We start from the raw sequence: 105,372 nt of genomic DNA, 5'->3' as shown, positions 1-105,372 counted from the left end.
ATTGTGCATGATCTTCGTGTGGTGCAAACAGAACGCATTGCAAAAATTAACAGATGTGGTTCTGTTTTACATTGGTGCTCCTGGAATCCATAATACGAATACAGCTTTTATCAGGGTAATGCATAGCCTCAATATTATAGTACCGACATTGCTATGCATGTGCATGTACTGAACCTTTATATAGTTGAGAAGCTATGTACATACATATGCAAATTAACATCTATACACAAAGCTGGCTACATACAGATAGACTGACTGACTGACACACATACCAGGCCAGATCTACCCTTACATTAAGGTAATTATATATAAAAATATATATAATTTTTCCAGGTTTGCTCTGTGTCTTGATTTGCACATTTTATGAGTAAACATCAAACATTGTACACTAAAGCACGTGTCTGTTTAATAACGCTCAGTGTTTTTAAAATAACTTTTGCTCTTTTCAAAGTACATTTCAACAATACAGTTCAAAACAAACCACTGTTCTTAACACTACATCACGGTATTAAACTGCAGAAATGTTTCTGACAAGATACCGGTGTTTTTTTTTTTAAATATATAACTCAATGCATCTCAAGCAATTCAAAGATTAAACTTTCTCTTCATTCTTTTTGCACAACGGTTAAATATAACTTTTTTACTTTCACTTTTTTTCAAATTATTGAATCAACAAATTGTTGACAGTGTTACGAATTTCAGTTGAATCCAACCGTTCTAATTAGAAAGTAGTCATGAATGATTTTCAATTTGCTAAATAAGTATCTTAAATCTTTGTAACGCACTTTAACCTTTTTTTAAACATTTCTGCTATCCCATTGTAAACCATAATTTTAATAATGTCTAAAAAAAACATAACAGTAACTGCGGCATGTTCTTACACACTACTCTACTGTATTGTGATGTTTTAGTAATCAGAAAAGAGTTTTATGAAATGATTGTAAGGTACACACACCTGCAACCTTGTCACTGTTTGTGCAGATCAGTGTGTAGCACAGAAGGACCCAACAGCGTTCCTAATAATCACAAGAGAGGGAGCAGGGTTCCCCAATTTGCCGGAATTTATTGTTATCTCCAAAACACTTTACATTTATCTCTGAACATAATCAAATAACTGCAGCATTAAAATACATGCTTCAATAAAGAATGACTAAGGGGTTCCACTTGACCTCCTTATACATACATACATGCATACATACTGTATTGTATACATACATACATACATTACATTATGAGTTTAATGGCAGCATTAAATGATTTTTTAAGCTTTTGCATCAGTGTCGTTCTAATTGCATTTTTTTTCCAGGTTTTTAATATCTGTGCCTTCAGCAGCAAATGGTATAAAATTACAAGAGCTACATATTGCCTTCCAGCTAATCTTATCAAGAGCCCAATGGCAGAGCTGTTTACTATAATTATTACAGCAAACACTTGCAGTGGAATATGAGCTGGATGTAAGGATAGGGGAGCTGCGTGGGATCAACACCTGGGCTTCATTAATATGCATGACAACCTGCTCCCACTATAACAATAGGAATCTTGTAAACCATTTAATATAAAAGCTGTCACACAGAGACATTAACTATCTCATTCACACTGAGTTTTTTCATTGAAATTCAGACAGGGAACTAGCTTCACATTTAAACCCAACAACAAGTAAGGAGGGGGCCTCCTCTTCTTGTGGATTGGGGCTTGAACTGGAACCGCACTGCTCATCCAGGGGGGGTGGAACCACACTGCTCATCCTGAGGGGGAGGGGTGGAATCACACTGCTCATCCTGGGGGGGGTGGTTCGGGGTGGAATCACACTGCTCATCCTGGGGGGGGTGGTTCGGGGTGGAATCACACTGCTCATCCTGGGGGGGGTGGTTCGGGGTGGAATCACACTGCTCATCCTGGGGGGGGTGGTTCGGGGTGGAATCACACTGCTCATCCTGGGGGGGGTGGTTCGGGGTGGAATCACACTGCTCATCCTGGGGGGGGTGGTTCGGGGTGGAATCACACTGCTCATCCTGGGGGGGGTGGTTCGGGGTGGAATCACACTGCTCATCCTGGGGGTGGAGGGGTGGAATCACACTGCTCATCCTGGGGGGGGTGGTTCGGGGTGGAATCACACTGCTCATCCTGGGGGGGGTGGTTCGGGGTGGAATCACACTGCTCATCCTGGGGGTGGAGGGGTGGAATCACACTGCTCATCCTGGGGGGGGTGGTTCGGGGTGGAATCACACTGCTCATCCTGGGGGGGGTGGTTCGGGGTGGAATCACACTGCTCATCCTGGGGGGGGTGGTTCGGGGTGGAATCACACTGCTCATCCTGGGGGGGGTGGTTCGGGGTGGAATCACACTGCTCATCCTGGGGGGGGTGGTTCGGGGTGGAATCACACTGCTCATCCTGAGGGTGGAGGGGTGGAATCACACTGCTCATCCTGGGGGGGGTGGTTCGGGGTGGAATCACACTGCTCATCCTGGGGGGGGTGGTTCGGGGTGGAATCACACTGCTCATCCTGGGGGGGGGGGTTCGGGGTGGAATCACACTGCTCATCCTGGGGGGGGTGGTTCGGGGTGGAATCACACTGCTCATCCTGGGGGGGGTGGTTCGGGGTGGAATCACACTGCTCATCCTGGGGGGGGTGGTTCGGGGTGGAATCACACTGCTCATCCTGGGGGGGGTGGTTCGGGGTGGAATCACACTGCTCATCCTGGGGGGGGTGGTTCGGGGTGGAATCACACTGCTCATCCTGGGGGGGGTCGCCTGCTCCTGCCTGGGGGGGGGGGTGTGGAAGGGGACCCCCCCCCTCCCCCCCCCCTTGGTGTGAATGAATCTCATCCTGGGGGGGTGGGGGGGGGGGTGGGGGGCTCATCCTGGGGGGGGGGGGGGGGGGGGGGGGGGGGGAATCACACTGCTCATCCTGAGGGGGAGGGGTGGAATCACACTGGTTTACAGTATAATACCTAATGGGTTTGCATGGGCCAAGTATTATTTGATTGTTCTTACACAGGAGTCTATTTGTACTGGGCATTGAATGGGCTATAAATTAGTTTTTCCAAAGACAGAAACTGTATGAGAAGACTCTGCATTGCAAAGCACGCCCTTCATCTCACAAGCAATGTGTCAGCAGCCTTGTATGAAAGTGACTTCTAGCAGAGCAACAATAACACTCGATGACAGAAACGAGAAAGCAACGCAACCGAACCTGGGAATGGGAGCAGGCGAAAAAAATACCTGGACAACAAACAGGTCTTCCAATATGAAACCTGCATTGCAATACACGCTTCCCACTTCAAACAATCCTACTGGAAAACAGATAAGAGCGACTTACAGTCTCTGCCTCTACTGCCACCCAGTGGTTATACATATTGTGTGATTACAGTATTACAGTAATGAATATATGCAGACTGACACATGCAGCACACTATGTATATATCTGTTGTATGTATCCAATCGTTTCTCCTGCCTCCATGATATTTTAATCCCAGCTCCCTGTTTTATCTCCTTGGTATTTTTCCAGAGTGCAGCAGTGAGAGTTGGAGCAATCCTAATGTGACTGGCACAGTCCAGTTGTGAAGGGTTTGAGCTCGACCTGCTGCTAATGCAACGAGTTGGGCTCATATGGGAACGGTTTCAGGCCAGTCTTAATGGCAGATGGAGGGACTGTTTGCAATAGCATAAGAAATGAGAAACACAAAACAAAATAAAGTGCATGTTAAACAAATCTACTTAGGTTACAAGAATAATTACTGAATACCAAGCTGATGTGTGAGCGCAGAGCTGCTGGAGAGTTGTAGAGATAGTGACACCTAGTGCTTGCATGACAAATTGCATCCTAAAGCTGCAACACTCTTATCTCTTCTTAGTTTCCTCAATTCCTAAAAGGTTTTTCTAACATTCAAATTGGTGTGGACCAGTTATATCACCCACCCCCTAATGCCCTATTTATTATGCTAATCAACTGCTTTTGAGCTAATACCTAGATGAATGTTCAGTGCAGCTAATGCACCCTCTTCAGCTCCCCAGACGGGCCCTCAATAATTAATGATATCATTTGAGAATGGACTTGTTTCAGTTTTGCTGCGAGCCTGCTTTCCGACACGCTCTGGATTTATTTGATGTGATTAACCCGCAGCGAGTTCAACCCTAACCAGCCAGGATTTGTATGAATAGCTGCTTTAATAGCTCGCTGAATAATAGATGGGGGAGAGAGGCGGGCCTAATTGTCCAACAACTTTTGTTAACCTCCTGGGATGATAACACAAGCCCTGTCTTGCTCAGCCACGAGCGCAGTGCAAGAACCTCATGGCATCGGTCTGGGCAGTGCTGTGTGCGCGGTGAGGTTCCCTGCTCTGTAACTACACTGCCAACGAGACTGGCTCTTTCACACAGTGGTTTAGACGCTATCCTGCAGTGTCCGTAGTCGCCTTTGCTCTATTTCTACAGCAAAGCTTAACCTAGAAAAGTAAAAGTCTAATAAGCACAGGTGACATGAGATCACTGCACAGGCATGTGTATCATGGCTACCAAAGTGCTTTGCAGGGATTCAAACCAGATTTGTTTAAACCTGACTGGACAGTCTCATACAGTGGTGTACGAGTACACATTTGATCAATTTTTGAAATTTGTGTCGTCTGCTGTTTCGCTGTTCTCTCTTTGATAACAGTGCGTCTCAGAAATGTTTGCTGTAAGCGTATTCTTCTTTTCCACAGAGGGTTGTGAGCAGCTCCTCCAGTCCCACAGCACAGCACTGCTGCTCATACTTCTACCCTTCATTCCTGACTCCCCAGGGACGGGGCAACATTCAACCATTCCAAACAGCACGCATCTCATTGATGGGACTGTAAATTGCAACTTGTAAAAGTTTAACAAGAAGAGAGGGAGCCACCTATAGTGAAATATTGCTTTATTGTCCACTGTTGACTGCAGTTTCTAAAAAAAACTAAAAGTAGGCTATCCATCTGAACTTGTGTGTGAGAGTGAGTCTGTGTGTGTGTGTGAGAGAGAGAGCGAGTGTGCGTGTGTGCGTGCATGTGCGTGCGTGTGCGTGTGCGTGTGTGTGAGAGAGCGAGTGTGCGTGTGTGCGTGCATGTGGGTGTACGTGCGTGCGTGTTTGTTCCCACAATCTGTCTGAACTGGCATGAACAAAATATAAATTGTGTAAAAGGCGGTGCTAGTGAGTAATGGCTGGTAGATATTCAATAAGAGAGGGAACAGTGCTGTACCGTTTTCTCTAACTGTAGCGGCACACAGCGAATGGCTTTAACCACATATTCATCTATTCTCATTGATTTATGTTTCCGAGTCGAAGCCAAAACTGAGCACTAAATAAATTGCATGACATTTCTATGACAGAGCATAGCATAAATCTGTAATCAATATTTAACTTGGTAAAACATGCACATGAATACTGAATTTGTTTTTATTAGCAATTTCTTGTTTTCTCTCTCTCCCTCACGTCTCTCATTTTATGCAGCCCGCTGTACCCACACTCCCACACATTCATCAAACTGAGCCGCAGAAAACACAGAGCCGGCCTGAGCCAGTGCAGTCACAAAACCAATACCATCAATTAAAAGAAAACCATTTCCACTGGCAAGTACAGACAGCCTAAGTGCTTAATCTGACAACATATTAATGGCACTAGTCAGGAAAAAGTATAATGGATGCTGATAACCTTTGGACACATGGCAAGCACTGTTAGATATTACTTCTACTTCAGTCCACAGCTCAGCACAGACCCTCGCTCTCCAATCAAGTCCTATCACTGTGATAAAGTGAAGACCCGGCCAGTCGGTCTATTAGCTATAATATTGAAAGATGCTGCTGGATCTTTTTAAATCACTGTACCATTGCAAACTATTTTAAACAAAAGCTCACCTTGCGCTGGTAGCCAGGAGGCTTAAAACAAGCTGCTATTGATTTCAAACAAGGTGTTGATCTGATTATCAGGAATGGGAAATGATAGACTGCATTCACCAGGCACGGCTTCATTGTATTAATACACCTTCAGGGACAGGTCACATCAATCACCTGGAAGACCACGACCTGGAGTAACGTGTGGAAGAACGGAAGCCTCGACCCTTAAAGCAACAGTCGTATGGAAGGAGCTGATCAGCTCCTGCAATAATCACAAGCCTCTTTCATAGGAACTTTCTGGCTGGCAGAGAAGACGACGGTTTATGCAGATGTGTTGTAGAAGAGTTCGACTCTGTCAGCCCTGTCTACTCCACATGCATATAGACAGGGAGAGCAGGGACGCTTCTAGAGCGTCTAGAGCTGAAACATCCCACTCTGATTTGAATGAGATGCCAATGAGCTGCAGAGTCCCAGCAGTTAGGATTCCCCAGGCAAGCTCAATGTAAGCTCAAAACACAACGTTTTTGGTTTAATGTATTCAAGCCCAGGGATAACTTGTTCCCTATTCACTCTGAGTAATTAATGCACGACCCTGACGTGTTGAACATGAGATTGCGAGTGACGGGAATGTCAGTCTTGTGGATTCAGCCCACATTCTTGCTGTGGACGTGAACTGAAATCCATACAGATACATTTCCATATAGCTCATCCGAATGATTTAGAGTCTTTTACATTGTCAACAAATAATGTACAATTTCCAAAAATCAATACTTCACTTTTGAACACACTAGAACGACACTGAAATTCTTCATGCAGTAATACTGGCATGCATTGACATGTACGCCTGTCTGGCTCAGCTGGTGGGCCCCAATGATATTTTTCATTATTCGCATACTTACGCTGTATTTACACTGCCAACATTACATTTCAAACGGCAGTGTGTAAGAATGTCCACAAGAGGGCGACAAAGATCAAGCTGAGCGTTCTAATTTCTCGAATTTATTTACATTTTGGAGAGACTGAGGGCTGTGAAAAATGTGCTAAATACCTAGAAGTGGCACCAAAACTCATATCAAATTTGTTGTCTGCTGAAATCTACCAGTTCACTCTCCACGAGACTCTAGGAAGTCCTCGCATGTCTGTAAATTATCCTGAAAGCTTCATTACTTTTACCACAGCGTGCCAGATGTAGTCCACTCGATGTCCACAAGAGGGCAGGGTTTCTGTCATTTGCGAACACACCTGTAATACAGAAGTTATAGTTCAGATGTTCTGTATAAAGGTCGTGTCTTAAATCATTATTATAATAAAATAGCTTCAAACTGATTTTTTTTTTTTTTTTTTTTGTCTTCTAACCCTGGCTAAAACATGAATGGTTGCTTACTTACATAAGCATATATAAGCATTTTACTATGCTAGAGAGAATACACGTAAAATTATTATCAAAACATAATGTGGGCTTACAACATCTACTGTAAATATAATGCAATACCTGGTGCCTTCGAATAAATACAAAATGTCCAAATGCAAACTGCCCTAAGGAATCTGTGTACAAACAGAAGGCTGGACTCTACGGGTTCCCGCTGGCGCTGCGCAGAACAAGCAGAATCGCATTTAGAGCCTTAATTGTGGCTCCAAATATGAATCATCTAATCAGCAGAAAAAAGAGGAGGAGGACGGTGCATGAAAACACACTGAATGCACATCCAAAACGCTGCCAATACGACACAATATAATAGGCTAATATATACAGCAGATATATTTATTACTGAACCATATAAAACACTAACGCCGTCTTGTTGCGCGGTCTATACGCTGTACTGTGCATGATTACACATTGCCTCCACTCCCCCCACCCCCCCAGCCCGTGTCATCAAATGCTAATCACACAGAAGTACTTTGCATGAGGACCAATGGGAGCTCCAGTCGTGTGTATTTGATGATATTGCTGTGTACACAATTGACTGTCATTAAAAAGTGCCATTGGGGTTGGAACTGAAGAGGGACCAGCAGCGTGCCACTGGAAAGAAGCGGGGCTATGCAGACAGCACGGAGTAGCGACAGATCTACAAGCAGCAACCCTGGCTTGAACAGCGCTGGTGACAGCAAGTCCGGCACATCCAAGAAAGGACCGTCGAGCTGCCCTCTGCTGTCCTCCTACTTCATCGACAGCATCTTGGGAAGCGGAATCGGTAGTGGCAAGGGCGCGGAGAGTCCTGCAGGCGAAGGAGGGACGAGGGTCAGCGAAACGGGTCGGGGTAAGCTGGAACTTAGTGTTAGATGCTGGGTTTTTTTTTAAACGTTTGTCTTAAAAACAAAGTTTTAAAAAAAGTAACTCAAAACGGTTACTGCAGTAGTAGGCTAGCTGTTAAACACTGCAAATAGGATTTTGTATTTGGAAGAAGAAGAAAAAAACTTGACTTGCTTAGACGCATTGTTTTTTTAATGACAGTAGGCTGAACTCGTAAAAGATTATTGATTGTTATGCAAATAAAACAAGTGTTGGTATCAGTATAGAATAATATACTTTTGCTTCCGGAAACAGATACCGTGAACGAAATCACTTCTGTTGAGACAAGGGGCCGCCGGTCAGAAGTGAAGCTGCTGTCCGCTCCACTGGACCCGCTGAAAGAACCCGGCTCGCAGGCAGCGAGTATCATACACGCGATGGAGACACTTTACTCCAATTATATCAAATCCCATCACATCTGCGATCCGGGAAACGTCCCAGCCCAGGAGCATCTGCAGCACGCAGGTACCCGGGGCGAGCGAGAGGTAGAAACAGGTGTGAAGACAGATGACAAGCCCGGTGAAAGACTGCCGGAGGACGCGAGGGGGGCGCGCCTGGAGCAGAAGTGCGCTTCTCCGGGTCAAGTTGATGACGGGGACCTGCTTTGAAAGAGAAGCAGCGCCGGTACAGAACCACTTCACAAACTTCCAGTTAGAGGATTTAGAGAGAGCGTTCAGGAAATCTCACTACCCAGATGTGTTCTCAAGGTGGGACGGTGTTTAATAATATTAATAATAATAATATATAATAATAATATAATAATATATAATAATAATATATATAAAGTAGTGCACTGTAACTCCTGAAACAAACTTCCTGGGACCAAATAGAAAAATTACGAAATAAGCGATGAAGCGTTTTTGCGGGATTCATTTGAAGCATTTAAACATGTAAATGATCATTATTTTTATATTACAGCAAAATGAAATCCGGCAATGGTTGTATATCTTAACCCTATTTGTTGTGGCTGCAGGCGAGGTTAGCTCTAGGAGGGTCAATGTATTGCAGATATTCCTTCATGTTTCTTGTCATATCTGACACTGTATCTGACCATTCAAAATATGTCTATATTTTTTTAATTATTATTTGAAGGACTGATCCACTTTAAATATATAATAGCAGTATAACTAGCGATAGCAGTGTTACATACATTCCCAGTCAGGTGTGTTTTATTGCACACTTTATTGCAAAGGACTCCTGGCACAGTTTAGATCAAGGCAGTACACATGTATTCTTCACTGCCGAATTAGACTGAATGAAATACAATTGTAAACTAAATTGTGGGCTGCTTTAAGTGCGTTTTATAACACGTTTTAGTAAATGCATTTAGTTCCTGCTTTGAAACCCTGTTCAGGACTGCAATGGTTTTGTACAAATATTTTTTGTAAAACTTTAGACACTGTAATAGAAAACCCTTGAGATATAAAGCCTGTGTTTGTAGGTCCCTGAATAAACAGGCACTGCTTCTGTATCCACAGGGAGGAAGTAGCATTGCGTCTTGATTTAACAGAAGCCCGTGTGCAGGTAAGTGTCCTTTCTGACAGCCTCTTCACCTTAACCAGAGGAACAGCACAGTTCCGTGTCTTTTGAAGACACTATTCTATATGTACAGCATGAAAGTCATTTGTAAGTCCCCACTTCCAGTTAGTGAAGGGCATTGTGAGGTCTGTACTGCATGCAGAAACACAGCCCCCCTTCCCCCCCGACTTGCAGTCTGTAGCTGCTTGTGTTCACCTATCTCAGCGCTTGATGGAATGATGTTAATGGTGTTTCCACACCAGAAAGTAACTGAAGTGTTTTGCCTGCAGGTTTGGTTTCAGAACCGCAGAGCTAAGTGGCGGAAGTGTGAGAAGGCTGCCGTTCTCAGTAACGCTCCCAGCTTAGCCATGGCGAGCCCCCTCAGTGTGTATCTGGACCTTCCCCTGAACCAGCCCTCGTCTCTGGACCTCGCTTGGAGATCCACCCGTATCCCGGTACTCGAGCTCCCCCCCTCCCCCACGGCTCCAGTCTTTAACCCCACTGCTGTGGGAAACCTGGGCCTCGGAGCGCTGACCTGGGCCTCCTTCCTGAGACATCCTCTCCTCAACCCACATTTCAACAGGTAGTCAAAGTCATAGTCATAGCAGCAGTATAAATCTTTTTTTTATTAAATTGTCTTCTTACAATCTAAAGCAGTGAAATGCATTTGTTTTTTTCCACCACCTCAGATTCTTCACAGCAGTAAGCCCTCTGATTGGCACGCCCTCACTGCTCATGAAATCCCCCGGACAGTCCTTCCAGCCCGCTTCCCTTGTCATGACGGACCCCATGACCAATGAAAGAAAAACCTCCAGCATCGCAGAGCTGAGACTCCGAGCGAAGGAGCACTCTGCACACATGCCACCGCAAGATACCTAGCCGTCAGAGACTACTGTGTTGTGCCTGCAGAACCCTGACAAATGCTACCCTGTCCAAGCAATGGCATGTGTGAAGCAGCAGCCCAGGGGAAGGCAGGTGGGTCCTGTTACTTGCATCGACACCATGTTTGATTTCACTATGACTCCTAACTCATACACAGTGCGGTGTGTATGCTGTGTGCTGCACACAAGGACTTCGCACACAAAGTTTCAAGAATGCACATGCAGTACTTTTCAAGAGATGGTTTGGCAGAGGACTTTCCCTGGTGCTCGGATTTGTTATGCATAGGGCTCCACCTTTGTAGCCCTGTATTGAGGAGTTTTAGTTAAGAGCCCATGTCCTTTGTGTTCCAGCTCTTTAGGAGAATAATAACCAGCTCTTATCCTCTACCTCCTCCCTAGTTTCATCCCAATGCATCTTTTATTAAAGTGGAACCAAAACCTACAGGGCTGGTCCAGGAAAAACAGGGTAAACTGATTTACTGAACTGTGACATTTACTATTAAGTGCATCCCATGTTGCTGTGCAGCCTGCACAACCAGACAGCTATCTAGCAATAATCTCTCTCTCTCTCCTATCTATGTATGTATTTTAGAATGCAGATGTGTTTTTTTTAAAGTTGTGGCAGGGCAGCTGCTTGAACTCCAGAGAGTTCACACAAAGTGTTTTCAAATGTCTACAAATGAAAATGAGAAATGGAGACCGAAGGGGTTGTATTGGTGGCCAGCAGCATACCTGCAGACGCTGGCTGTTCAAACGCAGCTCGTTAAGCACTGAGATATTTCCTGTTGTATTTGTTTGATTTACTGTGAGTGTCCGTTGATAAGTCATTCCATCCATCTCCTCACAGTAAATGAGGGATCAGTGGTGAGGGTTCATTTCATCAAGTCATGTTTTCTCCCTGTTCTATGGTGATATTCAATCAGACCCTGAAACACACTATGAACTAATTGCAGCTCAGACTGTTTGTAAACCAAAGTACAAAACCATGTGCCTAAGTGTAGCATTTTGTAATGTGTGTGTGTGTGTGTGTGTATGTATTCATGTATGTATGCATGTATGATCAGTATTTATAGTGGTGTGAAACTGCAAGTTCTAAACATATTAAAGTATTTTGTTAGGATTGTACATGTAAAACAAATCAGCCCAAAACTGTATCTTTCACTGAATAATAAATGTGCTGCATTGTAATCAAATGATCCAGATTATTTTATTAGAGTAAAGTAGGCTATTTGATATTAAAGTGATACCAATAAAAATCCTATTTATGATAGAAAATAAAAAGGTTGTTTGTGTGTTGAGGGCTGCTGTCCTGGTGTTATTGCAGAGCTGTGTTCTGGGAGGGTGCATTAGTTCAGTCATTTTCAAATCCATTTTCAAACCTGCATCTCCAGTTAAAGTTAGAACATAAAAGCAAAGAAACAAAAGGTTTTCATGACAATGAAAGGGTGGCAAAAACATACAGACACATGTGCCACTGCTTCCAAATTGGCTGTAACTGTCACTGACACTGCAGTTCCTGTAAGGGTTATATCCTGTATATAAAGTTTCTGTAAGGGTTCTGAGTGCTGTAGTAACTCTGTATATAAAGTTTCTGTAAGGGTTCCTGAGTGCTGTAGTAACTCTGTATATAAAGTTCCAGTAAGGGTTCTGAGTGCTGTAGTAACTCTGTATATGAAGTTTCTGTAAAGGTTTCTAAGTGCTATATCAACACTGTATATAAAGTTTCTGAATGCAGCCCCGCTCAGTGCAATACTAACTCTATATTCCTGCTGGTGCTGGGGGTGTGTTGGAGTTATGCAGCTTCCCCTCCCTCGACTCGATTGCAAATGCAAGTTGGCTCATTCAGTAATGCAGTCCACGCAATGGAAGGAGCTCAACGTTCTCTGCAGAGCAAGTGGAGAGAAATCAGGTGTTTCATGCATAATATTTTCAAGAGATCACGGAAATTACTTCTGTTGTGAAATGGGTGGGTTTGAATGCTTCATTTACTGCTATCAGATTGTGACCCGCCTGCCCTGTGGCCCTGCATTTGGAGTAATTGCATTCCCTCTGAATGAGTTATCAGCCCCTCGAAGAAGGCTTCCACTCAATGGAATGACATTGTGCACACACACAAACAGCCTGGACAAGCATTAGAACAAAACAACCGGAATAATAATACAGGATTGCCTCGGAGCAACAGACCAGAATAATACCGTTCTAATGGTGGGGAAGCTGGGGATGGGGTGAGGAACGGATGCCTGCTCTTACATTTGAGAAACAAAGATATTCCTGGTAGAACCTAAAGGAACAGCTGTTCACAGTATTCAATTGCAATGCATTATGCATTTGTGACTGTTTTTTATTTTAATGAATTCATTTTTAGGCTATTACGCTGTTATTTATTTCTTTGATATGAGAATTTGTTATAGACATTATTGGCTGTTCCAAATACCAATTAGCATTAACAAATGTTCTATTATAATCATGTTTCTTTATTATTATTATTATTATTATTATTATTATTATTATTATTATTATTATTATTATTATTAATAATAATAATAATAATAATAATAATAATAATAGCTAGAAAAATATAACCATGCTTTTATCTAGGATAGGCAATGCTTCATAGTAGACTGCAATAGCTACTTTTTGACAATATAATGTAGACGGAGCAACATGCCATAACATTGAATGGTTATAGTAACAAACAGATAAAATACATAATACACAGCGATTTACAGTTCATGGCACAAAGAGGCACACAAGCACGCGAAGGTAAGAGAACGCAATTCATTTTTTAATATTTTGGGGGAGTAGAGTGGGGAGTCAGGATTGAGAAGGGTATGAGGGCTGAAGGTCTTCAGGTAGCACGCTACATAACAATAACTGTTCTAGCCTGAAACAGCAGTGAAACCATTCTTTTGTTTTCTCAAACGTGTCTATGCTTCAGGCTTTATCTCCAGCCCCCCCAGCATGTTTTAGAAATGAGTCTAATCTTTTAGATTAGTGTGGGGGGATAATATCATAAACATCCTTTGAGAAAGGGAACTGGAGCTCCAAACGAAAAGAAAATGAAAAGAGAGCCAGGTGTTGCAAGGTATCCATCTCGGTAGGGGCTCCATGCAGTAAATCTGCAGCGACTCCACAAAGTATTCATGAAGGAAATGCATTTCACAAGTGTGTAGTCGCCAGCTGAGCCCATTCACACAAGATTAGTGATTACAACTTTTCGGTTTTATTCTAACAAACTTTTCAACAGTTCTAGCAATAATTGGACATAACCCCACCATTTCAGTGTCGATAGCTGTAAAAGCAATTTGCCTTTGTGCTTTTCTTTCTTTTTCCTTTTCTTTTCTCGCTTTCCTGGGCCATCGCCCATGCACCTGCTGTAGTACTAATTTGGGGATAAAACGCACAGCAACTGTGCTGGAGGACCCCTGAACAGCCTACTGCTCTGCCAATAAAGGATCTGAAAGCCACATAATCAAGCTGAAGAATGTTTCATTTGATTTCCACAGTAAATCAGAGCAGGTTTCTGAGAGTGCTGTTGTGTTGTTGTAACAAGTGGCTCTTGAACTCTCTTCCTCCCAGGGCTTGGATGATCACCGCTGACAGAATAACAAGAGTTCAGATTAACTAGGGTTCAGATTAACCAGGGTTCAGATTAACCAGGATTGGCTCCTTCTACAGGAATACAAAAGGGCTGTTAAACAAATGTATGTCCGACAGAGACAGACAGACAGACAGACAGACAGACAGACGTATTTAGGTTCCTGGTACAGTAACCCCCATTGTTCTCTTAAACTGTTCTCTCATTCTGCATGATTAGAGGCAGGTGGTGAGTGAATCTCTCTCTCCATATTGTAGTCCATGGTGTTAGGGTTAGGGGTATGGTTATAGACGTACTACATTCCAAAGCAAGTCAATGAAGACTGCTTCCATAGACCTTGATAAACACTAGTCCTGCACCAGCTTTCCTAGCCTATAATAGTTTACCACAGTAAAAGCATAGCAAAGTGTAATCCAGCATTGTGAAAGCATGATAAAGCATAGGTAAGCACTGTGAAACCCAGAGGCATAGTAAAGCACATTAAAAACATGGCAAACCATGAGTAATCATGGGAAATACACAGTATAACCACAGGGGAACTTTTCTAAGGAGAGCATACCCTTGCAGTACCTGTAACCCAGCACAACAAGTGAACAAGTACAGTAGACTGCTATCCAGCCCTTTTTATCATTGAAATCCTATAGTAAGAGGAGAAAGGATGCAAGCTACTCACCCCCCCCCCCCCCCCGAACCCCTCAAACAATGACAAGCTGCTTGAAAACGCTGCAAACACTTAAGAAACGAGATGAGCTCATTTTCTAACACGCCAGTCCTATAATAGAGTCATCTAAATTCAGGGTCTATGCAGTCCCTGTCTGGAGAGTGCATTGAAACTGCAGCTAAAATTGAAAGGAATAGAAAAGGCATCAAGCACAGTTACATCACAAAGGGGATAAGCACAAAATAACCTTCAATCTTTGAACACTTTTGTTGTGGAAAAGCATTGTGGGGAAAAAAAGGTTTGACAAAAAATAGGGTAACACCCTTTCATACCCGACTTAAAGACACAATTAGAATGTAGTTCAAAACCTATTGTGTTGGGGAGAGAGAATTCAGACACACACGCATGCACACGCACGCACATGCACATGCAGACACACACACTTTATTACCATTCCCTATTCAGTTTTGCCTGAAACTCACACAGCTTATTGCAAACACCATTAGCACCACACTGTGTCTTTATAATGTCTCAGAATTCCATACAGTTCCACAGTTCCGCAGGTGCAAGAGATACCAATACCAATAACTGGATTATTTCTAATCTGTTCTGCGCAAAGGACAAGCTAACTGCAGGCATCTAATGCAATTGTCCCAGGAATGGTCTTAATGAGTTAATAAATCACAACATCTTGTAATGAGGCACAGAGAAATATTAAGATAGTTTTAAGATAGCACACAGGTAGTATTCTGCTTATGCAGTCTTCACATTGATATAAAGTCATTATAGCAGGCTTTTCCCTAATAATATATGCTTCTCTGGGTTTAACAGTGCTTGCCTATTCTTTAGGATGCTTTCACTGTGTTTTATTATACTTTGCTTTCACAATGGGACACTGTTTATAAGGGACAGCAGACTAAAAGGATACTTGTTTTATCTGGAAGGACACACACCCCCCCCCCCCCCCCCCCCCCCCCCCCCCCCCTTGAAACTCGCTTAGCTCAATGCTTCTTCCTGCAGCAGTAAAATGGAAATCAAAAAGGGGTCACTTATTTTAGAAATGGTGTTTTATTTTACACCTATAGAGCTCATAACAGTGTGGAACGTTCATAAGCACAGGACTCTCTTCATGGGACTGTGGATCTTCAATAGAGAAGAATCTGTTAGTGTTTCAGTTTCCAGTGGCTGGAGCACTCAGCAGTAATAACACACCTATTAGGAACATTAGAGCTCAACTAGCCATGAGAAGCGACACACCATTAAACAGCTTCTGGATGAAAAGACTGACCCTTGAGACACAGTGCATTATCCAAAGAAGCTCTCATCACTGTCAGCCGGGCACAATGTGTGCAGCGTGCTCTATACCTTCACTTATTTGTATTATTTATTTATTTTTTACCCTTTTGCTAAAACAAATAAATAAATTGCAATGTTATCTCTTGTGATTGCCTGGCTGTAAAGGTCCAGGGATGCTTAGTATTCAGTAAGTGGTGTTAGGAGTAATTTGCTGGGAGATAATTCCTTCTGGGCTTCGAATCACTTATCCCCTGCCGAGGGGACAAACAGAATCATCAAGAAGGAAATGGTGCATGATAATGCTGCTCTTTGAACAGAGCTCTCTAAATGGGAAGAGCATGGACCTGTGCTACAGAATACCGAGCTGCTGTTTGCACACTGCTTTCATGTTCTTTTCCATTTGTTTGTGCCACCTAATCTGCATTACAGGCTCACAATCATTTCAATAAACTCTTGCTCAGTGCTAACACAGAGGTCCTGTTTGATGTTACTTTGCGAACCCAAGATGTAGAATTGAACGAGATCATCTTCTCCTTCTGGGATTAACAGTGTAGAAATGAACGAGAACATCATCTCCCTCTGGGATTAACAGTGTAGAAATGAATGAGAACATCATCTCCCGCTGGGATTAACAGTGTAGAAATGAACGAGAACATCATCTCCCTCTGGGATTAACAGTGTAGAAATGAACAAGAACATCATCTCCCTCGGGGATTAACAGCATAGAAATGAACGAGAACATCATCTCCCTCTGGGATTAACAGTGTAGAAATGAATGAGAACACCATCTCCCTTGGATTAACAGTGTAGAAATGAATGAGAACATCATCTCCCTCTGGGATTAACAGTGTAGAAATGAATGAGAACATCATCTCCCGCTGGGATTAACAGTGTAGAAATGAATGAGAATATCATCTCCCGCTGGGATTAACAGTGTAGAAATGAACGAGAACATCATCTCCCTCTGGGATTAACAGTGTAGAAATAAACGAGAACATCATCTCCCTCTGGGATGTTAAGGACCTTCACACCAGCAGCAACAGAAAACTGTGGCTCTGTTTGTATTTACAATGGGCACCGAAAAGCAATATCTAAACCTGAACCCCACCCCAACCTCTCCCAAAGCAGCCAGAGCAGGAGCAACACAACAATTTAGCACTGCCCCTCTCTATAATTAATACAGCCTTTTTCAGTGCCTCTCTTTCCTGGGGCCATTACACAGCACAACAAACACGGAAATTATAATTAACTAACCATCTGAATTATTTCCACCCAGCAGGGCTTTCAATTTTGACAGGTATCGTCCTGTTCAGTCAATTGACATGGTTTATATTTGGGGCAAATTAAGTGTAAGAAATGAGTTGTACGAAGAGGCCTGTTTCCAATAATATGAACAGTTTCCTGGGCTGTAAACAGCAGTTTGTTCTAAAGGTTTACATCATTGCTCAATTAGGATGCTTCCTTTGTAACCTTTACAGAGTCAATAGTTCACACTTCACATACTCTTGAGTCACAGAGCTCATGGGCAGATCCGGACCCCCAGGACCCCCCCTCCAGTTTGTGAAAAATGTCAAAATATTGCAATCATGCAATAATGCAATCTGAAAGGGGTGCGATTGCAATTCAATAAAATGATTCACTAATTAAAGTTTTACCTGACCCAAGCATATCCTTGGGGTGTACACTTCGCATTTGAATTTTAATTTTATAAAAATTAATCAAAAACCGGGACATAAAAGAAGAAACATGACAGAATGGAAGCAGCGATTTGACACACAACTTGTTTTCCGAGCCACGCACTTCATTTCAGAGAAGCAGGTCCACGATTGACATCTGCTTGGTGCTGTTTATGTGCTCCTCGACATTCATTTCAATTAGCAGCATGTAATGTCAATAGGGCTTAATCGGGGCTTCATTCTAATTGTCTGCACTCAAGGAGCAATGATTTTGGAAAGTTCACTTGAGCAGGATTGTGAAAAGGGTGTTTTTGTTTGTTAATTGGGCAATTTAGGGACGGCAGTGCTCGAGTGGCTTTTCTGTTAAGTGCAAACCGTTCTCTTTTCCAATCAATTGCGAGACTCTCTTTTAGCGGGATAGGCGCAACAAACTAACATTCCGCTTTTTACATTTTGGCTAATGACTATTGAATAATCAGTCTCTCTCTTAATTATAACATGAAAGCTTGTATCCTGTTTGCACCTGCACCTATTTGTCCAGAATTTTGAACAGAAATGCAGTTTTGACAGGCAGGTATAGTACTTGCTGTAGATGGGCATTACTGTGTGCAAGCTATATATATATATATACACACACTCTCTCTCTCTCTCTCTCTCTCTCTCTCTCTCTCTCTAATCTCTCCTCTCTCTCTATATATATATATATATACACACACTCACTCTCTCTCTCGATCTCTCTCTCTCTCTATATATATATATATATATATATATATATATATATCCACATAACATATCTGTTCTCTCCTCTCTCTCTCTCTCTCTATATATATATATACACACATACAGATAAGTGCATCCTTGAAGAGATGATTTGGGCTGAAAAATAAAGTTTGAACCATCTTGTTCAAATACTGCAGGGGCAGATAGACAGACAGGCAGACAGGTATGCACATGACAAGAGTTAGACAGTCATATAGCATATATAGAAAGACCTACAGGTTGGTATAGATAGACAGATGCTATTAGACGGACAGACAGGCAGGCAGGCAGATAGAGAGAGAGATAGATAGATAGATGCTATTAGATAGACAGGCAGGCAGGCAAGCAGGCAGATAGATAGCTAGCTAGCTAGCTAGCTAGATAGATGAGAAACATGAAAACAAAACCTTTGACAAGTTTTTCTGCAGTGGAATGAATCTTTAAATCTGGTTTCTTATTTGACAAATGTTTATATGTGTGTGTGGGGGGGGGTGGTTCCGGAGGAGACAGGGAGAGCAAACCAAGCCGAGACCCTGCTCTCTTCTGTAAAGCTGGTAAAAGCACTGGAGACATCCTCTCCACAGATGGGTGGTTAAGATGTTCACCAGGATGTGTTTGTTGAACACCCAGCTAATTAAAATGAATCAAAGAGCCCCAGTATTGTACATGCTTAACAGACAAAGGGTCTCTGGAGGCTCTGACTCGGGTTTGTTATTGAAGCAGACAATGCGGTGAGAAAAATCACTTTTTATCTGCTCGAAATAACACACGTTGCCATGGCGTTTGGTTAAACTGCAGCAATTACATCACCGCATGAGCCACTGTCAAGTGCCTACAAAACGAAGTGAAGTTTGAATCTGGGTGGCCCTGGCATGGTGTGATATGAGGATGGGGCAGGGGAAGGCATGTCCGTCACTGACACACTGGAAAGGAGGGGTACAGGCTTGCTCTAAGATGCCCAAAGGATTTATTTAAAGCTTTTAGTGATCTGAAATGCACCAGGCTAGTATTGTCAGCAGTGCAGAGTAGAGCAAGGTTGTGTGGATCAGTATGGAGGGCTTCTCCACTCTGGGCAAGAACTCAGTGTGGATTTATTAAATAAACTAACCCACTGCTGTACAGGAAGTGGGGGGAATAGGGATGCTATTTTCCTCATTGCATAGCTAATTCAAGTTTTACAAGTCCTAACCCTGAAAGATGATCTATCTGGCATCGTTTCTCTATTGCCCATTTAAACCCTGTTCCGGCACTGCTTGTGCGCTGATTTTAGTTCAGGTTAATTCAATTGTTCAGATATGTTTATCGTGAATTACACAGCATCTCTACAAATACTTCAATCAGTTAGAAATGTAACACCATACATCTTGATGAAACATGAACGATAACCAATTGACAGTCTTTGGTGCAGGGATAGTGCTTCTTGAAAATTCTACATATACATTATTAAAGAAGACCCAATGACCCCAGTTGTCATAGTGCAATACAAAATGAAACCTCATTCTCACATGTGCAGTCCTGCTGCAGAATACACTGGTATATTTCAACTGCACTTTAAGCCTGCCATATAGCAAAGCCCTTCACATTAGCTCCTCTCTTCTAGCAGCATGTGATTGATTCTGACCAGCATATCATACATTAACTACAGGGACATTTTCCCAATACAGGTGAGATAAACAGAGGTAATGCTGTTAAGCAAACATGACATTTTTGGTGCACTGTGATGACAGATGAATCACCGGGTGAAATGATTAATCACAAATCAATGTAACCAGGTTCATTTCGAGACGCTCACCCCATTGCGGAAGAGTTCTTAGGCTCTGAGTTTATACAGTGCAATGGATTTATTTGAGCTAATGCACCACTTATTTTGCCTAAGCGTGAGACTATAGCAGGAAATCTGTGTGCAATTAAGCTAAAAGGATGATCCAGATACATGCTCATTGGCACTCTTCTTTATCTCTGAATGTTTCGTGCAAATATACAAATGAACGTGTGGTGTAAAGAGAAATTATGATGGCTAATGCAATCTTGAGCTTGAAAAGCTGTTTGTGGTTTAAAAAAAAGGACAACTCACTGCAGGCAAGTGTCGCAAGAGAATCAGCAATAAGAAAATAAAAGAAGATACAAGATTGCGAGAAAGGTGCCAGTGTGTTTGCGTGTCAGTCTGCGTGCGTACGTGCGTGTGTGTGTGTATCAGTCTACGTGCGTGCGTGCGTGTGTGTCAGTGTGTGTAGCACAGTATACTGAAAAGTGTTTTCTTCCCACGCAGCATGGCAACAGGCAATCTGAAATCCTGTAAGCCGCTCTTTAGCCCCGGGACTGTGACAGATCCCTGCTGTTCACTCTTCTGAATGGTAGGTAATCCACTGTGATTGAAACTCAAAGTCAAGACCATTAGGTCTGGTGATATAGAAAAGGCACTGTAGTGGAAACATAATAAGAAACACAGTAAATGAGCAATCAGTACACTTCAAACTGCCACTCAAGTGCTTGTAGCCAAGGGTGCTGTAACTAGGGGTGATGGGGGGGCGGTAGCACCCCCTGGCTTTGCATGGCTTCCACCATATATAGGGGCTACAGTTTTGTTCAATGGCTTTCAGCACCCCCACTTTAAAAAGTGTTCCAGTGCCACTGTCTGTAGCTGCAGTGTAACCACGTGCATTGCAGGGCTGAACAGTGCAGCCAGCACCACTGCAGTTTAACCACACTGTTCTGAACGATCGACTTCCATTTCTAACAACTCTGATTCCTGTTCACTCTTCCAGGTCAAACACACTAGAAAAGCTGTACTGTTAAAGACACACACATTTTATTTATTTATTATATATATATATATATATATATATATATATATATATATATATATATATATATATATATATATATATATAAACTGTACAATTGACAGGGTGTAAAACAGTGAATGCTACGTTCTACTTCAGAGATTAAACAGGACTGACTTGCATTGAACAGACAGTTCTAGATGCATCACAACATAGAAATGCTTGAGACATTTCAGACACCCCTCATTACTTACTCTACCATATTTTTATTTCAAAGCTAGAAATGTTGTTTATCTTCTAGCAAGGGTGTTTTGCTTTTAATTTATTTAGGACATGGAACATGAAGATGATGTATAAAATAGCATCCATGTACTTGGGAAATTAAGTTTCTGAAATATTATATTGTTCAAACCTTATGCCGACCTAGTTTAAGCAACTGGCACCACCTAGTGGTAGTGATACTAAAGAGCTTTCCACTGTCTCACTGCCTGGAGACTCATGGAATACAATGTATTTTAAGCAGCCCAGTAAGGACAATCATATTTTTCTATCTCGCCACAAACATGTTTTCAAGCAATCTTTCAACATGAAAAATATTTCAAGACAATATATAGTTTTGCAAAAAAAGCTGTTGATGCATTGATGAAAGTTTTCTTTGAATTCATAAACAAAAGCTTACCCGGAAGCTGGGTTAAAGGTTTTTTAAATATGTATTTTTGCTATTGTTAATAGAGAATATTTTTGTACAGAATATACAATAGTAAATAAATGGAGTGTTTATATAAAGCGAGTAAAATGTAAACAGTATACTATCTGTGTATCAGTGGGCGGGGCTGTACCGCATGGTTTAGAGGGGAGGGAGGTGCTCACTTTGTCTGCTCGTCAGGAGAGGCGACTTACGCAGTTCATACATCGTAACTGATACAGTCATTTAAAGAGCTTCCATGCTCAGGAAGCCAGCGTGTCAGGAAACAAGGGTGTCAATAGGAGTGCTAGGGGAGAGGAAAGAGGACGTATAGCTTCCACCTGTGTCTGAAGTGTTTGCCTGCAACTGTTTGCATTCTGTAAAGCTGTGCTCAGAACTGTTTGTATCCGGTGCTACAAATAAAGATGCTATTTATTTACTGCTCACACCGAGGAGCGAGTCTCCAGTGGATTCCAGCCTCCAGCTGACGCGATTGTGCTGGAAAGCAGGTTGCTTTCCACTCTTTCACACTGTAGAATTAGACTTGATTCAGCAAACTGCTGCCTGGAAGTGTTGTGTGATAAGAATGGTGATAAAGAACTGCAACAGAGAATCATATTACAACTTTTTAATGTTAACCAATATAAAAAGAAAACCGTCATACTAAAGAACACAATTGACAAACAACTGCAGTGTAACATTTGGTTACTTTTGAAATTGAAACACGGATTTGATATTCGTACAGTAAAAAGAAGCGCATCAAATAAAAAATAAAGTAGATTCCATCCCAAAGAACCGAGTAGCGACAATGTGGAGATTTGATTCCGAAATAATAATAAAATAAACGATAAATGCTTTACATTATCAATCGATGGATCTGTTCTTATTTTACTCACTTATATCACCCACACTTAGATTTGCAGAAATACAATGATAAAGCTGAACTGTGTTGTCAAAAGTGCACATGTAGCTACACAAGTGTGTGATTCTGGGGTCTGACTTAATCATATTTTCTGGTCTCCTTGCCCCCGTGCATCCCTGTGACTGAGGAGGTACAGAAAGTGGATGTGTTTATTGTACTAAGTGAATCTCATTGGAAGAGCTAGCACAGCAGTTGGGCACAAATATCCCTTTCCTGTAACTGCAATACATTTAAGATTAAATTAAAGGCTCTGCATACCGCCATCTACTGGGCATCATGAGATACTACACAATCAGGACGGCTAAAACTTCAAGCGTTTCGGTGAGGTTTAATCAAATGAACAATCGGGAATTTCTTTGCACTATCACAGCTTACAACAAATACAATGTTAAATGAATTTTAACCAGTGCAATCTTTAGAGTTACAACTGCTACAAAGCACAGCTTCAAATGAAGAAAACTAGCACTGAGAAATCATATGCATACATACAAATCTTAAGAGTATTAAATGCACACCCCCAACCAGATGCTTGGATATACACATCTGTTCAGATACAGAGTATGTTCAAGTTTGTAAGATTCACAATCTGAATCCAGCTAAACATAATCTATCATATATCACGTATCTTTATTAAAATTACAAGATTTGTGACTTTGCAAAGTGCTCTGTAAAGTTAGCATTAAATAAAGATTGGATGCCTTCACAAATCTCCTAGGCTGCTATGTGTCCAGCACAAAGGTTTTAACATATCAGTATTTATAACAAGATGTGCTTAAACATAACATTTTGTTTCGTTCTTTTTCGATACGTTAGTATTTTTCTGACAGTACAGTAGATGATTCTGACTTTCAAGTTTTACTGTGATAAATTAGTCATGCCAGGGTTTAAAACATAGATAAAACAGAAAAGGTCAGCAATAACTTCAACTGCAATCCATTAGGCTTCTTTCCATGCATGCAATAAAACAAGTTAGCTCTAAAAAAAAAAAAAAAAAAGTGTATTTGATTCTATTAGGGCTAATGATAAAGTGATTTAGGCTCAATATCCTTCACCCCAAAAAACAACAACTAGATTAGTTAAAGCCAGCATTACAAGGCTCTATCTATCTGAATCTCAAAGCACTGTGACAATACATTTCACACAATGTACAGTATACATCATGACGGGGAATGCCTATGCCTGAATACCAAAGACATCCACAGGTTGTATATCACATACATCACCTGAACAGGGAGTCCATTACAAAGTCATTTCACATGTTTTATAGGCTTACAGAAAATAAAGCCTAGCACTGCTGTCAAAATGCATGACTGCACTGGCATACATTATTTCACAAACAAATTTCATTCCTGGTGTTCACCATAATCTTTTTTTGTTTTTTCTAAAATACATTTTACAATCCTAATGTCTTTCAGAAAAAATGGGGCAAACTGCATAAAGGGTTTAGTAAAAATGCCCCTATGGATTATTATAAAGCATGTATAACATGGGCGATAATGATCTGTGCAAATAGCTCCCAGGTTTAATGCAGTGTTTTAATTTGTAACAAGAACAACATTGTTTTCCACTCCTCTGAAAGCAAACAAAGTAAACGATTGATTTGATGCCTTTCATACTTCAGTAAACAGACAGAGCCATTCCACATACTTGAAAACACAATCAAAAGCAGAACGCTCAGCTGGAAACAAAAGGTATCAGCTCCCCTTTTACTGTGTCCACGTGCTTCTCTGCTCCACACACAGCCCCACTTGGAGCTCAGTGTACCCTCTACGCCTCATTACTTCGGATTTGCAATGTTGGGAAACGTTTGTCCTTTACAGCAGAGGAAGGGGAGAGGTTTCTGGTGTTGCAGGTATGTAATTAGCATTAATGGTTTAGAGACCGAAGCATAGTTTAGTGTTTGTTAAAAGAGTTAGGTGCAAAAAAATAAATAAATAAATCAAAGTATTTTCAAAAGTCTATATTTAGGCATATGATGCTTTGTAAGCCCCCCCCCCGAACAGGCTTCTCTGCTGAAAGAATATGAGATGAGAAAGAATACGATTTTACCAAGTTTGAGTGTTCCCGGCTTAATATTACTCTGTGATAATATTATTAACAGCCAAAGGAGTCTTTTAAAGGGGTAATAAGTGCATTTGAACTTTAACAGTAAGCAGGATGTCATTCAAGGGAAAAATGTTGCACTCCGTGTACAGTATCTGTACGTTAGGCTTGGGTAACAGGTCAAACATACCCTGTAATACTGCCTCGCAAACATATGAATACACTGCTTGCAGTGAAAATGCACCAGTCAGCTATACTATACAGCTATACAGTCAGTGATTTCAATCTCACAATGTAGTGGAAACCCTATATTGGAAGCTAAATGCACGTATCTCTTTGGGTATTGTTTTTAGTTTTTTTTTTTAATGCTCACATACGAAAGCTAGAGGCTCAGAAGGAACACTGAGGGAGTCCCGCTCGTCACATCAAGACTTCAACGTCTCCCTCATGATCCTCCTCCTCCTCCTCTGTCACTTTGAGTGACAGCACCTCTTCGTTCAGGAACAGTCCGCTCAGCCTCTCCTTGCGGGCCTGCCTCTGCTCCTTCACCTGCTTCTTGCGCAGGGCTTTCTGCTGGAGCTTGCGCTGTTTAGAGCGCTTCTGCCAAAGACAAAACAAAAACACACCTTGAAAAAATCAGCTTAGTGCAAAAATAAATATATGTATGCATATCCATAAAATTTTTGTTGCATCCTTAAAAGGGATTGTAGCTAACAAAGTCATTCCATTCCTGTAACATACTTTGAACCAGATCACACTACTGAGGTGAAATGACCCATCTGTAGGTTTCCTGAAAGTAAGGCATAAAAAGTGAGATGTTTTTTTTAATCTAGTGGAGTACCAGATATTTTAAAATGAGAATACATTATTTCCTTTAACATGCTTTCAAAACTGCACATTTGAGACCCATCTAGCGAATGGGAAGTGTAAATCAGGTACGATTTCTGGAGTCACTTGGAGACGCATCCAGGAGGTCGCGTGGCTGCGCTCTCACCTTGGAGTCTCGGATCCTCTCAGCTGCGGTGCTGGTGGACAGGTTGCTGTCGCTGTGTGCCCGGCTCATGTTGGAGCCGCTGGAGCCGTTGCTGCTGCTGCCTGTGCTGACCATGCTGGCATTGCTGCTGGCGCCGCTCACCCCACTGGTGCTGGCACTGCTGTAGCTGCTCCTCTTCCAGCTGTCCCGGGTGCTGCCCGGGCGCAGGCGAGAGCTGTGCTCCTTGATGTAGTTCCTCACCTGGGGCAGACAGCACTGGGATTGTTAACACTGCCAGTACAGCACAGGACATGGAAACTAAGGCTTAGGGAAGCATTTGCTTTGCATAAAGGAGATTAGAATCCGCCAAACTCGTGCTGAGAAACATGCACCACTTAAAACAGGGATAAGTCTATAGGGCTATAGGAAACCTCTCGTTTTACTGGGATCAGTTATTAAAAGATACCGATTTCACAGTGTTCCCCAAAGGACCCAGAGAAGTTCACTCATGTGTTAAGGAGTGTTTAAAAGAAAGGCACTTAAGTTAAAAAATGTAAAGCTTTTTGGCAGACTGTACAAACAGCGTTCCTTGGAAGAGGCAGCAGCCTTACCTGTTTTAACTTGTCGTCTGTAAGACAGTTGAGCTCGATGATGAATTCACTGTCTGTAGGAGATATCTGCGCGCTGGGATCAATGATTTTGATAATATCCAGCTGTTCTCTCAGTCCCATCTCAGTGCTCACCTTTCGACTCAAGTATTCAATATATTCAACCTGATTTTAAAAAATAAATGAAGAGTTGTTAAATCTCAAAGTGTTTACTGTAATGATCCTTTGTTCTTTGGGGCAACAGCTCTGTTACACTAAAATAATCTTTTGATAGATGTGAATCAGAAAGTGCCCCAATCCCACGAAATCAATACAATCCCTGTGAATCTAAAGGACCTCCCAATAAAATCTTAAGGAGCCATTTCTTTTTCCCGGAAGCAGAACCAAAAATTGGGCTCATTGAGAGACACAAATAAAAAAAATAAATCAAATACATCCGTTATAAGAATCAATAAATTATACTTTATAAATTCAAACAGGGCAACTATCACCTTTTCTTCTGCACTGTGTTGAACGCCTGTCCTGCTGTGGGTACAAGCAGGCTTTAGAACACAAGCTGGAACACTCTGCACAGTACCTGCCTCCTCACTGGGACACCCTGCACAGTACCTGCCTCATCACTGGAACTCCCTGCACAGTACCTGCCTCAACACTGGGACACCCTGCACAGTACCTGCCTCATCACTCGGACACCCTGCACAGTACCTGCCACATCACTCGGACACCCTGCACAGTACCTGCCTCATCACTGGAACACCCTGCACAGTACCTGCCTCATCACTGGGACACCCTGCACAGTACCTGCCTCATCACTGGGACACCCTACACAGTACCTGCCTCATCACTGGAACACCCTGCGCAGTACCTGCTCATCGTTGGTCATGGCACTCCAGGGAAGCTCATCCAGATTCCTGTGCTGTTTGCTTTTCCTCTTTGGGACCAGGCAAGGAGAGCTAGGAATGCTGGGTATGATATCAGACAAGACATCACTTCCACTCGCAATGTCACTGCCAGGCAGCTTCGAATCAATAAACACAACAAATTATATTACTAAAGACAGTTTGCATTAAGCACATTATAAAAACAGAAATGGATCAACCGCTATGCAATAGGGGTCTTACTTCCATCCCTGGTTATATGCACTGGATTTTAGTTGCTGGCCACAGATTTGGCTTCACTCAGCGTGCCCTGCACCCACCTGCCATTCAAAGTCGCTATCCGACCAGTCCCAGTAGGTACTGATGGAAGAGGAGACATCGCTGCAGACACTGCCCTCTGGAAAAAGTTCGAAGGAGGTGAACTCCTGGTCATCCAGGAGGGAATAGCAGTCATCCTGGTCCCCGACAGAGACAGAGGAAAACAATTCCTCGCTGCACTCTGAGCTTGCAACACTGGTACCACACGAGGTCAGGTTCCATCTGAACACAGAGCAATCAACACATGAGCAACACATTACTAAAACCACACCATGGCAATTTATTCAGCCTAATATCTTAAAAGAAGGTGACCATGTAAACCCTAATCAACACTTTAAAGGCAGAAACCAGGACCAGTGGGTGAGTGTTCCAAATTTAATGGAGACAGACTTAGAACTGAGAGTAGGAGACATTTCGTTGAGGGGATGGAACGGGTTACCCATGAAACAGTTTTGAGATTAACAAACTTCTATCAGAAGGAGGCGTACTGATGGGCCGAATGACCTCTCCTTCTGTAAACATGCTTACGCTGTAACTATTAACACTGGCATGCAGTTGACGACCAGTACTACACCTAAAAACTGGGCTTCTCTTAAAGAATATGCATTTGTTGTACTGAAGACTACATTAATAATAATTTTCCATCCTGACCTGTTGCTGTGAAAGCGATGAAGGGGGTCAGTTCTGTGACAGGAGGAATGCTGACAGCTGAAGTCACTCACGTCCAGCGTTCCTTCTTCACTGGCGTTACCGCGCTGGGACAGCAAAGGGAACGGATCCCCTGGAGACAGAAACTTCTCGTAGAGATCTTCGGACATTGTCACTGGGATGCTGAGGTGCTAAAGGCATGGAATTCATAATTCAACTACAAACACACACAGCAAATGATCTGAACCCTTTGCTGTCCTGGGGATGTGCCCTTGCATGTTTAATGCCTATTTTATTCATATTAAACACATTAGACACTGGGAAGCAAAGGGTTAAACTTGACCCAACTAACATTTGCAGACCTAATTTAATTGCAGCAACGAAATGCCTTACGCTATATGAAGATACTAAAGTAAGCTGAAGTCCTCGAAATGTGTGTTTTTAACTATCATCGTGTTTTACTGAGTAGACCGAGTTTAATGGCAATCGGAGTCTCTGGAACCACCCTAACCCAATATATATATATATAATATATATATATATATATACAATATAGTTACAACAAAATGTTTGTTACAACTGTTTATTCAAATGTTGTTTTCTGCGAAAACAATTAACATACTTGATAAACAAGTACTCTCTAACAATTTCATTTGGACACGAAGTGCTACAGCAACGGTCTAAACTGCATGCCTGCAGAACGTTAAATCATGATAGAATCCGTGAATAACGACAATTGCGTGACTCAGGTGTGCTTACCTGGCAGGTCAATAAACTATTGCGCGAACAAATAAAGTGTCACAGCTGAAATGCTGCTGGCCTTTCATGGTACCGCAGTGCAACAAACCCTCGGCCTTCGCTCGTTCACTACTCGTCTTCTGTCGCTAAGTGTAAACAGAGACGTGTTCGACAGATTCTACAGGGGCGACAACAAAACAACAGACGCGTTAATAATACAATCCTTTCATTAACACTGTGCAGCAATGCAACAAGGAGCGACCACATTACACGCTACAAACACGACGGTTTCCCTGCAGCTGCCTGGCTGTAGTCAGACCCGCCTACTTCAGGCGGCTTTGCGTAATTTACAGAGCAATCTCAGATTTATATCGGTTAGTACATACACTTTTAACTGATAACCGTGACACGGGGATCTGCTGCTCTCTGATCAAGTGTAAGTGAAACCTCTAGTCAAACTGCCCGGATTAACACAGAACACGACATGGCTCTTCTGACCCGTGAATACGTGCAGACGCCCACACTGCTCCGCCGTAGCCATCGTGAGCAACCTGTCAATACATACCCGGTACCAGGATCAGATCAACCCTGCTAAACCGTTAAACACGCGTATAATGTTGCACTTCAGCGTGCTGCTCGATACAGACATCGTTACAAACGCACATTTCTCATACCGACCTGGATTTGTTTTCCTAACGCCCTACTTCTTCAACCCCACGGATCACGTAACGCCACTTCCTTTCTTCCCCAGACAGGTTCCACCTGCAATGTCATCACTTGGCATTGGAGAGTATGCGAACCTTGAATAACGACAGCGCCCCCTAAAGAGTGGGATGACTATGGGCAATAACAAAATGTGGAAATAATATCTGCCTTTCAATTTCAAGTTATTTCAACAAAGCTACTGTTTGTGTTTGTGTGTGTGTGTGTGTGTGTGTGTGTTTATTTTTCAAAAGTACAGTAGCAATGTAGCCACCAGATGGCGCACCCTTATTGTTTTGTGAAAATTAGTCTTATGATCACATGAGCGGCTTTTATGCGAATCACGCAGGAAACAGCTACGGTTTCCATCAGAGCAGAGATGGTGTTTATTTGTATTTACTTTTTCAACTGTAATATAGTGTTATGTTTATATATAATTACGTATAGGTGTAGGAATCATTGGAGAATGCGCGTTACCGTGCCTGATGAATGAGCACGGGTTTTACTACAGTGACCAGCAGCGCTATGCTATCGATAGTTTGTGACAGGACTGAAGTGAGGTGTACCGTACTAACATCAAAACAAGTTTCAAACTCGAGGCTATCATCATGTCATCTGCCGCAGGTCAGCCGAGCGATAGAACCGGCTTCCTCGGAGCGAGGATCCCCTCAGAGGTGGAGGTCATGGCCGAACACTTGAAGGATTTTGATAAAGAAGTGTTCAGAACAATCCTCAAAGGTAAGTAGGCATCCCAACCCTGCACCGTACTGCAGAAAGGAGTTTCCTCGAAATTTGCTACCTGAGTACTTATTTGAAACAAGCATTACACGTTTTTAATACAGCATTAGTAGTACTGTCAAAGGTAAATTTTTTTACAGTGTTGCGTTTGGTGCAGAAAACCTTTAAGGTTTGGGAAAAGCAATTAGTAATGCAGTGCGATAAATACAAGTACCACTGTACCACTTTTAGTGAACTGAAAATAACCAAGGTGACCAGTGCTATGTAATATCATTTATTCAAGAGATACCAGTTGTTACCATATCTTATTTTACCACACACACACACAGGGAGAATGTCTCGTACACACACACACACACAGGAAGACTGTCACCGTGCATAGCCACACACACAGGGAGAATGTCTCGTACACACACACACACACACACAGGGAGAATGTTTCGTAAACACACACACACACACACACACACACACACACACACACACACACACACACACACACACACAGGAAGACTGTCACCGTACAGTGTCACACAGTGCATCGAATTGTGTGCATACACACACATGATGTGTGTGTTGTGTCACCACACACAGCGAGAACAGGTTGGAAAACTTAGCTTGTCCCTGGTGACAACCACGGAACACACACATGTTTCGTAAACACACAGAAAGGCAGGGAGAATTGTCACCGTGCATAGCACACACACAGGGAGAATGTCACACACACAATATTATGAAATAAACAGGTGGAAAAAATAAACACCAGCCTGAATGTGGACATGACAAAAAATAATATCAGTGCAATAAGGTAGACTTTTTAAATAGTTTCACCTTACAGATAACAGATAACAAAACTTCTCAAAATGTACAGCAGGCTGAATTAGAACAGTATCCATCCATGCCTTTCTTTTAAACTTGAAATCAAGGGTAATTCCACATGCTCAAGATTGGACGCACCATAGCTGATTTCTAAGCACATGTGTGTGTGTTTGTTCGACAAGGTTCTGTATCGATCAGGGACACATGTTTTTCATTGAGGTGTGCCACCTACTCTGCAAATAATTACACTACTTTGGACGTGTATTTTAACATGAAATTCTCCATCTCCGTTAACGTGTTACGATGTAAATAAAACACCATGAAACAGCTTGCAAGCTCACAACACCGGGAAATAAAATAAGGGAATGCATTCATACAAAATCCATAACTTATAAAACAGTTTTGTTTAATATTCTAGCACCTGAACGGCCCAAGGTAATGTCAGTGGCAGTGCTTTTTAATCGTCATGCTGTGCTGTGCTTGTATTTTGTAGCTGTTGTAAGCGCTTTGGAAGGAAAGGACTGCAGAGAATCTGTGGCTGCCATCGCTGAGCATGGGAATCTCTCTGAAGAGCAGTTAAGCTACATTATAGCAGGAATGTACACTCTGCTGAAGGAAGCATTGCGACTCCCAGCCTCCTCCTCTCAAACAGGAGGTGAGTATTTCATACAACACCAAGCACTGTAGAAACAAGCATGACTGGAGACTAGAGAGATACAGTACACTGCAGGAGTGTGTGTGTCGTGTGTCAAATGTCACGTTTAGATTTTTTTTCTATCCCACACACTAAGTCAATCAATTTAATGTGCTGTATCTCTGCATTTACAGCCATGGTAATGGGGGTTGTATTTGGAGTCTGGATCCACTTTAACCAGCTGTGCAGTGACAGGTTTTGCTGTTATACTGCCAATGTAATCTTAGGGTTTCTGGGTTGAACTTTTGTTTTATTCCCCTTTTTTTTCTTCTGCAGGTCTTCAAGGAAGATTTACGGGATATTAGGTAATGGCAGTATTTTTGTTGTGTTGTTCTTGCTGCAGATCCTGTGTATGAACGTGCACAGACACAGTGTCCGTTTAACAAGTGCATCTTTATGAACGTGCACAGACACAGTGTCCGTTTAACAAGTGCATCTTTATGAACGTGCACAGACACAGTGTCCGTTTAACAAGTGCATCTTTATGAACGTGCACAGACACAGTGTCCGTTTAACAAGTGCATCTTTAACTCACAGGGGACAGTAACACAGACAGGATCCTTATCTGTATGAGGTCCTCGGCATTGACACACGACTGTAATGGCAAATGGTTTGATTTCAAAGTCATGCCGCGGCTGGCGATTGTGTTCTTTGTTCTCAGCTCATGTGCTGCTAACACCAGCACTGCACTTGTAATTGATTTTCGATATACTGTGTAGTGCCGGCTGATTTTATTGAAATGATTTAACTGATTTAAAATGAGACACTCCTTGCTGAAAACAGCCCTCATTTACATTCGGCTCTCAAAGGGCCCATTGAGATTGACATCTCATTTCAAAGATGGGCCCTCGACTAAGACTCAGTTGACAGTGGTATTCAGATAACATTTATATTCTCCGCTACTCATTGCAGTGAAATTGCTTGTTATTCAGCTCAAGCCCCCTTGTTCTGATCTGGCTGTGCTGGATTCCCACGACCTGTTGCCGTGGCTTCTTGACGATACCGAAACAGGGTATAAGAGGCGTGTTTAATTCTCAATCCTTTTCAGATGTTATGTAATTTCCAGCCTATTATCTTTTATATAAGCATAAATTAGCCTCAGGATGTCAGGCATACATGTTTTAAAGTGATTATTGCCATTTAAAGTTACAATCATCAGCTTCTAGGCTACTAGAAAGGAAATTGGATTCTAACTTTCAACTCCTTAAGGAGTAGGCAGTGTCTACTTTCCAAGGCAAACTAGGTGACCCACACACCTAGTTAGAAAAGGTGTGAAAACAATGCTTTGACACATATGGAACTCTATTTAACCCTTTTATGAATGGGGGACTTGTATGGGGACAGGTTAAAAAAAAACACTCTTCTAGTCTTTTAATATGGACACATGTGGAAGACGCAAATGCATAATGACCTCTTGAGGAATTGAGGATGCCATTTTTTCCACATGTAAAGCAATATCATTTTTCAGTGTCATGCATGAAAGGGTTAAATGAAAGTGCTTTCAGTAGTGTAGCGCATAATGCACGTGTATATGTGTATCTGTATGCTGGAAGTATTATAGATAGATCCTGAAGAAGCTTTCCTTACTAAAAGCAATTATTTTCTGTCCTGTGTTTCTCCTCCACTGTGTGCGTGTCTCTAACACAGTTTCGTCTTGCTGCAGGGTATCGGAGGAGTTCATTGCAGATTTTGCCAGCTTGATCTTCGGCAGTAGGTTTGTATCTTACGGTTTTTGTGTAAGATGGTATTGACAGAACTAATAATCATATTCATTGACTCATTGCAGAACTGGCTGTGCTCTACACAGGCTGTCTGACTATATAGTGCTTTCTTTCTCTGTCATCCTGCAGCTGCAGTGCTTTATCAGGCACACAGATAAAGAGGAAAGAAACATCTATTTGTTGCCTTGCAGTTATGTAAATTAGCTGTGGGTTTGCACTGAAACTCTGCTTCCATTTGATACATTCTGCATGGAGCTGTGATTCCTGAACATAGACTAATTAAGGAATACATACAGCATCTTTCACCCCCTGCAGATGTATTGCAATGGTTTGTTTAGTGATAGTCACTGATAGTGGCTGCCACTTACACCCTGCACTGTATATCAGTACTGTAGATCAGATCATGGTTCAAGTGGGAAACTAATCACCATAAGTAGCAGTGACCTGATTCATTGTGGTTATCCAACTAACTAAAGCTGTTTCCAATACTACTGGTCCAGCCAAGTCGCAGTTTCTGAAGACAAGCTGCTCATTAATCTCCAAGCTTTCCCCTTCTTCACTTCTTCACAGTGTGCAATCTTCTATAAAAAGAAAAGCACTCCATGAACAGCCTACATTATATAATTACATGAATCACTGTTCATTGTGTATGAAAAGGTTTGAATCATCCTTCAATGTATCTGAACGGGTTTGAGTCGCTGTTCAATGTATCTGAACGGGTTTGAATTGCTGTTCAATGTATCTGTGAATGGGTTTGTTGCAGCAGTTTTGACATAATTAGTTATTTTACTTGTGGGCTAGATGGGGAGGATGCAGAAGCTTTGTAAAGTAGTTGTCAGAAATTGGGCCATTTGAATTGAATCCTGACAAATAATAGTGATTGAAACTTTGCATTTCATCAGCATATCCTGTATTAACCACCACCACAACTTGTGATTGGCATGCTCTTGTCACAGACCCGGATAGTAATAATATGTTTTCATTGTGCGACTCCTTTCAGGCGAGCGGTGCTCAAGAGTGCAGCTGCTCAGGAGGGAATTCGATGGCCAGGCATTGCTGGTTTCAGGTGGAGAGTAGACGTGGCCATCTCAACAAGGTAAACAATGTGCTTCTGCCCCTGTGCCCTTTCAAAGAGGTGCACCTTTCACAGGCTCCCTGCGCCTCCACTCTGCCAATGCTGGATTGCGACAGTGCACGTGGTGCAGCTTTTGTCAATGCACATGGCGTGCAACAAAGCCTCAATTGCAGTTGCATGTAATTGTGTCCCTGTAGCGTGTGTGTGTGTGTGTGTGTGTGTGTGGGCGCGCACAATCGGTTTGAAAAACAAGCACGGTGTAACCGTGGTATCCGATTGCCATTTTAGATTTTCTTTCTCCTTGCAGCTCTTTAGCCCGTACGCTGCAGCCCTTCATACTGATGCAGCTGACTGATGGGAATGCCCACCGCTTTGAGGTAATCTTAATTACCTTCGCTTCTGTTTGAGGGCAGACAGGCTCTACCCAATTTGTGTAGCAGCTGCTGGTCGGCGTGATTCATATTTAATGGTGTATGTGTTGCAAAGCTGTTGATTTGTTCTTTAGCTTTTGGCATGATCTCCTCTTGCATATGCAATCGTTGTGGACTTGTAAGTTTGTTTAGTTATTATGTAAAGCCTTCCAGGGCTAGAGACTCCCACTAGTCTTGCACCCTGGGGTTTCAGATCTACATCATTTCAATGATTTGAGCAGTCAGACCCCTGTTAAATAAATGGTCTCTCACCTTCAGCTGCTTGCACCACTTCAAAACCGCTCTGAATTCAATCTTTTTTCATTTGAAAACGCTGAATAAAATACTTATGGTTAAAACGTTTGTCACAGATTTTATTCGGTTTCATTTATTGTTTCTATATTTCTTAATAAAACATTGTGATTCTGGGAAACGCCCTTTGGGAGTGGCCGTCTCAGTTTGTGGTGGAGAGCAGAGCACTGGGTAGCATTGTGTTAGGCTCATGAGTTTCTAGGCAATGGGAGCGATCCCCTGAATTATGAATCCATTCAGAGAGGAAGCTAAATTGCTCGTTTGTATCTCTGCCTTTCACAGCCCAAGCTGCTGTTATTGGCAGCAGTTATGTAACACATGAGCGTTAGAAAAACATAAGTTGTTTTGGATCTGGCTGAAGCATCGTGCTAAAGGGAGTCCTTCTTATTCAACGCAAATGTTGCTGGACATTTTTTCTTTTCCTAATGACCAGAAAGACGACAAGTAAACAGAACCCAGTTATGTTGGTGGAGGGGAGGGGAGGGGAGGGGGCAGTTTGTGTGTTAGGTCAACAGATCCCTTAAACCCAGCTGTCTCCCTGCACAGAGCCACACGTAACACAAGCACACAGAACACCACTTTGAATGCAATGTCCTCAGGATGTTCCCCCCCCCCTCCCCCCAAGGTGCCCGTTTCCAAGTTCCAAGAGCTTCGCTACAACGTTGCCCTGATCTTGAAGGAAATGAACAACTTGGAGAAAAGAAGTGTGCTGAAAATTCAAGACTGAATCGGTTCAGCTTGTTAAACCCTAAAAGAGGTTCTAATTATTATTATTATTATTATTATTATTATTATTATTATTATTATTATTATTATTATTATTATTTGTATTATGAATAAAGAGTGAGTGATGTTTAAATGAGCAGCTTGTTGTTTTCACTTCCCTGATTAAATGGGGTTTTCTGGTCCAGGTGCCTGGTTTTGAGTTCATCATCACACAGTCATGTGTAAATATTCAGTGCCTGCAGTATCCCTTCAAAATGTAGTCAGCTGCTAATACATGGGCACTGATCAAACTGACAACACGGGCAAGAAACTTGGTTACTAATGTGTGGAGCCACCTGTGCCCCAGATTAACTATGTTCTAAAGTGGATTTCATGCTGTGAGAATGCCCTCTATTCGTACCTTCATCCTAATGCAGCTCTATTTCAGTAGTTGCAGTCATCAAGGGTATTTTAAGGCAGTCTCTTTCCCAGATGGTTATGTAACCGTGTATTATTAAGCTCTCTCTAAACGTACACTCCATTACTTTCATTTGAGGTCTTGAATATTATCAAGAGTTATCAGAAAGGCAAGAGAACTTCTTGTTTTTATTTTGTTGTTTGTCATTTTCTCAACCTGGCTTTCAGAGGAGTGGGAGGACCTATCTATCACACTCTGCATTTCCACCTTCATTTGCACACCTTGTTTGATCAGCGTGCATGTGTGCAGTGACAGGCAGAGCAGTGCAGCCAGCTGCTCACAATCACATATGTAAATGACGCCCCTGATTAAAGTTCACCATCTTCATCTCAGCTGGGAGCTGTTCTTTGACAGCTTTAAAAGCTGTTTAATCCGAGTTGCCTCAATGTAAGGTAGCACTAGCACAGCTACTAAATGTCATTCAGGCAATACATTCACAACTATTTAGAAACTACAGCAACAGTAAAACACACATTACTTCAGACACGCAGACAGGAAGACTCAAAACAATGTTACAAACGGGAGGTGTTTTGTAACACTCTTACAGACCCGACCAATTAGAAGAGCTGGACGGGGCCACATGGTGTACTTTATATAACATTTTGCTCTCTTAAGCTCAATACCTACAGCTGTGCGATGGATCTTGTGTATGTTCGTGAACTAAACAGGAGGACAAGGGAGAGCAAAATGAATGAAATAGTATCTCGTCTTAATAAACTGTTAACACTGGGTTCCACACAGGAATAATACTAGCACCGTCCTAGCTCCGCGATGGGCACAGAGACCGCGGAAAGCAATGTGATGCTGGAGCTCGCTGCTGAAGCTTTCCAGGCAAGAAACTTTGAGCTGGCTGCGGAGATCTACGAATGCCAGCTACGGCATTTCAGCGACCCTGCTACGCAAGTGGAAGTGCTCTTGAGAAGGGCTGACGCGCTAGCTTTGGGGGGCAGATTAAGCGAAGCGTTCGAGATCTACCAGAAAGCATCCAAACTCAAGAGGCTGCGACCGGCGCAGCTGGAGAATCTGACCGAGTGTCTGCTTGGCAGCATCAGGAGCAAAGAGGGACTGGGAGCTCATGAGAACCAGGAGCACGACACCACCAGCAGCAGCGTATACGGTGCATTCACTTGCAGGATATGCCTGGGATTCCTATACGAGCCTGTCAACCTGCCTTGTGGACACACTTACTGCAGGAAGTGTCTGGACAGAGAGAAAGAAAGACCGCTGGTCTGCAAGCAGTGCAAAGACAGTACGAAGCTCTGCGATGTGCACGACTACAGGATGAACGTGGTTCTGTGCAACCTGTTAGCCAAGTGGTTTCCGTCCCAAGTGCAGGCAGTGAGACTGAGACACGAAGGGAATGCTTTATACGCGGAGAAAAACCTGGAAGCGGCACTGGAAAAGTATGATGAAGCAATACAATTAGGTAACGGGGGGGCGGGAGGAAGTCATTATATTAATATATTTAATACGCTATATAACATACCTACTGGTTTTGTTTTGTTTTTTTGTGTTACTGCTTAGTAAAATTACATTTCAAAGCATAACGATGTTTATGATTAGACTAGCAGTAAAGGTACTGGAAACTACACGCGTACCGGTCTGTAACTACATCTTACACGTATGATGTGACTGATGAGGCAGTGTTAGTTACTGCTAGGGTTTTGTATTAAACGTCTTCAAACGCGTTTCTTTAACGCAATTGTCTGTCGCAAAGAGGGTCTGGTATTGTAAATGTCAGTAGTCCCTATAATATATATATATATATATATATATTATGATATATATATATATATATATATATATATATATATATATTATATATTGTGTGTGTTTTCCTATATAAATCCGCCAAAACAAAGTTTTGTAGGGGTTGTTAGAAAAAAAAAAAGGCAGATATATTGTATGACTTAATAGGGTATATAAACTCCAGTAAGTTGTTTCAAAACAGAGTCCTTGAAGTAGACCCGCTCTGGGAAAAGGTAGGTCTTTCCACCTTCATGCTTTCTTTTTTTGTTGTTGTTCTGTTAGCTGAAGAGAGACTCTGAAAGTGTTTTAAAGCTTCAGAGTTTAATGATCCAGCACCATTAACGCACATCCAGATAAAAAACAGGGAAGTTAATAATCTGAACTTCTTGTAACATGAACTGAGTAACTGGAGCTGTGTTGTTCAGATTTGCTGTCACATGTTTGAACAGTAAAACCTTTTTTGCAAGCGTGACGTTCGTGAAGAATCTCCAGGCTCGTTTTTAAGGTCAACTTTGCAAACTGAATTGCAAAGTTGAATAAAACTATGAAGAGGTAACACAGAGAATTTACAGTAGAAAACACACTCGTTGGATTAAAACAGACCAGAGTTCAGCCTTAGTGTCACTACAGTACTTGTTGAGCAAATGAGGACATGTCTAAAACGGGCGTGCGATTGAAATGCACTGTGTTTAAAATTAGAAATGTTTTCTTTGTGTTTCTCAGCCCCCAGGGACCATCTGCTGTTCAGCAACCGATCACAGATAAACTCCAGTTTGAAGAACTGTGAAGCTGCACTAAGCGATGCTGAGATGGCATGTCGACTTCAACCTCTTTGGCTCAAGGTGAGGAAGCATGCTTCCCATCTGTGTAATTAGTTGAGTTCCCCTGTGTGTTTGCGTGTGTGTGCAATTCTAGACATTTATGTGTCGTGTTTATTTTCTATTAAGGGACACTTACGGAAAGCACAAGCCTTGACAATTCTCAGGAAATCAGAGGAGGCTTTAACTGAATACCTCTTCTGTATTGCCTTGGAACCAGAAAGCAAGATGGCAAAATGTGAAGCACAAAAGGTACATGGAAGTATTGGCATTAATGCTGAGTTTGTGTCCTTGAAGCAGATTTACTGCATACCTGTGTGAGTGAGTGTGCAATCCAGGGTGTGTCAGTGATCCATAACCCAGAGCACCCTCACAGAGAGTGAAGCACTTGTGTAACACATACTTCCTGTTTACTGATCTCCACTGTAAGGGAAAGCTTACAAAAGAGTGCATTTCAAGCTGTTTGATATTTAATCCACAGGAGATTACTCTTTGACCCAATGTTTTTCAAACAGCGCATAACATATTTATGACATGGCCCTGAAAAATACCTTGTTGTGTTTCCTCCTTGCCAGCTAAATTCAATTCAGTGGGAAATTAATCTCACACTGTGGGTTCTGCAGAATTGAACCCCTTCCCTTTAATTCAAAATAAATCAATAAATAAACGTTTAAAAAAATAGATACCGAAAGGGAAACTGGATCAAGTCAACAGCGGACAAATCCAGAATTCGTTCTGAAATATTACAAGCATACTGTTAAATGTACTCAGTAATTTTCATGCAGGTTTATGCTATGAATTGAATGTGTTCCTCCCTTAATGCATGTGAACCCCAAGCCTAATGTGTTATACTAATGTGCACAGTTCTATATATATAATATAATATTGACTCTGACACTTACCATCGCAGAACACAAGCCTTTGAGCTTCAACACTGATTGCCTGGATCATATTGCAAGGCACTGAAGGTGACAGCAGAGTTTCTTTTTTTATTATTTTTTTTTATATAAATTTAGTCATCTCCAATTTTTTACCCTGATTTCCTCCCCAATTTAGTGTGCCTAATTATTATCTGTATCCTCGGCTCACCACTCGCAACCCCCCTCCGACTCTGGGAACGGAGGCTGGATCACATACCCTCTGAAACGTGCTCCTGCTAATCCATCATTTTACACGCTGCAGATCCACAGCGAGGCCGCAGACCTATAGTGCCGAAGGACAACGCAGATCTGGCAGCTTCACTGCAGAACCACAGGCACCCTATCAGCCACAGGGGTTGCTGATGCGCGGTGAGCCGTGGATTCCCCTACCGACCTAAGCCCTCCCAACCCCGGCAGCGCTCTGCCAATTGTGCGCTGCCCCCTAGGAACTCCCGGTCACGGTCCGTTCTGACATGACCTGGACTCGAACCTGCAATCCCCAGACTATAGAGCATAAGCCCCCGCTCACCTTGAAATAAGTGCCATACTGCATGGCAACATTAAAAAAGAAAAAGCGGGAGCGCGCTGTGAAATGCTCTTTCTTTTTTTCTCTTCTTTCCAGGACTGTAAGAGAAACGACAGCGTGATGTCACCAGTGGAATCGCAGTCATCTTTCTCTGTTGCTGATGCACCGGGAGCGAAGCCTCCTTGCTGTGAAGACCAGGGCAAAGTCAAGTACTTTTCACAAGAGTATCAGCCGCCTGCGTTTGACACAAGCTGCCTTCTAAAGAGGAAACTCGGCATGGAGGAGGAAGACAAGGGAGGGAGTTTCGAAAGATCCTGCAAGAATATGAAGCAAGGTAAATGATAGACCAGTTATATAACAGAGCTGCATTCACATGCTCCGTGGAGCTCTGCCATAGTGTAGTAATGGAGATAAAAACGAGGTGGCAGGGATTGGTTTTGAATGCGTCTGAGTCAAGTTATTTTAAATGGGGTTTATAAAGAGAGAGGGATAAGCTTTGTATATACTGGGTAGGTGGCACATTTTCTTTGTGAGGTGTAGAGCACAGCTGAATGAATCAAGACAACACTATAGACAGAAATGTGAAGTGTGGAACACAGCCAGGGGAGTGACTGGAGACTCTTTTCATCCACAGACACCACGTCCACGGTGCCGAAGGCAGCGACAGCCACGTGGTGCTCAGTCCCAAGTGACCTGATTGACCCCTGTGACCTGGAGTGCTCCCTGTGTATGAGGTATGCACTCATTCCTAGAGAGGTTTCCATGTGGTCTCCCTGCAGTCCTTCCAGGGTTCTCCAGTAGAATGCCAGCCCCTTTCCAATTCCTTACTAACATTGACCTGTCTGGAAAGGCCCCACAAGCCCCTTGAGTTCCCTTTGCTTTGCTTGTGATCCCCACATTCTCACTTACCTGAGACATTTCCCTTGGATTAATTGCACATGTGTTTTCTTGATATTGATATATGGTTTTGATTATCCACTACATATATGTTGGAGTGAGCACTGCCTGTTTTTGTTAATGCAATTTCACTGGGAAGCCCAACCCCGGTTTTCCTGAAACGGCATTGGCTGCCTGACAAGTAAAAATGCTACAGATTTGTCGTCTAACTTGTCAATATTCCAGTCTCCACCTCACAAAGTCTGTCTGCAGAGCTGTTAGACAGAGCAGTGGGCGGAGCCACGGTGTTGAGCAGCAGTCCAGGCGTCACCTGAGGATGATAGAATTCTGTTCAAGAGACCATTGTCTCTTGTGTTTTGTTTTTTTCATGTAACCATGCTTCCATACTTTTCTGCGATTTACAGTGACTATGTGTGCTGCACCTTGCTTAGACTAATATGACCGCTGGACCGTATTTGCAAATATAAGTAATAAAGCTTGTGGTGAAACTGGGAATCGCTTCGGCTGCTGCCCTTTCCATATTCAAAGTAGCTTTGCTGTTCCTGACCCCCCCCCCCCCCCCCCCCGGTGGAGTGCTGGTGGGTGGACCTGGTGCCTCACCTCGTCCTGCCCTATTTAAAACCTGGACCAGTCACTCATTGGCATGTGTGTTTGTTTCTTTGGGTTTTTATTTTTGTATTTCTGAGCTCTGAACTTATTAAATATATATTTTTAAAACTGTCACGCATAGCTTCACAGCTTATACAGAACTGTATGCTGTCATTTTGACAGCACACACTGTTGAGTACAGGTTGAGTCCACTTTTAGAATTGATAGCATTAAGAGAAGGCCATATCGCAAGGCACTCTAATAGGACTTCATTTTGGGCTCTTTTCAAAATGCTAAATTGTGTGGTTTGTGTTAAAGTGTATTTCGGTAAAGCATGTTTGTATTTGTCTAGTTTGATCTTTATAATTCTCTGAAGTTGAATTCAGGGTTAGGAAATGGTTCTGTGTCCATGAACACTAAGAATTTCACCTATATGGATTAACAGTGACCCACTTTTTAGATTGTAAGCGTCCGTCTGCAATCCTGGATCCACTGCAGACCAGCATAGATTTAGCTGTCTGGGTATAGCTGTTATTTGTACAGTATGAATGTCATCATTGTTTTCTGTTGCATGATTCCCTGTCTCTTTGACATGTTTCAGACTTTTCTATGAACCTGTGACAACTCCCTGCGGCCACACCTTCTGTCTGAAATGCCTGGAGCGATGCCTGGACCACAACTCCCAGTGCCCGCTGTGCAAAGAAAGGCTCTCTGAGGTGAGTGTGCGCAGCATGCCACTGGCACTGCAGCTCTGCCATGTTAGTCACAAAGATCCTAGCAAGTAGTCCAAGCTGTGGTTATCTGACACTCAAGAAGCCCTCCTAGCCTGTCTGCTTGACTCGCTTTTTTTTAATATGTTAAGGTATATTTTCCAGCAAGAACTGCTGATAATTACAATTTTTAGGTTGGTGCTATGATTAGGATAATAGATTAAAAAAATAAATAAATTCCAAGTGATATCGTGGACCCATTAGAATAAAGAGTAACCCTTTAAATCCCAGGTAAAGCAACAGGGCACTGATAGATATGAACAGGCTGCAACCCTGAGCACAGTGTATTGCGTATACCTCTGTGCCCTCTATGAGTGTGCCCCCAGTGCAAGCCCTGACCACCCTGTCTCTGTCCCTGCAGTACCTGGCCCAGAGGAAGTACAGCAAGACCCCGCTGCTGGAGGGCCTCATAGATAACTACCTGCTGGAGGAGCTTGTGGAGAGGAGGAAAGTTCATGAGGAAGAAATCGCTGAGCTGTCCAAGTGAGTCCTGGAGTCTTGGAGGCAGGCAAGGAACATGCTTTATAAGAAGAGGAAGTGCAGGTCTAGCACACTGCCTGTGTTTAATAATGGAACATTAGAGGCTGTCCGGTGCAAGCACTTCTCAAATTCTTGTAGGCATTGAACTGTGAACAAGAACCTCCATTTCCAGCTGCAGCATGTTCAACACTTGAAGCTTGTTCTCCTTTAAAACACATGAGTGTATCGTGCGAGATCCAGATCGCTTGAGTACATTTGTGTTGGTTTTAAGCTCTCACCCTGGCGCTCGCCTCCTTTTTCTTTGCAGTTTGAATAAGAACGTTCCTATCTTCGTGTGCACCATGGCCTTCCCCACTGTGCCCTGCCCCCTGCACATCTTCGAGCCCTGCTACCGGCTCATGATTCGGAGATGCATGGAGACCGGCACCAAGCAGTTTGGAATGTGCATCACCGATTCCATCAAAGGGTAAGAGAAACTGCCAATCAGAACACAAGCTCTACAGGACTGGGTCAGCTCAGCACGGTTTACTTAGGAAAGGAAAGCAAAGCAATGTTGGCCCCCAAGATAAATTGATACATTTTGGATACACTGTATCCAGTGTTGGCAGGAATCGGAATTTCTCCCAACACTGGTCACTGCAGTGACTCGCCTGGTTGTGATGCTGGGATATTGTCTGTCTCCATTCACAGACTTGAGTGTTTTAGAGTTGGTCGAAATGAAACCAATGAAAGTGTCTATCAGTTTATCTGGCTATCTATATAGCCGTTATGAACTGTAAACCACTTTAGATTTTCAGCAATCTTAAAAACAGATGTCTTAACAGTATTGCACAGTACAGTTTAATGCACAAACGGCACCAATTCAAGCTGTGGATCTTAGAGACGCTCACTAACATCTGGAACAGCTGAAAGTGCTATGCAGCAGGAGTCCTAAACTGTACCCATGTATGTGCCTGAGCATCTTGAGCAGCTCTTCACTGTGTGCCCTGCAGTGCTCCTCTCTGGGGAAACCTGTGTTGTTAACCGCCTGGGTTCCTCTGCTCAGGTTTGCAGATTATGGCTGCATTCTTGAGATCAGGAACGTGGAGTTCTTCGCAGACGGCCGTTCTGTGGTCGACACCGTCGGGAAGAGGAGGTTTAGAGTGATTGAGCAGCACCAGTGCGACGGCTACAACACTGCGGATATCGAATACCTGGAGGACAAGAAGGTGAGTTTCAGCAGATTGACTCTGTCTCTGCCACCTCCTGTACATGCTGATACACACACACGGTGCAGTGTCTGCTTCAGAGATCTTGTGCTTGCACTGTAGTTCTTTCCTGGAGTGTTGACTGTGACCTGCCGGTCCTGGTATTTATAGATGTCACAGTTTTGACTGATTCATTGATTTGGGTACCTGGAGTGTGGTTTCGTGCTGGATGTGCGATGCAGAGGACAGAGAAATCATTTACTTCATGCTTCAATTGCAGAGCTTATTTGCTTTTGACTGCTTAGTTAGGGAGAACTATTCCTACCGATCCAACCAACCGTTGCATTCTTAAGAGAAAGGCATTTGCACATTTCCACACTGGTTCAGAGGATCCCCATCAATAGGTACAAACCAGTGATTTCAGATGTTTCTGCTGTGATTGTGTCCATTGATCTAAGCTGCCTGTTGTTCCCTTGGTGCAGGTGGAGGGGGAGGGATATGCAGCTCTGCTGTCGCTCCATGACGCAGTGTACAACCAGTCCTTCACGTGGTTCAACTCCCTCAAACCAGAACAGAAGGAGCGGATCACTGGACACTTCGGACCAATGCCAGACAAGGAACCGGAGCCACAGGTACAGGTGCAGTGCAGGTCACACAGCTGAGCTGCAGGGGGTGCACTTCTGCTTTCCTTGTGGGAAATTAGAAATTTCTTTAATTAGCATGTGGAAGGGTGCAGTGGGAGGTACAGCTCTGACACCAGAAGAGGAGGGAGCTTTGAGCTTTAGTGCTCTGCAAGATTACTGTCACAGCATGTGAAGAGGGCGCGTCCACCAGCACAGCGGAAAACTAGGTCTTCTGCTGACGCAGAACGCTAGAGGAAATTGCCTGGTGCTGCGTCAGTGTAAGAGGACATTTAAAGGCTGAAATAAGCAAACAAAACAGAAAAAAGTTTTTAATTAATTAAAGTGCCTCAAATGACGGCTTACAAGGATCTTCTCCCCAGGTCTTATTCCCCAGGGCAGTGCATGCAGAAATAGGTCAGACTGAATGGGGCGTAGGGAAATATAACCATATCAGACTGAGCAACACAAATGAAGTATCCAGATCCCATGGAATTCTTTAGACACTGCGTGAAGCTCTCCCTCCAACGCTGCAGTCACTCTGTCTGGCTAGACCGGGAATTATTGATGCACAATATTAACTTAAAAAAAGGTTATTTAACAGGACTTGACCACATGATGCAAATTGTGTCTAAAGTAGAGCAAAGTCAATCCTGTTTGTTTTTAGCCTTTTATTATCCCTTTTAAATTTTGGCACTTAATGTCTTTTTTTAATCCACATACCCTCTGCATAGGGCTGTAGGTGATAGATTCTTGCACCAGTTATGATCAAATCAGATTGGTTTTGCTCATTGGTTTGGTGCCCCTGCACTGTGTGAATGCTCCAGCTCTAACCCGCCCTCTCTCTTCTTCTCCAGGTCAGCCCCAGTGGTCCCTCCTGGTGCTGGTGGCTACTGGCGGTCCTGCCCTTGGAGGGTCGCGCTCAGCTGCTGTTCCTGGCCATGACGTCACTCAGGGAGCGTCTGGTCGGCATCCGCAGAGTGCTGTCCTTCATGTCCTGCGGCCGTGCCCGCTGACCGCCCGCTGCCTCGTGTTCCTCTTATTTTTTTTTTTTTTTTTTTTTTTTTTTTTTTTTTTTTGAGACCAAAATTGTATCCCTGTACAGCCTTGTAAAAAAAAAAAAAATTTGGCAGGTTTCCTGCTGGTTTTATCAAATTCTTAAGAAATGCAAAAAAAAAGAAAGAAATAAAAGAAACCTTTTCAGTTCTTATCGCTGGGATCGGATACTGATTATCTCCACCGTGCTTCCAATCAGCGTGCTTTAATATACAATCCCAAGTTTTCCGTGTGGATCTGGGATCTGTTGTATTGAGTAGGTTGTGTGTTCAGGCTCTTACTGTACACTGGAACTCCTAGTCCAGGCTCTTACTGTACACTGGAACTCCTAGTCCAGGCTCTTACTGTATAATGGAGCATAGTCTCACCTTCCTTCTGGAGAGGTTCATTGTCCGGGCTTCCTTCTTTTCCTATTACAAACACATTAACGTTTCACCACCTCTGTTTATTCCTGTGTCATACTAACTGTGCAACCAGCCACTTGTTACAAGCAGATGCAGCACTGGTTTCAGACAGGCTGTCTGTATATGGACCCTTCTTCTACAGAAACAACTGGCAGAGCTCGCAGCTTGTCAAAACGCACCTGTGTGCAAACACACTGAATAATGGAAATAAAACCTAAACAGCATTTAGCCATTTTCAGTTTAAAAGAAGAACACATTAGAATTGTGTTAACATAGGTAATATAAACAGCAGTACATTGTAACAGTTATAAAAAGTGGGGCAGACACCTAACATTGAAACACATGCGTATGAATCACAATTGAACAGCTGTCATTTCCATGTAGTAATGAATATAAAAGGGGTGATAATGGACTGTTTTAACAAATTCAATGCATGTTTTTCATAGTTGCCCTTGTTCCTATTACCTCCTGTTAAAGCTGTGGAGAATCTCCTTGCTCAGTGTTATTTGCTTATAATCAGTACAGTCACACATGCTGCCCTTGTATGTGAGTGGAATTGCACGGCAGCTAGTCTTGTGGAAGCAGTTTTCTTCTGCAGCTGTGTGTCATTATAGTGGAAACATCACTACACTATAGTTTAAGCTGCAATACACACACTTAAAGCACTGCACATAAAGCAAGGAATGTAGTCTTGTCTGTAAAAGTGCATACTTGAAGTAGTAAGTCAATGTATTGTTTATTTTGCAGCTGGATTGGCGCTGAATGGAAGTAGATGTACAAAGAGGGAACGAGGGTTTCTGAATGACAGGCCATTAGTAAAGTATTGCCATCTGTGGACAGCTTTATGAAAGAAAACCTTTTATTTCCACTGGTGATGATTAAGACTGAAATGAATATATATATATATATATATATATATATATATATATATATATATATATATATATATATATATATATCGTTTTAAACACTTTCCATAACCAGATAAGAGTACTGACCATTGTTGACTTGCTAAACCCAGAGAAACCAGCTGCAGAACCTGTCTCTAAAAGAGACAGGCACTGTCCTCTCAGTGCTGTCCACGGTACCTGCTTCGTTTTGCATTCAGGAGCTGTGACCGTTCTTTTAATCCTCACAAGTGCTAAATAAAAAACAAGGGGGTCTGATGTTTGGATGCTCAGAATTGCAAAGTATCCTCCTCACTGACTTCCACCTCGGCTGATCACATGCATTCTGCGTGTTTGTTTGTAGTGCCTTAGTTGTATTTTTTTTTTACCATGTAATGCATATCCAGAACTCTGCATACTCAGTTCAAAGGTGTGTTAAATGCTGTTCTATTGTTAAACTACTCTATAGTTTGTCTTAACTTCAGAGTTGCAGGCAATTGCTATTAGAATGGCTGTGTTGTATTTTTTTAGATGTAAGTGTTTTTATATACTGCATATACAGCATTGTCTGTTGCTGTGGTAGACCCTGTATAATTGTTTTCAGGCAGCAGGCACTGGATGTGCTTCTTGTTCATGCTTGGTGTCTTGTTTGTATTTTTGTATGCAGTGGTTACCTCCTAATCAAGCTGAGTGTATTTCTCGTGCAGTCTTTGCTGTGTCAGGTCAAGTGAAGCAAAAGAAAATGCTCTCACAATTTGATAGTAGCCACTGAACACTAATATACATATTAGAAGGAAAGACATGTAAATAAAAACGCAGAAGAAAACCTGATGTGAACATACCTAATCTGATAATATAGAACCTGTTCAAGGTGACATTCTCAGTGCGAAATCTACACTGTGCTATTGTCACTGATCAACAGTTTACCTGGAAAAGCTTAATCCATCTGTTACTGTTTTACATCTCTAAGGTATCTAACTAATGACTGCCTGGAAAGCCCTTACTAGTAATTTCATTTTTCCAGTCCTCAAAGCATTCGGCAGACCGCACACATTGCTTTATACACCCCAGCTGCTGCAAGCTCAAAGTGAAAAGAATACAAACTGATTTCTTTCTTTTTCCTCAGCAGCTTCAATCTAAACCAGGCTTTAGACTTCATACCACATTTGCATTTGACAGATGGTTACATGTTTATAAACATACATAAATATATACGTATGTTCATAACTATGATGAAAGTACACAACTAATGGCAATCAAATGCAGTCACGAGACACCTTGAGGGGGGCTGTTTTTCTGTCACGAGGAAAAACCAAACATGTCTGCACCAACAGAGCTAGGTCCTCAGCGCAAGAGAAAGACATGGAACCTACTCAGCTATTAGCTAAGCATAAGCTAACAGTTAAAGTACCAGCTGCAATGTAGGTCATTCTGACAGGAGGAAGGAAACTGTGCAGCAGTTGAGAATAACCTCCAGCACTCGCCTCCCTGCCAGTGGCAGCTGTGCTACATGAGGAGCGAGGAGCGGAGCCTGCATTCTCCCCTGGTCCTGCCCTGTCCTGTCAGGAAGGCTGAAAGAACCGAATCTATTTAGACTGGAGCAAAGAAGAATCAGGAGGGGACATTATTGAAGTCTTTAAAATCTTAAAATGGAGTTGACATAGTTAACCTTAACCAATACTTTATACGCAGCTCAGAATCCAGGACCAGAGGACACAGTTAGCAAGTAGGTGAAGATAAGACTTAGGACACTTCTTCAAACAGACAGTGGTGAGTGCACCTAGTCATGTTGTTGCGGTAGAATCAGTTGGATCCTTTAAGACCCAACTTGACAGTTTTGAGATCAATCAGCTCCTAGGAACCGCTTAGATGGGACGAACAGCCTCCTCTTGGTCGTACATTTTCTTATGTTCTCATGTCTTGAGAGAGGCACCAGTGTCATCCTTAATGATGTTTACATAACGCCGGCAAGAGCACAGTCCTCGTGTCAAGGTTTAAATTGGTTCAGAAAGTATCAAGTGTTTACTGAGTCTGTAAATGACACCTGTCATGCAAGGAGATTCTGCAATAGCAGTATTACATGTGCCTGCGTTCAGGGAAATAGAAACCTGTGGAATCTAGGCAGACAAGGACTGTGGAAGCCTGGCTCCAATGTGGGCTCTGTGTCTAGATTTTAATATCAGCAACACAGACATGTCTGAAAGAAGCCCTCATGAGGTTCTTCAAACCTAAAAAAAGAACTACAATGGTTTGAAATACAGCAAACCATCCCATACCCTCCCAGAAAGCCATGTGACCGACAGTGTTTCAGGCAGCAACTGTTGGAACGCGCAAGCTTATTGCTGGCGATTACCCAGCCCGCTTCTAAAAAGGTTCACAGCTGTTCAAATAATCACTCTAGACACACTTCACATTTCATTTGGCTTGAAACGCAGAAAGACATGCACCATCTTAACCAGACTCTGAAATGACACTCAGATCAAGAGTAAAAGGGAATGCTGCAAAATCAGTCGGAGCACAATGATCCTACTTTATTAGGATCTGCTTGAAATGAGATGTGCTGCACTCTGTCCCGTATCATATGCCTTATATTTTTCTTGACAAGCCGGGTTATGTAACTCCAAAGACAAGGTCACCGGAGGGAAAGGTTACTGTGGAAACTTGGCAGACACACCTATCCAAACAAATTAAAAAAAATTATAAAGTGTTACATATGAGCAGAACTAGGTCAGAGCAGTGATTTCTGGGAAATAGTTAAGTAACTCACCCAGAAAAGGCAACTCTGAGGTTAAATGGACAGCGAGCAGATTTGAGGCTTACTAACTCTAACAAGCAACGACCCCATCGTCATTCAGCACTCTGTCATGACCTTGAACCTGTAGAAACGTCTTCTCATGCAAACCACTGCGGTTATGGAACTCCTTTATCTCTATCGTGACCTTGAGATCCAACCTTTCTACTGCATCAGTGCAAACCAGACAAGCCCTCTGCAAAGGTCTTCCTGCTAAGCAATAGGAAAGCCCTTGGCACTAACAAGGAGCACTGTGTTCTGTTCGGTAACTGTAATAACCTTAGGAGGCCAAGCTGTTTCAACAAATTCTTAACAAATAAATATTTCATGCAAATGTATGAATCATAATATTGGCTTTGAAAAAATAAGACAAGTAGGAAGCTAAAGCCTTCGTCAGTGTCATAAAAAATCCTTTGAAAAGCAAGCTGATTAGAAAACCCCATAACAGATTGTATAAGCTATTACGAGACAGACAGGCTTGGGAAGCCAGGTTCTGATGGGTTTACATATGCTTCAGTATCCACGATGCTCCAGACTGGCTGCTCCGTTTGTTAAGGGTCCTGGGAACCTGTGATGCACAACACATGATAACCACTTAGGAAACAAGAGAGGTTTCCTCTTGCAAAGAGATCAAACTGCCAGCTTGACTGCAAATGCCCCCTTCCCTTAATTACATAACTGCTGCTTACGCAACTACATCATATTAACCAGACATTAACACAGCGCTCAATACTTGTCTAATGGGTGCTTGCATAACATATGCAGCGTGAAAGCTAAATGCAGTAGGTGCTGTCACTAGAGCAATGTGATTTATCTTATTGACCGTTCTGAGTCGTGGTAAACACATTTCATATTCAGGTCTTACCAGGCATCTGTTTAAGCAGAACGGATGTCCCTTGCACCGTTCTATAAACTTATAAAAGCAACACTCCTCATAAACTCAAGCATGGGCAGTTCAGACAAATTACATTTAACAAGGAACAACATTGACTTTTGTCACTTTAATTCACTATGGAAACATGACAAAGGTAAACAAAATGGGCGATTTTCCACACAGCAACTGAAAAAGCTGCAAAGCAGATCAAAATTAAATACGGCTAAACTATTTTAATTTACAGAGAGTGTTATTAGTTAATATTTGTTTGTTGCTAGTAGTATTTTTATTTGTAAATACTTATAAAGTGACTGGATCAATGGTCACTTAAATTATAAAAATCTAAAGCATATTCCACACAGTAGGGGAGTGCATTAATTTGCATAAAAATAAAGTATGTACATTAAAGTGAGTTTCAAATGGAATTAGCAGTTGCAATGCATAAAGGATAATGTACTTGGATCTGTGCTTCTTAAAGCTATCTGTCCATTTATATCCGAATTGTACAGTTCTATTTAGTTCATAGCAACAACACCTATTATCATAGCTCCCTCATCCATATCTCATTAACACCTGCAGGCGTTGCCATGGGAATTGGAGATAAACCCCTGCTTTTAAACACACAGACCTGGATTCTCAAAATCATTTACTCCAAATTGTCATTAGCAGGTGTTTTTTTTTTTTTTTTTAATTTGTTTTCTGATAGTCAAAATGCACCCAATAAAGTTATCAAGTTATAAAACAAGTCAGACATTTCATTTAGGGGCTTGTTGTGATTCTTCCAAAACTGTTTATTATTCGTTTTAGAAATGCAAGTGTTTGTCCCCCTACATGCTGTCAGAGAGGAGGCTCATTGCGTTGATCACACCCCCGGTTTTGTGGAGGACTCTGACGGCCACATTGCGTTCCACTGACAGCTGGGTCATCAGCACTTCAATATCCCGCTCGTCCAAACCATCCTCGCACTCCGACTGCCTCCCGAAAGCATGAAACACGGCGCTTTCATTCAGAAAGTCCACAATGTTGCACCTGCGCACCAGTTTCCCTTTGGAGACTAGCCTCATCTTCTCAGCGGGGACCCGCAGATGCCTTGAAATCAGTCCATAGCAGTCGAGGCCGGTGGTGCCTTCGGGGAGCTGCAGCGTGTGCTTTAGCGTGTTGTGCTTCACTTTAATGGTAACGGAGCAGCCTAGGACCTTCGCGGCACCCCTGTCATCATCCCCCTGCAGTGCAAGCCCTGCTGATGAGCTGCACCGAGCGGAGCTGCTCCCCGGCGGCGCTTTAACAATGGGATTGCCGCACACTGTCTTGTGAAGAGGCCAGTGCTTCAGCTGACAGTCTTTAGAGCTATATATATATATAAAAAAAAAATTGATTAAGAACAAATAAAAAATAACAGCTGCTGCTGCTGCTTGTATTACTTTTTAAACAGTATAATTTTAAAAGCACTGTCTATGATTACACTGAATATTATTTATCACAATTGAAATATGAAATATTGGAAGGCATGGTGCATTTCTGTCAGCATGTTTACCAGTGTACCATCGGTTTGTCAAATTCAATAATGTACTCTGTGCAGTCTTTCTTTACGTGTTTATTTATTTTAGAAATGGCCAGATCAATCTCTCCTGAAACAAAAGCACAGTAAACTGCAGTGAGTGCTGGACACACAATGCGAGTGCCCGCCTCCGACCGCTCGGTTCAGATCGGTTCCTACTATGCGGGGATCAATAAATAAAGCGCGCTGCCGGGTTTCTCGTCTTATTTGAAATATTTCAGGTTTTATTTTTAATCCCCCAGCGCACACTCCTTCTATGTAGTAGTAAAAACAGACACTCACCAGTAATACACCTTTCTGCACCTCGTACATCGTTGCATAACATCTAGAGTCCGTTTACATATCGGGCAGCTGACCGCTACTGCCTGAGCATCCATCTTCACAACAAGAGATACGTTTTTATCAGCAGCGCTCGATTCGACATTTCTCTTTCGTACATAAAAAAAAAAAAAAAAAAAAAAAAACCTTACCCGTGGCACCATAAAAATTATAAAATATATATGAGAAATATTATAACATATAATATGTATATATATATTTACATGATAGAGAGATATGTATATGCATATAATATATATATATATATATATTAACATATGTAGACGAAAACTCTGCTTTTAACTGTACATAATAATATCACATTATATTTGTAACGAATCTGCTGACATTGTTTTACACTAGTGGGTTGTTGCGCTTTCTGATTAAGGTCCGTGTAGATGAGCTACGATTTTACGAATACAAAACACAGATGACAAGGTAAGAATGTTCTTAAGAAATATAACAACAACAACAAACAAATAAAAAATAACTGAACGCCACTGTGGAAATAAAATAATAAATAAACATACCCGGGTGCGATAAGTTTAAAGGAATGTAATGCTTTTCGGTTGTGCTACGGGGCCCCCTAGTGATGTAAAACGAAGATGCCGTATTATTCGACTACGGGTTTGTATGTACAAGCACTGTGAGCGATATGATTATGCTAGCGCTGTGAGCGGTATGATTTGCCAGCGCTGTGAGCGTTATGTGCTAGCGATATATGATTATGCTAGCGCTGTGAGCGTATGATTGTATGATTATGCTAGCGCTGTGAGCGGTATGATTGTGCTAGCGCTGTGAGCGTTATGATTATGCTAGCGCTGTGAGCGGTATGATTGTGCTAGCGCTGTGAGCGGTATGATTGTGCTAGCGCTGTGAGGGGTATGATTATGCTAGCGCTGTGAGCGGTATGATTGTGCTAGCGCTGTGAGCGGTATGATTGTGCTAGCGCTGTGAGGGGTATGATTATGCTAGCGCTGTGAGCGGTATGATTATGCTAGCGCTGTGAGCGGTATGATTGTGCTAGCGCTGTGAGCGGTATGATTATGCTAGCGCTGTGAGCGGTATGATTGTGCTAGCGCTGTGAGCGGTATGATTGTGAGCGGTATGATTGTGCTAGCGCTGTGAGCGATATGATTATGCTAGCGCTGTGAGCGGTATGATTGTGCTAGCGCTGTGAGCGGTATGATTATGCTAGCGCTGTGAGCGGTATGATTATGCTAGCGCTGTGAGCGGTATGATTATGCTAGCGCTGTGAGCGGTATGATTATGCTAGCGCTGTGAGCGGTATGATTATGCTAGCGCTGTGAGCGGTATGATTATGCTAGCGCTGTGAGCGGTATGATTATGCCAGCGCTGTGAGCGGTATGATTGTGCTAGCGCTGTGAGCGGTATGATTATGCCAGCGCTGTGAGCGGTATGATTGTGCTAGCGCTGTGAGCGGTATGATTATGCCAGCGCTGTGAGCGGTATGATTGTGCTAGCGCTGTGAGCGGTATGATTGTGCCAGCGCTGTGAGCGGTATGATTGTGCTAGCGCTGTGAGCGGTATGATTGTGCCAGCGCTGTGAGCGGTATGATTGTGCTAGCGCTGTGAGCGGTATGATTGTGCTAGCGCTGTGAGCGGTATGATTGTGCCAGCGCTGTGAGCGGTATGATTGTGCTAGCGCTGTGAGCGGTATGATTGTGCCAGCGCTGTGAGCGGTATGATTGTGCTAGCGCTGTGAGCGGTATGATTGTGCTAGCGCTGTGAGCGGTATGATTGTGCTAGCGCTGTGAGCGGTATGATTGTGCCAGCGCTGTGAGCGGTATGATTGTGCTAGCGCTGTGAGCGGTATGATTGTGCTAGCGCTGTGAGCGGTATGATTGTGCTAGCGCTGTGAGCGGTATGATTGTGCCAGCGCTGTGAGCGATATGATTGTGCTAGCGCTGTGAGCGGTATGATTGTGCTAGCGCTGTGAGCGGTATGATTGTGCTAGCGCTGTGAGCGGTATGATTGTGAGGGGTATGATTGTGCCAGCGCTGTGAGCGGTATGATTGTGCCAGCGCTGTGAGCGGTATGATTGTGCTAGCGCTGTGAGCGGTATGATTGTGCTAGCGCTGTGAGCGGTATGATTGTGCTAGCGCTGTGAGCGGTATGATTGTGCTAGCGCTGTGAGCGGTATGATTGTGCCAGCGCTGTGAGCGGTATGATTGTGCCAGCGCTGTGAGCGGTATGATTGTGCCAGCGCTGTGAGCGGTATGATTGTGCTAGCGCTGTGAGCGGTATGATTGTGCCAGCGCTGTGAGGGGTATGATTGTGCTAGCGCTGTGAGCGGTATGATTGTGCCAGCGCTGTGAGCGGTATGATTGTGCCAGCGCTGTGAGCGGTATGATTGTGCCAGCGCTGTGAGGGGTATGATTGTGCTAGCGCTGTGAGCGGTATGATTGTGCCAGCGCTGTGAGCGGTATGATTGTGCCAGCGCTGTGAGCGGTATGATTGTGCCAGCGTTGTGAGCGGTATGATTGTGCCAGCGCTGTGAGCGGTATGATTGTGCCAGCGCTGTGAGCGGTATGATTGTACTAGCACTGTGAGCTGGTATGTATGTACAATAGTACTGTAAGCTGAGTAATGTTGTATTCGTCACATACTCTTACAGTGTCCCTTTCCATATCTGTTTAATTTTGGGGACATTTAAGTTATTTAAGCTATAACACATTCAAGTTTAAATAAATATACACACACGTATTCTCTGCAGTGCTAATTAAAAGCAGTTTGCTGAAGATTTAACTTCAGTTCCATGAAAGTTTAAACATAAAAAATAAATATATAACAGGGCAGTAGTGTGTGTGTATATATATATATATATATATATATATATATATATATATATATATATATATATATATATATAATGTGTGTGTGTGTGTGTGTGTGACGCAAAGCTGCAAACAGTAACATGTGGTAATATGTACGGAAGTCCTGGAGATATATACACACGTTAACATCATATTTGAACACAATTAAAAAATTAATCATCATTGCGTTGTGTTAAAGGGGAGAGACACTGCCAGATAAATCATTTCCTCCAATCAATGAAGGGATATTCAGTTATAAATCCACAAACTCTGCATTGATATCATAGATACTGTAAAGGGGTCTCAGGTGAGGTGTCAGATGATCGTAAAATGTAACGGTCTGTGCTGGAAAAGGTATGGTCCTCTCCATACCTGCCCTATTCCCCTCCCACTGTACAGTGTCTACAATGACGTGAAATTACAGGGACACTAATGCAGGCCTGGCATGGATTACTATACAATACAATACAATACAATTCACATTTCTATAGCGCATATCATTACAAGGACAAACAAAAACAATGAAACTATTAAATGAAAAACAATTTAATGAAACAGCAATTTAGAGACAAATGTGCTTAATTGTAAAGTTAGAAAAAACAGTTTGTAAAAATATAATTAAGAGTCTAAAACAGAAATGTAATAAAATTAAAAATATACACTGTAGAATAATTAGAAACTGACAAAATGCTGCATAGTGGGTCAGTGTACAATGAGCTGTCTGTAGTGTGCAGTGCCAAAAACGAGTGCCACCTGCAAAGCTGCAGATCATGCTGCTCTAAATCAAGGATGCTGTGTAACATGTTTGCATCACCTTACCTTTGTATGTTTATTAAAATATACATATAAATGTACAAAGAAATGCAGATGCAAAGAAAACTAAATTCATATATTTGGTTATACAGTTATGTTTACAGTGATGATCATGTTTTTCCCCCTCATTAAAAAAAAGGTAAATGTAACAGATTTATAATACATTTATAGTGTCCATGTTTTACTGTATCCTTCAATATAAAGTATTCTCATGTGAAAAAGCCACCAAGTCATTGCAATTTCTATACACTGTTGAACTCTGTGATATTCATCCAGGGATTTCACAATATATAAAACTCATACTTTTCACATCTAAAATTTCAAATACAAAGCAAAAAAAATGAATAAAAAGGGGTCATTTCTCGTTACTTTCTCCCTCCTTTTTTTGACAAAACAAGATCTTTCAGCACAGTATTTCATCCAGAATCATGATCTTTCAGCATAGCATAGCATTTCATCCAGAATCATGATCTTTCAGCATGGCATTTCATCCAGCATCATGATCTTTCAGCACAGCATTTCATCCAGAATCATGATCTTTCAGCACAGCATTTCATCCAGCATCATGATCTTTCAGCATAGCATTTCATCCAGAATCATGATCTTTCAGCATAGCATTTCATCCAGAATCATGATCTTTCAGCACAGCATTTCATCCAGCATCATGATCTTTCAGCACAGCATTTCATCCAGAATCATGATCTTTCAGCACAGCATTTCATCCAGCATCATGATCTTTCAGCATAGCATTTCATCCAGAATCATGATCTTTCAGCATAGCATTTCATCCAGAATCATGATCTTTCAGCACAGCATTTCATCCAGAATCATGATCTTTCAGCACAGCATTTCATCCAGCATCATGATCTTTCAGCATAGCATTTCATCCAGCATCATGATCTTTCAGCACAGCATTTCATCCAGCATCATGATCTTTCAGCAGAGCTTTTCATCCAGAATCATGATCTTTCAGCACCGCATTTTATCCAGCATCATGATCTTTCAGCACAGCATTTCATCCAGCATCATGATCTTTCAGCATAGCATTTCATCCAGAATCATGATCTTTCAGCACAGCATTTCATCCAGAATCATGATCTTTCAGCATAGCATTTCATCCAGAATCATGATCTTTCAGCATAGCATTTCATCCAGCATCATGATCTTTCAGCACAGCATTTCATCCAGCATCATGATCTTTCAGCATAGCATTTCATCCAGAATCATGATCTTTCAGCATAGCATTTCATCCAGCATCATGATCTTTCAGCACAGCATTTCATCCAGCATCATGATCTTTCAGCATAGCATTTCATCCAGCATCATGATCTTTCAGCAGAGCATTTCATCCAGCATCATGATCTTTCAGCACAGCATTTCATCCAGCATCACAATCTTTCACACAGCATTTCATCCAGCATCATGATCTTTCACACAGCATTTCATCCAGCATCATGATCTTTCAGCATAGCATTTCATCCAGAATCATGATCTTTCAGCATAGCATTTCATCCAGCATCATGATCTTTCAGCACAGCATTTCATCCAGCATCATGATCTTTCAGCACAGCATTTCATCCAGCATCGTGATCTTTCAGCATAGCATTTCATCCAGCATCACTTTTTTCCCCAAGGCCATTAGTATATACAAAAAAAGTATTTATTTTAATTGACAAAAAAACCCAACAATATCTCTACTGTTAAAAGCTGAGGACAAGTGTACTTCACATGCCCACATATTTGGTATTAAAGAATGCATGAATTAGTGAATTCTCTCAACACTGTTTTTACACATACTGTGGTAATGAACAGAGCCATGTACAGGAGTTTAGTTGTGTTAACAAAGTTACTCAACGTAACACAGAGATATCTCAAGTGACATGTGCAAATCTGTTCAGTTATATTTCTTTATAAAGACCACTGGGTTGTGGAATGGCAGGTACTGTTCTGTGCAGTCCCTCTCCTCCTCCTCCTCCTCCTCACTGTACGATCTGAGGCATGTCGCTCCATGCTTTGGCTTTCTTCTTGGCGATTGCTAGCCAGGGAGGCTCTGCTGTGCTGGCAAGGGCTCCAGGGCTGGATGCTGACGGCCTCTTCTCTTCCTGTTCCAGCGTAGCATGCTGTGACATCTCTGAAGAGCAGGACCCTGCTGGGACGGTAGACAGGCTTTCAGTGCAGGCACGTCACTGCAATCCACTGCTAGACATGCAGGCAGCAGGAATTTACATACCACAGCTGTGCAGTGCATTCAGGAGAGATACTAACAGACTGGATCGAAATCAGACCTCCAAAGCCTGAATGCATGGAACTCAATTTGCAAAGCAGTACAAAATACACTTAAAAAAAAAAGAAACATAAATATACATTTTGTTGCCTGCACACTTTACACTTCAAATGTATATTTCAAAACACAACAAAACAAAAACAAAGTAACACTTCAGTTGAATTGAAGCAGAGTGTTTACAAACTTCCCCACTAGAAGGCGATGCTGCACTGCAATGTTACTGGGATGTGTTAAACAGCTCTGTAAATCATGGGAAAGGACCACTGTGCAGAGCAAAGTGACAGAGAGTTCTTTTAGTTCATAAAAAAAAAAAAAAAAAAAAAAAAAAAATCCTACCTGTTACTGTTGAACATGAAAGCTCACTACTAAGTGAGGCAGAGAGTGTGGTTTGTCTCAGGGAATCATCCTGACAAAACAAAGGTGTAATCGATGTTTTCAGCACAATAAAAACTGCTGTATATCTAAATGGCATATATGTCATGCACCAATTTTTAACAGAAACAGAATCTGTACTACAAACTATTTTAGTATACACATTAGATAAACACACTTTAAAACTACGTTTGACAAAAATGCTCATGCAAATGACCATGTGGGGTTTGGAAGTGCCTCCCTCTTTACAAGTGGTCTTGAAAATAACCAGTGTGGAACTGTGTGTCCACAGTATCCTAAAAGCACACCAAACAGAGGTGTTTACCTTCTCAGCACTGGGGTTCCTGTCCGCTGTCTCTTCCAAGGATGGCTCCCTGCTGAGGACGTGCTCTTGATAGACTCTCTGTTTCTGTTTGGCCACAGTGACCCAGGTGGGGGAGGATGACCTTCCTCCAGCTCTCTCTGTGAAGACAGACCACATTGTAAACACAGCAGCAGGGCCTGTCAGTGCAAGCTGTCCCGCTGTGTTGCCTTTCCAGCCTTGAACACAGGTAGAAATCCAGCAGCCGCTGCGCTGTGGCTCTGCAGCAAGAGCCATGGCTAGCGCTCAATGTACTGCAGCTTTCTAGAGGTTATTTAAGGTTGTTGATCTTTTAAATGCCACTTTTATTCTGTCTGCATGCATGATATCGTAAGTGTAAAAGGTGCTTGGCGGAAGGCAGTGAACTGACATGATTGGTCTGACACATACAAGATACGTTCCAGCCTGTCTCCTAGCAACCTGATCTTACCAAAGCCACTTTTTCAGGAACAGTGGCTTGAAACCTGGTTTCAGGAGACCAGGTGATCTAGTTTGAGCCAACTTTGCTGGATCAAAACCTGTCTCCCTTGGGAGGCCATGCAGTGGACTGAAACCTGGTCTCCTGAAATTTCAAGTTCCAAGCCACAAAGTGGCTTTGTGTTCCCCTCAGCTTTACACATCTTTAGGGGATTCAATTCCTAAAGCTGTTTAAAGTTTTTACCTGCCGTTTTACTGCAAATGACAGCATTCTCCTCTGACAGTTCTGGCTTTTTAGGCAAGGCAGGCTTGCTGCCTGTTGAATCAACCCGGGGTGCCTTCACCACTTCATTGCTACAGACAGCTGGCTCTGCTGTAAGTGCCGCTGCCACAGGCTCTGCCGAGCTCTCACAGCTGTATTTGAGCAAGGCCGAGGTTCTTCTCAGCCTGATACCGAAAGGGTTATCGCTGCTGGGAGCTTCACGGCTGGGGTGCACTTTCAGGACGGGGTGGGCGGAGGGCACCTGGCCTCTGTCAGGTACAACTGGGACTTCTGGCTTCCCTGTGGGTGACGTTTCCATTGTTATTTCCGTGCATTTGCTATCAGAGTCCTTGACTTCTTCAAATGACTCGGGCACAATCGGTGACAGGAAATTAGTGTCCTTCTGCTGTGATCCCCCTGACAGAGACCTGTGCCAGGCTGGGGCGATGGTGAACCGGGCTTTGCGTGCAGGACTGCTAATCTGTTTCTGCCCCACTGAGAAATTAGACTGTTGTTCTCTTTTAAGACAAGCATCTGCTGCAGGCTGGTCTGCTTTACCGAAGGACTCATCAGAATTGGCTGCTAAGGCTTCGTGTAGGTTAAGAACAGTGAGAGGCAAGCTCGCATTCGCTGGCTGTGACGGGGAACTGTTGTCTTGCAAAGGCTGGATTGATTGCTCTGCAGTAGATTTTAAGTCCTGCACAGAATGCTGTACAGAATCAGAATCTTCTGTCACTAGAATATCATCCTCATCTGAGGCTAGTTCTGCTCTCCTTGTGTCTTCTGGTTCTGCTTCATTCTTGGTATCATCTTTAAGCATCAAGTCTTCTTCTATTTGAAGTCCACTCGGTACTTCATTGTCTTCTTTGGCTGAGTCTTCAGTTGCACCAGCTACGTCCTTGTTGTCATCAAGCTGTGTTTCTCCGTCTTTTTTCAATGCTCCTTTTTGCTTGGCTTGTTCTTCAGCTGTAGGATGTCCTTCAGTGTCAATGAGATTGGAGAGACTGGGCTCACAGTTGCTGGAACCAGATTCTGGCCATTCCTCCAGAGTGCCAGTGCCTGTGCCCTCCATGCTAGAATCTGTTTCTAAGATTGCAGCCTCAGATTCTAGCACACATGTAAATGATAAAGGACTGTTGGAGGAATTTGGAACTTCTTCAGAAAAGGATCTGGGTTCTTCATCCTCTGCAGGCTTGCATTTTGCCTCTGTAACACCATCTCCAAAGCTGATATCCTGCATACTTGTCAACGAACTTTCCTGGACTTCAGGCCCACTCTCCGGTGGGGATGGGATACAGGACTCCGAAACACCTTTACACTCAGGAGCAGGGTTTGAAGGATGGTGTTGCTGCTGCTCGGAGCTTCCCTGTGTGCTTGGAGGCTCGCTGTGCCTTATAGGACTGGCTGTTGTCTCTTCGGATGTCCTAGACTGTGCAGCAGCCTGCGATTGGACTGAAGTCATTTCTTTCAGCTTGCAATTGTGCTCTTCACTGTCCTCTTGTTGTGTAACCAAACCTGCAACGCAAAAAAAACGCACAAATTATACCGAAGTCCACACAGAGCTGAGTATTATTTTGCACAAGTGGCCATGCCTTGCCTCTGATGAGGAATAGGTTAAATGCACATTAGTTTCTAAAAATACTGAAGGTTAAGCAGCCTCATTCCATAAGTGGCAGGCCAATAAATGGGTCTTTCAGTAAGCGCTTCTATTTCACATCTGTAGCAGCACCCAGGCTGCGGTATCCTGGGGTAGGACCAGTCCACATACCTGCCTCTTCTTTGTTCTGATCTGTAGATTCTTCTGCTATTCTTGTATCATATCTTTGTTGATCATCTTTCTTCGGAACCTCTCCAGTAAAACTCTTGGGCTTCAGGCATCCTAAAACCCCTCTCTGAAAAGACAGACCACAAAAATAAATGCAACTAATTTAAAGTATCTAGGCGTGGGTTTATTTACTAGTGGTGAATAATGAATCAAACAAGGAACACGAGTCCAATACAGCTATGGCAAGAGTGTTGCGTCTGTGTGTATAAGCAAGTCTTAGAACTGTTATATCCTGGATCCCCCCCAGTGATTATAGTGATCCAGGACACCTCTTATTTGTACTGGTGACTGCTGCATATTTTACCAAGTCAATTGTATACACATAAAATGAGGTTACAACTATGAAAAAATACCCTGTTTGCTATGCAGATGCTCAAAATGTTATACGTTTTTGTGTCAGATTAATTATATTAAAAATAAAAAGTTGTGGGAGTTGCTTTATAGACCGTTTGACCTTAACCATGCATCCAAATTCCAATCCTTAAAAGGTTTGTCCATCAAATAAGCACATTCTAACTCCATATAACTACAGCTTTGTGCAAATAAGCACATTCTAACCACATATAACTACAGCTTTGTGCAAAATAAGCACATTCTAACCCCATATAACTACAGCTTTGTGCATATGCATACAACATCTTGCAGTGTGTCTTTTCTGCGTTGTATTCCATGGCTCTGAGGCTCTGCAGAAGCCACACTGCACAGCTCCCATGTGTGCTGGATTTCTATGGCTTTGGGTTTTTCTGTGAATGTTTTCAGTGAGCAGGGCTCGCTCACTGATGTGGGAGTATTTGTTTTAATGTGTTCTTACTCCGGCAGGCTTCCTCCTGGCACAGGCCTTGTGCTTGACAGCGATCCGGTGTTTTGCCGCAGAGTTGTCCAGGCAGGCCAGTGGGGTCGCAGGGCTACTGAAGTCAGCAGGAAGGGGTGCTCTGCCGGGCGACGCCAGGGGGTTTGCCAGGCTGGAGGAGGCATCAGTGCACGCCTGCAGAGTTAAGAGAACAAGGAGGACCTTCACTCAGTAGGTCATGCATTCATTAAAAGATAAAAACCACTGTGTACAGCAGGTACGGCACTAACTTCACACACATATTAAATACAGAGTTATAAATGTGTGGAATCGCCGTACAGTAGGATCTAACACACTGGGAACATTTAAAATGAGCTGTTAAATTAGACGCCCCCCCCCCCCCCCAAACCACCAGTAGGGGAGAATGGTGTACTAACAAGAAACACTCAGGTTCTTATGTTCAAAATCAATTTTTGTCGTTTTGTTATTTACTTCTGCAGGGTGGCCCCAGTGGAGCTTTAAGATTGATGTGGAACCAAAATAGTTTTTTTTTTCAGTTTCGGAGCCCTTCCTGATTTTGCAGTGAGTTTAACTGAATATGCCTGTCTGAACTTTTCCACTAGCTGCTGTCTCTAATTAAAGCTTGTAGTAAGTAAATCTGTGTTCAAAAAGAGCCAGTTGCCCAATGTATATACTGTACAATCTTAAGAGGTTTCTTAAAAGTTCTGTGACCAGGCTTTCGGTAAACAAACTGTCATCTGACAAGAGCGGTTTGAAATGTTCTGTTTTTAAACAGAGTGATGCTCCCAGGAGACAGCAGCTGGGACATTATGCAGTAATCCCAAAGGGAATCCATCTCCCATCGCTGCTCCTCCCAGCCAGGAAGCCATCAGACCTAACAAAAACTGCAACTTCAGCCCTTCAGAAGACCCAATTACACACCCGCCCTCCAGCACTGCAGCTACAAGCACCTCTCCAGAAACACCCTCTCATTATTTCATTAGGAATTTGGATGCAGGGTTTTCCCAAGCGGAATATGTTGGTGTTCAGCTCTTCTTATTGTCGTGGTAACCGTTTCAGCATTTACACAACAGGCTTTTCTTTACCAGTATGATTTATATATCAAATACTAGCTCATTGTGCTGCACTATTGAACTCTTTCAACACTGCAGAGCTGTATACCGGTCTAAGACAGATCACTTTTACCTGGACTTCGATACACCACTGGGCCTAAGGTATTATGGGCAACTGAGAAATCATGCAAACCAGCAATCCAATCTAATATGCTGACGTATAGGGTATATAATCTTCATCTTCAAGACAATGAAACCATTTTGTTAGTCATCCCAACATAGTCTTATTTTAAAATGTATCTAAAGTCCTGAAAGAGTGAAATTTACTCAGTTCCTGCTTGCAGATTGAGCATCGAGAAATCGGAAAATTTATACAAAATAAAATAACTTACCCCTTTTGGTATCTTTACCACTGGTGGAAGGCAGATTGTTTATTTATTTGTTTTTCTAATCTGCTTCTGTTTTTTTTATTTTTTTTTATTTTCATGATTTCTGATTATTCTGTTCAAGCAAATGTGAATTTTGATTATACAGACTGAGACACACACACACACACACACACACACACACACACACACACAGTATGAACACCTGTCGTACAAAAAACATTTACCTGTTCATCATCTTCACTGTCTGTCCCCTCTAAACTCAACGAACTGTGTCTTTGGATGGGGTTGGGTGGCTGTAGGATACAATAAAGGAAAAACCAAACAAACAGGTGGGCAATAAGTAAGGGTCTGTTACCAAGGAAGAGTGACAGCAGAGGACAGGAGAAGCCTGGGACCAGGTCACCAGACTAACTCAACCACAGAGTGATGGATATCACAGCCAGTGGCACCAATAGCCATTGAAAACAGGCTTGTTTAAACAAGGCTGTATCCAGCTCAAGGCTGTTCTCAATGTGCACATTGTATTCAAACATGCTAATTAGAGTGAAAATGTGTCATGTTCTGGGGAGGAATTGACACGGTTAGGAGTTACTAGTCAAAACCGGTAACGTTAAAGCAGGTTATACAGCCTCATGCCTCACACCTCTGCCCTAATGCAGGCATCATTGTAAACCTGTCCTAAAATCAGCTGTACAGCTGGATCCAGACAGCCTGCATGCAGCTCTGTGACACTGGGACGAGAGCACTACTCCTGCATGTGGCTTGCAAAACACGACCAACTGTTAGAGCACTTGTTGTCGTTAATATCTATGGTGCATCAATGCAGCCCCACCCTGTATCCCGGGGCTGTTATAATCAGCGCAAACTGATTTTTGAGTCATCACGGATCACAGCAGTGCCTCTCAGAGTGGGGAAAGCACTGGGAGGCATCAGGACGGCGGTGTGTTGGAGGGCTCCGATTAAACGAGTTGTTAACTTACTTTTGCTATCTGAAGGACTATGTGCTAGTGACGGTTTGGAGTAAAAAGCCTTGAGAATCTAGCCCTACATGAAGGGTCAAGCCAGTCAAACCAATACAAACAGCTACTCAGCTATAAAGAAATACTAACAAAAACAAACAAACAGATTACAAATACAAAAGACACTGACAAAACTATTTGGGTATAAAAACGAAAAATGTCAAAGTTACGCAGCCATGATCACAGAAGCAGGTCTCTGCAGGCACTCAATTGATTTCAGTGGGGTACAGTGAGCAGCTCACCCTGTTAGTGGAGCCAGTCAGCACCGTGTAAAGAGTACAGATCTCCGGGGGACTCCTGGGAAGACCATCATCCTCCGACAGAGCCCCACCGCCATCAGACTTCTTTCCTGGGGTAACAGCAAGAGTGGAGTCCATTCTGATAGCCTGCTGCAGCTGAAGTTGTGAGAAGAATGTTATATATCTCCTCTCTATCCAAAAGCACACAACACAACCCTATGCAAGGCAGTCATCTGCAGTTCTTGGTCTTGGTTATAAGTCCCCCTGCAATGCTCCATGGACGCTGTCAGTTTCAGAGGAAATAATTAACTCACCCTTTACAAAGTTTAAGTAAGACAGGATGGAACAGCATTTGGAAGTGGATTTCTAACTGAACAGTCCTACTAGAATACAGAAGCACTCTTCTCCCTGAGATTGAATTGGTAAATTGAACAGCAGATGAAAAGCAGGTACCGAGGTTAAGTAAGCACCTCTGTACACACCTTTAAGGACAGAGAGATATTTATTTTACAGATAATAAGCATGATCTGGACATTCCCTTTTGCATGCTGTTCTATAGGGATCACATGGGCGTGTTCATAAGTATTACCATGCCAGTAATTGCCCTGGGCCCCAATGCAATTGCTTTGTAGTATTGCCCACAGTGTGCTCTTCACAAGGAGCAGTAAACTGCATAATCAGCCTTACCACGCCTATTCTACAGACACAGAATTTCATCCTGTCCTAGCCTTGAAATCTCATATGTCTTAGGATGTGGTTCAGCGAGGGCTGAAATTAAAAAAATTTAAAAAGCCACAAAAACTTGCTCCCCCATCTGTGCCCATTATTATTACAATTATGACGATATATTTATATCTATCTGCAGCTTCAGTCCCTACACCATCTGTACCATGTCACAGCACAGTTATTCTGTGGTAGAGCAGCAGTCAATTAACATCATGCACTTCCTGTGCTCTGCAGTTGGAAGAAAACTGCTGGACTCCGTCAGATGAGACACAGATACAGATCGAGAGCCATGACGAGCCAAACTCATTTTGAGCTTTCTGATACAAATCACAAACCTCAGTGTACGACAGCAGCAATGCGATCAGGAATGGAAGCCACAGAAACAGAAGTGTACCTGCAAAGACTTCACCTTCCCCGGGATGTTTTCTTGAGAAGACACCAAGCCGTCATTGGCTTCCAACGAGGGCGAATCAGAAACGAACACGCTGTCATGTGACAGGGCCTTGTTTCCCATGCTGCCCTTGGACCTGAAAGAGAGAATCGGTGTGAGTCAGAAACTGAGATGTCGTCGTGTCAGCCACCACACCCCCTAAGAGACACAGATAAGTGTCAGGGGACAGCAGCTCATACACAGGCAGCACCTCCACTGAAGCTCCTCCTTACCCCGTCTCATCCTCCTCAGAGTCTGACGAGACCTCCACCTGGTCTGGGCTGCTGACGTTGACGCTGGACCGGCTCTGCTTTAAAACACTCTCCCCGCCGGGCGCGGACGGCTCTTTTCTCTTCTTCTTGACAAAAAAATTCTTGAACGTCTGGAATTTTGACTTTTTCTTTCCTGACACACACAAAAGAAAACTTTTTAAATAACAGACCTATTGAAAGATAAAATAAATCCCAGTAAATACTGTGCCGTGAACCAACGATCAACCAAGTATTATTGCTGTGCAGTACAGCACAGGCTTTCTTTGTAGAGTATTTACAAACTGGATAATTGCAGCATTAACCAGTTTTAGGCTGGATCACCTTTTAACAGTAGCATATGTACAGTACTATATAATAAGGCCTTAAGATGCAAGATTTATATTTCACAAATCTTTTCTATTATACGACTGCAAAATATGATAATCCTTGAAACTAGAACAATACTGAATAGATTAATCTGATTTGATTTTAATTGCAATATCTATACAAGACTCTAGATAACACTCCTACCATGAAGTACAGCTGATATTGCATACAGTATATAACACACACACACACACACACACACACACACACACACGGGGATACATCAGGGGTGCTGGTAGAGTAAGCACAGAAGGCTGCAGCGATCCTGGAATGTTGTATGACACTATTACACAAGGTGGTCAGAGATATGAAAAATTGATCACAAAGGGCTCCCGTGGAGTTCTGCACTTGAAAAAACAACCCGCACACATTTTTTTCATTATCGCCTCAGTGCTTTCTCAGAAGGGATAGGAAGTAGTGCAGAACACCCAGGGTCATGTATCACATTCCACGCTGAGGAAGGGAAACGCATTTCAGAACTTCTTTTTTTTTTTTTTGCTTTTTCTTCTCTTTTTTGTTAAACATGTCGTTCATAATGCAGTATCAAACAATGCATTCCAGGAGTGTTTCACTTTGTGGCTGTTTGGCTCAGGGCCTGTGAAAACTAATAACTGTCAACTCCGTCAAAAAAAACATTTAGTGTGGGAGAGCCTGTGGCTTCGAAATGAGAGACTTGCTTCTTCAAATAATCAAAATAAAAAAACTTTCTATATAACAGGCGGCCTGTTCTTCTCAGATAAATCCCTCAAGATCTTGAAAAACACACTGAACAAGGAGCCGGAACGCGAGTACACTCGAAGAGCAAGGCAAATGAAACTTGCACGGTATTTTATTTTGATGGCATTCACGCAGTCGCCTTCCTATTGTGTTGCTTTAAAAAAACGGTTTTGTGGCATTCCCTGTTGCATTTGCTCTGAAGCGTGAATGGTTTTTGTGGCCCCTCCCTGATGTAACTGTTCCCTTGGTAACCAGGAGCATCAGAAGCAGTTACCTGTGCAGATTTTTTTGAATGGAACATGGATCCAGCCCCACTCCCCTCAGTCAGTTGTTTGCTGTAATTTCTTGCTGGTTTAAAGCTGAGGCACAAGCACTTGCACTAGTGGCTGTGCGGACCGCTCTTTCAGTTGTTATAGCTCTTTTTGATCAAACTGATCTTTTTAGATAAATCTCAGATGCAGGGCAATTACATGAAGACAGCTGCTTAAAATCAGCCTGTGTTTATTAACTAAGCTGCGAGGGATACCAGTTACTTTCTCACTTCGGCGCTACCCCTCTGCATGGTTTAAAAGGCTTGTATATGAACATACGATTCATGTGGAATAAAAAAAAAATGTTCCTAAAGCAAGTAAACGAGTACAGTACTGTTTGCTGAAGATGAAGCTTCAAAATGACCAATTGAAAACATGTGACCAAAACATTCCATTCAACCAGCTGTCTGCCTGACTGTGCCAGTTAAAGCAAAAAAATAAAACATAAATACAGAGCAATCACATCTGCAGTGCCAGTCCTTCTGGTATTGCAGTGAAGCACGTGTGCTAATGGAATCATGAGTGAGGCTTGGAATTGAGTGCCAGAGCAAATTTCAACATGAATACATATTGCTGCACATGTGCATGAGCACACGCTTCCCCTCATTCAGTTGCTGCAGCTAAGAAAAGTAAAGCGAGTTGCATCCTTCGTTCTGTGTTGAGGGACTGAAAGGGAAAGTCATATCGCTTACCGGAATCGTGCCTTAGTGTCCACACAGCACTGCAGACAGGACTAACTCAATCAGATAGCAGGAATAAACAGCACCGAGATGCACTTTCCCTGCCAGCCTTCCCTCCTGAAGACAAGATTAGATTAAGTGAGAAACAGCAGGGCTGTTTACACGATGGCTTTATGCAGGGTTTGAACCAGTGAGTTTTGGTTGAAACACTAAAGCAGTTGTTCCGTCTAAGGACTTTCTCCAATAAACAGGCACCGAAAAACGAAATCAGAAACAAACCACAGGGAAAGCCTGAGCCAGCAACCTGTAAAAAAGGAAAAGAAACACTGTCCAGTAAAAGCACTGAGCTCGACTAGACGGCTCCTTTAAAAACAGCACCCAACTGCTTACCTGGGCATTCCTCAGCCTTCTCCATTGGCTCCAGCGTCGGACCTGCATCTGGAAGTCCCGAAGCCATAATACCGAACTCGCTGTAAGAGACAGAGGGGCATTATTTATTCAGGTCCCATGCACAGAATAGCACCTCAGCCACTTTCACAGGGAACAACCGAGCAGCACTTCAGTTTGAGCTGGCACAATCAAATAGGAGTTTACTAAAATCAAGAGGATTTTCTTCTCTAAATCCCTTCTGCACACCGATTTATTTTGTATTTCTATTATTATTTGTGAATGTAACACATAAGCCAAATCTTGTTTCCAACTGTCTAAGACAATTAGTTGTTAGGTTTGCAGGAAAAAACAAAAAAACTGTAGAATATTGCAATGATATAAAACATACAACCCCTATACTCTCAATGACGTTCTAAAGAATGTCCCCAGGTTTCAACGCAACTGGATAAGCTCTTTCCTAGATACATGTACAAATGTAAGCACACTAAAAGATGATACAAACACATATCACGCTGCACGCTTGTAGATTCCAGCGTGTGAACCTCAAGTGGATGATATTAAAAATGTCAAGCCTGCTGGACGTACCTTCCGTTCCACACACAGGGTTCACTGGGGTTCCTGTCAATATCCGGTTACTGCTTTGCAGTCCGCAGCCCCTTGCATGAGCACCTGACATCTTTTTAATAAACTAAGGCAAGGCTACCGATGCCCTTTTGCAGGAAGTTTTGTAAGCAGCTGCTATCAGTAGATATCGCTGCTGTCAGATGTCACATTCCCATTTGAAAAGAGTCTGCTAAAGAAAGTGCACTTTCACCAGAGGCAGCAGAAGTGAGCAGACTCAACATGATTGTGCGTGCTTGGTAAACTTTGTGACGTGTGGGGCTTATACCAGAGTGGTATTGCATTTTCTTACCAGTTATCCTAGGCTGAAGCTTGTTTTTGCGTGTCCTGCACGTTATTACACTGAAGCTTGTTTTTGCGTGTCCTGCACGTTATTACACTGAAGCTTGTTTTTGCGTGTCCTGCACGTTATTACACTGAAGCTTGTTTTTGCGTGTCCTGCACGTTATTACACTGAAGCTTGTTTTTGCGTGTCCTGCACGTTATTACACTGAAGCTTGTTTTTGCGTGTCCTGCATGTTATTACAGGGTACGTATAAAAGCTTTTTTCAATTTATTTTGAAAAATAAAGTGCAGTCAAAAAAGTTCACACACTGCTGGCATTTTGAGAAAAGCCCGTCTGTCAGTATCTGGGCTATCCGCTGCTCCACAGAACCATGTGGATCAACTGCCTTCCTCGTGTAGCTAACACTAATTGGCTGCAGCTGGGCTTTTGGCTGCTCCCTGAGATGGGAACAGGGAAGGAAATGCCTTTATTATATTTGCGCTGGGTTACGTTGTAATTATATCAGGTCTCAGCACAGTCAAACAAGTCATATTCTTTACATCGAATGTGTGCATGTTCACTCATAATGCTCTTAGCATCTCTCCACATGAAACCTCTGGAATTGAGATGAGAAAACCCCATTTCATTAAGATCTTACTGTCTTTGAATTATAATGGACGTGTAAAACGCACACACACACACACACAATGAAAAAAAGGGTCCTTTTTTACTCCTTCAAATTATGCATTATATTGTATTTATAAATATATTTTTGCAGACTAAGAAAATGGTGTGACTGAAATGCCCAGTCCGGAACGCAGATTTGGTTGGCTTTTATAACAGTACCACTGTTTGGTTATTTTTCTGATGAATCATGCAGTCCATTTGATGTCATATCCGTGGTGATATCTCAGGAAGTTCATGATGGTGAACAAAGACATCGCCATCATGAACTTCCATCACGTGATTTCAAATGAACAAAAAATCCCATCATGGAGCGCAGTGCATTCTAAAGGTTTCCGAAATAAACGCCCACATTTTCTTTGTTTCGTTTTTATTTGCAAACATATTACGCAGAAACTTCTCGAAAGCAAAGTCAACTTGCTCAATCTGTGACTTTAAATACATTGCATATTGTACTGCCAAACTAGAGGTTACTCAGCAGTACTTACATTTATATTTAGACAGTTGCACAGTTTGTGCATGAGAGAAAACGATTAGGTTAAGTCATCTTGAATGTCAGAGCTCTGTTTTTGGAGCAGGCTTTGCATGCTGTATTATTAAACTGGCATGAATAATAACATCACTCCAGCAATGAAGGGTGCTGCAGAAGCCTCATTACACAGCAACCACGCAAATCAAGTCTCAGACCGGAGAATCTATACCTGAACTCAAAGTGGATGTTACCAACGAAAGCAAAATCAACAGTCCAACAATCCAACACTACTGGGGTGAACTTCATCTCTGCTAAGTCTCCATTGATTCAATAGGGGGAGAGATGACTGTTGCATAAGCAGTCGGATTTCCCCTTTCAAGAACACTGCAAACTTTGCATTAGAATAAAATCTTAAAAAGTGTCGATTCTGGAAGTTAAGTTGTGCTCTGATCTGTTGACATTTCCCTGGGTCTTCCCCTGGTACGATCCCTGATACAGCACACGTCAATGTGTCTGACTGTCTGGGGTCAGATCCTAGCTGCACAATCCGCCACACACTCCCACTTTACCAGAGCTGCTCCGCTTTTAAATAGAAATTAAGATCTGCATGGAATGCAGGGAAATAAAGGAACAACAAGGCCAGCAAATCCTGCTTCCTCCCTAACGGAGACCTCAAGAGTCCTTCCAGTTTGTACATTTTCATGGAATCTGTGTATGCAGCTGTTTACCCTCTACCTCTGTGCCCGAAGACCAGTGTACACTGACCTTTCTATGGATTGTGTCAGGGATGAGGAGAAATTCTGCAGATCATTATTTCAAAATTCAGTTTTTAAGGGTTTAGTTTATTTACGGTAATTACTCACATTTTATATTTTTCGAATCTGCACAAAGTATTGGCATGATTGCTTCTAATGACATGTTTTCTGGAAGAAGATAACGTAGACACATTCTCTCTCTCTCTCTCTCTCTCTCTCTCTCTCTCTCTCTCTCTCTCTCTCTCTCTCTCTCTCTCTCAAAGTTGCCGCAATAACTTATACGGTCCTTCATGGATCAGGGCCATTCTATCTGCAAGAACTACTAACTCTGTACATTCCTATTCATTCTTTCAGATCAGACAGTGCAGAACTCTCACTGCAGTTGTTCAAAACAATTGTCTTAAATCAACTGGAACCAGAACTCTTTGCTGCTGTGCTCCTCGTTTGTGGAGCTCGATACAATATGTACTGTATTGTATTGTATTGTACTGTAATGTAGTGTAGCATATTGTAGCTAACCATTGTTACTGGAGATCCCATACAGAGTTTGATTGCTGTTGTTTTTACAGATTGAAAACATTTCTGTGACGAGATTCCAACAACAACAGCTCAAGAAGAAGCTTAGGGAACATTCTTTACATAAACACACATACTTCACTCACTACAAGCTCTTTCTGAACAGCCTACTAAAGGGACAGAGTCACTGTGCCAAGTGCAAACTTACAACAACAAAAAAATTGTTCTTAAAAGTGCTTTAACGTCACCTTTAAGTGGGAGAACGACCAGCAAGAAACAGTTTGAAATCTTTCATACAAGCAACACCCAGTGCTACTGTGTGGCAAATCAATCAGCAACACACACACACCCATGTATACACACACGCTCATACACACTCTCACATGAGGAGACTAGGACGATTAACAGTTTTTATTCAAAATGAACCGCTTTGAAGCTTCCAGAATAGCAATTGACAAATACCAGTTATTTAGACACATAATTGGCAGCATTGGAAAACAAGCCAGAGAGATCCTATCATTTCCTGAAGCCTACCTAGCTAACGTGTATTCTGTTGCTGTTGACAGTCAGCTAATTCTGGCACAGTGAAGCTCTGGTAATGATTCACAGGCCAGCACGCTGTGTCTTGTCTTGTCAATTTAATGGAAGGAGTCAGTTATGAATCATTGACCTAGAGGGCACTGTTTCCATCACACCTTCCATCACTGAATTGTTTTCACTGCATGGTCTCCTCACTCATGGATCATGGACAGCACTAGCAGTGACACTCTGAACCCAGTGTGGCATTGCCTCCAGAACTCATTTTAAACCATCAGAATGACATGAACACCCTCCGCAGCCTCGTCATGACCTCGTCTAACACCCAGCTGTCATCCAGCAGACATTAACGCTTAAATCAGAATGCAATACATTTAAAAACTACAGAGAACATTCAGTTGGGTCTGACTTATTTTGGCCATCATGCAAAACAACGGTTAGCGTTACAGTGAAGAGAGGGAGACTCCTTTCAGAAACCCAACCTTAGGCAGCTGGAAAAGTTACTCCAGCTCCCATGACTTCCATTAAACACAGACCATGCAGACTGAACAGCAGCGACGCCAGGACAGCACACTCTCCAAGGCGCTCCTTACAGCATTTCCTGCAGTGTGAAGCAGGGGCTGCGGCTGGAGGAGGCCCGAGTTTAAGCATCAAACATAAAATGATATTAGGAGCATTCTGCACTTTGGCAGCCTGGGGCTAGAGTATAGCTGCTGTTGTGAATTCCATCCCCTGTGTGGAATCTGTTTAGCCCTAAACCTATAGACAGGTTATAGACCAAGTGACAAAGAGCAGCCCTGGGATCCAACACCACCTGAGATAAAAAGATTAGGAGCGAGTTCAAACCATAGCTCATTACTGCTAACCAGACAGTACCACACATGCTCTGAAACAGGCTCCATAAACCCCTGAGCTGGAAGGAATGCTTGTTAACTGACTCCAAGTAAATACTGTCCCATACTCGCTTTGATTTTGAAATTACAGTAACTTACATTGAAAAATCCTATTTATGCAACAAAAGCGTGGCTCTGTTACGGACAGCACTGTCTCTTTAAATGCTCCAACAGCTTTATCTGCCAAATGTCAAATGACAACTTTAGAAATGCACTGGTCTATACTGTAAAGGCAAACGCAGGAAAGGCACTATTGACCCCACTTTGGATCAGTATGAAAAGGGAGGTTTTAGATGTTGGAATGAAACTGACTATGTCCTTTAAACTGCTTTGAAAGCCTGGCCTTTGTACAGACAGGGGTTTTAGGAAAGGAGTCCAGTTTGGCTACTATTCAATGACACAGTTTCCCTCAGCATATTAGACAGAGTTTACTGCTTTGCTGTTTTCCTATCCATGCTGAAGTGATCTGAGAATCAATTTAAGCTACTGTACCAGCAAGGGCTTTCAGTTTCAGGACTACTAGGAAATAACACCTTTTCTTTGACTACTCAGACAGAGAGCGTTCATTGTACACCTATAGCAGTCAATTATCCCATATCAAAGAATACAATAGGAGGAGACAATGAGACAGATACTACCACAGGTCTTGTGACAGTTTAGTGTTTACTACAGGATTTCTACATGTGAGATCTCACATCTTTCTGTTTGTTTGTTTCTTTCATAAAATAACATTTAAAAAAAAAGTATCTTACTTACTTTTTACCTTGCAGACAGCTATACAATCCAGCCATGGTCTACTGAGGTACAAAGAGAGAGAGAGACACGTAGAGAGCTGCCCTTTACTTCATCCTTTTAACAGAAGGAGCCCTGTGCTCACACTACAGTACAAGAATCAGTCGTCAGCCGCCGCTAGTCCTCTAAGTGCCACACGCAGATACACAAAGCCAGCATGCCGATGCAATTACTAGCAAGATAATGTCGCTGCTAACTTTGAAAGAGGCCCTCCTACAACACTGGCCTGTCTCCAGAATGGGAAGGGCTTGTTCTAACAGCTCGGCCTGTATTCCAGATTCTCACAAACACAACCCAGACAGGGGTGGGACAATACAAATATAAGAAAAAAAAACTTCCAAACAGGAATGGATACTCTTTGTCTGACAAAAAAACTTTCAAAAGATCACTGTTGAAGTGCCTTTTTCATTTAAAATGATGTCACACTTTTGTTTCCAGAAGCCAATTATACAAGAGATGCACACAAAGGCCACCGTACCCAGAGGCACTGAGAGCAGAACAGACACAGGTAGAGGTCCTCATTCAATTGACTGCAATCACATAAGACATTCAAAACAGTTTCATTTGTGTTGAATAGGCTAATCAGATCCTGGCCTCTCTGCATTGCACAATTGTATTACATATAAAAGCTGTGCTTGTGTTTGAGTCCAGTTTCTTTTTTGGGATGTTTTTTTGGAGCTCAGAACAGAACCTGGGAAAGAATTTTCACTTCGAGGACTGTAAGGGATTTGGCTAAGATTAAAACCAAAGCAAAGAACCAGGTCTACGAAGCTATTTCTAGAAGCACAAAGAAAGCAGGTTTCATCACAGCAGACTAGCTTCTCAAAGCTATTTACACCAACTTCAGACTACTCACAAGCAACTACACTGAATGACTTGAGAGCTGTTTATTGGTGGCTTGGTGTGTTTGTCACAATCTGAAGACACAGTGCTCATGTTTGGAGTAGACAGCTTTGAGAAGGTAGTCAAGCGTATGTAACCTCCTTGCTGTGGCCGCTGCACACCTTACCTGATCTAGACCAGGCTGCAGCTCAGAACACAGTCTCTTTCTTCCCAATCCTTGCCAGCCGTCAGCTTTCCAGAAATAATATTTTTTCATTCAACATCCTGCTTCAGCAATATACAACGCACAGTAATACGCTGCTAAGTCTTTCCTTTTCAGATTTCTTTCATTAAGAGTACATTTATGTTGGACAGTCTTCCTACCATAGTAAGCACTGCTCTTCCAGAAATACAGACCTCTCTCTCTGTGAACTACCATGCCATCACATCAGCATTGTGCAATAGGGTTCTTTCACAATGCAGGTCTAGAGCATTAACAAGAACACATCTGCGTTTGAGAATTCCAATCATGATAAAAAAAGAGAAGGAGACGCGATACATTTTATTAGACTAACTAAATCCAATAAAAGGTATCACCTTCTCTTTGTCTATCATCTCTGGACTAATACAGCTACCATTTCATCTATCAACGAATCACGATAAAGGAAACAGTTTGATCTGATTCAATTCAAAGGTGTGGAGCTGGTTAAGAGGGCTGTGACCCAGTCCTTTACAAGAAAAGTTTAAAGGAAGTTTGTATCTCACAATCCCAGGTTGTTTTTTTTTTTTTTAAAGTTTACAGGAATGTCGGTCAGATATTTTCCCCTGAACATTCAGTTCAGCCAGTATACTGAAACAAATATTTTTGCTAAAGCAATAAAAAAAAAATTAAAAAAAACCTTCATTTTACTTAAGATTCCTGACACTAGCTGCGGACACTACAGCTGAAACAACCTAAAAATGCCTTTTGAAATATTAGTTCAAACAGCGTGTAAATCCTAGCAAATCCTTAAGCAATGTTGGGAAGTAGATTTAAATGTTCATAGCTTTCTTTTTTAATGTGCCCTTTATCTTTTTCTGATGTTTGCAATCACCCGGCTTGCTTCTTGTTGCAATTATTACGCTTGCCTGACATAAATACACTCAAATACACAGAACTCAATACAGAGCGCATGGTACCTGCTAGGTGGCACTGGTGCTTACTAACACAAAGACCCTGTGGCTGATCCAGCTTGTGTTGTTTATATCTACAGCTGACAACAAGAGCTGAAAAGCAGCTAAATCATTATAACAGCAACAATGTTTCTGCTGCGCAATGAAAGCATCTTCCTGCCGGTATCCAGTACCTTGTCGGGACACAATCAAATAAACCCACAGCTTAGTTTTCAACATACTGTACCAGAGCCACATTTTTTAGAGTACTTTTTTGGTTTTACCTGAATATATAGAAAGATGACAGCACCGTGTACACATGGCTGACATAACCAGGACACTCTGGGTCTGACTCCACTTAGACCCACACTGCTGTCGTTAAACTGTTCCACTGCATTCTGTTTACAGTGTCATGTTCAGGATATGGGCTTGTGGGTTAGGCCGAGGTGTTAGCAGATCACTCCCAGGCATGACCCCTGACCCAAGCTTTCACCCTGACTCGCTCAAGCAGTACAAGTTAGATTTCACCCTTACGCTGAAGCCAGCAGCATCCTGCCCCCTGCCTCTGCCCTACCTTTGAAAGAGGGACTCGGATTTCGTTTTAGCCAGTTTACTTACCAAGGCATAATTAAGGCCACTGACTGAGAAGAACTAATAATAATAATAATAATAATAATAATAATAATAATAATAATAATAATAATAATTCCACTCAGCCCTAACAGCTCTAATTACACAATTAACTGTAGGACCTCAAAGTTCAATTATGAACATGGGTCGCTGTGCGTTTTACTGGCATGCTGATGCTCAGTGAATTCAGCCTCCAGACCAACCAACCAATACAATCAAAAGCAACACCCACACTGCCATCCTTCTGGAATTCTATTCAGAGATCACAGCACACACTGTATAAAGCAGGAAACCAGCATTCTGGCTCATGGCTATCCATGCTGGAAGGCCTCTTCATTTTGGTCTTTAGACCAACTAGCCACCAGATTCAAACTTTTTTTTTTCTTCTGTTTATTGAATCAAACAAACGAGGACTAATACAGTAATGTAGTCTGTGACATTAATACTACTTTTGTTCCTGATGAAATTTGTCATGGATATCACAAGACCCACACGTTCCCCTCTGCTCCATGACTAAAGAGGGCTGGATACGGGACCAGGGGGAGGAGAGAGCTCCCAGAGATACTCTGCCAGGGGCCACATTTCCTGCCCGGGGTCACAATCTCATCCCAGAGCCGCCAGAACATGTGCACCGCAGGCTAGTCAACACTGAGCTGTCTGTTTCCATTCCTCTCAACTGGGATCGTGTCAGCCTGAGCAGCACAGCACTGCACAGAGCCTCCTTCATGCTAGAAATGTGATGCAAATAAACAGGAAAAGACTCTGGGATGAGCGACTGGGTGCTTTCATTTCCTATTAGCTATCGCTTCACACAAACCCTTTTTAAACTAATGTGCAGATGCCTTTGCAAAACTACATGTGCCCCTGTAATGGCAAATGGCAATGCCCTAAAGTCCAAAGTTTTAGTAACGTCCCAGCGGGAAGACCTTGACTGTATGTAAAGTGCTCCCAACACTGTGTTAGACAGAGTATCTGCTGTGTTGATGCTGTCTGTTTAATATGGTATTTTTGTGGCTTACACCCTGAACCTTAATGAATCTGACAGTACAGCTTGCAAGGTGTGAATTTAACAAGCACACCATCGCAACAATGACCATGTGTTAATTCAAGCCAAGTACTCTTCATTGGCATGACCTGATACTTCAGCATTGCACATATACTTCCCCTTTACACAGTACATACTGCACAGAAGGATTGTATACGTGTGCAAATTGATGAGAGCAAGATGCTTTGATATGCAGACATAAATCCACTGTGCTGCTTAGCATGCAGATAGTATTTGGAAAGAATGGCCAGGGGTTTAACCCAGTATTTAATAATAACTCCTATTGTTTTGAAAGGAGACAATTCCACTTCACTGTTATGAAATGAGAAACAACAAAACTGGAGCGTGCCTGAGAGCCGTTGCATTGCATTGCTCAGCTGCTTGCTTGTGGCTTTAACACTCTGGAGCTTGTGGCTCTCGAACACTCTGGAGCTTGTGGCTCTAACACTCTGGAGCTTGTGGCTCTCGAACACTTTGGAGCTTGTGGCTCCTCTAACACTCTGGAGCTTGTGGCTCTCGAACACTCTGGAGCTTGTGGCTCTCGAACATTCTGGAGCTTGTGGCTCGAACACTCTGGAGCTTGTGGCTCTCTAACACTCTGGAGCTTGTGGCTCTCTAACACTCTGGAGCTTGTGGCTCTCTAACACTCTGGAGCTTGTGGCTCTCTAACACTCTGGAGCTTGTGGCTCTAACACTCTGGAGCTTGTGGCTCTCTAACACTCTGGAGCTTGTGGCTCTCTAACACTCTGGAGCTTGTGGCTCTAACACTCTGGAGCTTGTGGCTCTCTAACACTCTGGAGCTTGTGGCTCTCTAACACTCTGGAGCTTGTGGCTCTCTAACACTCTGGAGCTTGTGGCTCTAACACTCTGGAGCTTGTGGCTCTAACACTCTGGAGCTTGTCTGGCCTGCTCTGCTGCGAGGGCAGATTCCAGTAGAAGACACAGAGCTCCTCTGCGGGGCTGCCGCCGAATATCAATAAAAGCTGTTAAGTAATCAATGCAGATCCTGTGTAATGCGTCTAAGTGCTAAAGGAACAAAGGGAACAGCACAGACCACTTTACACAGAGAGTCCCCCCACCCGCACTGTATTGATTGCACTCTTTTTCATTGTTTTTTTTTGGGGGGGGGGGGTTGATTTTGTCTGCCACCTCATTCTTGGAGCATTGTTTTCAAACACGCTGATGTATCTCAATTGGTTTACAGGGTTTTATGTCTTACAAATGCATTGTATTTGAAGCAGGCGGTCCCACACATGCAATTCATAATATACTACAGTGTTCTGGCTGCTCCTATGGGACACTATAGTATTCTACATTATTATGGGCACAGCAACTAGGAACAATCTGGTCACTGTGGGGTAGCAATTAACCCCTTAAGGCAGACAAGGAACTAAGCGGTTGTTCAAACGGGTTCTTCTTTAAAAACACATCCGTATCAGAGGGAGGAAGCTGACCACTGGGATGAGCAGATCGAGCCTGCCAGTGCATTTTAAACCCCGTGTCGTGTACCTCGTTGCAAAAAATAATAAAGTTCAGACCATTTATCTGTGGGACACATATGTACCTTAAAGGGTTAAATACTGTTGTGGTAATGACTAACTTTGCATTTCATCACCGTATTCTGCTTCAGACCGCTACTGCTGCAAAACAACTAAAATGAGTGTGAAAAAAAAACCCAGTAAAATATTGGGTCAAACAAAATACTAATTGCAAAGAAACTTCCTTGTACTTACTTGAAGCGATCTAAATGATGTCTTCTTCACCGAGGGGTCTGCACTGAAATCTGCTTTGTTTTCATGAAGGTGTGTAGACGCGCTGCAGACCCAGCGTGTCCAATCCGTATCCCAGCGCCCAAACTAACGGAGCATCTGGAACTTTTGCTTTTCGAATTGATGCCCCAGATGTGTGCTGCTGCTCTCTCTACAGCAACGCAAGCTAGAACCCGGCTCTCTGGAAGTAAAACGGACTGAGCTCTTTGTCCATGATAAACACTTCGGCAACAAATAGTGATTTTTAAGAAGCGTAACTGACAGCACTTGTTTAAATAACGTGTTACTTACAAATCAGCCTGTTTTGAAGTATTTTGCTGCTTCCACCAAAACAGTGTGACATCAGAGGGTTTTTTTTTTTTTTGTAATCAGTGTTGGACACACTCGGGTATTGGAACCCAAGCTGCGTCACCACCCACTTTCCTTATAAGGAGGAAAGCTACACTGGACTAAGCGAGACAGACGGATACATATACAGACATGCGCCGGTCTGCACGTTTCCAATTACATTAGATTTTCTCGTGGGTGACTGACTGTTTTTTTTTTCTTTTTTTCTTTTTAGGACCCACAACAGGTATTCACTTTCATTTACAAAAAAAAATAAAAAATACAAAAAACCAAGTTATAACAAGTTAAAATGCACGCCTGAATGTATTGTTAAAAATACCCCTGCAGACGTGCATCCCTCAAGCGAATACATACATCAACAAAAAGAGCAAGCATACACCGCTGAGCGAATTAAATTTGAGTTGACCGATGATTTTCTTTGGACAGCGATGGGTACCACCGAGTAAGCGATCCTTAACAACTGGCGCCATCTGCTGGTATCTTTCTGGTATCGCAGAATAATATACTAGGACTCCACTGGGGGGAGAATCCGAGAGAATGTTAGAGGAGTGTCTTCAACAAAACTCTAAATAATAACTTTTATTTTAGGCGCTGCCAAATGGTATTTTTATGTTTTCTCTTTGCGGTACTGGAAGCAGTGGCAGTATAGTTTTATAATGATATATCTTTGGCAGCATTTCTAGTTCTTGTGTTTTTGTTCTTTGTAGTGTGTAGATGTGCGGGTTACACTGCTGCCTTTTGACCCTAATTGTAAAACAAGGTGCAATCAAACCATGTGACCTACAGCTACAGGAAGTGATTAGGAACAAGGAAGCAGCAGTTTAACCCTTTGCTGCCCAGTGTCCAATATATGTGACATTGAGAAAATAGGCATTAAACAGGCATGGGAACATCCCCAGGGCAGTAAAGGGTTACAGTGTTTTGATCTTCTGTCCAATGACAAGACAAGCAGTGAAAATGTTGCTAATGCTAAGTTGCATGTGTAAGAAAACAAGAGACAAGGATCTGTATGTGTAGTCTTTTTTACTTAGAAAAGTGAAGCACAGAAATGATTGAATATAACATTGCGAAAGTATACACCCCTTCAATGGCAAGGCTAAATTAATGAATATTGTAGCCTTTCTTACTTAGAAAAGAGAAGCACAGAAATGATTGAATATAACATTGCGAAAGTATACACCCCTTTAATGGCAAGGTTACATTAATGAATATTGTAGTCTTTCCTACTTAGAAAAGAGAAGATACACTACAATATTGAATATAGCTTGTGAAAGTATACACCCCTTCATTGGCAAGGCTGAATGAATAGGCTTGAGGAGACGCACTCAGAAGAGGAGGGTGTGCTGCATGGGGCTCCTTTTCTATTTATTTTAGTATCCATTTGTTTTAAACCATTGGGCTCTGGCAACAACGTCATTGGCATAGTCGTCCCCAGTGGTGCCGATGTCCATCTTATCATAGCTGCGGACGTTTCCTGCTCCAGCGTTGTAGGCTGATATTCCTCCTGAAATACATGCAGTCTGTTAATACATCAAGTAACCTTGACCAGACTGGATTTCAGCTTTGTTTCCAATCAATTTAATAACAGCAGCGTTATTCGAGTTACCATAGCATTGGTATTGTTTTACTGGTACTGGTTTGCATGGGCTTGCGCCTAAAGCTTCTCACTGCTTTCCAATGCCGTATCATCAGGTCACTTAGTTGACTCCAGACGCAGCACATTTTATCTGAATCGATACAATCAGCAGTAATAATAAAACAAATGTTTTTTTAAACTCATCAGAAGCCAGCATAGGCAATGTGTTCACTTAAACTAAGTTACTTTCAGCAATACCAAATGCAGTCTTTTATTGGTGAACTACCATAAAATGATAATGGTACTCAAGATACCCTAGCAAAAAATTTGCTCAAAAAAGGAAGTGTTCAGCACATACAGATAAGAGAGGAAGCAAGCAGGATCGTGAACAGTTTCCATGCCAATCAAAAACAGCTGCACTCTTTTTCTGAAGCCCTACCAATGGTAACAGATTGAGTTAATAGCAAGAATACACAGCTTCTCCAGTCCTGCACTGCACTAGCATTCTGTACCGCATGCTGATCTCTGAACTGACCCTTTATAAATCTTTACCATGCTATTTGTGCACTGTATTGTTGCAGTTTTACCCCATGTTTTTCCCCTGGTTATACGCTGCATTCCCCATAGTTTACCCTGGTTTTCCATGTTTATTAATATGCTTTACCATACCTTGCTTTCCTTTACAAAGCTTAACTACCCTGTATCATGCTTTCCCGGTGCTTTACTTCACTTTGCTATGGTTTTACTGTGGGAAGGTCTGTCCTGTGAGGCAGGTACACTGTACCTTTGAACTGGTGCTCCTTAGGCCAGCTCGGGAACTTCTTCTTGATCTCATTGATTTTGCCAATCAGAATCTGGGTTCCCTGAGTAAGGTGCGGCTCACCGTCCCACGGCTTTGCAGGTGTGTGGTGTCTTTTGTCAACCTGGTGGAAACCAGCGGTTATTGATTAGATTCTTCCTGTTTTTAACAGATCCGATTGCTAGCAGGCGGATGATTGGGAGCTGGCTGCGGCCTCTCCCTTGCAGGGACAGGCTGTCGGCAGTGACTCAACAAATACAGCATGCTGGTGTTACCCCGCTAGAGTTCAACAGGTAATACAGGCTCAGAGAACATTACATTAAAAACCTATTTTGAGATAATGGCCAGTTAGCATAGACTTATCTATCTCCCACAGGGAGAACAAACAAAACTCTGGCCTCTTGGTTTTGGTCTGTCATCCAGATTAATAAGCACGAGTTGTTAAAGAAGGCTGGTGTGGAGCTGGATCTGCAGCCAGGGGCCTGTCCCTCTCAATGTGTTCTTACCATGGAGTGCCACTGTTGTGTGATACACTGCCGTTACTGATTGTGTCCACTGTCGGTGACATAAACACCACGAATGCAGATGAGCCCGGCTCTTTTGCACAGTTGTTAAGACACTCCCTGGCGGTATGCGGGTCGCCGGTTCCCACCCAGCCTGCGCCCTGTTACACCAGCCCCCTGTTTATTTCCTCATACCTGCATGAGCCCGTAACCATTCCCATGGTCTCCCCAGCCATCCTTGAGCTGAGTCCCAGCCCGTGACTCACGGGAGATAATGCCAGCGATGACGCTCGGGTCCATTTGCTGAGCTCGGCCCACCTTGATGATCAGCTGTTTGTACTTGTTCATGTTGGCGAGGTCATGCTCCGCCATCTTACGAGAAGCAGCCACTCCTGGGGTGAAGACATCATAAGGATATGAGTAACAAAGAAATACACTGTTTCACAGCCTCCAGTTAGCACTGATCCTGGGTCTGCCTAATGTAACCTTTTGACAAGCTGCTTCAAGATGAGTGCTGATCAGGGTGTGTGAAACGAGCAGGCAGACTTAGCACAGGCATAGTTAACAAGAGCCCTGGCCTCATATTTTAAGCTTTCCTTTTCAAGTTCAACAGCTCACTAGTTAATTTGTGTAAGGTGTGGTTTCCTTTGCATAGAAAGTAATAACTGCATTAAAGTTGAAAGTTGTTACATCACACAGCCTGGGAGTGAAGCAGCACGCTTTGGAAACCCACCCCAACCCCACCCAGGTGAGAGTCAGGGTGTGTGGAGTGATCCAGGCACAGCCAGTCCCACCTGAGCCCAGGTGAGAGTCAGGGTGTGTGGAGTGATCCAGGCACAGCCAGTCCCACCTGAGCCCAGGTGAGAGTCAGGGTGTGTGGAGTGATCCAGGCACAGCCAGTCCCACCTGAGCCCAGGTGAGAGTCAAGGTGTGTGGAGTGATCCAGGCACAGCCAGTCCCACCTGAGCCCAGGTGAGAGTCAGGGTGTGTGGAGTGATCCAGGCACAACCAGTCCCACCTGAGCCCAGGTGAGAGCTAGGGTGTGTGGAGTGATCCAGACACAGACTCCTTAGGATCAGCAGGCAGCTTCCATGCATCCCTGAAGAGAGTTTCTATAGCCACAAGCTTTTTAATGTAATGTAGGTGTGTATAACAAAAACGCTCTCAGAGCTCTTGTTTTAATTGGTTGAACATTGGCATATATATTCTCCTTTTATAGATTTTACTGTAACATACAGATCAATGATAGGTATCTGGAAGTTCCTTAAATTAAAAAAAAAAAATGAACTTAATATCAAATAAATTCTACACAGAAAGGGTTTGTTATTGAACCTTTCATTATTATAAGGTAATGTAATTGTTAATGATGCAGTGGGTCCCCTAGACTCCTCATGCTTGATTGTATTCAGTTGAAGTGCGTGTTCCTGCTGTGGTGTAGACCCACCTTGCACTGTGAGTTTGTCCTGTTTTGCTGTTTTCTCTGATGCACCAGTGGTGTCGATCTTCGTAACATCTCCATAAATACAAGCTTTATAGAAAAACACAGTGTCAGAACTACTGGAGAGCATTTGATGTACTGTATCAATACAATAGTAACACACTTACACACACACACAACATGAAAACTGTATATACATTACTACACGCAGGAGAAGATTACAACAGGAACCCGTTTGGCATTGGAGGAGGGGGGAAGCAAACAATTGAAAACAATGCTACAGTACTTCCTTGTTTTATTATTGAATTCATCGTGTAGAACTTCTCTAAATACATAACGTACAACCACTTAAGACTTTATTCACTGTTTTGTAGCCTACCAAGATATGTTATCTTGTTGTGAAAAAAACTGTTGAACTTGCATAGTCTTTCCCCACCTTTTCTGCTGAAATACACTTTAATACAATTACTGTGAATTATTTTGCACCAAGTGTGATAATGAAAACACTGCATACTGTAACTCATACAGGTGTGATAATGAAAACACCCCATAGAATAAATCATACAGGTGTGATAAGACCGTGTAACAAATTTTTTTCTTTTTTTTGTTCCTGGGTAGTAAGTGTTATTTCCTAATTGCTTATGCCTCAAAAGTATAGAAAATAGCTATTATTCCCCACAAACTTTGCTTTTGTGACCAGGACAGTGATATTTCCAATGGGAAAACGGACAAACGTGTGTCTTTTCGTTCACACAAAGTCAGAAAAAACCCACATATGAATCCAAATTAACATGTAAATACAGTATAATCGTAAATCTCCAAAAACTACTTACTTCTAAATCTTTTGTAGTCATTTGTGTACTACTTTAGTATAAATACATGTTAATTTGGATTCATATGTTCTTTTTTTCTGACTTTATGTGAACGAAAAGACACACATTTGCCCGTTTTCCCATTGGAAATAGTGATATTTTGAAATATCACTGTCCTGGTCACAAAAGCAAAGTTTGTGGGGAATAATAGCCATTTTCTATACTTTTGAGGCATAAGCAATTAGGAAATAACACTTACTACCCAGGAACAAAAATTGTGTTACATAGTGTAATGAAAACACAGCATACAATAAATCATACAGGTGTGATAATGAAAACACCCCATACAGTAAATCTGCTAACAAGAAGCAGTGTAGGAGCACTTCAAAGTTTATTTACAATTTTGCAGCATTACAAGATTATTTTTTTCTTGTTGTGAAAGAAAAAAAAACTCACTAAACTAGAGAGTTTGATAATGTAGTTTGTTCCCCTTTTCTGCTGAAATACACTGGCTTTCATACAATTGCTCTGCATTGCTCAGTTTTGATATTGCTTATGACAATAAGCCCAGCATCAAGTCACTGTCCTTTAATAAAATGATACAAGTGTCCTTGTATCTTCCTGCCCCTGATGGCATTGTACAATGTGCACTCACCCATGCTGATGCTGTCGTGTGGGTTCCCTTCCTCAGTCTGCAGAGAGCAGCACTGCCTTGCTATTTATACAGGTGTTGTAACAGTGATGGTTAGTATTGCCACTGGATCCTGCGAATGGGCTAATTTCATACAGGTGTTGCAACAGCGATGGCTCATATTGCCAGAGGCTTCTGCAATGGGATGATCAGATTTCACCAGCTCAAGTGGCTACCTAGATTTCCAAAGGCTTCCACAGCCCCTGGACTAGAGCATGTGTTTGCAGCGAGGCCTGGTTCTGAATGTTTTACCACACAATGCAATACTAACAAAGGCCTTGTCCTGCATGATCAGCACAGCAATGATCATTTAGTTAGGAAAGAGTTTGGCAAGAATAATAATTTAAAAAAAAACAACATTTTTTTAAAAGGTTTTACAAGGATTGAAATACTATTCCTGGATGACCACGTTAGCATTCAGTCAGCATCCAGTTCGTGCTCAGAAAGCTATTTTAAGCAAAAACCATTAAGGATGAAACAAAATTAAGCCCCTGTTATTTTCATTTCAGTATACTGTAGAGTCTGATCAATCAGGTCGGCTGGAGCACTTAAAATGAGCTGTGTCTGTACTTGCATTTGGAGATTATGAACCAGCGAGGTGTATACAGTAATGATAATCCTGTTTCTAAAGCAACATTATAAACAATATGTACACATACCAATCAACAACAGTAACCAGGTCTGACAGGACACCTGTTCTTTACATACTTATAAACCTGGAAACCCCCAAACCCCACCCAGTCATGTGTTGCTAAGATTAATGTAAACTGGCATCACTTCCCTTTTGTATCATGCTATTATAAAATGGTTTGGATTCATTTCTGCTTGCTGAGCTGGGCTTGTGGGGCAAAATAAACCTGGACTGGTTTCACAAACCCTGATTAGCACTATTCATGGACTGTGTTACCTAAGATGAAACCAGCCACACATCCTTTAATAAACAGATCATACCAGGAGCTGATTGCTTGTAATCTTATCCTACTGGCAATATGTCCTGGCCATAGTCAAGTGCAGCTTTAATAAGCATTGAGGACCAAATGCACATTGTAAAGTCACGGTGAAATGTGTTACCACAGTTAAAGCTTATGGCAATGAATATTCATCATGGATTGAAATGGATATGATTATCATTACATATAAAAATGTGCAACAAAGAAAAACATCCACATTTATATCCACATGTCAACCCTCCCTTTAAATGTCAATTAGTCGTTGTTAAGCTGTTTCTGCATCAGCATTTTTTTTTTTTTTTTACTCAAACCAAGGAGATTTGAATTGATGGACTTGCTACCAGTGTACATTCCATACTGGGTATTTTATGCTGAAAAGAAAATCTGTCATGACAACTGTTAAACGAGTGAAAATAACAGACGCACAACGATAAACTAAGCGACTGCAAGAATTAAATGCTATTAGGATCAACGATAACGTAATTTGTCAGTTTGAAATTAAAATGAATGAAAACAGAATCGGGTTCAGTCAGGATATGAAGGTAAAAACAACGAACGTTATTTTGTAATTTAATTAGGAAACTATCGCCTCAATCGTGTGATCAAAAATAAGCGTCGAGCGGGAGGAGCAGTTACGCGAGCCAGGACTGAATGAAAATAATACGAGTGGAGCGTTTAGCCAGTTTGTCTGCCCAATTTAAAACAACAAAAACCCGAAATAAATGCATGCGTACAGTTTTTAACATGCAGGACAGTTTATGAGTTTGTAGGCAGTGTGTGAAAGTCCCGACTGGAAGGCGTGTGACTGAGCCAGGCTTGGTTTTGCTGTTATGCTGGTGTTTTTGATTTGGTACGCTTGCGTCGGTGCGTTCCCCTGTCTCTGCAATGACCCTTCAGTGCCAGCCAGCCCAACTCGAGTGCTCAACGGGCTGCAAGAGAAAGAAAGGTAAACAAAACACACGCAAGAGTAAAAGCATTAGTAATCATTAGACTAGAAATCGGGCAATAACATTGCACACCGGCATCTCAATCCTGTGTACCGGAACCAGGGCGCCACAGAGGGTTTAAACATGCAAGCTTTGACATTCACCTTTACAGAATGTAGCTTTCATCTTTAATGGGCGACTATCTCACTCTGCTATGACGTAGTGTAACGCTACCGCTGCACTTATGCCTTTTCAAAAATAGGGGGTCGGCCTTGTTGTAGGATAGCACAGGGATGGAAATAACTCATTTTATAGCAGTTTGATCAATTCCTGGTTTTACTAGGCGTTTTAATAAGGCACACCTGAGCTTGTTAGCTGTATGCTGTGGCATATCAAGTTTGTAGTAAAACGTGGAATTGGTGACACTGCTAGGTAATAGGAATCTTATTTCCATTGCAGTAGCAACATAATTAGTGAACACAGGGGCTATTTTCAAGAAAACTACCTGCAGTGTTATTAAAGAGTGAAGTGTTGAGAAAATCAAACTCTGATAAATAAAAATAATAGTGTGGCGAACCACAGATCCCACTGGCAGGTGTTTCTTACAGGCGGAGGTGGGGCGCGAACCAAGGACCTCCCGCTCTGATTGCATCACTTACCAGCCTTGACCTCTGCCCATACAAGATTCTTAATTCATTGATGAGATACATACTCCTGATAGTGGCGGATGACCTGAGGCCTGGCCTGGTGTATTTCGGTGACACAGTCGTGAAGTCTCCGAACATTGACCAGTTGCTTCCAAAAGCAATGTCTTCCACAATGCCTTTGTACAAGTAAGTGCATCTTTAAATGGTTTGGTGAACAAACAGCATGTGCAGAATGAGTCTCCCAGAGTTAAACTTGTACTCTGTGCCCGACAGCTGTCATGATGATGATTTGCAATTAATTATTGCTGTGAAAAGCCAGGGCTTCCCAAACCTGGCCCTCGGGATCCCTGTGATTTCTGGTCTTCATTCCAGCTGAGCTCTATTTACTTAACTAAACCCTGACTTAAACTCCTCATTTGCTTACCTTGACCTTTTTTAATTGTTTTCAGCTCCTAAAAAGTTGAACATGTTCAACTTAGTTCTAAAGTAATATCATTATCTTGAAATCTGCAATTTTAAGAGCTGAGAACAATTAAAAAGGTCGAAGTAAGCAACTGATGAGTTAAATTAAGGGTTTAGTTAAGTAATTGAGAACTGAGTTGGAATGAAAACCAGAAGACACTGGAGTCCCGAGGACCAGGTTTGGGAAAGCTCTGTGTTAAACGCAGGGGCTTGGCTCCTGGATTCCTAGTGATTTGAGGGAAAAAAATGCATCCTACTATTGTTGTAGATGCATCCTATTCTTTTTTTTGAGAATTTGTATTTTAACCACTGTTTCCTGCAGTGAATTCCTCCTATTCATTTTGTTTTACATGTGGATTTGCGTGTTGCAGGGTGGTCTCTGGGTGAGCGTGGGGAGTGGGCCAAGTACAGTAACTTCGATGTAGCTTTGCATGTGCCGTTAATAATCTATGTGCCTGGAACGACCGCGTCCATCCCTAAACCTGGGGACAAGACCATCCCTTTCCTAGACCCCTTTCAGCACACACCAGACACAGCCTCTAAAGGTAAAACAGCAACAAATTTTGTTTTAAAAACAGTGTGAATTCACTTTAAACTTGTTGTTGTTGTTATTATTATTGTTATTATTAGGCATGTTGCATTTTTCTAGTATCAGTTGATTTCACTCCTGTGCTTGGCGCAGGCACTGTGGTCAGGGAAGTCGTGGAGCTGGTTGACCTGTTCTCCAGTGTCTGAGCTGGCAGGGCTGACCGTGCCGCCCCCCTGCCAAGACCATTCCTTCCACGTGGAACTGTGCACAGAGGGCTTCAGCCTGGGGGGCACCTTCGGCTCCAACGAGCTGAAGACAAACGCCGAGGCCATTGCTTACAGCCAGTACCCGAGACCCGCTGACCTGCCTCAGCACGACTCGGACCTGCCTCTCCTCAGAGACACCCGCATCAGGGGCTACTCCATCTGCTCCTGCGATTACCATTACACCGAGTGGGTGGGCTTCAACCTGGCCACCTTCCGAGCCCCCTTCCAGGACGTGCACGCTGGGGAGCTGTACTTCGTCGCCACCGACCCAAACCAGGACAAGAACCTGTACAACATCACTGAGTACACTGGTGTGGTGCAGAGGTTCAGGAGCTATCTGGAAAAATAAAATCCAAAGACGACTTGGAACACCAACAGCCTCCCGCAACAGATGCTTCATCCGTGTAGATGCGTCTCAATTAAAAGAACGCCTGTCTTTTAAAGAGCTCTATACCAATTTCTCCATTCCAGGGGAAAATGATTGACCTTCCAGTGCTTCAGTTAATGTTCAAGTAATTGGGTGAAAGTGATGGTGTGATGTTGCTCGTACAAGTTACAGTTCCCAGCATGCGAGCATTTGAATCGCAATGGGTGGTTTCTGTCTTCTCTGGAAAGCAAGTTCTGTGAACACATTCTTGTTGACACTGTTGCAGAACAGTCATTTCTAAGCATAGCCGTGCGTTGTAGGAGTCCTGCTGTTCGTACAGTATGCCTTTGCAGCAGTACGAGAGCCATTCTGGTCACAGTCAGTAGTCATTTCGGGTCGTACTGAAAAATCAACCTGTAGCTACAATAGCAAAAACTGTTCTACTCTTTTTAGTAGTATTTTCAGAGCGTGTATTGCATTCTTTAATTCACTCCTTTTTTTTTTTTTTTTTTTAAAAAGGAGAACATTCAGTGTTCGTGTTACAAAATGAGAAACAAACAGGAGCGTGTATTGCATTCTTTAATTCACTCCTTTTTTTTTTTTTTTTTTAAAAAGGATAGAGTGCCTAAGAGATCTTGTATTATATACTTTGGTTGCTTGGAAACCCCTAAAAAAAAAAAAAAAAAGTTACTGGAGCATCTGCTTTGAAAAAGATAGTAGAGGCTCTGTTGTCTGTGGTGGAAACGGTGCCCCAGTATGGTGATGGGCAGAATAAAAGGCCTTATTTTGTCTGTTTCAGAAAAGTTTGTTCATTTCTACTATGTATGATTGTGTATCTTTTGTATTCATGAAATTTGTAAAGAATAAACGCATGTGATTTAGAAAGTGTTTTTTGTATGTATTTTTTGTTTTTAGAGAAGCCCAGAATGAAAGCTGGTTTAAATGCATTGTAGTTTACCCAAAGACCCATGCCTGCACACCTGCTGGTGCACATTATGTAGCAGTTGCTGTATGAATGCTGGATGGACACCGTGCCAAAGTCCTTTTTAAAATTTCAAAGCAGATATCATTGTGCTGAAACATATGCTACTACATTACTATGCATTCAATCAATGGTTAGTGTTGGTAACATCTTTCTAGTTATGTTTTAATTCATTATAATGTAAGTATGTATTTTGCAGAGACTATCCTTGCTAAGCTACAGTATAACCTGATCAACTAGAGTCCAAAATCAAGTAAAGGTCAGTTCAGGTAGGGTGCATGGAATTTGAAGTTTTGAAACAAATGCGTTCTTGTAATACTTTCTATTCCAAGAACCATCAGTCCTCATCTGCTGTCGAAAGCTTTTCTTTTTTTTTTTATTAAATGTGCAACACAAGTACGATGTGAGATTGTTCCTGGGGGAACACCAATGTATTCAGCTCTAGCAGACAGACTGCATTGCCAGCTGTGCCGGAAAATTCCACTGCCTTGTTTTTCACATTCTGAGAAGCAAGGTCAATCCAGCCAGAGATGGATCCATTGGCTGGTTGAAGTGGATATTCTAATTGCTCTTGGCAAAGCTGTATTTTGTTTGCTTCTTCTTTGCTTGGTATCCATGGTTTTAAGTCATAAAACCCCTGTAATGTTTGTCAACGAGGCTGGTCCGAGCAGTGCGTTTTTGTTTTGTTTTTTGTTTGAGTTTTAATTGGCTGCTTGGCCTTCCTGTTGTCAACACATTGAAATAACAATAGTGGTAGAGGTGCAGAAAATACAGATCTTGCAAAGAAAGAAAAACAGCATTATTGGTGAATGTGAAGGGAAGTGGTGTCAAAAGGGAAGAATTCTTCACTTATTAATGATATAGGAAGTATTTGCTTATCTACAGAGCTTGAACCTTTAAACTCCTGGCAGCCTGCATCTTCACAGTCCATCACTTCTGCAGCCCACCCAAGTGACCTGCATTTCGTAAATTGCCATTGCGACCCACAGACCTGCTACACTCGTACAACATGCAAAATAAAATGATGTGGAAGATTCCATTTCAGGTCAGTCCTGGTTGGTTCCCGACTAGAGTCGTCTGTGAAGTTATCAGCCACGAAGAATATATTCATATTGATATAATTAAGTAGTCAAATTATATCATTTTAAATTAACCAGTGTTGTTGTTTTTCTTTTTCTTTTATTGAGTTGAAATGTAATTAATCATTTTGGTCAGATTAATTATTGTCCAAAATACCCCAAACCCCAAATGCTACTGAATGTTATTTTCATTTGTGCCATGGTCTAGCATTGACAGCTGGCAGAGTCTGTGTCCCTCTGCCAGTCTGATGATCTGGTCAGGTTCACATCACAGGGGGGGCCGGGTGACAGTCTGATGAGCTGGCCAGGGTCACATCACAGGGGGGTCCGGCTGAGGCAGTGAGCTGCAGAAAGCTCGTCAGGCAGGCGGGTGTGCTTTCTGCTGTGTGTGTGTGTGTCGAGGAGATGATGGCAGGACACCTTGTGTGCTGGTAACGTGGCCAGGACCCCAGTAATACTGTGTAGCACATGCAGGACAAATCCATGTCCGTTCAGTGGCCCAGAAACAGTTGAGAGAGAGAGAGAGAGAAAAGCACAATTTTTAATGAGAAAACTATTAGTTATGATGGACCTACCTTCATTGTAGTCTTATTCAGTTTATTAACAAAACGGCATGGCTCACAAAAGTGGGTAGGTTTCCAGATTAAGCTGATTTCATATCTTTATTTAAATAAAATAGTTAATTCACCAGTGGACAGGTTTAAGACACTGAAACCTTATATTGCCCTTTTTAGGTTTCTGATCATTTAAATGTGAGGCATGTACCTATACTCTTGCATATTTTCTGATTCCAAAGTGATTTGTTGCTGTTGCGATCAAAGGGATTTTAATCTGCTCCCATTCCAGTAATTATTTCAAAATGTGTTCTGCAAGTCTGCAGCTCGGTTTTTTAACTTCCTCCCAAAAAAATAGGATTGTGCAACACAAGTAGTTTCTGGAGGATTCTGCACTGTTACCATGTTTAGGAAACAGCTACAGGGGGATGTTAGTAGCTTTTACTCATACATTTTATATTATTTCTTTGTGCTGATTTAAATATCGCATAATTGCTCCAATGTGGGCAAACAGTGAATTGAGGTTTTAGTTTCTTGGCTACAGTAGATTGTGGGATGCATGATGCTGCCATCTAGTGAGAGAGAAGGAATTCCTTTTGACATGTTTGTGCACAGAACAGCAGGTATTCAGTGTGTATGTGGTTACAGTACAGCAGGTATTCAGTGTGTATGTGGGTACAGTACAGCAGGTATTCAGTGTGTATGTGGGTACAGTACAGCAGGTATTCAGTGAGTACAGTACAGCAGGTATTCAGTGTGTATGTGGGTACAGTACAGCAGGTATTCAGTGGGTACAGTACAGCAGGTATTCAGTGGGTACAGTAGAGCAGGTATTCAGTGTGTATGTGGGTACAGTACAGCAGGTATACAGTGAGTACAGTACAGCAGGTATACAGTGTGTAAGTGGGTACAGTACAGCAGGTATTCAGTGTGTATGTGGGTACAGTACAGCAGGTATTCAGTGTGTATGTGGGTACAGTACAGCAGGTATTCAGTGGGTACAGTACAGCAGGTATTCAGTGGGTACAGTGGGTACAGTACAGCAGGTATTCAGTGTGTATACAGTGGGTACAGTACAGCAGGTATACAGTGTGTATGTGGGTACAGTACAGCAGGTATACAGTGTGTATGTGGGTACAGTACAGCAGGTATTCAGTGTGTATGTGGGTACAGTACAGCAGGTATTCAGTGTGTATGTGGGTACAATACAGCAGGTATACAGTGAGTACAGTACAGCAGGTATTCAGTGTGTATGTGGGTACAGTACAGCAGGTATACAGTGAGTACAGTACAGCAGGTATACAGTGTGTAAGTGGGTACAGTACAGCAGGTATTCAGTGTGTATGTGGGTACAGTACAGCAGGTATTCAGTGTGTATGTGGGTACAGTACAGCAGGTATTCAGTGGGTACAATACAGCAGGTATACAGTGGGTACAGTACAGCAGGTATTCAGTGTGTATGTGGGTACGGTGCAGCAGATATACAGTGGGTACAGTACAGCAGGTATTCAGTGTGTATGTGGGTAGTACAGCAGGTATTCAGTGGGTACAGTACAGCAGGTATTCAGTGGGTACAGTACAGCAGGTATTCAGTGTGTATGTGGGTACAGTACAGCAGGTATTCAGTGGGTACAGTACAGCAGGTATACAGTGTGTAAGTGGGTACAGTACAGCAGGTATTCAGTGGGTACAGTACAGCAGGTATTCAGTGGGTACAGTACAGCAGGTATTCAGTGTGTACAGTAGGTACAGCAGATATACAGTGGGTACAGTACAGCAGGTATTCAGTGTGTATGTGGGTACAGTACAGCAGGTATTCAGTGGGTACAGTACAGCAGGTATTCAGTGTGTAAGTGGGTACAGTACAGCAGGTATTCAGTGTGTATGTGGGTACAGTACAGCAGGTATTCAGTGTGTATGTTGGTACAGTACAGCAGGTATTCAGTGTGTATGTGGGTACAGTACAGCAGGTATTCAGTGGGTACAGTACAGCAGGTATTCAGTGTGTATGTGGGTACAGTACAGCAGGTATACAGTGGGTACAGTACAGCAGGTATTCAGTGTGTATGTTGGTACAGTACAGCAGGTATTCAGTGGGTACAGTACAGCAGGTATACAGTGTGTATGTGGGTACAGTACAGCAGGTATACAGTGTGTATGTGGGTACAGTACAGCAGGTATTCAGTGTGTATGTGGGTACAGTACAGCAGGTATACAGTGGGTACAGTACAGCAGGTATTCAGTGTGTATGTGGGTACAGTACAGCAGGTATTCAGTGGGTACAGTGCAGCAGGTATACAGTGGGTACACGGTAGATCTCAAAGCAGATGCCTTCCAAAGTTTCACTTTGGAAAATCATCATCAATTTAGTAAGGGAAATGTAAAAAAAAAACAACCCAAAAAACAAACTTTGCTTTGCTGTGCTGTCTAGAATAGTTCAGGTAAACTATGCAAAATTGAAATGTAAAAATGACTTTGTGGGTATGTAAACCCTTAACACATTTGCACTTGCACCATCAACACAGTGCTAATGTGTCCTAACTGAAAATCCTCACCCTTGTATTGTCATGACTGCAACAAAAACATTACAGCAGTGGTAATTTGCACTTAACGTGTTGTGAAATACAGTTCCGAAAAGAAACGGACCGAGTCTTGTGTAAGATGCAAGCTAAAATAAAATAGCATAACAGGATGATGCACTGATTGCGGTTTCCAGAGCTGAATACCAGTCTATACCAGCTGACCTTTATTAGCAGTGCGAAAGAAGCCTTTTGCACTTGTTTGCATGGAATAGTTTATCACCTGGCTGATTTGCAAACTTTTATGAATACCAGATGATCAAGAAAGCACAATTGCCAGCTGTTTATCTGGAATTCGAGACATTCTTAATATGGTTTTTATTTTCATAGAAGAGTTACTGCAATCAAATATTCAATAATGCCATTAATAGAATCTTTGTTTTTTTTGTGTGTTTTTTTTTTGTAACACATGGTCGTGTTGAAGGTGTTTAAATCCAGCACAGGTATTCATTTTACCTGCTGAAGGGATACTAGCATGCTGTTCTGCTGTACAGTTTCTTTGTTTTTGATTCTGCTAATGGCACTAAATCCTTATGACTGAACATGATTCATTATTAATAAGGTTTAGTGGAACAGCACAGCATCACCTAAGACTTGTTTGTGCGCATGTATTAATTGCAATTCTTTGTCCTTATCAGTGTCATTTGTGCCTGCTTTCCTTTTATCGTTTTTGAATGATGGCTGCAGTTCTTTTGATATAATATTGTGCCAGGATGCTATTAATGTCTGTCGTAAACCCTTTCAGTCTGCAGTGACACAGAGCATATGCATTGTATTGAGATGTCTGTTGTAAACCCTTTCAGTCTGCAGTGACACAGAGCATATGCATTGTATTGAGACCTGCATATCGTATATGCAATGTATTGTGACCTGGCATATAGTATTGCTACCTATTGATTGTATACATACAGACTCTAATGAGTAGTTCTGCTCCTTACGCTGAAAACCAACGGAGCAGCAGCAGAGAAATCAAATCTTCTTATATCTGCAGCAACCCAGCTAACCCACAGCTCGTCTCCCAGCCATGCATGCTGCTGGAACCTGGGTGGCACATTTACTTCACTCTTAAAAATGTATATCTTTGGTTCTCTGCCCTTCTAGCTGCCACCTGTTCTGGTAGTCAACAGTCTCAAAGAGCGAGGGGCCATCTGTTAGTACTTTACCAAGACAAGCTGTTTCGCCAGGCAGTGAAGTGGCACAGCAGTAGAAACGCATGCTTATGACCTCTGGGAGTTCAGGCTGTGGATGCTGGGCCCTGCTGAAACACAGCACAGAAAAAGCAATGAATTAAGAGGGGTTATCAGGGGGATGCACCCAGGGGCCAGGTGATGTTCTTTAATGCTGTTCGGCAAGAAAACTTTTCCAACCTCTACATTGGCAGGTGCGTTTATATGCCCTTCAGAGACAGAGAATGATATTATTCAGGAATGCTGTAACTTGCATGATGTTTTAATGCTTGAGTTCTTGAAATAATGTGGAAAACACTGAGTCAGGAGTTCTGCATGAAGTCTGAGTAAGTGTAGAACTGATCATCAATCCACGTTTACTTCATAAGATTTCAATTTTATTTATGAAGCAGCAATTGCAGCGTTAATAACACAACATTAGCCAAAGCATGTACCAAAGAGCAAAGCAAAGCTGCTTTTGTTACATGTGTTCAATGGGCATGCTGAGGAGTTCTTTGTGATAGTGCAGTACGGGTTGTAAATAACAGTTCCAGTTAGTGCTGCTGAACTGCAGAGTCTTAGCAAAGTCTACAGTGTGAAGTCTGCAATGTAAGGTTCCTGTAGCATACCATCAATAAAACACAGTTTTTGTGGACAAAAGACCACTTATTTGTTTTATTATTCTTGTTTCAAACCCAGCTTGAAGATGTCTTTAACATAAGGCAGTCTGTTATAGCAGGAGCATGCTTAGTGGAGAGCAGGTCTCAAGGAAAGTACACAAACAGGACTGTCAACAAGGTTGGCTTTCTGACAGACTACAGTGGAGGCAAGGGAAATTATGTCGAAATAAGTGTAAAATTTCAAATTATTATAGAGAATATAAAATTCCCCAAAAGACGTCTACAAAGCTCTGCTTCTTTTTCTTTTTTCTTTAATTAATGCACAATAATTCTCCAGCAGGTGGTATGCTGGAAAAATTGCAATTTAAACCATTTGTTGCAGTTCATTGTATTACATTTATTTATTTATTGTCAAGGTTATTTAGTCTCTGGGTTTGATAACGGGAGCTGTATGGGAGAATAAAAAAGAAAAAAAAGCTAATGATGCAGAGTGGGATTTGGTCTGGAGTTCACAACATGTGCATGCCGTGCTGTCAGAGTAATTAGTGGAGTGTGTGTGTACATGTAAACCTTCCACTGTAACAGTAGCATTCCAAGGAGCTGCTAAATTATTCAGATCAGCTGTGCACAGTCGGAGCAATCTATAGTACTGATTTGAGATTTAAAATGCCTGTGGTAGTGTGGAGGTGGTGATGCAACATTGTCTCATTAAGTAATTGTTCTGTGTGTGGCACCTAGCCTTCCATCTCCTCTCACTGAGGGCGACCTGCTTACATCAGTTGTGAATCCTAGGCCATTCCATAGGCTATTATTATTAGCATTAGTAGTATTATTATTTTAACTAATATGGTTAAGCCACAGATATATGATAACATATAATAGGCTTGCTGCCTGTCTGCATTTGTAACTGCCCTCTCAGTTTCACTGTGGTTGCTAATGTGTCTCTCAAACTCAACCACGCTAGGAAGATTAACTGAACCACAGCTGCCAGTGTTCAAATCTTCTTGGATGAGCTGAGGGTGCAGCTGCTGGGCTGTTCGGTTTGTGGGTCTCTGGTAGGAGGAGCAGTGTCAGGACAGTGCTCAGTGAGCGATCAGTAAATCTGCACAGTGCGCAGACATTAGATCTGAAAGCAATCAAAATGTAAATTACCAAACAATAATCATTTATAAAAGGATTGAAATCTCATGTATGGAAGTGCATAACGACCACAAGGTCAAAATCCTTAAGTGTCCTTGAGGAACACAGGATATCAATAATGCACTATCTGGAAGACAAAGCGATTTGATTGTTGCCATGTCAAATTACTGACATTGTACGCTATTACATTACTTATTTACTGCCCCATTAAGGTTTTATTCCAGGGACTGCAGCAGACTCCTACTGTACCGCAGGCTCTCAGGACCTACCTGTCTCTCTCAGATTGATGTCTCATGCCTGATAATTAAAAGGCTGTGCTCCTGATGAATGTGCTATGCTGACATCAAAGAGCCAAATTATACTAATTACTGTACACTTGACTTGTGTAATTCTTAATCCTTTAGAACTGGAAGTTAATTTGATTTCAGGTCTTTAATAGCCTCTGTTTGTTATCGGCTTTTCGTCAAAGTTGGTCAGACTTTAATGGCAGAAGATGTTAGATAAATGGTAATGTCCGTGCCATCATTAGAAGTCGCACACATTTAAAAACACTGGGATCTGAACATGCAAACGTAACTTTTTGCATATCATCGCTGCGGGTGATATTTTGCAATCTCTTTAGTTAGTCTTTTTAATTAACTCCTATATTTTTTAAATGCAAAAAAAAAACAAAAAAAAAAAACACACACACAATAATATAAACTAATGTTGATTTAAGAATTTCTTTTAATGAATTTTTATATATACAGGGTTCATTCAGACTGGAATTAATTCTGTGACTATGCACTGCAGCTATCTTAATGTTCCAGACTTACTCCATTCCCTTTAAAAGAAGAGTCTAACTTGTGGTGTTCTAGTTGTATTCATGTCACATACTATGTGTCCTGCCCTGCAGTGATTCAGTTTAACTCTAGAGAGACTCTCCTGCAAGGCATGTCAGTGATCCAGTTTAACCCTCTGATCTGCCCAGTCTTGGCTCCTGATTGCTTTTATAAGCCTGCAGGGAATGACAGAGCTCCTTCTCCCAAAGGGGATCAGGCTTGTTGTCAGGGGCGTTGCTAGGGAAATCACAAATCCTTGGATATTTCCTCTAACTGTCACGTTTCTAAGTGTGCGGGTTGACGGCGCCAATCAATTTGACAGCGCGAGAGACAATTCGTTATTAGCTGTCACGTCTACAATGGGTGGCATAGGGGAAATATCAAGTCGCACCGGGCTTTATTAACTGTGTTGCATTCCTGTGAAGGGGACCATTTACTCTTTTAATCGGTTAAGAGACGGCCTTCTATTTGCCATACAGGTAGAAGACGGCCCAGCAAGCTAACGGCAGAACATTAATATTCAAAGGCCATCAGCAGACCCTAATTAAGTTTCAGTTGTTATTGTTACATGCCCACATTAGCTAAGCTTGCCTGGCAATGTGCCGAGGAATGCCTCTACATGGGAAAGGTGAAGCGGAGCTGAGAGTCCTGAAGGGCAGGTGCTTGGCTTCCTTCGTTAATTGACAAAGTGGCACAACAGAACCTGGTAGCCGTGCACACAGTGCCGATAAGGACCCCCTCCGGGGACAGTCTCTGCTGTTGACAGATGGACTCTATGTAGGAGTGCTTTCCCTCCAGTAATAAGTGGGCAGTGCAGACATACTGGCACATAGAAATGTGCTGTTTGGTGTATTAGATAGGACACAACCACATTTTCATAGCATCATATTTTACTTCTTTGGTACTAATGCCATTCTTGCCCAATGCCACCTAATGACAAAATGCATTTATTTATTTATTTATTTTTTGTATAATGGGGAAATTCCTTTTTTCTGCAAAACTTTCAGATATGTAGTTATATTTGATACAGCCTGATGCATGAGTTAGTAACAGAAGCGTGATATGTTAGCACAATATTTGATAAATTGCACTCATTTTTTATTAAATAACAAGAACATGTATACTTTCTTTTGCTCTGTCACTTGTTGATATGACACTTCTTTTTATGGTTCCGATGACCTTAGAGCAGCTTCAGAGATGTACTTAATAAAAACACAATCACAATGTGATGACGGCAATTCAAGCTGTGACGTTTGTGTTGGCTTGAAATTGACATTCGTTCAGCACTAAACTAGAGTGTTCAAAATGTGCCATCGTTAGGAAGTGCTAAATGAGGATCATAATGAGGAGACCTTGAGTCCTGCCTGCGAGTTTAATCACTTTGCATTCCCAGCAGCCTCAAATCTCTCCTCCTCCTCAGTGTAATTAAAGAGTAACAGAGTGGATGCAGCTCTGAGACGTGGTAATGAGATACTGTGGGGCCCCACCAGGGGGAGCAAGGGGCCTCATTATACATCTACCATGTGTTAAAATAAATAATAATAAAAAAAAAACAACACAATTTTAGTTTTTCACGAAAGCAGTATACAGCCCCCTTTTGGTATGTTTCCTGTAACCAGCGGGTGTCTGGTGCATTGCTGTCTGAGTCTGCATGCATGCTGAGCCTCCCATGGGGTGCAGCGCATTATAGATTTGCTTAAAGAGATGCTGGCTCACAGTAAATCGCTTCCCATTTAATACCTAAGTAGCCTAAGTAAATGTAATACTTGAGCAGAATGGATGGTCTTCTACATTTTAACAAGAAATAGCAGGGGCTTCAAGTACCTTTTACAAAGGCTGTTGATCAAATGTCTTTTATTCCAAATAGAAGGATTCCTTTGGCATTCAAAATGCATGCCATGAAGGGAAGCATCTTATGCAAATTACCTTGAGTGGATGTTTAATGAATGCTTTGTGTCTGTCACATTGATGCGAATACATTATTTTATAATAGAAATGACTGCAGTTTTTTTTTTAGCTTGCTTAAAAAAAAAAAAAAAGATTGCAAAAATTATCCACTTTGAATGAAAACTTTTTTTGCTAAATTTAATTCTTCATGACAAATACATTTTTGATGGACAAAAAGAGATTTGGTGGTTGATGCTGCGGTTCTGTTTGCCTTTATTCAATAATTTTACAAATCATTAGTTCCCTCTCCTAAATGTTGACCATGCTTCCTTTGTTTTGGCAGCACTGCAGTGCTCTCCAGCTGTGGGGGAATGGATCGGGCTGCTGTTTTGTCTGTGATGGTGTGAGGGAATGGATCGGGCTGCTGCAGTATAGGAATGGGCTGCTGCTTGCTGTGATTCATTTCTTTGTGAAGATGAATGTCTCCCTTATCAGAATGCATGTAATCACACTGCTTCTCTGACGTTTAAATCACGAGCACACTTTGCAGCACATTAGCCACGTGAATATCATTACTCTGAGCAAGGCAAGTAACAACACTTCTGCGCTTCATTATGACTGCTGATGAATGGGAGTAAATGAGTTATGGCGAATGCTGTTCCCAGACTAGAATGCATAGTGCATCAAAGAGAGGATAAATGCAAGGAAGAATACCATGTCCTAAATTGTTACATCGCTCCGAGAAACAGCAAACAACTGCCAAAAAAGTCTCATTATCCAGCAAACACAAACCAAAAGTGGTATCTTTGTCGATCCTGATGAGAGGAAATGAAGCACATTCGGCACGGTGATGTAGGGAATGTGGCTTTGTTTGCCAAGGGTGATGCTTTGAGGTTAAACAAAGCTGATAAACAACCATATAATGTTGTTTATCTTTCTTTTCTTTACTAATTCAGTTCTTTTGGCCTAAATTTTTATTCACTGATCATGAAAATCACACTTCACTAAAGAGATTTGGCAGGCTTGACAGATTACAATTTAATCAGTAGCAGTTCTAACTTTATAAAACTAACCCCTGTTTACAACATTCAGCACTTTCAATGTGAACGTTGCATTCTAGATTATAGAGGCCTGAACTGCATCAAATAAGAGATATCTTGGACGTCTTAACTTCACTTTTAGGAGGTCCTCATTCTTTGTACATTTTGATTTTTATTTTGGAATAGTACCACCTGGTGGCTAAACATTGTAGGGCCTCTAGATTTAACCCTTAACTGCCTGGGTCACATTTTTGTTCTATTTCATCCCAGTACTTGTGAGTTAAAGACCAATCACGTTTCAGAAGCTGTGGAGCTTTTTCATGAAGCTGAATATGTGAGTTAAAGACAGCTTCATTAAGTCTTTTTTAATGGAATAAATTTAGTTTTTTTTATGCACCAAACTTTTCTAGACTTAGTTTAATGAATACTAGAGTGAATACAAAACATTCTTTCAGCTTTGTGAATAGCGCCCTGGGACACTTTGGAGAATGGAACCGGTTTTGGTTCCAAACAGAAAGTTCTAAAGATGACTAAATAAAAGGCGGCAGGGAAGTCCAGTGGGGGGCAGTGAAGCAGAGCCCTGACTCCAGTGCTCTGTATTTCTCCACTGTGGTTGTCTCACACGCAGCTCATAATTACATTGAGTCAATAGCGAAAATAAACAAATAATTCAGCTGCAAACAGATGAAATGGTATCCCGAGAAGATTAAGTGCCGCTAAGCCTTGCAAACAAGCATTTCTAAAAGATGTGATATGAAGCGCACATGAACACTGCGCTTTCTGAAGTGTGACATGAATAGATGCTGTAGTTTTATGAGAAGTCTGCTCCTCGTGTCCCTTTAGTGTATGTCACCAGGGTTATACTTTAAACCAGCAAAGCCGTCCACAAGCAAACAAATACATTCCACTTGGCTTGAACTCTGTGTGTGTGAATTCTGTTGGTTTTCATTTTGTAATTAAGCATGTTGTTGAATTGTAACTACAGCAACTGTGTGATTTATGTGTTACTGCAGTGTGATTTACAGTGTAGTCAGTGCGGTTCATCTTAAGTTTTATCCCAAATCATGTGTCTCAGACACTGTCCTCTATTTCAAGTTGGGTAGAAGTACCTGCATGTACTAGGGTGGAGAAGCGGTGACCCTGCAGTCAAGCATCTTCACCACTGCACAAAAAAAGCCTTACCCTGCATTTATAACCAATAGATCAGATGCAATACTGGGATCCAAATTACCCTCCATCAATATATTCAAACCAAATGGTTATGGATAGATGACTGTACTGTACTAATTATATTGAAACTTAAGATTGTTAAAGATCTTATGAAAAGTGATCATTTTGAGCTTTTTGATTGGCTTAACTATTGTCAATCCATGACCTTGAGAAGATCTGCCCTTTGTCAGCTAAGAGAAACAGCATCACGGAACTTCCGCCGCAAGATGTTTCCGTGGCAACAAACCAGTGTTTCCAAAAGGCTTTTTATAAATTTAGAAGGGAGAAAAGAACATGAAAACAGCGAGTTTGAATAACACGGTGTTCAATGCCCGCCTGATCCATTCTCTATGACAGTTACTCTAGTTAACTCCAGTACTCGCCTCTTGCTTGAAACGTGACAGTTTGTGTTAGTACAAGAAAATGATTTTTAAAAACCCTTTAGGGCCAGATTAACGTCTTTGACAGGGAATCTGAATAGTTTGAAATAAACAGCGCAGAATGTTTCATGAACTGCAATGCAGCCCCGTTAAGCTTGATGCAAGCACAAGGTGGGAATGAATTGCCTCTGCCTAGTTTTAATAAGTGTTTCTTAATCTTTTCTTAATAAAAAAAAAGACTTTGCACTTTTGCTAAGATACAGAAAGATGTGAGGTTGTTAAAAACCCTTGTTCATTGACACTTGCTCAACTCAGAACTGTTGTATGGTGTTTTTTTTTTTTTTAATTGGGGAAGGAGGAGTGAGGGCTGGGGGGTGCACAGTGTGTCGGCACAAAGTGCTTTCAAACAAACAGAACAAATCCTACAGCTCCAGGTGTCTTTCTATAATACCTGCCTGTTTCTCTTTTTTTAGATCGATACAACACATAGAAAGTATCTCGTTCATCAGGCTTGAGATCTTATAACCAAATTACAGACACACAAGTAAATGTTTACAGCAGAGGACAGCAGTTAGAAAACGCTGGTTTCCCTGCACAATCCAGGCCAGGTTTTATGGGACCTTGAAATGATTCCAGACAAGCTCATAATGTACTTTAACACTTGTTAAAAGTACATTTCACACCTGTTGTTCATTAGGAGGTTTATTTTAACAACTTTGCATCATTGAGCCATAACCAATAAAAAATACCAGCAAGAGTGGCAACTTGATTGGGTTGGGTAAAGAGAGACCTCAAATGCACTCGATATGGCTTGCTCAGGCCCCTAAAAGAAATGGAACCAATAGAGCTCCCCTA

At 42.2% G+C, this 105,372-nt stretch overlaps 7 protein-coding genes and 1 long non-coding RNA gene across 16 annotated transcripts; 4 read left to right on the top strand and 4 right to left on the bottom strand.

Annotated features, from left to right (window-relative positions):
* The first annotated feature begins 7,885 nt into the window (after positions 1-7,885).
* LOC121295854 (homeobox protein ARX-like) lies at positions 7,886-11,047 on the top strand. Its single transcript, XM_041220952.1, has 6 exons — positions 7,886-8,106; positions 8,394-8,703; positions 8,750-8,845; positions 9,617-9,662; positions 9,947-10,239; positions 10,346-11,047. Exons 1-6 carry the CDS (start codon positions 7,887-7,889, stop codon positions 10,533-10,535), a joined length of 1,155 nt encoding a protein of 384 aa, XP_041076886.1. The 5' UTR covers position 7,886; the 3' UTR covers positions 10,536-11,047.
* Positions 11,048-22,608: 11,561 nt separating this feature from the next.
* Positions 22,609-29,885, bottom strand: LOC121295607 (protein FAM199X-like). 5 transcript variants are annotated; one of them, XM_041220470.1, is made up of 8 exons: positions 29,802-29,885; positions 29,145-29,301; positions 28,389-28,576; positions 27,740-27,959; positions 27,407-27,559; positions 26,545-26,706; positions 25,955-26,194; positions 22,609-25,560 (listed from the first exon to the last, which is right to left on the bottom strand). In XM_041220470.1, the coding sequence occupies exons 3-8, from the start codon at positions 28,553-28,555 to the stop codon at positions 25,381-25,383; spliced, it is 1,122 nt and encodes a 373-aa protein (XP_041076404.1). In that variant the 5' UTR covers positions 28,556-28,576; positions 29,145-29,301; positions 29,802-29,885; the 3' UTR covers positions 22,609-25,380. The 5 variants fall into 5 exon arrangements, with proteins under 5 accessions (XP_041076404.1, XP_041076408.1, XP_041076409.1 ...); XM_041220474.1 differs by lacking the exon at positions 29,802-29,885 and adding an exon at positions 29,510-29,795; XM_041220475.1 differs by lacking the exon at positions 29,802-29,885 and adding an exon at positions 29,689-29,795.
* Positions 29,886-30,159: 274 nt separating this feature from the next.
* On the top strand, positions 30,160-36,348 carry LOC121295711 (COMM domain-containing protein 5-like). The gene is given in 8 exon segments (XM_041220699.1): positions 30,160-30,563; positions 31,876-32,024; positions 32,026-32,037; positions 32,353-32,381; positions 33,740-33,790; positions 34,798-34,893; positions 35,180-35,249; positions 36,220-36,348. Coding segments are annotated over 8 exon segments (639 nt in total). The 5' UTR covers positions 30,160-30,433; the 3' UTR covers positions 36,322-36,348.
* A 1,042-nt stretch (positions 36,349-37,390) lies between these two features.
* On the top strand, positions 37,391-46,407 carry LOC121295710 (LON peptidase N-terminal domain and RING finger protein 3-like). The gene is made up of 11 exons (XM_041220698.1): positions 37,391-38,203; positions 39,250-39,368; positions 39,474-39,596; positions 40,887-41,124; positions 41,425-41,524; positions 42,877-42,991; positions 43,407-43,528; positions 43,833-43,991; positions 44,571-44,733; positions 45,195-45,344; positions 46,190-46,407. The coding sequence occupies exons 1-11, from the start codon at positions 37,549-37,551 to the stop codon at positions 46,346-46,348; spliced, it is 2,103 nt and encodes a 700-aa protein (XP_041076632.1). The 5' UTR covers positions 37,391-37,548; the 3' UTR covers positions 46,349-46,407.
* Positions 46,408-52,006: 5,599 nt separating this feature from the next.
* Positions 52,007-53,296, bottom strand: LOC121295625. Its single transcript, XM_041220512.1, has 2 exons — positions 53,185-53,296; positions 52,007-52,691 (listed from the first exon to the last, which is right to left on the bottom strand). Exons 1-2 carry the CDS (start codon positions 53,277-53,279, stop codon positions 52,172-52,174), a joined length of 615 nt encoding a protein of 204 aa, XP_041076446.1. The 5' UTR covers positions 53,280-53,296; the 3' UTR covers positions 52,007-52,171.
* A 5,213-nt stretch (positions 53,297-58,509) lies between these two features.
* LOC121295618 (CRACD-like protein) lies at positions 58,510-81,355 on the bottom strand. Of its 5 annotated transcripts, none has more exons than XM_041220497.1 (12): positions 80,711-81,355; positions 69,794-69,873; positions 67,291-67,462; positions 67,022-67,154; positions 65,905-66,057; positions 64,868-64,936; positions 63,203-63,376; positions 62,335-62,458; positions 60,549-62,081; positions 59,852-59,988; positions 59,491-59,560; positions 58,510-59,019 (listed from the first exon to the last, which is right to left on the bottom strand). In XM_041220497.1, exons 2-12 carry the CDS (start codon positions 69,858-69,860, stop codon positions 58,850-58,852), a joined length of 2,802 nt encoding a protein of 933 aa, XP_041076431.1. In that variant the 5' UTR covers positions 69,861-69,873; positions 80,711-81,355; the 3' UTR covers positions 58,510-58,849. The 5 variants fall into 5 exon arrangements, with proteins under 5 accessions (XP_041076431.1, XP_041076429.1, XP_041076430.1 ...); XM_041220495.1 differs by lacking the exon at positions 80,711-81,355 and adding an exon at positions 75,293-75,558; XM_041220496.1 differs by lacking the exon at positions 80,711-81,355 and adding an exon at positions 75,293-75,558 and having other exon boundaries at positions 58,510-59,016.
* LOC121295619 lies at positions 63,323-64,663 on the top strand. The gene is made up of 3 exons (XR_005946951.1): positions 63,323-63,412; positions 63,682-63,763; positions 63,978-64,663. It is a non-coding gene; the product is annotated as an uncharacterized LOC121295619 (long non-coding RNA).
* Positions 81,356-82,100: 745 nt separating the features above from the next.
* LOC121295849 (lysozyme g-like) lies at positions 82,101-86,984 on the bottom strand. Its single transcript, XM_041220947.1, has 5 exons — positions 86,878-86,984; positions 85,417-85,500; positions 84,168-84,364; positions 83,455-83,593; positions 82,101-82,598 (listed from the first exon to the last, which is right to left on the bottom strand). Exons 1-5 carry the CDS (start codon positions 86,879-86,881, stop codon positions 82,465-82,467), a joined length of 558 nt encoding a protein of 185 aa, XP_041076881.1. The 5' UTR covers positions 86,882-86,984; the 3' UTR covers positions 82,101-82,464.
* Between the last annotated feature and the right edge of the window lie 18,388 nt (positions 86,985-105,372).

Source organism: Polyodon spathula, chromosome 20 (assembly GCF_017654505.1).
Source record: "Polyodon spathula isolate WHYD16114869_AA chromosome 20, ASM1765450v1, whole genome shotgun sequence".
Classification (NCBI taxonomy): domain Eukaryota; kingdom Metazoa; phylum Chordata; class Actinopteri; order Acipenseriformes; family Polyodontidae; genus Polyodon; species Polyodon spathula.
Note: the sequence above shows the minus strand (reverse complement) of the source record. Positions and strands in the feature narration are given on the sequence as shown.

Excerpts from the sequence above, each read along its gene's own strand:
- LOC121295854 (XM_041220952.1), top strand. The coding sequence starts at position 7,887 with ATGCAGACAGCACGGAGTAGCGACAGATCTACAAGCAGCAACCCTGGC. Across the intron at positions 9,663-9,946 it reads TAACAGAAGCCCGTGTGCAG|GTTTGGTTTCAGAACCGCAG; the intron begins GTAAGTGTCCTT and ends TTTTGCCTGCAG. Across the intron at positions 10,240-10,345 it reads CTCAACCCACATTTCAACAG|ATTCTTCACAGCAGTAAGCC; the intron begins GTAGTCAAAGTC and ends CCACCACCTCAG.
- LOC121295607 (XM_041220470.1), bottom strand. The coding sequence starts at position 28,555 with ATGTCCGAAGATCTCTACGAGAAGTTTCTGTCTCCAGGGGATCCGTTC. Across the intron at positions 27,960-28,388 it reads CATCGCTTTCACAGCAACAG|ATGGAACCTGACCTCGTGTG; the intron begins GTCAGGATGGAA and ends CTCTGTGTTCAG. Across the intron at positions 27,560-27,739 it reads ATAGCGACTTTGAATGGCAG|CTGCCTGGCAGTGACATTGC; the intron begins GTGGGTGCAGGG and ends ATTGATTCGAAG.
- LOC121295710 (XM_041220698.1), top strand. The coding sequence starts at position 37,549 with ATGGGCACAGAGACCGCGGAAAGCAATGTGATGCTGGAGCTCGCTGCT. Across the intron at positions 39,597-40,886 it reads CAAAATGTGAAGCACAAAAG|GACTGTAAGAGAAACGACAG; the intron begins GTACATGGAAGT and ends TCTTCTTTCCAG. Across the intron at positions 41,525-42,876 it reads GAGTGCTCCCTGTGTATGAG|ACTTTTCTATGAACCTGTGA; the intron begins GTATGCACTCAT and ends GACATGTTTCAG.
- LOC121295625 (XM_041220512.1), bottom strand. The coding sequence starts at position 53,279 with ATGGATGCTCAGGCAGTAGCGGTCAGCTGCCCGATATGTAAACGGACT. Across the intron at positions 52,692-53,184 it reads TGCAGAAAGGTGTATTACTG|CTCTAAAGACTGTCAGCTGA; the intron begins GTGAGTGTCTGT and ends ATATATATATAG.
- LOC121295618 (XM_041220495.1), bottom strand. The coding sequence starts at position 75,327 with ATGGCTGGATTGTATAGCTGTCTGCAAGGTAAAAA. Across the intron at positions 67,463-69,793 it reads GAAGGCTGAGGAATGCCCAG|GAAAGAAAAAGTCAAAATTC; the intron begins GTAAGCAGTTGG and ends TGTGTGTGTCAG. Across the intron at positions 67,155-67,290 it reads TCTGAGGAGGATGAGACGGG|GTCCAAGGGCAGCATGGGAA; the intron begins GTAAGGAGGAGC and ends TCTCTCTTTCAG.
- LOC121295849 (XM_041220947.1), bottom strand. Across the intron at positions 83,594-84,167 it reads ATGGTTACGGGCTCATGCAG|GTTGACAAAAGACACCACAC; the intron begins GTATGAGGAAAT and ends GGTTTCCACCAG. Across the intron at positions 82,599-83,454 it reads TAAGGAGCACCAGTTCAAAG|GAGGAATATCAGCCTACAAC; the intron begins GTACAGTGTACC and ends CATGTATTTCAG.